Raw genomic sequence first — 144179 nt, 5'->3', positions numbered from 1 at the left:
CACGTCGCACCGATACAACAGGCAGAATTGACGAATGCTTCATCATTGAAGACCTTTGAGGTAATACCAGCAAAAGATATACAGATGCTGCTATCCTAAAAGATAGCGGAATGACATCAATCCCGAGTACTATGCATAATTTCGTCAGTGGTCACCAGCGTTATGTATCTACGGGAGCCAGTCATCTTGCGATAGAACTTCAAGTCATCCATGAAGCAATCCAGGATGCCACCTCTGAGCTGCCTACATTTAGGCAAATTGACCCATTCACTGACTTCTTTGGAGCTAATAAGAAACTGAATAAAGTTCACAATGTGATGGAAATGAGCGAGGTGATTCACAGGATGAATTACAATAAAGTTACTTGCATCAAAGAGCATTGGATTCAACGCTATACTGCAAACTCACGCAACATTACTGCTGACCAGCAGGTGCTCTGCCCTCCAGATATAGACCTTCCAGCTATTTCCCTTCCACTTCAGCCCCTTATCTCTCTCCATACCCGCAAAAATGTTCTGTGGCAGGATACATGTGCTCTTATTGCAGCGTGTGTCTGCTCTCTCCCCCTCACATTACTAAGATGGGGGAAGTTGTGCTTAGGAGGCTTCGGGCAAGAATGGCCCTCACACTGTCCATTATTTCATCATGGAACTGGTCGCATTTAACAGTTGGTGATACGTGTCCGTATATTGTACTACTCCAGTGATGCAAGCCCATGCATACCACCTTATATGGACATGTCAATGGTTACAGCCAGAACGCTCCCGCACCAAAGACGATAGTCCTTCTTGGGGACCTTCGACGCAAAAATTTTGGTCTGTCTGTCTGTCTGTCTGTCTGTCTGTCTGTCTGTCTGTCTGTCTGTCTGTCTGTCCACTCTTAACGGCAACGGGTAATTGAAACGGCTGACAACATCCGCAGCGACCACCAATGCTGCTCAAGGTTGAGCATTCATGCTTGTGCAATATCAATAAAAAAGCAATTATTACGCATATATGGGGCACCATAACAACACGCATACATTCTGCATATGCTTATCTCACTAGAAAACGCATACATATGTATTTTAAGGACCGTAGCCCTTATCACGCGGCGCTTACTATGCAACGCTTGCATGGATCGGGGAGTGTTTCCAACGCTTTTCTAAGACGAGATGGTGGTGGCACCTGCCCGTCGCCTCGCGTTCTACACTTTTTCACTTCTGAAATGGGCGCGCGAACCCGTGTCAGAGCCACGCGCTTTGTTTTCTAAGAAAACTGCCACATGGCGCTCATAACTCACCATTCAGTTCGGACTGGCACGGTGGATGGACGTGTTTTTTTGAGCGCTCCCGATCGACTGCGCAGATAAGTGGTTTCACATGTTTTGAGCTTATCTTTACAAATATAAGGCAGCAGTTAAAATTTTTGTAGCACTTATTACATTGTATGGCTTTTCCGGAGGTCAGTCACCAAGTATTTACTAGTTTGTTCGTGTGTGTGTTTGTTTCTTTGTGTTTTTTTTCTTGCAACACCGTGTGGGAGGTGCACGTACATTGAACACGCCAATTTTTGCAGTAGATCCTAGACATTCTCTTTTTCGTTGGGCAGGGATCGTGTTTTGTAATTATCGAATGAGACAAGTCATAAGGACAATTGGTGTCATAAAGACATAAAGTAAAAGGCTGTAAAGTCTTCAGGATGCAGAGTGAGTTTGAAAACGGACTCAAGTGCTGAAGAAAACGGAGAGGAGGCTAACCCGAAGTGTAGGCAATGTGAGGTCGAGAAAAAAATAGAGAAAACGATGGTTGCCCAGAGTGAACTGTTGTTGAGAATCAGCGAGCTAGAGACAGCGTTGGTGACAGAGAAAGAAAAAACGAGGGCAATGGCAGAAAGGCTAAAGTCCGCCGAGGAAGCACTAGCCGAGGTGAACAAAGGAGAGGCAGACGGCCGACAGAGAAAACAGTAGGGCACCGGCAACCAGAACGGCGGAGAAGAAAGAGCTTGCAAGTTTAGAAAAAACAGATTCAGCCGGTTTAATTGTCGCAAGGCCCAGCTTCAGCGAAGTAGTGGTGGAGCTGGGAGGGGACAAAGCAGCCGGCGTCACAGGTGCAAGTAACCCCCAGGTGCAAGACGCTCAAGCTGAAAAGTCACAGCATGTGATAATCGCTGGGGACTCGAATTTAAACTGATGCACAGGAGCAATCAAAGACAGGGTAAGAGGTGACAACAGGGTTGCAGTAGGGACGTTCCCAGAACGCAACCTCGGAGCAGTCATGAGGCAAGCGAACGCTACACTCAAATATACAGCTGATAGACGAAACCTCGTGTAAACTTCGAGTGGTTTAAACGATGTCTTAAATGAAGATACGGTAGGACTAGCGACCACACTGGCGAAAGGGGTCGATGACATGCGCGCCACTTCTCCTGAGGTCCTGAGGTACCTGCAAAGATCGGTTGTCATCGTAAACCAAGGGATATGGCAGGTGAGTTGAGATAAAGGCTTCGAGGTGGTGGAAATAAACAGAGAGGTGCATAGGGGGGTTGGTTTTCAACGAGAAAGAATTCACTTCGATGAGCGGCTAGTTCATGAGGTGGATTGGCGACTTGCAGGACGCGCAGTAACTTTTCTGGGGGGCAAGCGAGCCCTTCGGGGTGCAGGATAGCTAGTAACGAGGAAAACAACCAGGGAGAGTCTTTGACAGGTGGTATAGACAAATACGATTCCAAAGTGGTACCAGTATCTAAGATAGGTTGAGTCCGGGGCAGAAATAGACGTAGCCACGAGCGCCGAACCTATTCAGACATAGGGTGTATTAACATGCAGGTTGGCAGGAACCGGCTGAAGTGGAAAGAGATAGAAGAAAAGCTGAGAGAGGAGAGGCCGATGGTATAGGGTTTTGTAGAAACACATCTTAGGGACATGGAAGAACCTCCTAACAATCTGGACTACGCGTGGGAATATTGTAATAGAACCGAAGGCAGCAGAAAGGGGCGTGGTATTGGGCGTGGTATTCATTAAAGTACAGACTGGCAAAGGGTCAAGCAGGAGCGCAAGGAACATTTATGGCAAAAGGAAAAGTGGCAGGGAAAATGACACTCTTGGTTTGGTGTACTTGTGGACGGGAGCAAATGCCAGAAAGAAAAACCAGTCAATGAATCAAAGGACAATGAGGAGTTAAGAGAAGAGTGCGAGATATTTATACTAGGAGATATGATTGTGCACATAGAAGATATAGATGGGCATACCAACCCAACAGGCAAAATGATCATGGATATGTGTGAAAGACATGATTTGATCATTTGCAACAGTACTGAGAAGTGTGAAGGGCAAATAACATGGGAGGTAGGAAGGCTGCAGTCAAAGATAGATTACGCACTGATGTCACATAGGATGTATCCTAAGCTCAGGGGAATGCACATAGACGAAGGTGGCTCCAGAAGTCTGGGTAGTGATAACAAACCTGTCAAGCTATGTTTTGGAAGAGCAGTGAAAGTGGGAAGGAGACAAGATGAGCAACTACAGGAAAATTTTTATTCTGAAAGGCAAATAGAAAAAGCTACTAAACAAGCTGAGAAATTAATCACTGAGGATAATAAAACAGTGTGGACATACGCGAATATAAGCAGACTGCTTGAGCTAGAGCATGCTAAGGCACGTGACAAGTCACCCCAGAAAAGAAGACACAAACCCAAGAGTTGGTGGAATGTCCTCGGGAATTTTAGAGAGCCATAGCTAAACGTCAGGAAGCCTCTAGGGAACACAGACATGCTGAGCAGCGGGGTGAACCGACAGATGATGTTGAAAGAAAATGGCAAATCTTCCTAAGCTGTAGAAGGGATGCATCCCTTCTGATCAATGAAAAGATTAGAAGAAAGGGAGCTCAGTGGCTGGCAGCAGTACATAAAAAAGATAGAAAGGCAGCTGTGAAATTTTGGAACCAACTAAACTCCTTAAGAAATGAGACGAGCCTAGAGCAGAGGTTTATAACCACAGCTCAAGGTGCTAGGCTGAAAGGGGACGAAACTATTGAGTATATAAAAACAAGGGTGACAGAAAAAGTTCAACAAAGAAGTGCTTTATGCACCACAATAAGCAAGAATGAATCCAGTGGCGCAATGGCTCCATTTTCACAACGAGAGTGGGAAAGGGCTAAGAAGAGGGTTCCCAGTAGAACATCAAAAGGCCCAGATGGCATTCCAATTATGCAGATAAAGACATTAGGTCCGAAGTCTAAGCATGCTTTGAAAGAAGCAGTGAAAATATTAATAACGGATGATGAAGTCCCCGATGAATGGAAACTTAGCAGGATGAGCATGATCTATGAAGGAAAGGGGGACAAAGCTTACATACACAACTACCGTCCTAAACAGAGACATCAGTGGTCTATAGGCTGGCGACGCAGATTCTAAAAGACAGGCTGCGGGCATAGAGAGATGATGACAGGGTGCAGGGGGAACTGCAGCATGGGTTTCGGAAACACAGGAGGTAGGAATACAATCTGTTCTCACTGATGCAGTGCATCGAAATAGCAGAAAAGTAACAAAGGCCCCTGTTAGATTAGATTTGTGGGGTTTAACGTCCCAAAACCACCATATGATTATGAGAGACGCCGTAGTGGAGGGCTCCAGAAATTTTGACCACCTGGGGTTCTTTAACGTGCACCCAAATCTGAGTACACGAGGCTACAACATTTCCACCTCCATCGGAAATGCAGCTGCCCCAGCCGGGATTTGAACCCGCGACCTGCGGGTCAGCAGCCGAGTACCTTAGCCACTAGACCACCGCGGCGGGGCCAGGCCCCTGTGGCTAGCATTTTCGGATATTAAGGGCGCATACGATAGCATGGTTCAAGAGGGCTTGCGGAGAATACTAGACACACCAGGTGTGAAAGATGCAGTCACTAATCTTTTAATTAATATCTATTAAGGTAACAAGGCAGTTATAAAGTGGGAAAAACAGGTATTTAAGCCTACAGAAGTAAAACGGGGGCTTAGACAGGGGTGTCCTCTGTCACCCTCTTTATTCATGATGTACCTACAAGGCTTAGAGGCCTAATTAGAGGGAAGTGGGCTGGGCTTCAACCTTTCTTTCGTAAAACAAGGATAACTCATTGAGCAGGCACTACCAGCATTGATGTACACAGATGATATAGTGCTAATGGCCAACAACAAGGTATATTTGCAGAGATTGGTGGACATCTTCGGTAATGAAGGAGATAGGTTAGATTTCAGATTCAGTAAGAAAAAATCAGCAGTCATGATTTTCAGTGATAATTAAGGAAGTGGGCTCAGAATACAGGAGGTCACGCTAGAGATAACAGATATATACAAATGTCTGGGCGTATGGATAAGCAATGGGGCCGAGTACCTAAGGGAACACGAAATATACGTGACGACTAAAGGTAACTGGAATGCAGCGGTAATGAAAAACGGGGACCTGTGGAATTACAATAGGTATGATGTTGTGAGAAGAATATGGAAAGGGGTCATGGTTTCTGGTCTGACGTTCGGCAATGCGGTCTTGTGCATCAGAAGTTCAAGCAAGATTAGAAATAGGTAGGCTTGCTTTAGGAGTTCACGGGAATACACAAAATCAGGGAGTACAAGGTGATATGGGATGGACATCATTTGAGGGCAGGGAAGCTAGCAGCAAGATAAAATTTGAGAAGCGATTGAGAGAAATGGGGGAGGAGCGTTGGGCTAGGAAGGTATTCAGCTACTTGTACATGACAAATGTCGATACAAAATGGAGGAAGCGAACCAGCAAATTGACTGGTAAATACTTGAAAAACAGCAGGGGGCCAAACCAAAAAAAATTATCGGTTAAGAAGAAGGTGAAGGAAGCGTAGAACGATATGTGAAGAATTGGCATGGTTAAGAAGCCCGCACTAGAGACCTATTGCCAAGGAAATTGCCAAGGAAAGGATCTGTGATAATACTCGGGGTAGTTTGCTACTGTTTGAAGCCAGGACGGGAGTATTGCGAACCAAGACATATCGGAACAAATACGAAGGAGTAGACACGGTAGGCAGTGCGTGTGGAGAGGAAGAGGAAACTGCCGAACCCTTGACAATGTTTTGTAAAGGGCTTCACTCAATAGTTCAGGATGATGGTGAAGAGCTTTTCAAAGTACTGGAGTTTAGGGACAGGGAGGGCAACATAGACATTAAGCGGGTAGAATTAACTAGAAGGAGGTTATCTGATTGGTGGCTTAAATAAAGGCACGATTGAGAATTAAATCCTTCACTGCAAAGTACGAGTCCTCAACCTCACTAATTAAAGGAAAAAATAAATCTAGTTTTTGCTACACCAAGTATTACAACTTGGTGGCGTCAGCCACCACCCGATCTAAGGGGCACAGCCATATCAACCCATCCATCCAAGACGTGACTTGATGCGCTCGTTCACTTCCGCTGCACGCTTGAGGCACTCTAACGCAGTGCCTCCAGAATACCACTCAATACCACTCGGCGATTTTCTTGCGCACAACATCAAATAAATGTGTTGTTCACTCCACACACAAGACTATCGTCTTTCAACGACATTTGCAGAAACATGCAGATACGGGGCCAAGTTTTTCAAGCTGGTCTTCGCTACAGCTACAAAACCACTGAACATATGGCAACACATTTCACAAGTCTCCACTTCATCACAACACCGGCCTGACGGTGCACATTTAATACACATACACGGAAAAAATATTATGCCTTGAAGGCAAGCCTATGTCGCAATAAAAATGCTTGTTTATATCAATTAATTGCACTCTTAAAACCTTAACAATGTTACTTTCATCATAATTTCATTAAAAGAAGAAAATTACGGTGAAAGTTTCATTGTTTAATTTCATATTGAAAGCTCGACGTGAAGCGTGATGGCTTTCTAAGGGTATTTGTTGTATTCTGGTTACATTTTCTCGACAAAATTTTCTGAAATATTGCATGTAACTTCTATGGTCTGATGAGAAGATAATGTACTTCCATTGAGCCATTCGGAACTATGTGAGACCTAGTAGACGCTGTGAAACGTGTGGCGTTACAACGTTTTCTGCTGGAGTTTACATGGGCCGTCACAAGCCGAATTTTCTTTTTGCACGTTTTCTGGCGCAACAATTCTGGTATTTTGAAAGACTAGCTTGCTAATAAGAGATAAGTATATGTCCTCTTGAGCGTGCTTTTGAATGGGTGGCATAAATGAACCCCCGCGAATGTGGTTCGCCTTTATTTTGTATCCCTGTTACAGCGCGGGTGTACGTAACGTGTAAGCGAAGAACAATTATTCGTATAAGTCACTCTTTTTTGTAAGGACGTAGTGATGAATACTATGGCTACGAACTGGATTTATGTATGAGCTAAGGCTAAGAGATAACTTGTTTAGAAGTCGATAGTGTGTAAGTGCACGAAACGCTGGTGCAAAGTAAATACCGCTGGTTCGGTGAGCGAAACGACCATTGTTTGGTCGGTTGCCTCAACTTGGAACCGGTAAAAAACAAGAGATACAATGATAGGGAGCAAACCTTCTCATATCTGCTGAGTTTGCGCAGGCGCCTGTGTGTGTGAATTCGCCCTTTTGGTCAGTACGACGCGAGAGACGCATGACTCTTCCGCCACCCTTTCACGCTCCTTCACCGGTGGGAGCCAGTCAGCGCGGCTTATAGTGCTTGAGCCGCCCCCATCTGCTGCCTTCTCAAGGTTTCACTCATACGTAGAACATACAATGCGTAGGGTGGTGTCGTTGATTTAACTTTTTGTGGATATCAAGACTACGGCAGTAATGCAGCTCGAAATATGATATAATAACAATCGCAATAAAAACACGCAAGCTCGGAAACACAACAGGCACATCGATCAGTCGATGGCTGTGATCAGAGGCTGAGCTTCCCTGACTGTTTGGTCAGTGTGCTAAGAGAGTATTTTTTCGGTTTATCGCACGTGGTTTGTATATTACGATATTTCTAAAGAACAATTGAATAGTAAAGCTGCGACTTGTGTCTAGAGAACAAGGTAAACAGATTGATATCTGGTGTTTAACGTCCCTAAACCACCCTATGATTATGAGAGACGCCGTAGTGGAGGGCTCCGGAAATTTTTACCACTTAGGGTTCTTTAACGTGCTCCCAAATCTGAGCACACGGGCCTACAACATTTTCGCCTCCATCGGAACTGCAGCCGCCACCGCTGTGATTCGATCCCGCGGCGTGCGGGTCAGCAGCCAAGTAACTTAGCCACTAGACCACTGCGGCGGGGCTGTGTCTAGAGAACAAGTACTGCTGGCTGGGTGAATAGGAGCATGATAAAATGATATTACTTTAGCGCAGCTCAGTGTGAGTGTGAAGAAAAGATACTATGCAGTCAAGAACCAAAAAAAAACAGACGACAGTGTGAGTGCTAACTTCCAAAACTTGTTTATTGCCCACCCTTACAACACATTATATAGCTCATTCCACGTGAAGCCACACACATGACACAACCGTACACGTGTGGCACAGCACACTGTCAAGAAAACCTAGTTGTGATCTTCTTACAAATTAACAATTCTATACCAACGCTTCACTGCACGCGCTCCAGAAAATTGAGCTTTTTTTAGATAAGCCCACAGACGGCGTACTTACACACAGCTTCGCCAATTCACCTCAATTATTCCTGCTTCGCCTCAATAATTCCCGTGTAAACTGGTTACAATTGTGGCCCAAGATGACAGACTGATGAAAGAATTAAGTGCATCCACACGCCTTACGATGCATAGCCAGGAAAGCACCAGAAGAAAGCTTGTTTTTTACATTGCAAGAGCGCTCGCGCAACCGGTTATTAACACACCTACCAGTCTTCCCGATGTAAACCGCTCCAACGACAGCAGGAACATGTACACAACAGCTAGGGTGCATTCAACAAACTTAGTTAAATGCTTCTTTCCACATGTGGGTTGCACCTTCTTCTTGAGGTTCGTAAACTTACATAGACGGCTTAGTTTGTCTGAAGAAGAGAAAACCACGCAAACATTTCCTCTCGGGGCTATCTTTTTAAAATGGTGTAATAGCTGATGTACGTACGGAATACCGCTGGTTTACCCAGCATCGTGCTCACCCTTGGTCTGCGGTCGTCTCCGCATACGTGGAGCATTCAACAAGCACTCAGCTACCGACACCTGCACCAACACTGAGTAGCCTGCCAAGGATAATCGCTTGTTTTGTCTTGCAAAACTAGCCACCATTGTGTGACGGCATGATTTCAACAGGGCATTTCTAAAACATAACCTGGCAATCCCTCACTTTATTAGCTTTGAATGCACCGAATTGTACTGCAAGAGAGGCTTTTCTGGCCGTGGTTCATAGCACCAGCAAGTGTGTTCGAACGAACAAGAGAGACGATGGTCTAGAAAGCGGTTTGTGCCTTCTTGTGGAATTTCGTACGTCACTTCAAGTGGTACATGACACTCCTTATTATTGGCGGAATTTCTGCTGGTGTGGCTCAAACTTCATCGAAGAACAATAAAAAAAGAACAACAAATCGTCCACACGTTAAATAACCTTTCGAACCTTCGTCTGAGCGAGCTTATCAGCCAGCAAAACATCAAGACGGGCGAGAAATGGATCGCTCAGTATAGGTGCGATGCACAATCCTATGCATACCCTCGTTTTGTGTAGATAAATAGCGTGTCCCATTTGATGAAAGCTGACACGAAATAAAAATGTAAAAGCTCTAAAATCACTACTAGATATTAAGGCGTCATTCAGGAACCTTATGGCACCATATTCATCAGTGGACTGTTCCACTACTTCGAGAAGGTGTTTATAACGAATTGAGTAAAAACCAACTTTGATGCCCATGAAAAATGCTTGGTAAATTTTGTCAGCGTTAGTTTCTAAAAAATTGATTATTTCAACCGAGTTCCTTATCAGGAAAGGGTCTTTTATAGACAAACACTTAAGCTTGGCTTGTAAAAACAGTGCTACTGGCTTCTGCCAGGAGTCATATTATGACACAATAACCCGTAGGAGAACGTCAACTTTATAGGTTTTTGAGCTGAATTGAACCAACAGGTGGTTCCTTTTGCTTTTTTATTATCACTTCTCTAATTTACCAAGGTTGAAGTTCTTGCATTGCTTAATAGCTGAGGATTTTACCTTGCTCAGTGACACGTCATCGCATTGCTCGAAGAATTTGGCAACGGCACTGCTGGCTTTTTCACAAAACGCTCCTGCAGGAAGCACACAGAACCCACCTTCCATATCAGCTGGTAGCACACATAGAAAATTGCCTATGAGGTCGTTAGGAATTGTCCGTCAGGTAAACCGAGAGTTCCGGACGTGCTACCTTTGAGTGGGCAACCATGTCAACACCCTCAGAAATAAGGCGTACAACTGCTTCCTCTGCCGCATACATTGACATCTGCCTCATGAAAGTCAACAGTTCATCGGGTCTCTGCTTGGTTTCCACAGTGAACTTGGGACCCAACGACAGAGCGTCATGAATGTAGCCCGGAAGGTTAACCTGCTCCGTCACGTGCGCATGGTTGCGGCGTTCGAGAACTTTCTAAGAGAGACGGCTCCTGAACTATCTCAAGCAGACCTGCCACTCAACTTCTGTCTTCTGGGCGATCAGGCGGGAAAACGTGCGCAGGTTCATGTTCATCGACGAGGAATTCGTTTCTATGCGTAGCCACATGAAAAGAAGTTGCCGATATAGTCTTGACTGTCTGTTAAACTCCGATTTTAGGATCTTGCGCACTCTTGTAATATATCAATAATGAATTGTAAAATACTTATGCAGATTATAAATAAATCAGGGAGACAAATAATGACTCAGTTTTTATTACTACACAAAAAAGTCATTAAAGAGCACAAAATATACACATGAGGGTCCCAATGTATCATTAGTCCACAATTGTACCGTCTGGTTACATAACGGCGCAAAGTTAGTCTTTGATTGATATGTGGGGTTTAACGTCCCACAACCATCATATGATTATAAAAGACGCTGTAGTGGAGGGCTCCGGAAATTTCCACCACCTGGGGTTCTTTAACGTGCACCCAAATCTGAGCACACGAGGCTACAATATTTCCGCCTCCATCGGGCAAAGATAGTCTGTGCATTGTAACTTTTTACAAGTATACTTTGAATCGCTATTCATGTATTCTGGTCAACACGAGTCACTCATTGTCACAATACAAGTCCGAGTGCAGAAACAGCGCCTGAAGTTTGAGTGTTGTGCCCGCTACACCTTTTGAAATGGAAAGTCGTGCTGTCACAGTATTTTTGTTAGTTACTCAACTTTTTCTTTTTTACAGACGTGCAAGCAAGGTGTTTGTGGGAATCACAACTGGACGGAGATAAAGAGCATGCATCGTACTTACCGTACATTCAAGATCCTGTGATTTCTCATACTCTGTACGTCGAGTAATTTACAACAGCGCGATGTTACCTATACTTAGGTGAACGAAAGGTTCAGGAATTAAAGAAAGTGAGATTTTTGACCATATAGAAGCAGCAAACCAATATATATTGAACAAAACAAATAAACATTTTTGTATGTGCTGATTTCACCAAGCTCAAATCAGCTTTTTGTTTCTGTATAAAACCTTCAGAGTAACCCAGCCACTCCACGCAAGGCTTATGTGTATCATTCAGGACACTTCCTAAGAGTTAAGGAGAACGCCGGCGTATTAAAAAAAATTGCAATTATTCTGTAAGGCCCACGCAGTGAATGTGACAGCAAGAACTGTAGTTTCACATGAAGAAAGACAAGCGGCTTGATACTTGCCGCGTGCCACTGAAGCACAAAGAAGTAAGCTCGAAAAGAACGCTCAGGTATACACAGGGCATGCGTAGACTAACAGCTATCACAGCTGTTACACCTCTGTGTTTGAGAAACGCACTCAAATCTGCAGGAATGAGAACCCAAGCGTCTTTAATATTGCTTATTCCTTTAAATAGCGGCACGTGAAGTGACCCCGCTGTATCTCCTGTCACGTGGTGGTCTTGGCGTAAGGTGCGCCCGGCGAATTTTTCAGATGCGAAGCAGCTTTTGGCGGAGTTAAATACAGTGTGCAGCGTGACCACTATACTGTGCGTGTGCCAGCTCCCCCCCCCCTCTGCTCACGTGAGTGCAATGAGGTGGGAAGCGGTGGGATGAAGGTGGTGGGAGAGCACTGACTCTGCTTCGTTTCGCCTCAGCCGTTTATCCCTCCACCGCTGCTGTGATCGCATATATAATGTTGCGCGCACTCACGCCGTTGTACTCTCCTAGTATTGATGGGTTTTTACTTTACGGCCCACACATGGTAATACACAATGGTGCGAGGAGAGGGTAACATAAGCGGTACACAACATATACACAACTGCAGACACAAAAGTAACACACATGGAAGCCTAAAAACGGAAACAACAAATGTAAATAAAAATAAACACCAGTGATGCTTGGCATCGCTACATGGCTCTTTTTATTGGTACATGGTGTGAATTTTTTGTCGATTTCCAAATCGAGTGGGTGCAAATAGAGCCAATTCTTGGTGCGCGTCTTAAGGGCAGTCTTCAAGTTGAAAGAAAATGCGGGTGTTGCGGGGAAGTCAACACGTTTTAGCTCCTCCGAGAATTGCTTGCAGCCAGTAGTAAATGGTGCATATATATAGCTTGCTGCTATTAAGCCCTTGGATGCGTGGCAGGTAGTTGAGTGATGCAAGCGGAGCGAGGGGTCGCTGATTCCGATCGCCAGTCGGTCGCTTCAAAATATGTATTGCGATAGCACTTATAAGGACACTCTCGGCTGGATTTCGTCGTCATGGTCATGCAGCGTGTATATATATATATATATAAATATATATATATATATATATATATATATATATATATATATATATATATATATATATATATATATATATATATATATTGTTACGGGAAGGAGACTGACTCAGAGGGGTAGTCAGCGATCACCGATGTATTTACAGACGGTTAGGCGAGCAGCGCCAGCCACACAGATTAGCTCGTGCCAGTCTATCTGCTTCGTCTTCTTCAGCTCCATGCACTGGCACGTAGCATGACCCCCGGCGGCGGAGGCACCGTCCCGGTGCTTTAAAGGTCGTTATCTGACGCATTATTGTAGGGCTTGATCCGCGAGACGTGTACGATATCACTGGGCCGCATAGTAGATGATGATGGGCAGGTGGGGCTGATCTCGTAGGTGACAGGTGTTACTTGACGCAATATACGGTAGGGTCCCGTGTAATGAGACAGAAGTTTTTCCGATAGGCCCAGCCGACGATGAGGGGACCAGAGTAAAACGAGGGTACCGGGAGCGAAATGTACATCTCTATGTTCCGCATCATACCGACGGCATTGGTTGGTTTGCGACGCCATCAGCCGAGCGCGAGCGAGCTGACGGGCATGATCGGCTCGCGCAATCGCGTCGCGGGCATACTCGCTGGTGGACGAGGTGTGAGCTGAGATGACTGTGTCCAGTGGTAAAGTCGGGTCTCTTCCGTACAATAAGTAGAACGGCGAAAAGCCCGCTGTGTCGTGGCGGGATGAATTGTACGCGAAAGTTGCGTAGGGTAAGGCAAGGTCCCAGTCTCGGTGGTCGGGCGACACGTACATAGCGAGCATATTTGTTAAAGTGCGGTTGAATCGTTCCGTGAGGCCGTTTGTTTGAGGGTGGTAAGCGGTTGTCAGTGTGTGCTGCGTGGAGCAAGAACGCAGAATGTCGGCGATGACTTGGGATAGAAATGTACGGCCACGGTCTGTGAGAAGCTGTCTCGGGGCACCGTGAATCAATATAACGTCCCGTAACAAGAAGTCAGCGACGTCGGTTGCACAGCTGGTCGGTAGAGCTCGCGTAATAGCGTAGCGTGTAGCGTAGTCTGTCATAACGGCTATCCATTTGTTTCCCAATGTTGATGTGGGAAAAGGACCAAGCAGGTCTAACCCAACACGGTAAAATGGTTCCGCGGGTATGTCAATTGGTTGAAGATGGCCAGCGGGTAGCAGCGACGGTGTCTTACGACGTTGGCATAGGTCACATGTGGCGACGTATCGGCGTACCGAACGAGCAAGGCCTGGCCAGAAAAAACGGCGCCGGACGCGCTCGTACGTGCGGGATGCACCGAGGTGCCCAGCTGTGGGAGCGTCGTGAAGTTCGGTGAGAACACAGCGGCGCAAATGCTTAGGCACAACAATGAGAAGGTCGGGCCCGTCTGGTCGGAAATTGCGACGGTATAGCACACCCTTTTGAATGACAAAGTAGCGGACGGAAGCATCATTTGTGCAGGATTCTATACGGCTGATGATGTCAAGCAGCTCTGGATCACGCTTCTGTTCTTCCCCAATATTAAGGAAGTCGGACACTGACAAGATAGAGTTCTCCGTGGGCTCGTCAGTGTCCTCGGGATCGTCGACAGGGTACCGGGAGAGGCAATCGGCATCACGGTGTAGGTGGCCAGATTTGTAGACCACCGAATAGGAAAACTCTTGCAGGCGCAAAGCCCAGCGACCAAGGCGGCCTGATGGATCTTTCAGAGAGTTCAGCCAGCAGAGTGCGTGGTGGTCGGTAACTACCGAAAATGGGCGTCCGTATAGATAAGGTCGAAATTTCGCCACCGCCCATACAAGAGCCAAGCACTCACGCTCTGTTATCGAATAGTTACGTTCAGGGGCGGATAGGAGACGGCTGGCATATGCAATAACGCAATCATGGCCATGTTGTTTCTGAGCCAGCACTGCACCAATGCCATGCCCACTTGCATCTGTACGGATTTCCGTAGGGGCAGCAGGGTTGAAGTGTGCCAGAATCGGAGGGCTAGTGAGAAGAGCGACGAGAGTCGAGAACGCAGAAGCCTCTTCGGAGCCCCATGAAAACGGGACTTCTTTCTTGAGGAGCTGCGTAAGCGGCCTCGCTATGTGCGCGAAATTTTTCGCGAAGCGTCGGAAGTAGGAGCATAATCCGATAAAGCTGCGTACATCCTTCGCAGATCGTGGTACAGGAAAGTTTTTGACGGCGCTGATTTTTGCCGGGTCTGGTTGTACACCGTTGGCGTCTACTAAATGGCCAAGCACTGTGATTTGATGGCGTCCAAAGTGACATTTGGACGAGTTGAGCTGCAGGCCAGCGCGACGGAAGATTCCCAGGATGGCTGAGAGGCGCTCTATGTGAGTTTCAAATGTTGGTGAAAAGACAATGACGTCGTCCAAGTAGCACAAACAGGTGGACCATTTGAATCCTCTGAGCAGGGAGTCCATCATTCGTTCGAAGGTGGCTGGAGCGTTACAAAGGCCGAAGGGCATGACCTTGAACTGATATAGGCCATCGGGGGTGATGAATGCCGTTTTTTCACGGTCCATTTCATCTACCTCTATCTGCCAGTAGCCGGAACGAAGGTCTATGGAGGAAAAATAGTGGGACCCATAGAGGCAATCAAGCGCATCATCTATTCGTGGCAGAGGGTACACGTCTTTTTTGGTAATTTTGTTTAGGTGTCGATAATCCACACAGAAACGCCATGCACCGTCTTTCTTGCGGACTAGCACTACAGGAGAAGCCCAAGGACTGCAGGATGGCTCAATGATGTCCTTGACGAGCATTTTGTCGACCTCACTTTGGATGATGTGACGCTCGGCTGCCGACACCCGATATGGACGCCTATGAATAGGATGCTCATTACCAGTGTTTATGCGGTGGCTCATACCGGTAGCTTTCCCCAACGGACGGCCGCTGATGTCAAAAACGTCGATGTAGGACAGCAGAACCCGGTGGAGCTCATCAGTCTGCTGCGGCGTTAAGTTGGGAGCGATCATCGAAGTAATAGCGCTGTCGGAGCAAGTGGCAGACTGATGTTGAGCGTGGGGGTCAGAAGGGGCGGCCATCACAAAAACATCTACCGCATTGTCTTCTAAGGTGCAGAGCAACGCCAAAGAGATCCCTTGTGGCAAAACTTGAGGTGTCAAGCTAAAGTTGACAACTGGGAGACATGTAGAATTTCCTGCGACGGACAGAATGGTGTGCGGTAATGTAATGCCACGGCTTATGAGAACATCGGTGATAGGGGTCAGAACATAGTCACCGTCGGGAACTGGTGGCATTGAGACGAGCTCTATGTAGGTCAGTGTCTGTGGAGGGAGGCGCGCGTGTCCCGTTGTGCAGAGGCGACTTGGCCGTTGTGTAAGAGGTTCTGTTGCGGGAAAGTGTAGACGGAGAGTACTGGTCGAACAGTCTATGAGGGCAGAATGCGCGGACAGGAAGTCGAGGCCTAAGATTACGTCGTGGGGGCATTTGTCAAGGACAGTGAAGAGAACAACTGTGTGTCGATCCGCAATGCTCACACGAGCGGAGCACATTCCAACGATAGATGCTATTCCACCATCCGCAACACGAACGGAGTGGTCGCAGGTGTGAGAACCTTCTTGAGCTTGCGGCGAAAATCACTCGTCATCACGGAAAGTTGGGCGCCGGTGTCGACAAGAGCAGTGACATGTACGCCGTCTACTTGTACGTCTATGAGGTTCCGTTTTGTCGGTATCGTCAAAAGAGGATTTTCGGTCAGTCCAGGCGATGCAGCGCCACCTCCGGGGGCTGCAACGCTTAGTTTTCCGTCGGAGAACCTCGTGGGAAGGCGGGGGAAGATGGTCGGCGGGGCTGTGGAGAACGGGACTGGCGACGTTGGGGGGATGGAGAGCGGGAGTAGCGGTGTTCAGAAGCAGGTTCATGGGCAAAATGGTCGCGGCTGGTCTCATGGCGATAGGCAGGACGGGCATAGAAGGGACGAGAGGACAGTTGTGCAGGAGGACCCCAGCGACTTCTGCAATGACGAGAAATGTGCCCGATTCTGTGACACGAGAAGCATATCGGCTTGTCATCTTGTGTTCGCCATGCGGACGGATTACGGAACGTTGAGGGAGAGCTGGTCTGGAAGGGACGTGCAGGCGTGTATCGGGGCTGGTAGTCGGTGCGGGGAGGCGGTGAGATGGAGTGAATTCCCAAGCTGGCGATTTCCTGCCGGACGACTGCTTGAATGAGAGGCAACGTAATTGGCGGGGAGGGGTCTGGGGACGTTGGTCCCACCTTAGCTGGAGCAGCCGCTTCAAGCTCCCGCCTGACGATTCGCGTCAAGTTGTCACAGGTGTCTGGTGGATGATATGTGTCGATACACGAGGACGTCGCAGTGGTGTTCGGGAGGCGCTGGAACTGATGGGAGATGCGTCTGCTTTTAGCTTGTTGGAACCGGCGGCATTCTTGAATGATCGCATCAACAGAAGACACATTGTTGAATACCAACAAGTTGAACGCATCGTCGGCGATACCCTTTAGGATATGGGCAACTTTTTCAGGTTCAGACATATTTTCGTCAGCTTGGCGGCATAGTGAAAGGACAGCCTGAATATAACCAATATAAGGCTCCGTGGAAGATTGTGCGCGAGTCGACAACTCATTTTTCGCAGCTTCTTGACGACCAGAGATGTTGCCAAAAAGCTCACGGATCTTTGCCTTGAAGCTGTCCCAGCTTGTTATGTCATGCTCGTGGTTATCGAACCAAACACGAGGGGTTCCGTCGAGATAAAAGATGACGTTTGCGAGCATAAGGGTGGGATCCCACCTGTAAGTGGCGCTGACGCGTTCGTAGAGGCGTAGCCACTGGTCGACGTCGGAACCCTCGCTGCCCGAGAACACGCCGGGGTCTTTGAGCGCGGGAAGCGTCACGAAAGTTGTTGCGGGCGCTGGGTTGACAGGTCGGGCAGAAGGGGGAACGACCGGAGAGGATGTAGCCGAGTCTTGAGTGGTCATGTTGTTAGCCGCGAGGGAGCGTCCGCTTCGGAGTTCCGTGGCGAGGACGGGGATCGCACAACTCCACCAAATATGTTACGGGAAGGAGACTGACTCAGAGGGGTAGTCAGCGATCACCGATGTATTTACAGACGGTTAGGCGAGCAGCGCCAGCCACACAGATTAGCTCGTGCCAGTCTATCTGCTTCGTCTTCTTCAGCTCCATGCACTGGCACGTAGCAATATATATATATATATATATATATATATATATATATATATATATATATATATATATATATATATATATATATATATATATATATATATATATATATATATATATATATATATATATATATATATATTTATATATATTAATATATATATGTATATATATATATATATATATATATATATGTGTGTGTGTGTGTGTGTGTGTGTGTGTCACAAAAGAAGGCAGAGATGGTTTGGAGAAGTAGATGAGGAAGAAGTGGGAATGGAGTAAACATGGCGTATGAGCCAGGCACGTCTCCCATTCATCATAGCGTCACACGAGTTGACAGGATGAAGACCTGGCCACCGCTCGTCAGCCTCACATCATTCACGAAACCACCGGCAATACGCCTCAACTGAATATCGACCACAGAAGAGGTGATCTCAGCCGCATGCCATTACCGGCATCACGACAGAACCATCGACTGACCTTCCCATCCCTAAATACACCGGAGCAGTGAACGATGGACCTGTACAGAACTGGTTCGACCTGTTCGAGCTCCACGCTATCGCTGCATCATGGTCGGAACGGGAGATGATAATCAACTTTACCGACTACATCTCCGGTGAGGCTTTTAAATTCTACCTCACCCACATATTTCAAAACGACGAGTCATGGGAAAAGATAAAAAAAGAAATGATCGCTTGGTTTAAAAAATACAATGACGACTACGACGAAGATTCGCTTATAACCGACCATCCACAGACATCCGCGCTCGGTCACCGCAGTGAAAAGCACTGCTCACGCATTGCGACACCAAAAAGAATCGGCCTTTGAAACAGGAGCAATTAAAGCACCCTCTCAATGAAAGGCAGCCAATTCTGTTTGCAGGAAGAGTGTACCCTCAACCGCACCGCGTTTTACAACTGCTTGATTGAAAACCAACCTTTACGTCATCAATGCACTGTAGCACTCACATTAGGGAGCCACCCTGTGCGCAGTACTTTCCGTCTCGCGCACTTCGACCACCTCCTACTTTTCCGTCGCTTGGCCCTTCAGTTGCTCACAGCGCTCACCTCGCATCTCACATGCTTACTACGGTTGATATAGAGGTGAGAAACCCTGAAGATACTCAGCCTGGCTCTGGCCCTTCTGTGCAAATGCATGCATCAGAACAGCTTAACTCGTTAGTTACACAGAAAGAAAAACATTTCCGACTTAAATCTGACCAAACTACGCCTGCAGCGGTGTCACCATCCAGTGCACGGACACCTGGGAGTCTTAACAACACAGGAGACTCGGAAGCATCTAATCGCACACGTTGCCGGGAGCCAGAATCGTTCATTAGGAACAGCGTCACAAGAGCCTCCGAAGAGTCTCCAGTAAATTCGAGCGCACATCCTTCATTACCCGAAATGCAGCATAACAGTCCACTGACTACCATCTGCCTACTGGACACCACATCAAGTTGCCCAGAAAACCAGTGCCATGGTCATAAACGGCTGTCACCTCAGCTCCTTCCACATGAACACCATCAACGCCAGCAGAAGCAAGCCCAACAAATCTCCATGGGCTACACCAGCAAGGACGAATACGAACGGAAATATCTTTGGAAGAACACTCGAGGATTTAACAAAGGCGTCTACAAGTAGGTCAAGTGAAGCGATGACAAATTAAATATGTCTTGCTTAAAACAAATAAGTCTTCTGATTCAAGACATTTTCACAAAAAGGAACCTCGCACAAGTTTTCTCCAGAAAATATCAAGATTCAGTCTACAATCAAAGCTGTTCAAACAACAGGACACAAAGCGACGAAGAAGGCGCAAACCCATACCCTGTAATACGGAAAGACGCAGAAATCACATCAGTCTTGGTCAACAAACACACCGACGGGTGGCACTGCATGTGTACCAATCAAGGCAAAGAGCACGACGCCTACACAAATCATGCTGCTGTTTCGCCAAAGCCTTCACACCACGTTCATTCTTTGCAAGTATACAATCAGTTTCATTATCTGCAGTTTCCGCGTTCAAGGTGTACTTTTGTTTTCCAGTACGCAACAGTCAGCCTCGCCCACCGAACTCCAGCACTTACCGGACTGCTGCACTCTCCTGTGAAGCTAAAGTGTGTCTACGGAAACTTCCTGGGACATGGAACGATCTTTCCTTTTTTGACAGTGTTCACTTTTAAGCCGGGAATGTTCATTTTTTAATTTCTGTTCGTCTTACGCGACTTCTTTCGGGGGGAGGGGGAATCCTGTGACGAAAGAAGGCAGAGATGGTTTGGAGAAGTAGATGAGGAAGAAGTGAGAATGGAATAAACATGGCGTATGAGCCAGGCCACGTCTCCCATTTATCATAGCGTCACACACACACACACACACACATATATATATATATATATATATATATATATATATATATATATATATATATATATATATATATATATATATATATATATATATATATATATATATATATATATATATATATTGTCACAGGTAGTAATTATGAGCCAGCAACAGTAGCGTTAAATCGCTTGGAAATGGAGAAAGAAGAGAACATTGCTCCCTGGGCTTGGGCAAGCAAGAAGTCGATTCGCGGCTGTTCGTTATTTCGGTCACGACACTGGTAGAGGTGCTGGGTATATGTGCCTCGGCTCCAGATTTTCAGCCGACACACTGAGCTACTTCGAGACAGCTACAGCTCCCACGGCAAGAAGCAGTTGCCGCCTGTGAGGACTATTTCTAGAATACGGTCCTCTCTCTCAAGACGAGATGGCAACCTCGACTACAACCAGGCGAGTAAAACCAACGACGCCTACTCTTTTCTCCCGCACGTTTTTCATACGCCGCAAACACCACGCTCATTTCATGGAGAGATTTATGTGGATGTTGATGACTGGCTTGACCACTTCGATGGAGTTGCAAACATCAACAAATGGGATGAAGCTCGCAAGCTGCGGAGAGTTTACTTTTCGTTGAAAGACTCTGCCAAAATGTGGTATGAGAATCACGAGGGTTCCTTTGCGACGTGGCAAGAGTTCAGCCGGCAGTTTCGCGATGCGTAGCGCACTGCTGAAAAGAAAGAGAGAGCGGAGCAGGCCATCTCGTCTCGGAACCAACGACCTAACGAGAGAGTTCCGATGTTTGTCAAGGACATGCTTCGACTCTTCAAGCGTGCCGACCCTGAAATGTCCGAGGAAAAGAATGTGCGGCATTTATTGCGTGGGGTAAAAGATCAGCTCTTCGCCGAACTCGTGCGCGATTCACCGACGACTGTGGCTGAGTTCATAAATGAGGCAACCACAATGTAGCGTACTCTCCAGCGTCGGTCATCACAGTACGAACGCCAAGACGTCACCACTGCTGCATGCTCTATCGGGGCTGACAGCGAGAGACATGTCTTCGCAGTGTTCATAAGAAGCGTCGTGCGGGATGAGCGGCGCCAACTCCAAGCAGCAGGACCCCAACCATCCGTAATGCTCTCTCAGACTTAATCCGAAATCAGATCCGACAGGTGGTCACCCCACCGGTGCCAACAAGGCCGGAGGCCCCTGTGCTGACTTATTCGGCGGCTCGGCGATCTCCTGCACCACATGCTCCTGATCTATGCGGACAATGGATCAGGCTAGCCATCGATTCCAGGGCCCCTCTTCGACTCTGCCACCCGTCTCAAGGTTTCCGAGTACACCCTCTTATTATCCGTATGGATCGCATATGGAACGCCACAAAGGCCAGCGTGTGGCGTACGTCAGAAAACCGCCCACTCTGCTACCACTGTAGCGAAGCGGGTCACGTCTACCGCAATTGTCAGTACCGCCAACTTGGTCTCCGTGGCTTTCACCCTGATGCTCGGTGACCGCGTTACGGTGAGCGTCCCAGCGACATCGAAGCTTACCTTACGGGCCAGCAAGCTCCTCGCCATGGTCAACGCCCCAAATCATGATCACCATCACCTTGCCGCTCCAAGTCACCTACCATTTCCACGTCATCTTATGCTCCTTGCAGAGGCCGGTCACCGAGTCCACACAGGGGAAACCAGAAACCGCGGCTCCTGGGGGTGAAGCCGCGTGCCAACGAACTGTCAAAGAGCCTCCCTCGACGCAAATACCCGACGAAGACCGTTCTGATTTTTCACTAGTTTCCGAAAGTCATAGGTCTGGTTCTGCCGACATCATCATACACGTCGATAATCACGTTATCACTGCCCTCGTAGACACCGGCGCCGATTATTCGATTATGAGCAGCGCCCTGGCGTCCCAACTGAGGAAGGTAAATACCCCTTAGCGAGGACCCCCGTTGCACATGGCAGGGGGCCACCTCTTTACGCCGACCGGAATGCGCACAGCGCGTGTTCGAGTCGGTGCTTCGAGGTTCACAGGGTCCTTCCTCGTATTAGCTGTGTGCTCCCGTCCACTCATTTTGAGACTGGACATTCTTCGCGAACAAGGCACAATTATCGACCTACGGCACTTGCAGGTGTCGTTCCACAACCCGTTTTATCCTCAACCTGAAAATGCCCACTTATCGAAGGCTGCCCTACGTGTATCCTTTACCACGAATAAATACATTACTCGCTGGGCCGCATTCGCAACGCTCGTTACTTTTCTTCCATGGATCTACGCAGCAGCTTTTGGCAAATTTCCGTTAATGAGCATGACCGCAAAAAGACCGCCTTCTTTACTCCTGGCGGACTCTACTAGTTCAAGGTCCTTCCCTTTGGCTTATGCTCGGCGCCAGCTACTTTTCAAAGAAATATGGACGCGGTTCTTTTTGGGCTAAAATGGCAATCGTGTCTTGTCTACCTTGACGATGTGGTCGTCTCCTTGGACACGTTTGAGCAGCACATCCAGTGCTTACAGACAGTTCTTCAGATAATTCGAACAGCTGGACTTTCTCTCAAACCTGAGAAATGCCACTTTGCTTTCGAGAAACTGAATTTTCTTGGTCACATTGTCAGCCACACTGGTATACATCCAGACCCTGAGAAAACGAAAGTTGTTGCCGCATTTTCTATCCCAACGAACAAGCGCGATATCCGCCGATTTCTGAGACTGTGCGCTTATAACAGACGCTTCGTCAAAGGCTTTTTCTAAAATCGCTGAACCACTAAATGAACTTACAAAAGACAGCGTACCATTTGTTTGGGGTCAGGATCAGCATCACGTTTTTGACACGCTACGAAACCATCTCCAAGCCCCTCCTGTACTCAGTCACTTTGACAACAACGCTGCCACAGAGCTACACACGTATGCCAGCAACGTCGCACTTCGAGCTGTATTGGTTCAATGGCAAAACGGCGTAGAGTGCGTGATTGCCAATGCAAGTCGAACACTATCATCGCCAGAGAAAAACTACTCTGCAACAAAAAAGAATGCTTAGCTGTTGTTAGGGGTGTAACAAAGTTTCCGCCTTACTTGTAGGGTCGATTATTCTGAGTAGTTAGCGACCACCATTCGTTATGCTGGCTCGCGAACCTGCAAGAATTTGACGTTACAGTCATTCACAAGTCATGACGCTAACACACCGATGCTGACTGTCTCTCACGTGCGCCAATCGGAAATACTAACGCAGACGTTGAAGAGGACAATACATTCCTTACCTCTGTATCAGCAACCGACTTGGCTCAACAAAGACGCGATGACTTCGAGCTAAGCCAGTTGATTGACTACTTCGAAGGTCGAAAAAGCAGTCTTCAACGAAACTTCGCACGTTCTCTTGCCTCGTTCTGCATCAGGGATGGAGTCCTCTATAAGAAACATTTCGACCATACCCAGGCTAATTACCGACTAGTTGCGCCGACCTCGCTTCGAGACGATAATTTACATGCTTGGCATGACGAACCATCATCCGGACACATTGGCTACACGCGCACCTTGGAAAGAATTTGCCGCTTATACTACTGACCACGCCTCGCGAAGACAGTGAAGCAGTACGTCCGCACATGCCGCGACTGCGAACGCCGTAAGACTCCACTTGTCCAACCAGCAGGACTACTACAGCCTATCGCCACGCCGGAAACACCATTCCATCAAATTGGCATTGACTTGTTCGGATTGTTTCCCACGTCTTCATCTTGAAACCGGTGGATTGTGGGTGCCACGGATTATTTAACGCGTTACAGCAAAACAAAGGCCCTGCCCAAAGCTACCGCAGCCAAAATCGCCCAGTTTTTCGTCACCAGCATCGTACTTGCATGGTCACGGAGCGCCAGCTGTGATAATCGTGGGACAGCTTTCACCGCAGACATGCTTCAAGAAGTGCTTAGAGGAAGTGGTACAGAACATAGGAAAACCACGGGTTATCACCCCCAAACAAACGGACTCACTGAACAGTTGAACAAGACTATAGCAGATATGCTGTCAATGTATGTGGCCGTTGATCACAAGAACTGAGATGATATACTCCCTTACGTTACTTTTGCTTACAATACAGCAGTCCAAGAGAGTACAGGTTTCACCCCATTTCGCTTAGTTCATGGTCGAGAGGTCACCACAATGCTCGACGCAATGCTGCTTCCCAGCAACTTGGGCATGTTCAACGTGGACGTTGCCTTATTCGCTCAACATGCTGAGGAGGCCCGTCAACTCGTCCGACGCCGTATTCAAGCACGCCAAACTGCCGACGCACGTCACTAAAACCTTACACACCGAGAGGTCACCTTCCAACCAAGCGATGAATTTTGGGTGTGGACCCCCATCTCACAGCGAGGTCACTCTTAAAAGTTGATGTGGCGCTACTTCGGCCCGTACAAAGTTCTACGCCGACTCAGTGACGTTACCTACGAAGTTCTCCCTGAGGGCAACACAAGACGTTCCCATCGGTTTCAACAAAGTGATGTGCTGCATGTGTCAAGGCTCAAGCCGTATTTCTAGCGTCATCAATCGAACATGGAATGATGTACCATGCAATGACTATTTTTGTCCCTTTTGTTTCTTTTATTGTCTTGTGTCCTAACTCCTTTCTTTATTGAGTACTTCTATGACACCAGAACATTTTTTTTGCCTTACAACGCAGTTGTTAGATTTCATGGTAGCATCTTTTCTTTCTCAGTTTTTTTTTCAACGTTCATTACCAGCATCGAGACGATGCTTTTCCAGGAGAGGGAATAATATCACAGGTAAAGGGTATGCGCCATCAACTGTAGCATGAAATCGCATTGAAATGGAGAAAGAAGAGAACATTGCTTCCTGGTCTGGGCCGACCAAGACGTCGATTCGCGGCTGTTCGTTATTTCGTTCATAGCAATATATATATATATATATATATATATATATATATATATATATATATATATATATTTTCATCCACTTTTCTTTCTTCTTATTTACATTCCATTGGTTTTAATAACTTCCCCTGTACATTTCTTGGCATTACTGTCTGTTATATCTCATTATATTGTGTTAGAAACACGGAAAAACGAGCCCTTAGGTATACACTTCTTTCCCTTATTTCATTGAACGAGGGTCTCGTACAGGCAGACTTGGTGTGTTTGGGTTGTATAAAAGGGACAATTAATCAGCTGCCCGCTCATAATAAGTTCACGTGCTACGTGGCGCCAAAACATGCGCATAAGAGTGTTTTCACACTCGTTGTTTGGCTTATAGATGGCGCTGACTGTCACTCCTACTTCTAAATTCACAGATAAACCCAAAAAAGTGGATGGAGGGAGGGCCGCTGTGATAGCTCAGTTTTTAGAGCATCGAACGCGTAATTCGAAGGTCGTAGGTTCGATTCCTGCTCACAGTTGGTAATTTTTTCATCCACTTTTCTTTCTTCTTATTTACATTCCATTGGTTTTAATAACTTCCCCTGTACATTTCTTGGCATTACTGTCTGTTACATCTCATTATATTGTGTTAGAAACACGGAAAAACGAGCCCTTAGGTATACACTTCTTTCCCTTATTTCATTGAATGAGGGTCTCGTACAGGCAGACTTGGTGTGTTTAGGTTGTATAAGAGGGACAATTAATCAGCTGCCCGCTCATAATAAGTTCACGTGCTACGTGGCGCCAAAACATGCGCATAAGAGTGTTTTCACACTCGTTGTTTGGCTTATAGATGGCGCTGACTGTCACTCCTACTTCTAAATTCACAGATAAACCCGAAAAAAGTGGATGGAGGTAGGGCCGCTGTGATAGCTCAGTGGTTAGAGCATCGAACGCGTAATTCGAAGGTCGTAGGTTCGATTCCTGCTCACAGTTGGTAATTTTTTCATCCACTTTTCTTTCTTCTTATTTATATTCCATTGGTTTTAATAACTTCCCCTGTACATTTCTTCGCATTACTGTCTGTTATATCTCATTATATTGTGTTAGAAACACGGAAAAACGAGCCCTTAGGTATACACTTCTTTCCCTTATTTCATTGAACGAGGGTCTCGTACAGGCAGACTTGGTGTGTTTAGGTTGTATAAGAGGGACAATTAATCAGCTGCCCGCTCATAATAAGTTCACGTGCTACGTGGCGCCAAAACATGCGCATAAGAGTGTTTTCAAACTCGTTGTTTGGCTTATAGATGGCGCTGACTGTCAGTCCTACTTCTAAATTCACAGATAAACCCAAAAAAGTGGATGGAGGGAGGGCCGCTGTGATAGCTCAGTGGTTAGAGCATCGAACGCGTAATTCGAAGGTCGTAGGTTCGATTCCTGCTCACAGTTGGTAATTTTTTCATCCACTTTTCTTTCTTCTTATTTACATTCCATTGGTTTTAATAACTTCCCCTGTACATTTCTTGGCATTACTGACTGTTATATCTCATTATATTGTGTTAGAAACACGAAAAAACGAGCCCTTAGGTATACACTTCTTTCCCTTATTTCATTGAACGAGGGTCTCGTACAGGCAGACTTGGTGTGTTTAGGTTGTATAAGAGGGACAATTAATCAGCTGCCCGCTCATAATAAGTTCACGTGCTACGTGGCGCCAAAACATGCGCATAAGAGTGTTTTCACACTCGTTGTTTGGCTTATAGATGGCGCTGACTGTCACTCCTACTTCTAAATTCACAGATAAACCCAAAAAAGTGGATGGAGGGAGGGCCGCTGTGATAGCTCAGTGGTTAGAGCATCGAACGCGTAATTCGAAGGTCGTAGGTTCGATTCCTGCTCACAGTTGGTAATTTTTTCATCCACCTTTCTTTCTTCTTATTTACATTCCATTGGTTTTAATAACTTCCCCTGTACATTTCTTGGCATTACTGTCTGTTATATCTCATTATATTGTGTTAGAAACACGGAAAAACGAGCCCTTAGGTATACACTTCTTTCCCTTATTTCAATGAACGAGGGTCTCGTACAGGCAGACTTGGTGTGTTTAGGTTGTATAAGAGGGACAATTAATCAGCTGCCCGCTCATAATAAGTTCACGTGCTACGTGGCGCCAAAACATGCGCATAAGAGTGTTTTCACACTCGTTGTTTGGCTTATAGATGGCGCTGACTGTCACTCCTACTTCTAAATTCACAGTGGATGGAGGGAGGGCCGCTGTGATAGCTCAGTGGTTAGAGCATCGAACGCGTAATTCGAAGGTCGTAGGTTCGATTCCTGCTCACAGTTGGTAATTTTTTCATCCACTTTTCTTTCTTCTTATTTACATTCCATTGGTTTTAATAAGTTCCCCTGTACATTTCTTGGCATTACTGTCTGTTATATCTCATTATATTGTGTTAGAAACACGGAAAAACGAGCCCTTAGGTATACACTTCTTTCCCTTATATATATATATATATATATATATATATATATATATATATATATATATATATATATATATATATATATATATATATATATATATATATATATATATATATTTACTTATATATATATACTTATATATATTTACTTATATATATATATATATATATATATATATATATATAAGTAAATCCTCCGTCAGCGATCACAACGTGGTTTATTTCGACGTTTCGGCCTAGAGTCTCGCCTTCAACAGGATTGAGGGTACAGTTTGTTGCTGCCCAGCTTTATACAATCTTGAATCAGAGGGAGAGAGAAAAAGAGATAAAAACGAAAAAATAAGAAAAAAGAAAAAAAGGAGAAAAGAAAGAAATACTATAAGGTGGACTCCCACGGGCGCCCCCTATCACACTTCCTTCCCCTTCCCCCTCCATCTCTCTCCCTTTTCTCCTTTTCACCTTTATGATGTCTGCGGTCTGTGTATACTTCCTTTTACTAACGCAATGTTCCCGACCAGATGGCGCCTCCTGGCTCTGGCGGTTCAGTATGGGGGGAAAAGAGCTTTTCAAAGAAGTTTAAGCTTTTAACTATTTAGCGCCCCGCCGACATCTCGTCGTAGAAAGAGGGGCGCCACGTATGGCCGCAGAGGCCGGCAAGCGGATGCAATGACAATTCTTGCCCGCTTCTGGATTACGAGTGCAGTAGGGGCGTCTCGACTGTGCACAGGATTGCTGTTGGACACGTCATGTTTGGCACAATTGACTGGATTGTGAGGTAAAAACAGAAACTAACGACAGCTGTACTTAGGAGAATTAGTAACACTTGGAAATATTTTCAATTGTCCAGTGCCCTTTGCAGCTGCAATGTCGTGCACTCAGTTATTTTTTCATCATTGCCGTTATTGTTTTTTAATACCAGATACTCTAACGAAAATATCCCTCATGAAAAGTGGAAAGACAAAACAACTTCCTTTAAATACCCTTGTATTGGTCCTTCCACACTTGATGATGATACGAGAAATCACGGCAACACTCTAGACAACCTTAGTTGTATAACAGTTTTCAAAAAAGGGTCATGTACATCACGCATAAAAAGAAATTGATTGACAAGTTGTCTTATAAACAAATAAACTAATCCGAGCCCACCATCTGGGAATTTTCTGAAGAGGTTTGTGTGGCTTGATCTTTCCCAGACAGAGCAGCAAATGAAAACTGAAAATATTATGTGTCTTTACTGTACATTTATTCTACTGCAGTGCAAAACCTGAATTATGTACTGAATCTTGCCCTCTAGAAACAAGTTGCACGTAGTAGCCCGTGCAAATATCGAAATACCCTAACCTTTCCATTTTTCTAGATCATTCCGCAATGCCTGCGCTTCTTTTTTTCCAATATGGTTCACTATCGTGGTAGAACTCCAGCGGCACTCCTAAGTATTTCACTGGTGTTTTTTGCCATTTAATGTTTAGAAATATTCTTGGTGTGACGTCCCATTCCCCATGCCAAAAGCCAAGGCACTTACCCCAGTTTACGGCACTTCCACTCATCTGGCAAAAAGTTTTCACTGCACTTACAGCACAAATTATGCCCTCATAATTGGTACAGAAACTGCAATGTCGTCTTCGTTTGCAAGGAGGCTAACCTCCGCTTCTTGCAATTTAAAGCCCCTTATTGCACTGTTATTATTTACGCTTAAACAGAAAGGTTCAATAAAAATAGCAAAAAGCAGGGGCGATAGCGGGCAACCCAGTCTCATTGACCGCAGCTCAGGTATACGCTCACCCGCAGTTCTTTTATTACAAATCTCATCATGCATCTTGCGTAAGTCATGCGATTTTGTCGCTGATAAAACTTCCAATGTTCATGTGCTCAAGTAATAAAAGGAGCAAGTCGTGCGGCACGCGATCAAATGCCTTTTCGAAGTCAATTTGAGGCATGGCAACATTGAGATGCATAGCGCCACAACTTTCTAGGATTGATCGTACTATGTTTATTTTGGCCATTATTTTTTTTTCTTTTATGGCACAAGTTACTTTTCTACTCTCTTCCGTTTACTTCCAATTTTTTGGCGGCAAGCGTTAACCTTGTGTGGACGCCCAGTCTTGGCTATGCTATATTAGATTATAGCAGCGCTGTACAGCTGGCGTCGACAGGATTTGCCCAGCATCTCCTGCCACGTTCCCTGGTTGGGCTTGGTGGTGGGCGGCTGGCACTACTGCCGAACTTTATAGTTTAATAATGACAAATGCGTCCCCCCCTTCCTGCTCGCTCTTTCAAAATCTGGTGCACCAAAGACACGTTCATGCTTAATAGACGAAAAGCAGCTCTTTCAAAGTACCATGTTATTCATAGCCAGAATAAAAAGAAGACAGTACGTGCAATTTCACGTTTTCTAGTGTCGACAACTGACAAAGTGACAAAGCACTGACAAAGTGACAAAGATGGGAAGTGGTGATCTCCTTCTGGAGGTTCGTGACAAAACTCAATACGACAAACTATTCAAAATTGTAACACTTGGGGACACTCCTGTTTCAGTGGGCCCACACAGGCCTATGAACACAGTCCTTGAGGTTATTTCTGATTATGATCTTATCAATCTGAGTGAAAGCGAACTGTTAGAAGGATGGCAAGACCGAAACGTTGTGAAGGTGCAGAGATTAATAGTCAAGCGTGACAACAAACAGACCCCTAGGAAACACGCAATGATTACCTTTGGAATTAGTGATCTATTAGCATCAATTGAAAGCGACTATTGTAAGCTCCGTGTAAGACCATACATTCCCAATGCTCATCGATGTTTCAAGTGTCAACGTTTTGGCCATGGATTGCAGAGTTGCAGAGGGCACGCCACTTGCGCAAAATTGTGCATTCATGCAACACATATCCGACACCAGCACCTCAGAAACAGCTCATTGTTCGAACTGTGAAGGAGATCACGCTGCCTACTCGCGATCATGCCCCACGTGGAAAAAAAAAACAAAAAGTAGAACTTAAGGTCAAATTTAATCTGTCATTTCAAGACGATAGTTATTGCGCGAGAACGAAACGACGACACAGAGACAAGAAGGACACGAAAGACTTCTGTCATTTCAAGAAGCAGGTCAATGGTTTACACTACACAGCCAGTCTTTTCCCTCCTTCGCCGATGTGACGTGGTGGGGTGCCGCCCCACACGTTTCTGCACCCGCGAATGTCGCACAGAGTGTAGCCGCGGCATTGCCACAAGCGCCCCTGGCTGGAGCAGCCTTTACTGAACCGCCATCTGAAAAACAGGGTCGGTAGACCCCCGTGACTGCTAGACCTCGGACCACTGCAAGTGCAGTTAGGTCCAAAAGTTCTGTGAACGCACCTAGGATAGGCACAGCTCCTTGCAGCGCGCCAAAAAAACGAATCACGGGGTCCCCGAAAGGCCCTGTACACACAGCACCACAAAACATTAAAATGACACCAATACTACAGTGGAACATAAGAGGACGGCTGAGAAACCTCGACTATATCCAGAGACTTTTACACAAACAAACACTTAATGTGTTGTACGTACAAGAGACCCACCTGAAACTTAAACACACGAACGTTTTACTTCAATACGTTCTTTTTCTGAAAGACCACAATGATGCCGTTGCGCCATCCGGTGATGTCGCCATAGGAGTCAATCAACGAATTGCATGCACACAACTACCACTACAAATATTCCTTGAGGTGGTGGCTGTTCGAGCAGTTCTTTTGAATAAGCTCGTCACAATTTGCTCTCTCTACATACCTCCACAACACCCTCTTGAAAACTATGAATTCCAGTCGCTCATAGCCGAACTTCCAGAATGCTACCTTGCCCTAGGGGACTCGAATCCACATGGTAGTCTTAGGGGTGACCCTCGCTGCGATGCGCGAGGTCGCCTGATTGCACAGTTCTTTTTCCTTCCGGTGCGTGCCTCCTGAATTGAAAAGAGCCAACATACTACAACATCGCTAACAATACGTACTCAATAATAGACCTCAGCATAACATCCCCATTACTCCTGCCTCTACTTAAATGGGAAGTCAATAAAAATTCATGTGGTAGTGAGCATTTTCCCGTTGTTATCATCACATCAATAACAACAAATTCATGTCCTGCACAGGTTCCCAAATGGCTCACCCACAAAGCCGATTGGGAAAAGTTTCAAAAATGACGCTATTCACTTGGACTGGCATGGTGGCGTGGAGCATAGAGGATGCTGTGTGCTACTTTACAGCTTTCTTCGTTGATGCAACAACGAAATGTATTCCCCAAACATGTGGAGCATCAGGCAAACGACGAGCCCCATGATTGACTAATGAAAGCCGTGATGCGCGAAAACAACAAAATAAGGCGTGGAAGTTGCTTAGAGACTCGCCCACAGCCAAGAATTTTGTAAACTTTAGGAACATCAAGTCGCAAGGAAGGAGGACGCGCTGACAGGCGAGAAGAAAAAGTTGGCACAATTTTTTATTAGGCATTAACTTATACCCAGATTAGTCGAGAGTCTGGAACATGAATGGTAAAGTGGCAGGACGAAAAGCGCATTCACTTCCTCTAGTGAACACACAAGGGTAGAGTATGGAGGACAAGGCTAACACTCTCGGAGCACACTTCGAACAGGTCTCCAGTTCATCACACTATAGTGAAGCGTTCCGGCGATGTAAAACCAAAATAGGAAAACATAGATTAGAGCGCCAACCCACAACACATGAGGCATACAATGAACCTTTCTCTTTGGCTAAACTACAAGCCTCACTTACGTGCTGCAATAAATCTACCCTAGGCCCGGACCGTGTGGCATATGAAATGTTAAAACACCTGCCAACTGAAACACAGAAAGCTCTCCTCTCCCTATATAATTGTGATATGGTCCTCCGGCAAGCTACCCTCAGCCTGGAAGGAAGCTATCGTAATCCCAATTCGAAACAAGGCATAACCCGGCCTCAATTTTCAGTTACAGGGCAACAGCGTTAACCAGTTGTCTTTGCAAAGTCTTTGAGAAAATGATTAACAGGCGCCTGATGCACTTCCTTGAAATTAATGGCCTACTTGACCCATACCAATGTGGGTTCAGAGAGGCTTGGTCTACCACTGACCACCTTGTCTGTATCGAGGCACAAATTTGCGACACCTTTGTTCATAAGCATTTCTTTTCTTTTTGTGTTCCTCGATATGAAAAAGGCATATGACACAACATGGTGCTTTGGCATATTGCGAGACTTGTCACATTTAGGTCTGTGTGGTAGAATGCTGACAATCAACGAAAGCTACCTGTCCAACCGTACATTCCGTGTCCGAGTTGGCACTGTCTCATCTCAAACGTTTGCCCAAGAAACAAAAGTGCCACAAGGAGGTGTATTTAGCTGCACACTTTTTTTATTTAAAATGAATTCCTTGCACATGTTTCTCCCCAGTAATATTTTTTACTGCATGTATGTTATAATGTACAGATCGGTGTCAAATCGTGCCACATGTTAATGTGCCAACGTCAAGTTCAACTAGGGTTGAACAAGGTATCTCAATGGGCAGATGAAAATTGTTTTAAACTATACGCGCAAAAGAGCACATGCGTCTTGTTCTTCAGAAAGAGGGGCCTTCATCCTGACCTCAACATTGACCTGCATGGTCAACCGCTGTCAATGAAGACCGAGCACAGGTTTCTTGGACTAATATTAGTCACAAAATAAACCTTCATCCCACACATTGACTATTTAAAAGACATGCTTAAAAACAATGAATATTTTTAAAGTGTTCTCGCGCACTATATACGTGTGGCAGTGACAAGAAATGGGTGATGAATTTACATAAAAGCCTCGTACGCACACGCCTAGATTACGGTGCTATAATCTATCAGTCGGCGACACCATCAGCCTTGAAGATTATCGACCATGTCCACCATATAGGCATTCGCCTTTCTACTGGTACTTTTCTATCTAGCAGCAAATGTGTTCTAGAATTGACTTACAAAGCAGAATGAAGGCAGGTCTTGTGAAGAAAATTTGTGGTGTCAAGCATGTCAATTCTTTCACCGATTGTCGATCTAATGTCATTTATTGTATTCCACTGTCTTGCGGCAGGTTATACATTGGGCAGACTGGGCGCTGCTTGAATGTTCGCCTACGAAAACACTACAATGCGCTGAAATCCGCCCCGGGTTTACATTTGTCCGCCCATTGCAAAACGTGTAGCTGCGTACCTGAATTTGCGCTCACATTTGTCTTATACAGCCATCATGACACGAAAACTAGAGAGATTGCGGAAGCCTTTTTTATTAAAAATAATATTGATAGTTGCGTTAGTTCACCGTCTATATCACTGTTAGATTGGAAAATCTCGTTTCTGGACGACACGTAATCATGGTGGAACCTTCTCCCCACTTTTCCTTTCTCATCTTTCTGGTATATAAGTTCTCTGAATAAACTGAGTTTCAGTCTGCGCTTGTTTGTCTCTTCTCTTGTGTCCCATTGGTTGGCGCTTCCAATTATTTTATTATGAATTTGTACCAACTAGCCCGCCTGTCTTCTGCTTTTCTATCTAGCCCTGTGGAGAGCCTGTACGTCGATTCGAATGAATGGTCGCTCCACCTACAAAGACGTTACCGGTCTTTTTGTACTTTCTGAAGGTGAAGGTAGACAAGAACCACCCCTCTCATTTCACAATAAAGGGGCCTGACCAAAAAAAAAACAGGTGTGCCTCTTTTTGAACACAGCTTGATGGCTCCAGCTGCATAGCCCCGCTGCGGTGGTCTAGTTGCTAAGGTACTCGGCTGCTCACCCGCAGGTCGCGGGATCAAATCCCGGCTGCAGTGGCTGCATTTCCGATGGAGGCGGAAATGTTGTAGGCCCGTGTGCTCAGATTTGGTTGCACGTTAGAGAACCCCAGGTGGTCAAAATTTACGGAGCCCTCCACTACGGCGTCTCTCATAATCATATTGCAGCATGGTTTGCTTGGGTGAGATTGAATAGTGAAAGAGGACAAAGACGATATATGAGCCGCTGCTTGGCTGGTCGACTCAACGAGCTCATTGTATCAAGTTTGTCGTGAGTAACGTGACAAGACTGGTAGAAGTGCTGGGTACAACGTCTCACGATCCACCCAATGCCCAAGACGCCGCCCAGCAGCCGGAACATAAGCCCTGCACCCGTGGACACTCCTGTTCATAGAGTAAGTCGCCGCCAACGTGGCCTACCGCCAGAGACACCAACCACTGATGTAGCGACTATGACTTCGACACAAGATCCCGTGCAAGCTCCGCACCTTCCACGCCGATCTACTGCATCGTCTAGAACCAGCTCTTGCCTAGCCCCTTTCACGGAGAGCAGCATGAAGATGTTGACGACTGGCTCAGTGAGTTCGAACGTGTCGCAGCGATCAATTACTGGGATGATGCCGCGAAGCTCCGGAACGTGTACACTTGCCTAAAAGACGGTGCCAAGACGCGGTTTTTGAACAGAGATGATGTTCTGACATCTTGGCGTGAGTTCCAGCGTCGCCTCTGGGAGACCTACAGGAGTTCTGACCACCACGAACGGGCGGAGCGTGCACTACAATCACGCATCTAGATGCCTAACGAGACCGTCTCGATGTACATCGAGGACATGACACGGATTTTCAAGCGAGCGGATCCTGCTATGGCAGAAGAAAAAATGTTGCGCCACCTCATGCATGGTGTGAAGCAACAGCATTTTGATGGTTTTGTGCATAGTCCCCCTAAAAGTGTTGCTGAGTTCCTTACTGAAGCGGCAACAATGAAGCGAGTACTCCACCAACGGTCTGCCCTGTTTGACTGTCAAGTGAATGCTGCCTCAACTCCCGAAATTTTCGCCACCCCTGGGAGCCCCGAATTGATTCGAGAAATCATCCGATCTGTCATCCAGGAAGAAATGGAAAAAATGTACGGGACAAGGCAAATCGATGTTGGTTCTTGTAAATGCAAGCTCAAAAGCGGTAGCAGCGTCGGTGCAGAAGCAGCAAGAGCGAGCCTGGTGTACGGGCAGCGTCGCAGCAGCAACCAGGCAGTCTTAGCTCGTGCCTCGTGCCAACGTGTCGATGTCGCTTTAGTAGTGGGCATTCCTCTTCACTACATCACCAGTGTCATCCGTGACGAGGTCCAGCAGGTGCTGCACGCCCATCGTTTTTCGCCCATGTCGGTTGATCCGGAAACGGCTCCTGTGTCTACTGACAGTCGCCGTCGTACGTACGCGGAAGCCTTGCGGTGTGCCACGCCTCTTTCTGGTCAAGAAGTCCCGGCCCAGACATTGCCGCACGTACCGACCCAGACAGTGCCGCACGTCCCGATCCAGACAATGCCATACGTCCCGCTCCAGACAATGATGCCGTCAGTCGCGATTCAGTCAGCGCACGCTGATTTGGACATCGATAGTCGCCGTGCTTCGACGCGCAAGTCTGATCTCTGGCGTACGCCAGACAGACGACCCCTCTGCTATCATTGCGGTGAGGCTGGTCACATTTACCGTGAATGCCCATACCGGCAACTTGGACTGCGCGGATTTTCCGTCAATTCCCCTCGTCCCGGAATTGTTCAAAGGCCAAGGGATATCGAAGAGTATCTCGTGCAACAGCGTGCACCCTTTACACGACGGCAATCACGGTCACCATCTTTTAAAAGACCCGCAGCCACTGGGCCACGTTTCGGGGTGATGACACGGGAATGCTCCCCGAGCCCTCGTCGGGAAAACTGAAGGCAGCGGCCTTCGGGGGTAAGGTCGCTGGGACTCAAAGTGCGGAAGACCTCCCATCGACGCTTGCACGCAACGCCGAAGGCGTTTCGTCGGAGAATAATCGCAGTACCGAAGAAGAGCCGACATCCACATCTGAACCTAGTGACCGCGTGTCACTCGACATACCTGTGCTGATTGACGGTCTTCAGGTCAGTGCATTGGTAGACACTGGGGCAGACTATTCGATTATCAGCGGGAGGCTAGCGACAGATCTCAGGAAAGTGATCACGTCGTGGAATGGAACGCGAATTCGAACAGCTGGAGGACACGTTGTAACACCGCTGGGTCGCTGTACCGCAAGAGTACAGCGACCCAACGTTTGTGCTCAGCTGCCTCGCTCTTCGCGACTGTTCGAGTCAGCTGATTATCGGCATGGACTTCCTTCGGGAATACGGTGCCATCATAAATCTCCGTGTGCGCATCGTGACTTTCTCGAATCAAGGCGCAACATATCTAGACGCTGATAACTGCCGTAAACCTGCGCTGCGTGTTGCTGATGACAGTATGACGCTGCCACCTCGAGCAACTGTTCCCATCGAAGTCACTTGTGAAGACTTCTAAGACGGCGACATGGTGGCTGAAAGCAACCTATCACTTCTGCTGCTTCAAGGTGTATGCGCCGCCCGAAGTGTTGTGCGCGTCCGTGACGGGCAGTCAACGATACTAGTTACGAACTTCAATTACGAGCACCGGCATCTTTTCCGCGGAACCACCCTAGCTTATGGAGGCCCTGTTGCCGACGTCACGGAGTGCTTCGCGTCCGAGGAAACGCATGAGGATGAGGAATTTCTAGACCGCATCGACATTAATTCGACGCTGTCAGACGAGAGAAAGGTTGCACTTCATGATCTTTTAAGGGAGTTTCAATCTTGCTTCGCCTCTTCTTCTGAAGTCTGTCAAACACACTTCACGAAGCATCGAATTATTACCGACGATGACGTCCGCCCCATCCGGCAGCAGCCTTATCGCGTTTCTGCCAAAGAACACGAAGCTATTCAGACACAAGTAAAAGAGATGCTCGATGACGGGATTATTCAACCATCCAGCAGCGCTTGGTCTTCGCCAGTCCTTCTAGTGAAGAAAAAAGACGGAACGCTGCGATTCTGTATTGACTACAGGAAGCTTAATAGCGTCACAAAAAAGACGTCTACCCGCTTCCAAGGGTCGACGACTCGCTCGACAGGTTACGTCGCGCGAAGTATTTTTCGTCCATCGATATAAAGAGTGGCTATTGGCGAATTGAAGTGGATGAACGAGACCGAGAAAAAACCGTGTTTGTGACTCCAGACGGACTTTACGAAGTCCGAGTTCTTCCCTTCGGCCTCTGCGCTGCACCAGCCACTTTTCGGAGGATGATGGACACACTTCTCGCTAACTTGAAGTGGCAAAGCTGCCTTGTCTACCTCGATGATGAGGTCATCTTTTCCGAGAGCTTCGAAGAACATCTGAAGCGTCTGAGAAAGGTTCTGGAGGCCATTCGCAAACCTGAACTCACTCTGAAACCTCCAAAATGCCATTTTCTGCTATGAAGAGCTGAAGTTTCTGGGACATATCATTAGTGCGGATGGAGTGCGACCTGATCCGGACAAAACTGCTGCTGTCGCCGCCTTCCCTGTTTCGTTAGATAAAAGAGCAGTACGCCGTTTCCTCGGCTTGTGTGCGTATTATCGCCGATTTATCACCAACTTCTCGAAGATAGCTGAACCTCTTACGCGACTCACCCGAGAAGACGTGCCCTTTACTTGGGGCGCAGAACAAGATACAGCGTTCACAGAGTTACGACAGAGAATGCAAACAGCCCCTGTTCTTGCCCATTTTGATGAGGACGCTGCTACAGAAATTCATACAGATGCCAGCTACGTCAGACTTGGCGCTGTCCTTGTACAACGACACGGCAGCGTTGAGCATGTGATAGCTTCCGCCAGTCGTACTTTTTCTCGAGCCGAGATCAACTATTCAACGTCATAAAAAGAATGCCTCGCAGTCGTGTGTGCGACGACCAAATTTCGGCCTTGCCTCTACGGTCGTCCCTTGAAAGTGGTGACTTACCACCACTCGCTCTGCTGGCTGGCAAATCTCAGAGATACATCCGGCCGTCTCGCACGGTGAAGTTTGCGTTTGCAGGAATTCAATATTACGATTGTGTACAGGTCAGGGCGCAAACATGAAGACGCCGATGCGCTTTCTCGAGCACCTGTGGGGAACACTGTCAGGGGCTCCGAAGATGAAGATGCCTTTCTCGGAGCAGTTAGCGACTCCAAATTTACATCAAAGCAGCGGGCAGACGACCAATTACGCCCAGCCATTGATTCCTTGGAAGGCCGCAACTCACAGGTCCCTCAACACATTGCTCGTGAACTATCCTGTTTTTGTCTAAGAAGAGGCATTCTTTACAAGAAAGACGCCCCCGGTAGCGACAAAGCCTTCCTAATCGCTGTTCCTACCGACATGCATGATGAGATCCTCCTTGCGTGCCACGACGAGCCCACATCAGGACATTTGGGCTATTCGCAAACTCTCGCCAGAGTACGCCAACAGTATTACTGGCCGCGACTATCAGCTAGTGTACATCGATATGTGAAAAGCTGCCGTGAGTGCCAGCGCCGCAAGATTCCGCCTGTGAGACCCGCGGGCCTGCTTCAGCCGATCGCACCACCACGGACACCGTTTGACCTCGTGGGAATGAACCTTCTTGGGCCCTTCCCTTTGTCGTCCTCTGGGAACAAATAGATTATAGTTGCGACGGATTATCTTACTCGTTATGCTGAAACAAAAGCGTTACCCCGTGGCACGGCCTCTGAAGTCACGCAGTTCTTCGTGCACCAAATTGTCCTACGGCATCGTGCCCCGTCATGCGTGATTACGGACAGAGGGACGTCGTTTACAACACGAATGATGGAGGACATTTTTAAACTGAGCTGCACAAATAATCGAAAAACAAAGGCTTATCACCCGCAATCCAATGGACTGACAGAGAGGCTTAACAAGACCATAGCGGACATGCTGTCAATGTACGTGGACGTGCAACACAAAACCTGGGACGAGATTCTTCCATACATCACGTTTGCTTACAATACGGCAACGCAAGAAACAACGCGATTTCCGCATTTCCGACTTGTTTACGGACGCAACGTGCGAACCATGCTTGATGCTATGCTTCCGTGCGACCAAAGCAATGAACTTGCTCACGACGCTGACCAATAAACTCAATACGCCGAAGAAGCTCGTCAGCTAGCTCACATAAGCACCGGTCACCAACAAGATGCAGACGCACGACGTTACAACCTCCGCCATCGAAATGTCACCTACCACCCTGGGGGCCGAGTGTGGGTGTGGATCACTGTCCAGCGACCAGGCTTATCAGAAAAACTCCTTAGCCGTTATTTTGGACCGTACAAGGTTTTTAGACGAGTCACATATATTACCTACGAGGTATTTCCGGACGGCGCAGCGTCTTCTCGTCGACAGCTTTGGCCCGAAACCGTGAATGTCGTTCGGCTGAAGCCCTACTTCACACAGTATCCCTTGTGGTTTCACGTGCTACGACATGCTGTGACTTTGTGTTGCTGCTGCTGTTTGTGTTCTCCTGTGTTTTCATGCCTTTTCTTTTTGCGCTTGGCGCAAGCGTTGACGAAACTTCTTCATTCGCGCTGCGAGTACTGGCACTCTCCCTCTTTTGGTTCTCTATATCTGCGTGGATATGCCTTCATTTTTTTATTTATGAGTCGATGCTTTCAAAGGGGGGGGGGGACTATTGCCACATGGTTTGCTTGGGTGAGATCGAAGAGTGAAAGAGGACAAAGACGATCTCTCTGAGCCACTGCTTGGCTAATCGACTCAACGAGCCCATTGTATCAAGTTTGTCGTGAGTAACGTGACAATATGGTGGTTTTGGGACGTTATACCCCACAAATCAATCAATCTCCTGCTGCATATCTGTCACCGTGGCTGTGGCAGCTTACAGACTGTGATGTCTCTTTGGTCGAAGTCACAAAGCAAGCACCACTTGCATACATACATACATACATACATACATACATACATACATACATACATACATACATACATACATACATACATGCATGCATGCATGCATGCATGCATGCATACATACATACATACATACATACATACATACATACATACATACATACATACATACATACATACATACATACATACATACATGCATGCATGCATGCATGCATGCATGCGTGCATGCGTGCGTGCGTGCGTACGTACGTACGTACGTACGTACATACGTGCATACATACATACATACATACATACATACATACATACATACATACATACATACATACATACATACATACAGCGGCATCCACCATATTTCGTGATTTTTCTAGCTCAGCAAGCAAACAATAAAGAGTAAATCATTGCTACTACAACTCTCAGTACCTGTCTGACTTCAGATTAACCGTAGTAGAAATTGCTACCGACAAAATATAAAACACCAGTGAACCGCCAAAGTGAGGCCGACTGAACGATGGCATGGGCTGCTGCGTGGACATCCCTCAAACGGCAGTTGCGATGGATGCCGCATGGTGACGCCACCATCTGTAAAAATTGCGATGAAGCAGTAAAGCTAATTTTGCTGCCAATTGGCAGAAAGCCAACGTACATTTAGCGTCACCAATCTAGATGTCGCCATGGTGATGGGGAAAAGCCGAGTGAACGACGCTTACATTATCAATACCTAACCACTCTCCGGCCGACTCTCAAGGCATCGTCCCATAGCCGCCGCGTGAAAGCGACGACGAACGCAGGCGGCCAGCACTCCGAGACTTTTAGATGCGGAAGCATCTTATACTCGCGCCTTGTAGTGCGCCGTCCGCGCCGTCCGCACCGCTTCTCGAACATTCGACAGCTGACGCGCGCGCATGCGCCGTCGCGCCGTCGCCCACCATCTGTTCGTCGCAATAAATAAAACACCGCCCTTTCGCATACGTGCCGTACGTGTTCACTCATTTAACACCCCATTTCACAACCACATTAACCAATTTAGCCATCGACCCAAGTAAGTCGCACTTTAACACCCGTTAACCAATTACATGCTTCCGCATCCTCCTCAGTGTTCCCCCCGAGGGAAGCTGCGGGCAATTTTTTGGGGACCAGCCGCTCGCCACTGCCCTTGATCTTCCTGGATCGGACGTTGCTGGGGCGCCGCATCTCCCTCATTCAGGCGTCGTTTCACTGGTGTAGTTCCAACTGTATCCATGTTCAAAGTTGCGTCCGGGGTGATGCCAGGTTCAGGCTTATGTTGGGTTTCCTTCCGAGTTGAACGCCGTCGCATGGGAGTGCAAATAACCGTATTTTCATCTGTGCCTTGCTTAGATGTCTCCATCTCTCTTTCACTGGTCGCCACTGCATGAGACGCGTCCACCGCTGCCTCCGACGCTGCAGCCTTCCCTGACTCCTCTTCATTCATCAGCAATTCAGTGTGCTCGTCATTTGTTGCTCGACTTGCTGCACTGGCGTAGGAACAAGTCAGCCGACATGCTCATGCCCAAAAGTGCGACAGCCAGCGCACCTGAGCACCCTGCAGTCGAGACAAATGTGCGCAGTGTTCTGGCAACGCAGGCACAGCAGCGCTCTTTCTGGCGCGACCACCAGTAACGTGCCACTCCCTAGACACATCTGGTGGGGTATACGATCCGTAAAAACACCTTCCTTCAGTAATAGTTGAACGAATATTGAGCTTGACTCAACTGCTTCGAAACTTCGTCTCTCCAATTGTCGTTGATGACTTTTTTAACTTCACCGTACTCACGGAAAGCACGCCGTACAGTCTCTGCGTTGACGTCAAAAGCTACCCAATGAGATGAGTCTTTTGCCTCTCTGGGTCGACAACGAGGCAGGGCCAGTCTTTCATGGAGAGCACGCCAGCATGCCGAAGTTCCTTGAGCGGCTTTCGAAAGTCACTATTCCCGTGCGGATGCCCTGCAATGTCGCAGAGCAGAACCAACGCACGTCTGAGTTCTTCTCCTGATGGCAATGGTGGCACAAAGAAACGGTAGTCCTTCGGAAGTGATGTGCACGAGAAACCGCGGCCAGCGTTGGCCACTTTCACGGCTCTTGAAGAGCCCGCTATCCTGTGTCCGCACGCGTCGGTGACCAGAAGCAGAAGGAGAGCTACCAAGGGGTACCGCCTTCGACGTTTAAACGGCAAGCTATTTATATCTACCATTTACCGCTGTCGGCGGGCATCTCGGAGGAGGAGGGGGTGCTATCGTATTTTCAGCATTATTAGCAAAATGGCGCAATAAGCGCGCGGCGGATTTCATCTCTCACCTGTACTTCGGCCCGTGAAAAGGAGGGGAGTGGACGATCTCTTGCGTGCCCTTAAATCCCGGTGGGGAGGATTACACGTCTGACCCGGCGTTGGGTGTGCCTGAAACGATTGTTGTAGTTACGGGGCGCACAAGGCCACTGCACTCGTTGCACAGCCTCCGTTTGTGAAAGGGCGCGCTTTTCAGACACCGCGAAGTAACAACTGAGACGCTTATTCGCGTTCATCTGTACCGGTCAGTACGTTTCGTGCGTCATTTGTGCGTGAAAAACACGGGGCACGTTTGGATCGGCTTGCCATTCAGTGTGTGACCTTCCAAATCATTGCTATAGCATTCACTGCTTTACCTTTGCGGAAAAGCTGTCACGGTTTTCTTCTGACATAATTTGTGTGTGCCTCTTTTCTATTTCTACTGACATATATTTATTCAATACATGATGACGATGGCAAATATTCATTGAGATAGTTCCCATAATTGTTATCGCCATAAAATGTCATGTGAACCGCGAAGATTCTCCACGGCACACTGGTTTTTCGACTAAAGTCATTGTTTGCAGTTGCGATAACACACGACGTGCATGGAACGACGCACGTTATCAGCATGCTGATACAGCGAGAAACGTCCAGCACAACTACTGCGCTAAAGCCCCTTTGTTTTGGGCAAACTACCACACCTATCTCTACTGCACCGTTCCGTATGTCGTTCCAATATTTTCATGTTAGCTTATGGAAGCAGTATGTTTTATTACTTACCTTGCGGAAACACATGGAATTATTGGAATGATATATGAAACGTTCCATATGTACTCACCAACTTTCTCCTCATCCCTTTAGCGTTCTCGCAGTTCTCAGCCGCTTTTTTTGCATGATAATTCGTCTGCTTTGCGGTCGCTCCAAAAAACGTGCGGATCTTACGCTTCGCAATTTATTTTTCCTTTCCTCGCACCATTTCTAAAAATATATTTCTTTGACCCTAAAAAAGTACATTCTGTTCTAATTGTTGCTTGGTCTCAATTCACTTTTTATTAGTTTCTTTTCTCGTCGTGCTTGTTTTTTTTTTCTTTGCTTCCGCAGATCTTCATTTGTGTGACCACGTATAATTGTGCTTTATGTCCACTCGTTTCCTCTCTCGTGCTGTAACAATCTTGCAGGATCCGTTGACTGTTTCGTTGAACGCTGATATGGCGCCTCGTAAAAGTGTGATCCCTCCAGCTTACTTCACTGCGGGTTTCATACACTTAATTACAAAGAATGTAGGGAATAGAAAAACACATGCACGTCGTCGTATTTCCTTTCACTGGAACAGAGCTGGCGCCGATGTCACCGGTTCCCCACCTCCATCCAGGCTCCAGGACGAGGTCAAGAACTACCACGCACTTCGACCAAATGTAACAAGCGTGTTGTTCTGAAGAATATCGGCACTACACCTCGCAAGACACACATAACGGCGAGCTAACTTCAGCACAAAGAAGCCGAGGGCGGAGCTGACCCCCCCCCCCCCCCGGGGAAATCGGCAGTGACCTTTTCCTGTCCCTCTCTCCCTCCTGATTGGTCTTCGTCTTTTCTCTCTTTCAATCTTTCCTGTCATCTCCTCATTTCTGTTTACTTTCATCTTCCAGGCGGCAATGGTTAACCTTGCGTATGTGCCCTCTCTTGGTCACATATCATTGGGTTATAGCGACTTTGTACAGCTGGCGCTGGCTTGCCTTTATAGTTGTGCTGCCGCATCCCCATGTTGGGCTCGATAATAGGCGGCTGGCATGGCTGCCAAATTCATATATACGATATGGCCTCTTTCTCATTTCCTAACTGTCTGATCGCCCTCCTCCTAAGAGGGGGCGCACCGAAGCAACACTGAATGTATTTTTAAAGCCGAAAGAAATTTTCCCGCGCTTCCATGTGATCCACTGTGGAACACAAGAAAATAACGCAAGAACCATCTCTCCGTTTGTAGTTTACAAATGCCTCACCAGTGCCCTTGGTCCAGAGTATCTGGCTACAGGTGTGGCTAGTGGGGACCTTATTCTTGAAGACCAAACTAAGACCTAGTATGAAAACTTGACAAAACTGATCTCTTTTAGAACAAAACCGGTACCTATCACACCACACCACTCCCTGAACAGTTCCCGATTGTAGTGTCTGATCAAGACCTAATTAACCTGACAGACAGTGAGCTCTTTGAGGGCTGGAACGAACAGCATGTAACGCATGTACAGAGAATTAGTATTGGGTGTGACAACAAGGAACCCCGACAAAGCACCTCATTCTTGCATTTTGCACAAGCACACATCCAGAAATATTGAAACAGGCTACCTGATGTTAAAGGTTCAAACTTACATCCCCAACTCCCGACGTTGTTTTAAGTGCCAGCGATTCCGCCATGAATCTCAGAGCTGCCGCGGCCGTCAAACCCTTGCAAAGTGTACTTCACACGAACACGCTACAGACAAATGTGAAGAAGCCACAACCCACTGCGTGAACTACGATCGTGGACACCCCGCTTACTCTCACACATGCCCTACATGGAAACACGGAAATGAAGTACTCACATTGAAAGTAAATGAAAACATCTCGTTTAAGGAGGTGCGCAAACGTCTTCTAATGCAGGATCCTTCGTTCGCGGAGGTGGCATGAGAGGGAGCTGTGGCACCAAAATCCGTGAGTACTTTGAACCGGGACGGGAGTACTGCGAACCAAGACATATCGGGCCAAATACGAAGGGGTAGGCACAGTATGCAATGCGTGGGGAGAGGAAGAAGAAACTGCCGAACACTTGATAATGTTCTGTAAAAGGCTTCACCCTATAATTCAGGATGATGGAGCAGAGTTTTTCAAAGCACTGGGGTTTAGGGACAGAGAGGGCAAAATATACTTTAAGCGGGTATCCTTAACTGAAAGGAGGTTGGTTATCTGATTGGTGGCTAAAGTCAAGGCACGAGTGAAAATTAAACTCTTCACTGCAAAGTAGGAATCCTCAAACTCGCTTTTTAAAGAAAAAAAACTCTAGTTTTTGGTTAATTAAGTATTACGGCTTGGTGGCGCTAGCCACCGCCCGATCTAAAGGGTACAGCCATATCCATCCATCCATTCATCCATCCGTGGCACCCACACGTGCCACACAAAGTGGATGGGCGGCAGCACCATTCACCCCCTCAGCGGAAGTAGTACAGGCTCTTCCGCCCCCAAAAGGCTTGCAGGCCTCCGTACCTGAAGCCCCAGGGCCTTCTGTGTCCACAGATAGCCCTAATACTTCCGTGCCTGCACACGTGAGAAGCGAGCGGGCATCCAGCCCCTCGTCCGAGGTGATAAACACAACAGCAAGTCCAACGGTGTCTTCGGCACCGAAGGACAGGCGCGGCCCTTAGGAGCACGCCAGAAAATCAAAAACCATCATTACGGGTCCTGAAAAGGGTTCTTCACTTGACGCAATACTTTTTAGTACACACAGCACTCGTTTACAATCATAATGGATACACAAATGATACAATGGAACGTCAGAAGACTGCTTAGAAACCTCGACGATATCCAGGAACTCTTACACAAACATTCCCGAAAAGTGCTGTGTGTACAAGAGGTACGCTTAAATTCCAGAAACACCAATTTTTACGTCACTATGTAATATTCAGTAAGAACAGCAATGACGCTGTAGCGTCATCTGGTACTGTGGCCATTATAGTTGATCAGAGCGTAGCATGTACACAACTACTGCTACAAACATTCCTTGAGGCAGTGGCTGTTCGAGCAGTTCTTTTAAACAAACTTGTCACCATCGGCTCTCTTTACATACCTCCACAGTACCGTCTTGAAAAACAAATTCCAGTCACTGATACATGAACTACCAGAACCTTATATGATCCTTGGGGACTTGAATACACATAATGGTCTATGGGGCGACTCTCGCTGCGACGCACGAGGTTGCCTAATCGAACAGTTCCTGTTTTCTTCGAGTGCGTGTCGGTTGAATAGGAAAGAGCCAACATACCTTAGCTTCACCAACAAAACCTACTCATGCATAGATCTCAGCATTGTGTCCCCATCGATTGTACTCCTGCTTCAATGGAAAGTGATCAACAATTCTTTCGGAAGTGACCACTTTCCGATCATACTAAGTACACCACTAGAAAAAGGTCCTCCACATGTTCCCAGATGGCAGACAGAAAAAGCGGCCTAATAACAATTTCACAACACTACTCGTTTAGGTTGGGCTGACCTATGTAGCTTAAACATAGATGAAGCTGTGCAGTACTTCACAGCTTTTCTTATTGACGCAGCAGCCAGGTGCATACCGCGAACATCGGATATACCTGGCAAGTGATGCGTCACATGGTGGAACACTGAGTGTCGGAATGCGCGAATGGAGCAGAACAGGGCATGGAGATTGCTTCGGAATTCACCGACATCAGAAAATCTTGACAGCTTTAAGAAAATAAAGTCTCAAGGCAGGAGAACGCGTCGGCAGGCCAGAAGAGAAAGCTGGCACAAGTTTTTATCGGGAATAATTTCATATACACAAGTGGCTAAAATCTGGAACATGGTTGGTAGTGTTGCAGGAAGACAACCCACAAGTAAACACACAGGGTGACAGCCTGGAAGATCAGGCGAACTTGCTCGGGGCACACTACGAGCAGGTGTCTAGCTTGTCACACTATACTGAAGCTTTCCAAAGATATAAAGCAAGGATAGAAAAGCAGAAACTAGAGTACAAGTGCACAAAATACGAGGCGTACAACCAACTTTTCATATCAGCTGAGCTACAAAAATCTAAACTCCTGCAGTAATTCTGCTCCAGGCTACGACCGTGTCCCGTATGGAATGTTTAAAAACCTGCCGCTCTAAACGCGAAAAAACTTTACTATCCCTTTACAATGCTATCTGGATTTCTGGCACCATCCCTACTTCTTGAAAAGAGGCTATTGTTATCCCTATTTTGAAACAGGTCAAGGACCTTTCCTTAGTTTCGAGTTATAGGCCCATTGCGCTTACAAGCTACCTTTGTAATCTTTTTGAAGAGATGATAAACCGCCGACTTTTACATTTCCTTGAAACAGACAATCTGCTCGACCATTTCCAGTGTGGGTTTAGAGAGGGTAGATCCACCACCAACTCTCTGGTGTGCATTTAGGCAAGGACACAAGACGCTTTCGTCTACAAACAATACTTCCTCTCTGTGTTTCTCGATATCTAGAAGGCATACGGCACAACATGAAGTTTTGGCATTTTAAGAGACTTCTCTCACCTGGGTGTGTGCGGTAAAATGCTTTCCATAATCGAGAGTTACTTGTCCAATCGGACATTCCTTGTCCGTATGGGCAGTGTTCTCTCCCAATCATTTGTCCAAGAAACGGGAGTACCGCAAGGTGGCGTACTTAGTTGTACACTTTTTATCATCAAAATGAATTCCTTCCACCTGTTCATTCCCTGCAATATGTTCTATTGTACATATATCGATGACGTCCAGCTTGGATTTAAGTCATGCAACCTGGCAATGTGTGAGCGGCAGGTTCAGCTAGGTTTAAAAAAGGTCTCCAGATGGGCAGAGCAAAACGGATTCCGACTGAACCCACAAAAAAGCACGTGTGTCTTGTTCTCCCGAAAGAGAGGCATGCACTCGGAACCTGACCTTCAACTTAATGGTCAAAGTCTGTCTGTTAATGCCGAGCATAAATCCTTAGGCCTTATTCTGGGCCATAAGCTTACCTTCATACCGCACATGAAGTATTTAAAAACAAAATGTGTAAAAGCAATGAATGTTTTAAAAGTGTTGTCACGTACTACGTGGGGTAGTGACAGGCAATGTCCCTTGAATCTGTATAGAAGCCTCATTCGCACTCGCTTAGATTAGGGGGCCGTTGTTTATCAGTCTGCGACTCAAAGTGCTTTGAATATGCTGGATCCCATGCACCATTTGGGCATCCGCCTTTCTACGGGTGCTTTTCGCACCAGCCTCGTAGAAAGCCTTTACGCTGAGTCAAATGAGTGGTCGCTTTATCCGCTCAGAACTTACATGTTCTTTGTATATTTCCTTAAGGTGAAAGCAGACAAGAGGCACCCCTCGTACTCCACTATTAATGATTTGTTGATCTTCCTACTGTTTCAAAACAGGCTTTCGATGAGGCTGCCCTACTCAGTTCGCCTCACGGGTATAGCTGAGGAAACTGGTGTGTCACTGGAACACAGTTTATTGGCTCCTGTAGCATACCCGCCACCGTGGCAGTGGCAGACTATTGAATGCGATGTGCTTTTTCTAGAAATTACAAAACACGCGCCCATAGCCCCTATCCGAACATACTTTCTGGAACTTCAGCACAAATACAAGCTTCCTGAGTTCTTTACAAATGCCTCTAAGTCTAACTCCTCTGTGTCCTACGCTGCTGTCGGCCCATCCCTTTTCGGATGCTGGCCCTCTACATCCAGACACAAGGATCTTCACAGCGGAAGCTTATGCGATATTTGTGGCTGATAAACACATGAAACAACTACAACAACAGAAAGGAGTAATTAATATGGACTTCCTCAGTGTGGTAACGGCACTGCACACTCTTAAAAAACAAAAAAAAATATGTCATCGTCTCACTTTACTCCATTTTATGCACACTATACACACTCAAACAACATGTGGTAGTGTGCTGGGTGCCAGGGCACCGTGACATCCAAGGCAACATGATGGCGGATCAGCTTGTTGCATCCGTCCACTAAAGCACTGCCACTACACCCATATCAATCCCGGCTCTTGATCTTAAGCCATCTCTCAAACGAATGTCCAGGGACTACTGCCAGGGCAAGTGAGATAGACACACACAAAACAAACTACACGTTATTAAGCCACACCTTGGCGATTGACCACCGGTATCAAAATCACGTCGTACAGAGGTAACACTAACGAGGCTCAGGATAGGACACACATACACGACACACTCATATCTTATGTCCGGTGGAGATCCACCATTGTGTGACAGATGTGGCGAAGCACTAACAGTTCTTAACATTTTAATCCAGTGCAAACAATTAGACACTCTAAGAAAACAACACTTTCCATTACTCTATCGACAACATATACCTTTACACCCTGCAAGGTTCGTCGGAAGGGAACCACTGTTCACTAATGAATTGGTGCTAGTTTTTTAAAGGGATGTCTGCTTTTACCATGTCATATACCCAGGCATTGCGTAGCGCGACCTCTCAAGAGAGGTTGCTGCTGCAGTGGCTCCATTGAAAAGCATATGCCTCGCGGCCCTTGGGCACAAGGGCGCTGATGAGGCACTTGTGCTAGTGCCAAATATTTTTACACATGCTTTTATTATCAAAACCTTTTGTCACCCATGTTTACTATACATATCATGCCACTGTCATGATTTTAATACTTATGTTTTTACCCGCATTATCGCGAGGAATTTTAAGGCCACTATACAGCCATGCAACATATCATTGTCCATATCTCTAGTCATTTAAATGGTGCTCTTTGGCCATCGATTGGCCCTTGCGCCTTAAAGCGCCACACATCAATCAACCAATCAAGAAGCCGAGTGCACAGCACACAAACGTCGTCGCATTTCCTCTCGCTGACATAGAGCTGGCTCCAATGTACGATCTCTCTTGGCACAAAAACGAGCCATACTAGCGAACTAGGGACCTACACAGGGCGGTCGTAGCAGGGCTTAATAGTGTGACCTGAACTGGTTCGTGGCCTCGGCAGCGATGATCGGGTGATGAATCAACCAGCTCGACAACGTAGTTTACTGTATACTCAGTCATACTGCAGCAGATTCTATCAAACACTTGAATGCACCAGACTCTGTCATAGATGCATTCACCTGCTTACAGATGTCGATGGCATGCGCAATATAGCTTGCAAATGCCTTATCAGTTCTTCAGGCTCTGCCACGCTGGTGTTTTTTTGCGTGAAACTTTCGCCATCTTGGCTGAGCGAAGAACAAAGCAATGCTTTGATTGACTGCTGGCTAGGTAGGGAAGTTGGCTTCAGTTTTGTAGTACCATAGCTTGGCCACAGCATTCAGGCTGGTGTGCCTAAACTCAGCACAATCATACCGTCAGTTGGGACCACAAACGTGCAAATACTCCCAGCCAGTCTTCGACTTCAAGCTTATCGGTGTCGCTGAACACGAGAGGGACATGTTGACGAAGCATCTCAGCGCACGCGACTGACGTGGGTGTAGTAGGGGCTTGGGAAGGAGCGGCGTACTTGGTCTTTTCGGTAGCAGATGGTAAACGGTGGTTGCGTAGCTCCAGGATTGGTTGATTAACAACGCCAAGCGTCGACCAAATGCAACAGGTGCGTTTTTCTGAAGAGTATCTACACAACACTTGGCAAGATATCATGGTGCACGACGCCAAGACAGCTTCAGCACAGAAACAGGCCGAGTGCGTGGTGGAGTTTTTTTTTTTTTAATCAACTAAAGGGAAATACGGTGCTGCGATTTTTCAGCGACCATGCGAATAATGGGTAGTACACGGATTTGCTGAGTATTTGTGCTTGCTGGCTTAGAACGCACGTGTGGCTTTGTTTATCGCTGTGTTTTGCTTTTATTTCAAATGAGAGAACAAACCACTGAAAACTTTGTGACCAATTTGAATTGATGAGCCTAAGAAATTGGTGTGGTGAAGCTTAAGTAAGCCTTTTGTTCCAAGCTACGTGGAGCAAAAAAAAACGGGGCTTAGACAAATTGGGTGTTCTTCGTAGGTGCGGTATTCGGCTTACATAAATAGCCATAGTCTCTAAGGTTCGACAGGCCCTTTCCTAGAAGGTTGTGCTGTACACTGCAGCCACTGGATACGGGCACTAGTACTGCAATCTGCTTTCGATTGCCCCAGAAAGTTACATTTGCACGGATTGTTTTATATCAGGTTTTTTGTCTTGAAGCGGCCGAGAAGAGGTAGGGCATCGATATGGTAACGGTATTAGGTCAATAATTATCAATAAAAACTTTTAATTCAATGAAACTGATTGATTAACCACACATAAGAATGGCTTCTAAACTCTTAACACGGGGTTTCAGAGAGCGATTGCTCACACACATACAAACACACAAACACACAAACTTAGGCTCTGGCAGTTCACTTGATTTCGTGATTGACGGGGTGCCTATTGCGTGGCAAAAGGCGAATACTGACTCCCTTCTGCCATTGTGGTGGTAGCGATGGTATACTGGCGACCTGCATTGGCAGATTGATGCCGATGGCATCTAGTGTGGTGTGAGCTGTTTTAGTTTGTTCGAGCCGAAGAAGATGGTTCGTGTGATGAGTTTCTAAAAGCTGTGACGCTTTACTATAGATGGTCATCGTGAGCGATCGGTGTTTTATTACCCATGGTGACAGATTAAAAGCTTTATGATATGCGTAGTAGGCTGTTTAATGAGCATGAAGGGCAAAATTGACTGAAAATGGGATTTTACAATTTTTGTTGCATGGTATTCTAGCATTACTGACAAGTGCTTTCACAAAGTAGCGCGATTGTACGCACTGTGAAAACCACTTTAAAATGGCCCCACATGCGCCTAATCCCATAACTGCACTGCGGCAACTCGAACATTAAATGGCGCTTTTTCAAACACAACTTTTCGTAAGAAAAGGAACATTTTCTTTGTAAAAACAGCAGCTATCAGGTGTAAACATTTATGGCTTTTCTTATAGATAACATGCAGCCTCACTTAAGCGAAGAAATAGTGCTGGCACGAGAATTTCATTTTTAAAAAACTCTTTTTTATTGAAGCAGCCCTAAAATTCTAGTCAGCACACATATGAATTTTTAACTGAAGAGAGTTCATGCCTATCATTATTATGTTGATTCATAATGATGCCCTGGGCTCAAGTATTGACCAAAAGAAATTTTAGTATATTTCACAAAATCGTTTATACAAATGTTCCTTCGAAAGACCCAATAGTAAAATAACTAATGTTTCAGTATTTTCAGAGCGGGTTTGTAATTTCTCGTTATATTTACAGAACATCTAGTAAACCTCAATTCGTGTCATTTGCTAAATTTTTGGAGCTTGCTTTAAAAATAACAGAGTGATGAGCAGTAGAGATTGCGCGCCTGTCTGTGCTATCCTTTACCTCTTCATTTGAGTTGACCTTTTCAATGATGTGCATGTACGGGAAGCTATAAGTGAAACCACTTATCACAAAGGCTTTTGCAAGACACTGCGCCCGCTTCCTTCGTGTTATGGGGTTGATAGGAAGTACTAAATATCATACGGCAGCAATTGGTACAGGTAGATTGAAGCATTTGAATCGCAGGCTTGTTGTTGCCCTGAATATAACTGTGAACCCCACCGACTCCGATGGTTTCCATTTTTTTTAGCAGGGATTGCGCATGCTGTATGTTCTGAAGAATGTTGCCTCACTCCCTATGAGAGCTGTGCGTACCAATCTCATTGTGTGAACTACTTGGGTAAAAACAACCTGCTAGCGCTCTTTTTCCCGCTGGATTCAATGGATAGTGGAACATCATAATTCTGAAATGGGTGACGAACGTGTAGTGGGCTAAGAAGGCAAGAAAACTAAGCACACTGCAGGCCCACCCAACCGAGGAAAGGAATAATGTATTTAAAGCATTCACTTATTAGGTGCCCACAATTTCATAGCACATCTAAATCGGCCATAATTCACTCGGCTAGAGCGATGCCCGTGCACAGTTAGTTGTTTGCCGTTTATGGATTTGTGGCGCAGGCCCTCGTCGTGGAAGTATACCGCCGACTTCACCCGTTCAACAAGCTTTTTCCGGAAGTCTAATGCATTACATCCTCAAGGCCTCGTATCTCCAGCACTAGTCTCGTGGAGTGTCGCGAATGGGAATGTTTGAACAAAAGTGGTCGCAATCATCTGAATTCGCAGTAATGTTACCTTGCTTTTTACCCGTTGTTTAATTCACTCTGAAGTTTCAACCTTCGCGATTGGTTATAACCTAGCTCGAGGGCTAATGGACCAAGCGGAAGAAGACTGGGTACCGGAAACGGAGAGAAATCAGAAGGTCAGCTTCAAAAAAATCAACAACACCTACAAGTTAAGGAGCGCCCGGTGCCGCCTGGCACACTGCTCCCTAACAAACAACAAACGACGTCCTCGCGCTTTCTATGGACAAATACTTATCCGAATTCGGTAGCATACCACAATTTACAATCTCGTAGCCCGGGTATGCTATAGAGCCCGCTAGAGCATACCCAGGTTATGTGCGCAAAGAAAGAACCAGAGATGCTGAGCTCAAAACCATATCACGAACTCCAATCACATCGGGAAGCCAAGAAATGCTGCTGAGGCTGGGACTACTGGCTGTGTCCTAGGAAAGAGAACTGACCATAGGTATTTCGCTGACACTGTGAAATATACCTTATCCTCCTCTCAACAAAATCACTACAGATAGTGTTCCTCTCACGCCAGTGCATGCTGAACGTGATTTAATAAATAAGGAAACAAAAAGGGCTATACGACAAGGGACAAGCAAGGGTACAACAATAGCACCTGCAGATTTTTTTCATATAAACTGAAGAGAGTCTATTTCCATGAGTCACCCATCTTTGGCTATACTTACTAGTGAAACGCTAATATTTGAGAAGGATTAAATGGCATTACAGGAGGGGGTTGTCAGACGATGTATGCTTGTCGTCCTTTCTCTGTAGCATCATTATCTAAGCGTATGTATGTAATGGTGCCACCTTATAGAGGGCTTGGCTGTACATTTCAACGTGGTAATACTAATGAATACGTTTCACAGAAATTCAGGTGTCGGCGTCGATGTCATCAGTTGTCAGTGAAAAATTGTTTCAGTTATGTCTAAAAAATTGACAATGATGCAAATAATTCACTAATGATTGAAATATTTTGGTGTGAGTAAGAATCAAACTCAGGCCATTCGCGTGGAAAGCAGGTGTTCTACCACGGAGCCACGCTATTGCTTTAAACTTCCTCGGAAGGAAGACAACGTGACTGTCATGTAGTAGAAAAAGTTTCCTTAACGCATGTAATATTGCGTGGCAAAAGCATACAAAAACCCTTCCTCTTTTTTTTTGAAAAAAGTTCATTTACACAATGCAGAAAAATTAAAAAGTATAACGTCTATGTGCCACGACAAACATCACAATGTTGTCGTCAACACATCATTACTATAATATACATGACAGACGTGGCATGCATGTACAAAAGACCACATTAGTATATAATGATACAGTGATTACGAATGTAAAATAATACAGTAGATCTAAATGAAGAGAAATTGGTTACAAAAGAAATTATGAAAGAATACTTGATGGGCACTGTTTAGCGCCACTTCGGTCGAAAGATGAGTTGAACGCGTTCGTGGTGAGCACTAACAAAAGGGCATGACCAATACCGCAAGACTTGTTTTTTCTACGACTGTTTTCTTGTTTACTAAACTACTTTGCTCGTGACATAAATGACAAGAGACCCATACTTTTCGACACTCCTGAAAATGCAACAAGGAACGATACTTTCAGCTGACCACTTCCATGTCTGAATTATAATAACAACTGTGGAAGTTCCTATGGGCCAAGGCCTTCACATTTATATCATAAAAGCCTCGCCATAGAGGAGATGAGTGGTAATTTCGACAACATTGAGCAAATAACGAGCGTGGACGAAATCCAGGATGACTGGAGAAAAGCGAGATAACAGCGCTGCCACGTAGAGCGTTCTCATGCAACAAAATTCGATCACCTGGGCTACTTTAATGTTTGCCTAAACGTAGGCACACGTGCTTCAAGAATTTCACCTCATTCGAATGGCGGCCACCGTTACCGCAATTTCGTGACCTGCGGGTCAGCTGTGAAGCGTCGTAATCACCAGGCAACTGCAATAGGCCAAGTTTGAATACATAATGCCAAAAACCTGCAAAGTAATTGCACTTATGGTATAGTCATTTTGAAAGTGTGGATCAATAGCTAGATAAATAACTTACATTTATTATTTTAGCCTTTGGTCGACACTTTCAACAACTGGAAGAATTCGACGGGTGTTCTCGTAAGCAGCTCATGTGCCTTCTGCAAGTGTCGCCGGCTGGAATCAAGAGCATGCTTTCAGCAACTGGAATGCATGACAGAAGAAAGGGTGACATTTCGTCAATTGAAAGCTATGCCGGGTCAACAGATGCACGAATAAATCAGAAATGAAGAAGAGAAATAAGGTTCTGCTGAGGTAAATGTTGCCATTTGGAAAAACAATGACCACAGGTGGGAAAATTTTTAATGAAGAGCCTTAGTGCTCATAGTAGTAGCTGAAATGCCTGTTCTCACATGTAAGAAAGATGGGCAGAACAAATTTGCAACGTAACTTGCTGAATATTTAACAGTTTGTTCGATCTGAAGTCGGAACGGAGTGGGCAATGGGGTCTTCCAAACAAGCAACAGTAATAGTCACGGCCCTTCTGTTTTTTCTTCTGGGGACCACAGCTCATTCAGGTAAGATGTAATTTTTGTTCAACGCAAATAACCCGCTATCCCCGCAGAAGAATGTATAAGCTCGTGTACTCCTATAGTTAGACACACAAATATTGCTTAATAATTAGATTAAAAGGCCCAGTCCCCGATGCGCCTGTCTGAATATATGAGGTAACGTGGTACGGGATTCTTAAAGTGTGCTCTAAACGTTCAATTCATGCAACAACTCGAATACAGTGCATAATCAGTGGTCGTTGATGGTGAACGTTCTAAAATTGAATACACAAGACGGAGAGAGGTGCATTTTAAGAGCAGTTCTCTGTCGTCGAATGCGCGCTGTCATGGGACCTGCGTGCTCTATTCTAATACATATTATACGCTGAATTCAACCCATGCGTGTGCATTGCTAGTTAAGGCAATCGCAAGAAAGAGACACAGGCATGCGGTGGCAGAAGGCGCACAGCCTTTCTCCCTCTCCTTCAACAATAGGACATATTTGGAAGATATAATTCAAGATTTCTTAATGTAATTCCCTAAGAAGCATTCCTTACTGCTAATGCCAAGAGATACCACAAGATTATCCGTCACACAATCTCTATTCTTTAATGAAATCTTTAGGAAAGACCCAATGTGTGGACGCGTGCAATATTCAGCCTCCACGCACTTCGAGTAGTCTATCAATCCACCCTCGCACTGTCCATGGAAGAGGGGGACAGACAGTACTTTCATTAAAACAAATGAATTTCCTCGACTGTAGTAGGAGATGTCAGTTAATCAGTCAGGAGCCCATGCTCTTTGGCGGCTGCCTGTGTAAGAGCCGTGACCCAGACCAGTCTGTTAGGGTCAGGGCTGAGCAGTGTGCTGCCCCACTGCTTCGCTGTAGCTTCCTAGTAAACTTAAATTGGGAAGGGACCACGCAGAATAGGAACGGTCCCGATGGGGTCGAATCAGGATTCAATCTCAAGACATGACGAACACTTCAGCACCTAAGGAGCTCTAAAAAATCCGCGTGTATTTTTTTTCGTGGCTTCAAGCTAGAGTGGTGTTCGTCACTTTTTATTCATTGGACCTTTCAACATCTCACTGGAGCGCGCAGAACTGTTTTGTAATATCATAAAAACGCATTTATGACCACCGTTCACTAGCAAGAGGGGGCTGGGTTTTCTCAAAATGGCCCTCTCAAAACGGCGCACCTCGAGATTCTCACGGTGCCGACAATGTGGACAGTACACCGCTGCTTGCTGCGCGATCGCGCCGATGGACACGAGTGTGCGCGTGGCTTTCAAGACTCTCACCGGGTTAGCGAAGCCGATTGCGTTCGCAAATGGTGACGTTGACACTTACGAGGCGCAAGCCAGGGAAGCCGAACGCAAGCGTCAGTAGTGGAAGACCAGCGACACCGACGAGGTGCGAGTCACGAACACCGATCGCGTTCGAGAATACAGACGGCGCACCGGTAACGCCGACGAGATGCGAGCCAAAGAATCCGGGTGCAAGCGTCTTCAACGCGTCCTGCCTCCCGTGTCTTTGCGTTTCAAACAAACGTTTACTCGAGTAAACGCTACACCGAATTTCACTTCAAACCGTTCTTCCAGCACCCGTGTCGACGCCCGTTTCAACCGGGTGAATCCCATTCGCACCGCTGCGGCTTCGCATGCCATCAGGGTTCCCTTCGGGGAGATAGTTAATTTTGTTTTTTTCAAGGAAAAGTATTGTTTCACTGCTTTCATTGGAATAGGAAACCACGTGACAGATTTGTGGCATTCAAGGGAATTTGAAAGACCTAAAAATCACTTGTAACGTTTAAAGACACTTTGATCCTCGCTGCTTTCGTAACGTGAAGTAGGAGTTCTGAAACTTGTGTGAATATAGCCTCGCCACTCATTTACAGTCACTCTTACGCTTTGAATATTTATATGTTTTAGCAGCCTTTGTGCATGGAACTCTTCATACAGTGTTCACCGTAATCACTGTTCACTTCTTTTGTCCCAATAACTGACACTCTTTGGCCATCAAATGTCCCTTGCACTATAAAACACCATACATAGACGTCATGTCATGAACGCATATTACACTATTCTGAAAAAGAAACAAGGCCCGTGTGCTCAGATTTGGGTGCACGTTAAAGAACCCCAGATGGTCAAAATTTCCGGAGTCCTCCACTACGGCGTCTCTCATAATCATATGGTGGTTTTGAGATGTTAAACACCACAAATCGATCATCATCAATCAATGAAAAAGAAACAAAGGCGGCGGCCACAGGGCCCTTTGAGAGGCTGAACGAATGCCGTGACGTTATTCTCGGTATATGAAGTTTCTTGCAACTTTAGCACTGCTGATGCATGGCCTCATTTATTAGCTCAAGCAACGGCACGTGACGAGTTATTCGCGGAAGCAACAGTTGAATATACGAAAAACGCTTGTTGACGCAGCACTCAGATGTTTGCCATTAATTCAGATTTTTTTTTTACTCCAGCTGCACAAGTCTCACCTGTGCTATCATCTAACAGCGGCGGCGGGGGCGTTCAGCTAGCGGAGGAAGCGTTTCGTGGGAGTGAAGCACGGCTTCGCCAAGGAACCTGATGGTGGCACAAGCTTCTAAGCTCTCTGTTTCAGAGTGCCTCGCGTGGGTAGAGCAATACAAACGTTTCATTCACCTACTTTACAGCTCTTAGTGCAACTACTTCGTAAGAAATTAGGACATCGCCAACAAAAATGTCGGGCCTTGCTGGAAGCGAAGTTTTATGCAATTCTAAAACTTGTTCTGCTTCCGTGTGCGCTACAAGGACATGTTCTTGAGGGCCACTGCGTTATCGTTTCCTCAAAAAGGTATGGTTATTTCTCAAGAAAAGAAAAAAAATAATGAAGCTGAAATTTTAAGGCTTGTGTTTTTGTCTGAAACAAAATAACAACTGACAAGAACCGATGTCATGAAACGTATCCAGGATGTTATTAGTAGCCAGTGTAAAGTAAATAGATAGATTATAATTGAAATAACACGTCACTGTTTCTCACTCAACAACGAAAACTCATTAGCCTTGCCTAACCCTTTCAGGAACCCTCGTGTACCCGAGACTCCTCGAAAGCAGGGCCGATGACGCCAACATCTTGCTGCACGTCAATGAAGCACTGACGCTGAACCTTCGCAAAAGCTCAATACTCGCGAAGGACTTTGTCATTACATCCACCACGAAGAATCATTCACAAAAAGTGGTCGTAAGTTTTCAAGTGCCTATAGTCTATCTAGAAGCTGACTGGCAGACTTATAGAGGGAGCATAAATTCGCCGGCCCTCGGTGACGTTGCCATTCACGGGCAGGCGCGCACTGGTGTTTGAGACGTGCAAGGTGTTTCTTGTTCAATAGGTAAAGGGACTCCGAAGGGGCGTCTGCGCAAGCAGGCGTTTAGTGTGTAGCAACACCACGAACCCGAAAAAATGGGGGGGAGGTTCGACCTCCTCCCACGCTTCGCCGTGTGTGGCTTAGCCATTTCCGGGTAAAAGGGAATCCTGGGTGTTGAGCCGATTCTGTGTGATTGGACCTTTGGGGCCCCCGAGCAGACGCAAAACACCCATTTGGCCCTGGCTTCATGTAGATGGCACGCCTGGGTGGACCCACGCACGGGAAATCGGAAGTCGCCTTTTCCTGTCTTCCTCTCCTCTCATATTTTCGCCTTTTTCTCACTTTCATACCTTCCTATCCTCTCCTCATTTCTGTTTACTTCCATCTTCCAGGTGGCAAGCGTTAGCCTTGTGTATGTGCCCTTTCTTGGTGACAAAATGTTGGGTTATAGTGGGTTTGTACAGCGTCTACCTTTGCAGCGTCCTTCGTTCGCGGAGGTGGCACAAGGGGGGGCAGTGCCCCCAATTCCGCTGCGCGCGCTCGTACCACACAAAGTGGACGGGCAGCAGCGCTATTCACCCCCTCAGCGGACATAGCACAAAGTCTTCCGCCACCAAAAGGCTTGCAGGCCTCTGACCGTGAAGCCTTAGGGCATTCCGTTTCGGCACATAGCCCTAAGACTTCCGTGCCCGCATGCGCGAACCGCGCGCGGGCATCCAGCACCTCGTCCGAGGTGATGGACACAACAGCAAGCCCAACGGTGTCTTCAGCGCCGAAGGACAGGCGCGGCTCTTTGGAGCACGCCTGAAAATAAATAACCATCATTACGGGGCCTGACAAGGGTCCTTAACTTGACGCAATGCTACTTTAGTAGACACAACACTCATTTACAATCAAAATAGATGCACAAATAATACAATGGAACGTCAAAGGACTACTTAGAAGCCTTGACAATATCCAGGAACTTTTACACAAAAATTCACCAAAATTGCTGTGTACAAGAGACACACTTAAATTCTAAAAACAGCATTTTTCTACATCGTTATGTAATATACAGAAGGGATCACAATGACGCTATGGCATCATCTGGGGGCGTGGCCTTTATAGCTGATCAGGGCGTAGCATGTACACAAATACCACTACAAATATTGCTTGAGGCAGGGGCTGTTCAAGCAGTTTTTTAACCAACTTGTCACCATCTGCTCTCTTTACATACCTCCTCAGTACCATCTCGAAAAACAAATTCCAATCCCTTATAGATGACCTACGAGGTCGCCTAATCGAACAGTTCCTCTTTTCTTCGGGTGCGTGTCTGTTTATTAGGAAAGAGCCAACATACTTTAGCCTCACCAATAAAACCTGCTCATGCATCTATCTCAGCATTGTGTCCCCACCGCTTGTACCCCTACTTCAATAGAAAGTGATCAACAATCATTTTTGAAAATTACGACTTTGTAATCATTCTAAGCACATCGATATACAAAGGTCCTCCACAGGTTCCCAGATGACAGACAGACAAATCGGACTGAGAAAAGTTCAGAGAAGCTACTCGCTTGAGTTGGTCTTACATATGTGTATTAAGTATGAATGCAGCTGTAGACATTTTTACAGCACTTCTTATCGATGCTACAACAAAGTGTATTCAACAATCTGGACCGTTCATTAAACGACGTGATCCTTGGTGGAACAGTGATTGTCGAAATGCTCGAAAAAAGCTAAATAAGGCATGGAGGCTGCCCTGGAACTCACCGACAGCCGAGAAGCTTGACAATATTTAAGAACATAAAGTCTCAAGGCAGAAGAACGCGTAGGCAGGCGATTAGGGAAAGTTGGCACAACGTTTTATCCGGAATCAATTCATATACACTGGAGGTGAAGGTTTGGAACCTTGTAGTCAAGGTAGTGGTACGATAATCTCACCTACTTCCTCTTATGAAAACACAAGGCGAGAGCTTTGAGGACCAAGCGAACCCTCTTGGGGTGCACTTCAAACAGGTCTCCAGCTCGTCGCACTATGCCACATCGTTCCAGCGATACAAAACAATAATAAAAAACAGAAACTCGAGCGCAGATCCACAAACCAAGAAGCATATCATGAACCTTTAGATTTAGCTGAACTACAGGCATCACTAACCTGCGGCAATAACTCTGCCCCAGGCTCCGACCGTGTAGTATATGAAATGTTAAACGCTTGTACTGTGAAACACAAAAAGACCTTCTCCACTTGTATAATGCAGTTTGCGTTTCCGGTGAAATCCCCTCTGTCTGGAAAGAAGCCATTGTAAGACTAATTTTAAAGCAAGCAAAATGGCCGTCTTATATTGCAAGTTACAGGTCAATTGCATTGGCAAGTTGTTTATATAAACTTTCGAAAGGACGATTAACTGCCGGCTCCTATACTTTCTAGAAACAAACAATCTACTGGATGCATACCAGTGCAGATTTTGTGAGGGTAGTCTCAGTACTGATCATTTGTTACGAATTGAAGAACAGATCCTTGATGCTTTTGTTCATAATCAATTCTTCCTTTCACTGTTTGTCGATATGGAAAAATATAACGATACCACTTGTCGCTTCGACATACTGTGAGACCTCTAACTATTAGGTGTCCGAGGTAACATGCTGACCATAATCGAAACCTATGTGTCCAACCGCACTTTTTGTTTACAAGTGGGGAATGTCTTGTCACGAACTTTTGTCCAGAATACTGGAGTGCCACAAGGTGGTGTCTTAAACTGCACACTTGTTATTATAAAAATTAATAACCTCCATTCCTGCATTCCACGCAATATGTCTTATTGCGCATACGTTGACGATAGGCAGATATTTTACAAATCATGCAACCTTGCAATGTGCGAGCAGAAGCTTCAACTTGATTTGAATAAGGTTACAAAATAGGCAGATGAGAATGGGGTCATCTTTAACCCGCGAAAGAGCACGTGTGTTTTATTTACAAGAGGTCTTAAACCCGATCCGATTATTGACCTCCACCGACAGCAATTGGCAGTGAAAAGTGAACTTAAATTTTCAGGCTTAGCTTTAGACAAGAAATTCACATTTTTCCATCACCAGAAAGTTCTAAAGAACAATTTCCTGAAAGCTCTAAATATACTCAAGACTTTGTCGCGGGCATCATGGGGCAGTGATATAAAATTGCCTGATGAATCTTTATAAAGGCCTCATACGCACCCGCTTAGACTACGGAGCATTGTCTATCACTCTGCCGCACCAAGCTATCTGAAAATGGTTGACCTGGTCCATCATTTAGGCATTCGTCTTTCTACGGGTGCTTTTCACACTAGTCTTGTAGAAAGCCTGTACGTGGAGTCAAACGAGTGGTCGTTGCAGCTGCAGAGGACTTACATGTCTTTTGTGTATTACCTCAAAGCAAATGCAGACAAAAAGCACCCCTCACACTCCGTAAAATTTGACTACTCCAGTTTCACACTGTATGATAACCATCCTTTGTTTCGACAGCCCTACTCGCTTCGAGTGAGAGGCCTCGCTGAGGAAATGGCAGTGCCACTTTTTGATAAGTGTCTGATGGCTCCTGCCGTGCATCTGCCACCGTGTCAATGGCAGCTCATAGAATAGAACATATCCTTCAAAGAAGTTACGAAACACGAACCTGTGTCACATATTTGCATGTAGTTCCTAGAGCTTCAACACAAATACAATTGTCCTGACTTCTTCACAGATGCCTTAAAGTCTCACACTTCTGTGTCATACGCAGCAGTCGGCCCATGTTTTTCGGTGGCTGGCTTGCTGCATCCTGGTACAACCTTCTTCACTGCAGAAGCCTATGTGATACTTGCGGCCAATCAAAACAATCAAAAGTACAAAAGGCAGTAACTTACACAAATTCCCTAATCGTCGTAAAACCTTTGAAAATTCTTAACGAACACAAAAACCCTGTCTTTGTCTCGCTTTATTCATGACTATGCACAATGAACAAGTCTAAACAGCATGTTAGAGTATGCTGGTTAAAAGAACACCCCGAAATCCAAGGTAACGTGATGGCGGATCACTTAGCCGCATCTGTCTACGGCAGTGCTGCAATACACCCAAAGCTATCCCTGCTCCTGACCTAAAACCAAATCTTAAACGAAAGCTCAGAGCTTATTGGCAGATCACATGGGATAGTTACACAGGAAATAAATTACACGTCATCAAGCCGTTCATTGGTCATTGGCCACTGATATCAAAATCACGCAACAGAGAAGTTAAACTTGCAGGGCTACGAACAGGACATTCACACAGCACACTCATACCTTTTGTGTGGTGGCGATCTACCTTTGTGTGATAAATTTAGTGAATCACTCACCGTCAACCACATCCTCATTCAATGTAGTGAATTCGACTGTATTAGAAAAAAAACAGTTTTCGTTTGCATACCGTGAACACATTCCACTTCATCCTGAGATGCTCATTAACAAAGAACGACTTTTTGAATATCAATCATTATTTGCATTTTAAATGAAATTCAAAGCTTCAGCATCATATACAAGAAAAATCTGTAGCATAACCTCTCCGCAGAGATTGTTGCAGCGGTAGCTACTTTGAGAAGCACCTGCTTCTCACGCTTTGGTTTCGAAGGGGTTGAGAAGGAATTCATGCTATTTTGCAATCGCTCACTTCTAGATACCATGGTCACTTGCAATTCATCGTACACCCATGCATCCAATCGCGTATCACTGTCATAATTTTATACTTTATACACACATTTTACGTTTTTATACAGCACGTGATTTTAGGTCTTTATACAGCCATATTACACCATCCCATCGCAATCATTGGTCATTGTTTACATCATATCAAAGACATGGCGCTCTTTGGCCACTCATGGCCCTTGCGCCACAAAACTCTACTATTCATCATCATCAATCCGAAAAAAAAGAACCTCCTTTCTCATTCTTCCTTCTATCTTTCATCCCACCTATACTGTACTGTGCATATCTATTCTATGGTTTATCCTTCAACTGCGTTGCTATGGGCGAAAGATGAGGAACGAGGTACAAATAAAGAACGAAAAACACAAAGAGAAGAAACACAAAGAAAGGTAGAAAAAGAAGAAAAAGAAATAGAGTGAGAGCAAGAGATTGAAAGAAACAGTAAGAAAGAGAAAGAAAGCATAGCGCAGCAAGTGCAGTGTACCGCCGCAAGGAGTCGTGAGTGGGAAGTGAGGACGAGGAGGAATATTTTAATGGGGAAGAGGAGCAAAAGGGAAGGAGAAAGATAGACATGAAGTAACCATGCATAGTATGGCATAGTGCGGGGTGGGAAAGAGAAGTGGCAGTGAGGAGAAAAGAAACGATGATGACCGAAAAGAAGGCGTGACATAGCCTTGTATGGTATTGCAAGGTGTTAGAAAGGAAAGTAAGGGGAGGAGCAGCAAAAGCCGGAGGGCAACGCACCAGCTCCCGCTTTTCCACAGTGTTCGCACCACTATTACGTTACTGCCTCAAGTTTTCTTTTTATTATATTGCGCATGGTAATATATAATGTAAAAACAAAAATGAACCGCGCCTTATGGTGAAGGGACTACCACGTGTGGACGTTATTTTCGGGTTTCAATCCCGGACTACACCAAAGTATTTATTCGGTAGCTTGGTGCTACAGCATCGGCAGAAATTTTCTTTTTCGCAACCCTTCTTTAACATCCTTACGAGCTTTAGCAGAAATAATTTATTGTGGGCCAAAGTTTTACTGTTCTTATATTTTATTTTAATGTTGTATCCAGGTAAATGGATTGGAACTCGAGCGGGACTTGTACCACGACACAGAGCACCGCTCTTCGCTTCTTGTCACGAGAGATGGAAACGGCGTGGAGGTGGTAAGAGGAGGCTAACCAGCATGTGGCGAAAATTTGTTACGAGATTCAATACCTCAATACATTCATAAGTTCACGGCAACTCATATTGTATGTCCCTCTGTTTAATCGTTTCATTCCCATTTGTACACATAGGGTTTGCGATTTGGAGGTGTGGTTCATCTCCGTTCCTTTCTTGTATTTTCTCGCTGCCTTATGTTTGTTTGATTCGTTGATCCCATAAGTATAATTTACATTCTAGTACAAAATTCGAGCATCCTTTTTTAGTGATTATCTCTTGAAGAACTGAAAGTGTTCGTAACTAAGTAGACAACTACCTTATGGAATGTCCCGTGCCATGTGGTGACATGCATAAGTTTGCTTTTTATACTAGTGATCGTCGGTACTTTATAGCAACAGCCGTGTAAGTGGCTTTTGGAATAACTATATGAGGACCTTCATACATATTGAGAATTCCCAATGTGTCTCTTTTGCAAATACGCAAAACACTTTCAATGCATATAATGGAAGACACCTACAATAAAGCTATTTTATACTTTAGGTTAGGGCAATTCATTTGACGGGCGATGTCCGAACACTAGAAATATAAGTGACAAATGGAGCGAGGGGATGCAGAGAGGTGCAGTCTTTCAGCTAAATTTTCTTTCGTGAAGTGCAGATAAAAGTAAAGGTACACAAGCTTATCAGCTGTACTACGCAAGAAAAGCCGTTGCGATGCAAAAGAGAGCCATTATATCGAACATATGTGATGAACTTGTATAGAAGACAGGATGGCATCCTTACATAGGCATAACCTGAACGAGCCATCTTGGCCACCTCAGCAATATTTCCCCTTAGCTAATTACTGCTTCTGTAAACACTTCCATACCAGTTCTATACAGAGATGCACCAGTCTGTAATTTGAGCTAAAATGCCAGACATTTCCTATGTGCAGATCGCAAAGGTGCTCGTGAAAGTGCACATTTATGCACTTTGACTAGTTTAGCTGGTTTTGAAAAACATTTCGTTATGACATTGGCATCAGCGTGGCTGCTTCTAAGCGCAATACAGTCATCTTCTTCGTGACCGAACAACCAAGAAAGATGGAAGTAAAATAAGTAATAAAAAGCTTCAGTTCAAGCCCAAATCCAAACCAAGCTTTCGGTGTTAGACCTAGGAGTTCTGCTTCGGATCCATGCTACTTTTTTTCGTTATCTCCTGCTTTCGTCAAGATAAGTTTTACGAACATTTCACATTATGCTAAATTCTACCTTCTGAAAAGAGGACTGCTTGCAAATACTTCGAAACATTATGAACCGTTGCCCCGAAAGAAGCCATGATGAGATGCGAAGCAGCAGCGCTGCGCACGACTCTGATCCGGCTGAAACGGGCATCGACGCGAGGCTGGAGGAACGGTTTCAAGCGAAACTTGGTGTGGCCTTTACTCGAGGGAACGTTGCTTTGAAACGCAGAGGCATGGTATGGGGGTTGGTTTCATGCAAGTTCAATCGCAGATAAACAAGCCGAAAGAGTGTTTCCACTCGACGTGCGGTCGAGCGTTGTGGGTGGTGGAGAGGGTCAAGCGAGTGAGAAGCGTGTTGCGAGTGGGTGGAGGAGCAACATCACCTAGGTGTGTTGGGAGGAGCCAGCAGCTGCTGCAGGAGAGAGAGTGACATCAACGCGCACCTTCGACTTGACCAACTTGGCATCGTTCCAACAACTGCGGCAGGGGAACGTGATGTGGCGTGTTGGCACGGAGACACGGATGGACAGCCTGACACAGGATGGTCAATGAGCTGCTTCGTATCTAAAAAATCACAACGAAAGCCGTGCATTATAAGGAGTCTCCCAATCGCATGTAATATAACTGTGTAGGTTCGCGAACGAAAGCCATGTATTGTAAGGAGTCTCCCTAATGCATGTAATATAACTGTGTAGGTTCGCGTATTGCGTTGTGAACACTTAGTTGGCCCTCGGCTTACTTGGAAAAAGAAAAAATAGGGCATAGGATAGGCCCTTAACTGTGGTTACAGTAGGCATTCTAGAAAAGTTCGAAGCAGCCGTGTTATGACCACAGTCGTGCGTTTCCTTACAATACGGCTAAGGCATGGACTGAGAAGCGAAGATGTAATGCAGGTATGGCTGGAGAAGGTATTGCGCACGGGGCCCAATAACACTGTCACGTTCTACACCTGGAAGCAAAGCTCGAGCGTCTTCCAAGTGTTTTTTTTTTAGCAGCGAAGGTTCGTAGGCGCATAACCCGCGTCTTTTTCACAGTCAAATCTCTCTGCGCCGGGCAAGTGCGCCGAGCAAAACAACAGATGCGACCCCGATGCGCGGCGCAGGTGTGGCGGTAGGTGGCTCACGCAGCACGCACCACGCACTCACTCACTCAGTCGTTTCCTCCCACCGAGCGCAGCAGACGCTCTCTTCACCCGCTCCACACCCTATCGCCTTCATGAAAGCCAGCAGCGACATCAGGCGCACAGTCTTTTGCCTCCGATTTCAGAAGAATTTTGCTCAACTATTGCATTTGCACACGGATCAGTAGCTCTGTGTGCTAAGGAGCAACCCCATCACGAAAGAAGTATTTCGCTTCGCCTCTTAACTTTGTGATGCCCGTTTCCACTTCACGAGAAACTACGGTTGGTGTGAGTCTGAGCCCTGAAATAGTATGAGCTTCGTTGTCTCCCTATGTTTCGTTATTCATATGTGCGTTTTCCGAAATGAATTTCAAGGTGTAAGTCATCGCCTCGTCGTGTGCCCACGCTTCGTTCTTGACTTGTATTTCGTCATGTCATTATTAACTCGTGCAGTATGGTATAAACTAGATAAATAAATGCAAATGAGTTCTCCGGAAGCTCGCTACAAGGTATAAGGGTTAAGAAAGAGAATATAGAGAACCACCCGCTTGTGGCACGAAGTGACAAGGAAATCTAGGAGTATGACTCTTTTGCCTTTCTTAGCCCTTCTTCTACTTGCGTGTCTTCCGTAAAATCATTCGCATTACTTGTCTACATGCACTTTGAGTTGTCGAGGAATGGGCCCTCGTGCGAACAATTTCTAGCTTCCTGCATAAATAGCTCAGTTGGTACAGAAACAGCCTTATTCAGGCTGATGATGATGATACGTTAGTTCACGTTACTTAGATATGTTTTCACAGAAGTTAAAAAACAGCGCTAAAAGACGGGACAAGAAAAGAAAGGACAACAGGAGTCCCGTCTTTTAGCGCTGTTTTTTAACTTCTGTGAACATGAACCAACCAGCCCAAATGCGTACGCTTTTGCAGTTTATATGTTTTCAATTCTATTTTTTAAGTTTCGCATTTTTCTGCGTTTCTTTTGTGTATTACTTCGCTTAAAGGATAATAATAATGCATCGATATTTCAAAAGCTTGCAACAGTCGCTTTCACTCATTGTATATGTAAACAATGAGCTCATGCTTATATATTGAACGTCTAGTCAAGCACTCCTTATATACAATAAGGCATGCAAGGAGGACAGGCGAGCATCATATCAATTCGGAGTACATTCACCATACCTTATCACTGTACTAAGAGACAGCCGACGTCATAGTTACATTTACTAATATTTGTTTTGAACTTCTATACGATACTGATAGCGTCTGACGATGTGAATTACTTTATTATCGTTGCATTTCAGAGAGGAATTTTGAGTGACAGGCTCAGAATTGCACCAGCTGTCTTTACTGAACGTTCTGATGGAGGTCTCATTCCCCATGAGGTGTTTTCAGTGGAAGAAAGATCAAACGATTGTGGGCATTCAAGTGAGCCACCATTTTCACTAAGCAATAAACACTTGTCATAAAAAGAGAATAGAGACAGTGCGTCAAAACGCTTTGACGCCTTTCACTGCTGATTCTCAGAATTCTAGTACTCAATTACAAAGCTATTTTTTCTCTGCAAGCTGTAATTTAGGAATATAATACTTCAAGTAACCACAGTTGATATGTTAGGTTGAATTGTTTACCACGTACTGGCGTCCGTATCTTTACCCCACGCTGTTCAGAACATGGGTGCATGCATGTTTCAAGTATTCTGTCGTAGCGATTAAAATACCATGTGCAGAAATCTGCGTCGGCATATAGCCTTGGTTGTTAGTGAACACTCGTAGTCTGTTATGAGGGAAACATTGCAGTTAAGACAAAAAATCAACAACAGGGGCTCAAAGCAATATCCAAGCCAGAAATTCTGCGTAGTAGTAGGTGTCCGACCACAAAGTTTCAATATAGATTGAAACTGATTCATAAGAAAAAACAAAGGTCTTAGGATTACTGGCAGCACTTATCATTACAAAAGTTCCCAATCGAATAAAATACTTGTCAAATTGAATCGTGGTGTTTGAACGCTATCAAAGATATCAGCGCCCAGTCTGCAGACTTTTATATGACACAGATGTCACGGCTGGTGCACAGGGCTTAACATCTTGCTCCGAGATCCTTGTGTAGAAGGTACCACGTTAAAGCATTTTAGTACCATCACAGTGACATATTACATGGCGTCCTCGTATGCTTATTAAAACAGGAGTGTTCTCTATATATAAATAAGGGTTGGCATTTTCTAGAAGATGTAATCCAAATGATATGTATACATGTATACCACACGAACAGTACGTGAGCTCGTACGAGAGGTTCTTTCCGGCCCCGCCGTGGTGATCTAGTGGCTAAGGTACTCGGCTGCTGACCTGAAGGTCCGGGGATCAAATCCCAGCTGCGGTGGCTGCATTTCCGATGGAGGTGGAAATGTTGTAGGACCGTCTGCTCAGATTTCGGTGCACGTTAAAGAACCCCGGGTGGTCGGAATTTCTGGAGCCTTCCACTATGGCGTCTCTCATATTCATATGGTGGTTTTGGGACGTTAAACCCCACATCTCAATCACTCAGAGGTCAATCACTCAACCAATCACACACACAAAAAATATGTTTGTCCCTTAACCTTTGGCTTAAAGGACCGTAATTAGCCATTCATTCCTGGCAAACGGGAAGGCATTTTCATGGTATGATCCCTACGAATTTACCTTGAAACCACAAATTTAGCCACTTGCCACATTCATAGCCTGTTTCTTATTTGTGTGAATGTTTCGCACTCCTACGCGGGTGTTGTTCAGGCCTCTAAAAAGTCTACTTTCTTTATTCACTGATGTGTCATAATGGTAATAGTTGTATATATTTTACGCATGTTTAGTGCTAAGATTCTTGGCCCATTTACAGCTACGTCCACATAGCATTACCATTCATCCCATCATAACATACATATTGTACCTTTTCAAGGTGGTTTGCGGCCGTAACAGGCCATATTGCCAATAAACTTATATATATGTTCGTTGTCATGCCAAATGCTTTAAGGCAATAACACAAATTATGGAATACTCTTTTGGTGTCATTTATTTTGTGGTGCAGATGGAGAGCCGGAAAATATGATTGCAAGAGATAACGCAAGTCTTGGCAAGTACATACTGTTGTCTCATCTGAATCGATCTTTATTCACACAATATTTACTTTGAATAGTTCTTGTTGTAAATAGCTTTCAGTTTTACAATGTAATCATGTGTCCATAGCCCTGCAACTAGATCACCCTAAAAGACATAAAGGCTAATAAGACTAACAGTGGCATCGGCTTTCTCAGGTCGTTGGGAAGTAGCACAAACTGGTAGACTAGCTAAAAGGTGCAGTTAGCTCGGCTTTCTTTTGCGAGTCTGGACCTTAGGACACTCGATTCATCTCTCAAAGCCAACAAACTCCGTTTGCCCGCACTTTACGAAGACGGAGCCCTTGGGCTAGGCCACCCAAGGAAATCCGCAGCTGCTTTTTACTGTCCTTGACTTCCCGCAGTTTTTTTTAACTTTTGTTCTTTCTGTAGCTTCCTTGTTCTACTTACTTGCGTGTATTTTTGGTGGCCAAGGATATTCCCACACATTTTGGTGACCTGGTGTTCCCCCCCCCCTTGCTGATGAAATGCTGCTGCCCTACTTTCTAGCTGTCGCATGCCTCGTATCAAACCACTGCCACCAAATTTAGCACCAAAAACACTCAAACAGAAAATTGATACACTTCACTAACAGAACTAGTTGCCGTCTTCAAGCTTCATATTGGTTTACTTCTGCCTATGTCCTGGGCCCACGCCTCACTGTCATTCCTAATTCCCTAGTCACAATATTAGCTGTATTGACAATGTACGGCTGGCGCCTGCATTCTGCCGTTCAAGTGCCACAGCAGACGAAAAATGTATGTGGACAGCTTTTTCCCCTAATATTGATGGTCACCGCCCGTCCAAGGTGGCGCACCAGTGAAGTGACTTGTTTAAACCAAGAGTTTGCACTTATTAACAATATACTAAACAGAGCGCAAGTGGTCACACTCAGACAAAACAGACAAAGCGTTATTGCTCATCAGCAGAGGCAGAACAATCGTACGAAATAAAAGATATCGATGCTCTTTGCGAAGCATGCAAGAAATAAGTGTGCACGCTTTAACATACGCTCTGGGAGTGTGGGTCGCTTGGCACTGGCATTTCGCGGGATAGGTTTACAGGAATGTTAAAGTTTCGCGACCATATCCCCCAAGTCCTGGCTGTCCAGTACGCCCATGACAGGTGTAACAGGCGTCACTCACCGGTCCCGACGTGGGATTAGCCTGGCAATTGGCAACACCCTGCACAGGACGTATAAATAAAGCTTTTTCTATTTGTCCAACTGACCTTGAGAACGTGAGATCACTATCAGGAACCATACATTTCAGAAGAATTCTAACTTCGGCAGAACTGAATTAATAGCGTGCGTTTACATGATCGCATGGTGTTTTTATGGGCTCATCTTTGGGCTATCTAAAGGCTGACCAAAGCTGTAAATAACATGAAAGACGCCGTGACGATTCTGCCCGATTACGGGGGCTGCGCTACTCAGTTTAAAACTGAACGCTTGCATTAGCTGAGAGCATTCAGCGATGTTAAAGAAAGCAAGCAAGGAAAAATGGCAGCATATCCAAGGAGTGAATGATGGAGAGCGGTCGAAGCATCCGTCCGTCCATTCGTTCTTGCTTCCGTCCGTCTATGCGTGCTTCTGTGTGGCCCCTCGTGCGTCCATCCGCCCGTCCGTGCGTGCATCTGTTCGTGCGCCCGCACGTCCATTTGAGCGTCCGTTCCTGTGTTAGTCCATGCATCCGCTCCTGCGTCCGTCCATGCGTCTATCTGTCCATGCAGCCATCCGGGCGTCCGTCCATGCATCTCTCTGTGTGTACGTTCGTCCACCTATTCAACACTCTAGTCGACAGCCATCTGATACATATAAGGGAATCCAGGAGAGGGCTGACCAAGCGATGGAAACAACAGCGACACAATAGAAAATTGCGCCACGGAATTGCTGAGATATCTGAGCGGGCAAACGCTTACGCGCAGCAGTTGGAGACGGCGAGCTGGGCGAATGTTTGCGACTCACTCCGAGGAACCTTACACACCTCCAATACATGGGCAATACTGCGCAGCATAATGGAACCTGGCAAAACCAAAACGGCAGCAAATCGAACTCTTAAGAAGCTCGCTGGGTAATTCCCAGGAACAGATGACGCCCACCTCGCTAAGCTCCGAGACAAGTACATAGGAGCGTTCACAGCTCTCCCGTGCACTTTAGCACACCAAGGCCAGCAAAACACAGTGCTCGACGCACCGATCACCAAGGCAGAACTATTCGCGGCTGCGCAAGCAGCAAAGCGCAATACTGCCCCCGGACCTGACCAGCTAACAAGCGCGATTATTCGGAATCTGAGCGGTGAACACCTGGAACAACTTACTCGATATTTTAATGAACAGGTATGGCAGAAGGGCGTGGTTCCTCAACATTGGAAGGAAGTCAAAATTATTCTTATTCCGAAGCCAGGAAAAACACCCGACCTAGAAAATCTAAGACCAATACCATTAACATCCTGTCTTAGCAAATTATTCAAAAAAGTGATTCACACACGCCCCACGACTTACATTGAAGATCAGAACCTTTTTCCAACAAGCATGTTTAGATTTCGCCAACATTTGTCAACGCAGGACGTCTTCCTTCTACTTCTGGAAGAGGTACTCTGCAATAACACGGTTGGTGCAGAATATCTCGTCATAGCTCTTGATTTGAAAAGCGCATTTGACACAGATAAGATGAGCTCATCTTGTCTGAGCTGAATGACATGGGCTGTGGACAAAAGATATATGACTACGTTCGCTCTTTTCTAACATCTCGCACTGCTACAATAGGCCTAGGCAATACACGCTCAGATCCGTTTCCTATGCTCAATAGAGGCACACCACAAGGGGCGATACTATCTCCTCTTCTCTTCAACATCGCCATGAGACGCTTAGCAAGAAGACTAGACAGCGTTTCAGGGCTAGGGTAGCGTTCTATGTGGATGATATTACCCTATGGGCCAACAGTGGCTCTTTAGAACAAAAAGAGCAAATCCTACAAGACGCCGGGACCTCTGTTGACGACTTCGCTTATCAGAGTGGAATGAGCTGTGCTCCCGATAAATGTGAATTTATTAGAATCTGAGGCAGAGCCCCGAATTCACGAGCCGGTCAACCTCTTTTTAGGAGACCACGAGATAAAAGAGGTACAGAAAATGCGAGTCCTCGGACTGTGACTACAAAGCAACAAGCGAGTGGACCACACAATAAAAACCCTCAGAACAACGATGAACCAGATCTCCCGTATGATTTATACAGTCACCTATCACCGAAAAGGTCTCAAGGAAGCTGAGACGCTCCGGCTGGTTCAGGCTTTTGTCCTCAGTCGGCTAACATATAGTCTTCCTTTCCAGGAGATTAACAAAACCGGTTTAAAGGCCCTAGTTGATACGAACATCGTACAAGGCGGCTCTCGGCCTACCACTCGGAACGTCCACAGAACGTCTCGAAGTCCTTAGTATACACAATCATTATGAGGAGTTACGCACAGCGGTGTTTGTTTCTCAACGGGAGAGGCTTAACTTAACAACTTCTGGGAGAAAATTGCTACGCCGGGTAGGTTACCCAGCTCGTCCTCAGTATGCGGGAGAGGAACTGGAGTCCATGGCTAAACAGCAACGTGAAAATATTCTAGTATCCCCTATCCCAAAAAAAAACATAACCCCCGATATCACAAAGGTCGTAGGAATGCACGAGCTCGCAAGTTACACCGGCAATTCAGGAACAATCCGGACACGGTGTACACAGATGTCACCCTATGCGGCACGAACATGTACGCGCTCGAAGTCGTAGGAGCGGCCCCGGGTTAAGGTCTTTTGACTTGTGCCACGGCACGAGCCGCGTCCGCGAGTAACGCTGAGGCTTTAGCTATCGCACTTGGTATTAAAGCTAAGGATGTTCTGGGACGATCGTCCCTTGTTCTCACCGATTCCATGATCGCATGTAGACACTGTCTCACGGGCAGACTACCACACAACAACATTCGCCTATTAGGACCTGACCTGACGCAGGACCATGCTATCATCTGGTGGACAAGACTCGATGGCAATGAGAGAACGGATGGCGCAGCTCATGCTTTCACCAACCGAGCGGCTTACCACTCCAACGATAGCCCCTTATTACCGCGAGATATCCTTGAGAGCCAACGGCTTGAGCAACGAAAGTACAATGTACCACACACAGCTTTACCCGGCCGGAATTCTTGTGACTGGCGCCGTATACAAACAAACACATATCTAAATCTTTCGTTGAAGCACGCCATTCACCCTGCGATATACAGTGATAGTTGTCCGTTGTGCGGAGGCAGGCTCACTCTCGCCCACATAACGTGGCATTGTCAGAAAAGGCCAATCGAAATTAACTCGCCGCAAATAGCCGGCAAAATTTCCGCAAGGGAGCAGTGGGAGACTTTGCTCGCGAGCGAGGATCTGGGGGTGCAACTAGCGCTCCTCGACCAGGCGCAACGGGCCGCTAAAGCCAGTGGAGCCCTGGAATAGGGGCCCCAACCACATGCTCTCCATATCTTTTTTTCGTGGTTTTTTTAAATAAACGTTTTGATATATATATATATATATATATAATCGAACGCGTTATTCGAAGGTTCGGTTCCTGCTCACGGCAAGTTATCTTTTAACCCACTTTTCTTTCTTATCATTAACATTACAATCGGCTTAATAACTTCCCCTATACCTTCCATGGCATTATTGTCTGTTAGATCTCATTAATATTGTGTAAAACACAAAAAACGAGCCCTCAAGTATACACTTGTTTCCCTTATTCATTAACGAGGTTCTCGTACTGGCAGACTTGGTGCCTTTAGATTGTATACGGGGGACTATTGGTCAGCTGCCAGTTAGCAATAAGTTCACGTGCTACGTGTCGCCAAACAGGCTCCTAAAGAGTGCGCCACACTCGCTGCCATGGCTACTAGTGGCACTGACTGGCACTCCCACGTTTAAATTGACATAGATGCTGAATAAAGTGGCTGGGGGGATAACTGTCGTGGTAGCTCACTGGTAGAGCATCGAACGCGTTATTCGAAGGTCGCAGGCACGGATCCTGCCCACGGCAAGTTATCTTTTCACCCACTTTTCTTTTTTCTCAGATTATAATTGGCCTAATAACTTCCCCTATACCGTCCTTGGCATTATTGTCTGTTAGATCTCAATAATATTGTGTAAAACACGAAAAACGAGCCCACAAGTATACACTTCTTTCCCTGATATATATATGTATGTAACGCATTCACAAGGTGATTCTAGGAGAAGCCGACGAAGAGGAAGTGCGCGTGCATTAGAATAAACGCATTCACAAGGTGATTCTAGGAGAAGCCGACGAAGAGGAAGTGCGCGTGCTTTAGAATAAACGCATGGCATCTGGACCACGACGTGTCTCCATTTTGTAGCGTCACACAAGTCGACAGGATCGACCTCATCAACGTGCCATGGCTAAGCCAAAGCCCCCGCTCAACATACAGAAGTTCAAGGGAACACCAGAAGACGTCCCCATCGACAAGTGGCTTCTTCTTTTCGACATGAAGGCAGCCGAGGCATCATGGACTCACCGCGATCGGGTCAGTCACTTCAACGAATACATTGAAGGGGAAGCGTTCAAGTGGTACCTGACAGAGATTTTCGGCAACGGCGAGACAACTTGGGGCGATATCAAGCGTGACATGCAAGCCCGCTTTGCTTCGACTGACGGAGATGCCTTCCGTCTCTTCATTCACTACCGACTGAAAGGAGGGCAGACCATCAAGGACTACTATGACGAGAAAAAGCGACTGGGTTCCTTAGCTGACCTGAAAGAGTGCCACATCAATTCTGGGCTGACTGATGGTGTTCCTCCTGATGTGGAACTGGCGCTCGCTGGACTGTCTTTCAACTCGTCATTAGAGTGGCTCACCGCTGCTCAACGGGTCGAGACATCTTTAAAACGGGTGAGAGGAGTTTCCTTTACTCGTAACGCTAGTATCGCATCAAGAGCTCCACGTCTCTTCAGCAGATCGCAGCAACCCACAATAACACTTCAACCGCGTGCCCCGCAAAACGAATGTAGATACTGCTCAGCTGCTGGTTTCCCACGACAGTTTCACTGGCACAACGAATGTCCGCGTCGCGGCAATGTGTCCGCCATTAATACTGAACAGGGAAACGAGGAAGGTGACGCAGAGTTCCATTAATACACTTCAGTGCTCTCATCAACGGAAAGCCAGTAAATGCAATTCTCGATACAGGAGCAACAATTACTTGTATCAGCGAGGATGTGTATAAACAGCTAAAGCTTCAGTTGATGAGAGACTCCAGCATCATGGTCCAGCAAGTTGCATCAAGCATTCGAACTTTGGGTCGCGTAAACATTCAGTTACAAATTGGGAACGTCATCAAGAAAGTTTATCTGCGAGGCATGAGAACGCAATTAATTCTTGGCCTAGACAGCGCTTCATACTTCAATCTTTCTGTAAATCTGGAAAGCAAGTCAGTGACACAAGCACGTGAGAATATGAACCTTCCGCATCACAATGAAAAGAAAACCATTCAAGCCCCGGTGATGCGAACCCTGACTTCAGAAAACTTATCAGAGCATGAGTCTGTGGCGCTCGACTCTCTTTTAAGCAAGTATGACGAGATATTTTCGAAATCTCAGACAGATATTGGGTGCATCACTACTGAGAAACATAGGATCGCACTTACCAATGCTGTCCCTATTCGTCGAGCACCATACCGATGTTCACAGGCAGACAAAGTGGAGATCAACAAACAGGTTAACGCTCTCCTCAAGCAAGGTGTTGTGAGGCCTTCATTATCGCCCTACGCCGCACCTGTCATTTTAGCAGACAAGAAAGGTGAAGGACGCACTCGTCTATGTATTGACTACCGGAAACTCAATGCCATAACGGTACCCGACTTTCAACCAATTCCACGTATAGATGATATTCTTGACCACTTAGGAAAGGCGGAGTTTTTCACTACGTTGGACGTAACGTCGGGATACTGGCATGTGCAAATGCATCCTGACGATGCTCAGAAAACTGCATTTGTCACGCCTGATGGTCATTTTGAGTGGTTGGTAATGCCGTTTGGGTTGAAGAACGCTCCAGCTACATTTGAAAGAGCCATGAAATCAATAATAGCGAAACATCAGCTCACCAATGTTATTAATTACTTTGACGATGTGGTCGTATACTCAGAGACATTTAATGATCATATACGACACCTTGAGGCGCTATTGAAAGCTCTCAAAACCGAGAACGTAAAACTCAAACGAAAAAAGTGCCAATTTGCACGCTGCAGCATTGTATACTTGGGCCACAAAATTTCACAAGGAACAGTGACACCTAAGCAAAGTAATGTGGCTGCCATACTCCAATTTCCTACACCAAAACGAGAAAAAGATCTTCAGCGTTTTCTGGGCACTGTAAACACCTACCGTCAGTACATCACCCACTTCAGTGATATCGCTATTCCACTCACAAAACTACTCCACAAAGACAGCAAGTGGGTGTGGACAGAAGCATGCGAGCAAGCCTTTCGTGAACTGAAGGAGCGGATAACTGAAGAACCGGTGCTTCGCATATACGACCCTTCGAGACCATGTACTGTGTACTGTGACGCATCTGGCGAAGGCATCGGTGCAGTGCTGAAACAACCTGATGACAAAGGCAAAGAACATCCTGTTGCTTACTATTCCCGCAAACTACTTAAGCATGAGGTGAACTTTGCTATTACAGAAAGAGAATGTCTTGCCATTGTAGATGCCATTGATAAATGGCATCGCTACCTTCATGGAAAGTCATTCACTGTTGTAACAGATCACTCTGCACTCCAGTGGCTGAAGAATGTTAAAAATCCTCAAGGTCGTCTCTTCCGGTGGTCTTTGAAACTGTCAATGTATGATGTGAACATCAAACATCAAAAGGGCACAAGTAATGTCGAAGCAGATGCGCTCTCCAGAGCCCCAATTGTTAATCTTCTATCACACGACGACCTTCAGCGATGCAACAATGAGCGTCCAAAAGGAACGCACTCATTGGAAAGTAACATCATCATCGTTAAAAGAAAAGGACTATGGAAAATATACGTGCCCCATGAACTACGCCCAACCATTCTGAAGAATGCACATCAACATTTTGGGCATGTCGGTGTGAAGAAGACGCTATCACTCCTGTCTCCGCAATATTATTGGCCGCATATGGTAACCGATGTTTCCACTTACATTCGGCATTGTGATACATGCCAGAGATGCAAGAAGACGAAAACAAAAAAGTTTGGGACGCTTGAATCACTGCCTCCAGCTGAAGAGCCCTTCGACCTCTTTGCAATAGACACCATAGGAGGATTTTCTGGATATGGCTCGTCAAAAAGGTTTATACACTTGGTTATTGATCATGCGACTCGCTACGTATGGGCGTTTGCTCATAAAAGTGAGAACAGCGACGCCTACATTTCATGCTTAAAAACAATTTTTTCTTCTGGAAAACCACGGAAGCTCCTTTCAGACCGTGGAACAGGATTTACTGCAGGAAAATTCAAGCAGTTTTTAAAACATAATCGTATACACCAACTATTCACCTCATCTCATCATCCACAATGCAACGGCATGAACGAGCGGACAAACCAGACTATCGTAACGAGACTTAAATGTAAGATCAATGACGAACCACAGAAGTCTTGGACTAAGCTGCTTCCGGAGGTAATTGACGAATACAACAGAACACCCCACGAAGTGACCGGCTACGCACCTTCCTTCCTGATGTATGGAATTCCATCTTATCCTACTGTACTGGAACAACGAGAAGAAACCGTCTAAGAAGCGCGAAAAACTGCAGTTACCAATTCTATCGCCTACCATAATAAGAACAAAGTCATTTATGATAGAAAATTTCTTCCGATTGAGTTCCAAGTCGGTGACTTTGTCCTTTACGAGACACCATGGCATCCCAACAACGGCAAACTGAGTTCTGTCATGGAAGGACCCTACAAGATTCTACGCAAGGTCTCAACAGTGAACTATGAAATCAACCGCTCCGTGCTACCCTTACGTAGAAACTCTGACATTGTGCATGTCACTGCGGCGTTATTTTGAACCTTCTGAACTGAGACTTTCTCGAGGGGAGGGGGAAGTGTAACGCATTCACAAGGTGATTCTAGGAGAAGCCGACGAAGAGGAAGTGCGCGTGCTTTAGAATAAACGCATGGCATCTGGACAACGACGTGTCTCCATTTTGTAGCGTCACACACACACACACACACACACACATATATATATATATATATATATATATATATATATATATATATATTGCTGTGGCGTTTATTAGCAGGAACACGGTGAGTATCCACAATGGCGACAGTAATGCCCAAGCACAGACTCACAGCGCGAGCGGCGCCCTTTTTGGGAAGACCCACTAGAGAACACTTGACAGTTTGACCCACTTCAGTGTTCGGCGGCTTCTCTACAATTACCCCGGGGTCGAAGAAAGAGCCGCCTGGCGACCTAACGGCTTGTCGCTACGACCGGGTCATAGTAAGCCTTCAGGCGCTCCACGTTCACTATGTCGCGCCCGCGACGGCGCATGTCCGAAGATCGTTCAATTGGCTCGACAAGATAGTTGACTGGAGATGTGCGCTCGATCACACGGTAGGGGCCTTCATATTTCGGGAGTAGTTTGGAAGAAAGGCCAGCTACAGAGGTCGGGATTGAGAGCCATACAAGGGAACCAGAAAGGAACGTGGGTTCAGAAGTGGCGGAGCCATCACGAATACTCTTCTGCCGCTCTTGCTCATGCGTCGTAAATGTCTTGGCCAGCTCGCGACACTCTTCAGCAAACCTGGCTGTCTCGGAATTAGGTGCACACTCAGAAGGATCCGGCGTGTACGGGAGTATCGTGTCGATGGTGTGGTACGGGTGCCTTCCGTACAGTAAGAATAAAGATGAAAAACCGGCCGTGTTCTGAGGGGCGGTGTTGTAGGCATAGGTGACGAAGGGCTGTATAGTATCCCGATTCGTGTGGTTGGCGGCGACGTACATCGAAAGCATGTCGCCGAGGGTGTGGTTAAAGCGTTTGGTCAGACCATTCGTCTGCGGGTGGTAAGCAGTTGTTTTGCGGTGGACAGAATGGCACTCAGTGAGAATGGCGTCGACGACTTCTGACAAGAAGACACGGCCTTGATCGCTGAGAAGCTCCTGGGGTGGACCGTGGCGCAGTATGAATCGATGCAGAAGAAGGACGCAACATCACGCGCAGTAGCCGCAGGGAGAGCGGCGGTTTTGATTGATTGATATGTGGGGTTTAACGTCCCAAAACCACTACATGATTATGAGAGACGCCGTAGTGGAGGGCTCCGGAAATTTAGGGCGGTTTTGGCGTATCGCGTTAAATGATCTACGGCGACGATGGCCCAGCGGTTGCCAGCGGACGTCAGAGGGAGTGGTCCATAAAAATCGATACCTATGCGCCCAAACGGACGGTCAGGGCAAGGTAATGGTTGCAGACCGGCTGGTGACATGTGTGCGGAAAGTTTGCGGCGTTGGCAAGCGAGGCACGAGTGAATGAACTGCTGGACGTAGCGGTACATCCCGCGCCAAAAGTAGCGTTGTCGAATGCGATGCTAGGTTTTGAATACCCCAGAGTGGGCGCATTGCGGATCAGAATGGAAGGATTCACATATCTCCGACCGCAGACTGCGGGGTATCACGAGTAGCCACTGCCGGCCATCGGCGTCGTAATTGCGTCGGTGTAGGAGGCCGTCACGAATGGCGAAATGGTGAGCTCGACGACGCCGGGCACACGTGGATGGCGTTGCGGATGGAACAGAGAGCAGGTCGGTCAGTGGGGCAATCCAATTATCCTTTCGCTGTTCGGTAGCGATGATGTCAACATCAATGGCAGAAGCAGCAACCGAGGATACTGAACAGAGCACGTCAGCTTCAGGCAGAGGGGAGCGCGAGAGGGCGTCGGCGTCAGCATGCTGGCGTCCGTTGCGGTAGAGCACGCGGATGTCGTAGTCTTGTAAGCGAAGAGCCCAACGGGCGAGACGGCCTGAGGGATCCTTCAATGATGACAGCCAGCATAGTGCATGATGGTCGGTGACGACATCGAATGGGCGACCATACAAATAAGGTCGAAACTTTTTAAGGGCCAAGACGATCGCCAGGCACTCTTTTTCGGTGACGGTGTAGTTTCTTTGGGCTCTCGTGAGCGTACGGCTTGCATATGCCACGACATAATCAGGGAATCCGGGTTGGCGCTGCGCCATGACAGCGCCGAGGCCTACACCGCTGGCGTCCGTGTGCACCTCCGTTGGGGCTGTAGGGTCATAGTGGCATAGAATGGGAGGAGACATCAGCAAATGGTGGAGCTTTGCGAACGCGTCGTCGCACTCGGATGACCACGAATTAAGGGGTCCGTTACCTCCAAGTAGCTTCGTCAACGGTGATATGATCGTGGAAAAGTTTCGTATGAAGCGTCGGCAGTATGGGCACAGGCCCACGAAACTACGCAGTTCTTTGACGGACGCAGGTTTGGGGAATTCGGTCTAGGCCCGAAGCTTCGCTGGATCAGGCAGAATGCCATCCTTGGACACTACGTACACTAGGAAGGTGAGTTGGCGTGCTGCAAAGCGGCACTTCTTCAGATTTAGTTGCAAGCCGGCATTGCTCACACGTGCGAAAACGTGTTTTAAACGTTGGAGATGCGTTGAGAAATCTGGAGCGAAGACAACAACATCATCGAGGTAACACAAGCACGTGTGCCATTTCAAGTTGCGCAGAACGGGGTCCATCATGCGCCCCAATGTCGCAGATGCATTACACAGACCAAACGGCATGACGTTGAATTCGTACAAGCCGTCGGGTGTGATGAAGGCAGTCTTCGGTCGAGCGTCATCAGCCATGGGTACTTGCCAGTACCCCGAGCGCAGATCGAGAGAATAAAACAATTGGGCTCCGTGAAGGCTATCAATTGCGTCATCGATGCGCGGCAGGGGGTAGACATCCTTGCGAGTGATCTTATTGAGTTGTCTGTAGTCCACACAGAACCGCACAGAACCATCTTTCTTCGCAATAACAACAACAGGAGACGCCAATGGACTGTCTGAGGGCCGAATGAGGTCGCGTCAGAGCATATCGTCAACCTGCTCGTTAATTTCCCGGTGATCAGCAGGCGACACGCGGTATGGACGTTGCCGTAATGGTGGATGGGCACCACTGTCGATACGATGCGTAACAGTGGACGCGCGACCGAGACAACTTCGCCCGACATCGAAAGAAGAACGGTATTCATGCAGCAGGTCCAGAAGCTGGGAACGCTGTATTGACGTAAGGTTTTCATTGATGTATGGGCCAAATACATCAGGAGATGATGGATCAGAAGTAGAAACAGCACTGATGGTACGCGAATCGGGACAACGCGAGTCTTCGGGTACGTTCAGGACTTGTGCGTCGTCGACTGGTTCCACTCTGCCGAGACATTTCCCTCGAACCAAGGTAACAGCGTACGGGGATGGGTTGGTCACAAAAATAGCGGCTTTGCCCTGGGTGATTTGCACGGTCGCGAAAGGCACTAGCAACCCTTTCCTTCTGGAAGCACGGTCGGATGGCGAAACGAGTGCAATTGTGTCGGAGAGACCAGCGCAGTAGACAGAAACAGCCGTCGTCGAGTTTGGAGGCACTGTTGTATCGTCTTTCGTTAGAATCTTGCTCAGTGTCGAGCGACCGTCTTCTGGCGTCAAATGCGAGAAGGGCGAGAGTTCAATTTTGGCGGCGGCACAATGAATGACGGCGTCGTTGCGGGAGAGAAAATCCCATCCCAGGATGACGTAATGAGAGCATGCAGGAATGATGATGAATTGGGCGACATACAGAACGTCCTGAACGACAACGCGAGCTGTGCAGCCTGCTGTAGGATGAATATGATGTGAACTAGCGGTACGAAGGGACAACCCAGAAATTGGCGTCGTCACTTTTCGAAGCAAGCGGCAAAAGTTTTCGTTCATAACTGATACGGCAGCTCCAGTGTCAATAAGAGCAGATGCATGAACACCGTCCACAAGCACGTCAATGACATTAGGTGGCCGGCTCTGATGGCTTTCACACTGCGATAACGTCGCAGTCCTTGCCTCAGGGACTGCGACGACTAGTTTTCCCGCTCATGAGCAGCCGGACTTGGCCGCATGGGGTACAGGGACCGACGTCGTGGTGACGGCGACCTTCGAGGAGACCGACCTGGGCGAGACACTGCCACAGACGGCTGTTCGTCGTTATACGGATGGCGAAGGTGGCCAGCAACAGGAGAAGAAATGGGGCCGGCTGTACTCGAGAGCAATAATGGGCTACGTGACCGGCGTAACCGCAAGCAAACAAATGGGCCGGTTATCGGGTGTGCGCCATCGGTTTGCCGGGGTGAGTCTAGCCTGGAACGGCGGCTCGAAAGGCTGCATGGTGGGCTGAAATGAGGCTGAGGGATTGCGCCAACATACGCAGCCGGCATACCAGCTGCAAAGGACGGAGGTCGTGCGGCAGCTTCGGCGTAAGTCAGTGGTGCAGGCGCTTGAACGACTGGAGGCGGCCTGGTGACCACTTGGGCGTAACTTGGGGGCGCAGGGGCCGTAAGTTGTTGTGGTTGGTACGCAGGCATGACCTCCGCTATTTCCTGCTCAATCGCTCGGCGGATAGGTGGAAGAATTGTAGTTGCCGATTGTTGAACATCCGGTGGGTGGGCAAAGGGAAGGAGAGAGAACTGGCGCATGATTTCCTCACGTATGAAGGACTTGAGGTCTACCAGCAGTGCCACCTGATCACATCTCGCCTCCAAGCCAGCAAGCCCTGCATCTCGTGGTGTGAAGCGACAGGTCATCGAACGCTGCCGGCGGAGCTCCTCGTAGCTCTGGCACAGCGTGATGACCTCAGCTACTGTGCCTGGGTTTTCGGCAAGGAGCATCGTGAAGGCATCATCGTCAATGCCCTTCATGACGTTCCGGATCTTGTCTGATTCGGACATGCTGTCGTTGGATTTCTCGCACAGGTCCAGGACATCTTCTATGTAACTGGTGAATGATTCACCGGCCTGCTGAGAGCGTTCGCGTAAGCGCTGCTCGGCTTGCAGCTTACGAACGGCAGGGCGGCCAAAAACGTTGGTGATAGCGGTCTTGAAATCGGGCCAGGTTGCAAAATCGGACGCTTGCAACGCCCGCAAGGTAGAACACCAAGTTTGTCAACTTTCCGTCCTCGTCCCATTTGTTGGGGAGGCTCACGCGCTCGTAAATGGCGAGCCAGTCCTCCACGTCAGTGCCATCGGCGCCCGTGAAGATGGGTGGATCGCGGATTCTGGGGATACCGGGACAAGAGGGCAACACGGGAGGAGGCGTTTGCTGAGAGGCGTCGTGGGACATGGTAGATTGAAGGGTACGTGAGCGCAGTTCCAAGGGCATCGAAGGGGATCGTAGCACTCTCCACCAATTTGTTATAGCGTTTATTAGCAGGCACACAGCAAGTATCCACAATGGCGACAGTAACGGCCAAGCAGGGACTCTCAGTACGAGCGGCATCCTTTTTGGGTAGACCCACTCGAGAACACTTGAGAGTTTGACCCACTTCAGTGTTCGGCGGCTTCTCTACATTATATATATATATATATATATATATATATATATATATATATATATATATATATATATATATATTTATATATATATATATATATATATGTGTGTGTGTGTGTGTGTGTGTGTGTGTGTGTGTGTGTGTGTGTGTGTGTGTGTGTGTGTGTGTGTGTGAAATCTAACAGAGACAGTAAGGCCAAGTAATGTACAAGGGAAGTTATTAGAACCAATGGAATGTAAATAAGAAAGTTGGCATTACTGTCTGTTAGATCTCATTATTATTGTGTTAAAACACGGAAAAACGAACCCTTAGGTATACACTACTTTCGCTTATATATATATATATATATATATATATATATATATATATATATATATATATATATATATTATGACGACTCGGTTGTAGCGAGGTTTATTGGCCGTGAACTCGGGAACGAACAAGCGCAACGGACCCGACAAGGAAGCGCTCGTGCCAAGCAGATGATGATTGTCAGCCAGAACATATGATGATGATTGACTGCTGTTCAGATGAGGATGAAGCGCATAATAGATGCCTACACTGATTCCCCCCCCCCGTGGAAGCGGCCAGCCTGGCCGCTGCGGGCGGGTAGTCAAGGTGATGAGGAACGTCGTGTGAAAAGCTTCATGCGGGAAACGTGTACAATTTCGGTGCTGCGGTAACGGCGGTCAGTTGGCACGACAAGAGGCGTCACACGATAGTTGACACGTGAAGTCTGCTCTAAGACAACATATGGGCCGATGAATCGAGGCTGGAACTTGTCGCAAAGACCAGGTGTGCGAATTGGTGTCAATAGCAGCACCTCGTCACCCGGTCGGAATGATACCACACGATGCGAGGTGTCGTAGACGGCCTTCCTTGCTTGTTGCGTAGCTTCCGTGTTCATACGAGCGCGTTGGCGGCACTGGGCAAGGCGAGAAATATATTCTTCGCAAGAAGATGTGGATGTAGGGTCATTGCTGGTGAAGAAGGAAACATCGATAAAGAAAGTAGGTGAACGTCCGTAAACGAGATAAAACGGTGAGTAGCCTGTTGTGCGCTGAACAGCGGTGTTGTAGGCGAAAGTGAGGAACGGTAGAAGTTTATCCCAGTTTCTGTGATCCGGTTGAATGTATACGGCGATCATGTCGGCAAGAGTTCGATGAAATCTCTCGGTCAGACCATTTGTTTGAGGATGGTAGCTAGACGCCATCTTGTGTGTGGTACCAGAAACGCGAAGGACTTCACCTAAAAGCTGTGATAAGAACACCTTTCCACGGTCACTCAGAAGTACACGAGGTCCACCACGACGTAGTATTATGGCCTGAAGGACGAAGTCAGCAACTTCCGATGCTGAACCAGTAGCTACTGAAGTTGTCTCGGCGTAGCGTGTCATATGGTCTACGGCGGTGACTATCCATCTATTTCCAGCACCAGTAACAGGAAGGGGTCCATAAAGATCGACACCGACGACCTCGAAAGGTGTTGTAGGGCACGTCATTGGCTGTAACTGACTAGCTGGGGGAGATGTCGGAAGTTTGCGAAGTTGGCATGGAGAGCAGGAACCCACGTACTTTGCTACGCTGGTAGAAATCCCAGGCCAATAAAAGCGGCTTCGAATGCGGTCGTAGGTTTTGTGAAAGCCTAGGTGGCCAGCAGTCAAATCGTCGTGAAAGGCGTTAAGTACATGATGTTGAAGAGCGCGTGGCAGAACAGGTACCCAGCGTGTGCCGTCAGGATGATATATGTGACGATACAGCACACCGTCCTGAAACTTGAAGTGCTCGAGTTGTCGACGAAGGCGTGCATTGGGTGGACGCGTAGCTCCTGAAAGGTAGTCTATAATGCGCCGACAATACGGGTCAGCCTGCTGGTGAGAACTGAAGGGTTGTTCATCGTCGATTGGCGGTTGGTACAGCGAGGCGAGCAAGGCAACAGAAGTGGGAGTCACGTCCGCACTGGTGTCGTTGGAGGTGGCAGCTGGAGTGTCGAACGAAGCTGTAGGTAGTGGGCAACGAGAAAGAGCGTCGGCGTATTGATGTTTTTTGCCCGATTTATAAATAATCTCAAACTGATACTCCTGTAGGCGTAAAATCCAACGACCCAAGCGTCCGGACAAGTTCTTCATTGTAGAAAGCCAGCATAAGGCGTGGTGGTCCGTTACGATGGTGAATTGACGGCCGTACAGATAAGGACGGAACTTTTGTATGGACCAAACCACAGCGAGGCACTCCTGCTCAGTGATGGTATAATTTTTTTCGGTAGAAGTTAGCACTCGGCTAGCATATGCGATGACCCTTTCCCGTCCAGAGTTATCGCGTTGGAGGAGAACAGCACCTATACCGCAGCCGCTGGCGTCGGTATGCAGGAGTGTTGGGGCGGTGTCATCAAAATGGCAGAGTACAGGCTCTGACGTCAAAGCTTTCTTCAATAGGTGAAACGCCGACTGACATTCCTCGGACCACACAAAGGGTGCATTAGATGCTAGTAGTTTGTGAAGTGGCGCAGCTATTGAAGCGAAATTTTGTATGAAGCGACGAAAATATGAGGCGAGGCCAAGAAAACTTCGCAAATCCTTAAGTCTTGTGGGGCATGGAAATCGAAGGATGGCAGCGATCTTTTCGGGGTCAGGGCGAATACCGTCCTTGCTGACGACATGACCGAGAACCTTGATGGATTTGGTGGCGAAACGGCACTTCTTAGTGTTGAGCTGCAGACCCGCACCGGCGAGGCATGTTAGGACGTCATCCAAGCGGCTCAGGTGCTGAGAAAACGTTGATGAAAAGATGATAATGTCATCAAGGTAGCAGAGACACTCCTTCCATTTGAGACCACGCAGGACGGTGTCGATCATGCGTTCAAACGTCGCGGGCGCATTGCAGAGCCCGAAAGGCATCACGTTAAATTCGTATAGGCCATCTGGGGTTGCAAATGCCGTTTTTTCTTTGTCGTCATCGTGCATGGGAATTTGCCAATATCCCGAACGCAAATCAAGACTTGAAAAGTATTCGGCGCCTTGCAGTGAATCAAGGGCGTCGTCGATGCGTGGCATAGGGTATACGTCCTTGCGTGTGATGTTGTTAAGTGCCCGGTAATCAACGCAAAAGCGCACGGAGCCATCTTTTTTCCGTACCAAAACAACAGGGGATGACCAAGGGCTAGTTGATGGACGAATTATTTCTCGTTTGAGCATGTCAGCGACGTTTTCCTCGATGATTTTTCGCTCAGCGAAAGACACGCGGTACGGGCGGCGATGTACAATAGATGTTCCCTCCGTCTGAATGCGATGCGCTGCAGTGGTAGTTCGGCCTAACGTTGAGGAGCAGGTGTCGAAAGAATCGGCGTGTTTCGTTAATAACGCAAGCAACTGCTGCGCCTGCATAGCTGTTAAGTCATCACTGATAAGAGCTGTGAAGGGAGAGGATGAGGCAGGCTTACTCATAGAACGGTCGTTGGTAGAGGCAGGGTTAAGTGGCGTGACGCTGACAGGCTCAGCATCCACAACACAGGCTACTGCAGTGCCCTCTGGCAGGAGAACTTTCTCTGGCGTTTCTTTCGTAGCAATGACGAGCGCGGAGCCATGGTGAAAGCGTACGACACCTGATGCAAGGGCTATGCCTTTTGCGGCGCAAGCCGACAAAGGGGACACCAAGACGTCACCGTGGTCGATGTCCTTAGAGATCAGGGTCACAATTCGTTCTTGATGTGGCGGTAGTTCGAGATCTTCGCGAGCGAACAGGCGCAGAGGCTTGTAGACGCCTTCGTCGAACATGGAGTCCGTATTAGTTAGGTGCAGAATCCGTTCACCACAACATATAGCGGCTGAAGAAGAAGATAGGAAGTCCCACCCTAGAATTAGCTGGTGAGAGCACCGGGTAAGCACAGTGAACTCGATGTAATGCAAAATGTCATCAATAAACACACGAGCAGTACAAAGAGCAAAAGGGCGGATAGCGTTCCCCTGGGCTTCGACTAGATTGGGTCCATTATAAGGCGTCATTACTTTCTTCAGGCGTTTGCACAAATCATACCTAATCACAGAAACTGTAGCACCGGTGTCCACCAAAGCGTCCACGAGAACTCCTTCCTTCGTAACAGAAACCATGTTGAACGGGCGTGCTGGAGGAATATGAGTCCTACTGTTACATGCAGTTTCTCCTCCGAAAACTGCATCATTTAGTTTTCCGACCGGTTATCAGTAGTAAACGAGGCTGGCCGAAGAGGAGAGGAGGAGCGACGGAAGGGCGAAGGTGATCGGCGTCGGCTTGAACGGTAAGTGTTCCGCGTCTCAGTCGACGCGGGCGGAGATGGAGACCGCTGCTGTCCAGATGGATAACGCCGAGCGTAAGAATCCCCTCTGGAAAAGTCCCGTTCGCGAATGTCGTACCCGCGACGCTCGTCCTGCTGGCGCTTGCGGCAGAAGCGCGATATATGGCCACGATATCCACAGTAAAAGCATGTTGGGCGAGACGGGCGCCAAGGCGGGTAGTAGAGGGCGTTCGGCACGCCGGGAGATAGCGCACTCAAGTGGACTGACGGAGGGTCGGGTGGGATTGGCCGGAAGTGGACCGGTGGTGCAGCAGCAACCGGGGTGAATGATGGCAGCGGTGGAGTAGAGCTTACGTTGCGAGGAGGCGCGGCCGCAACTTGCGCGTACGTTGGAGGGCTTGACGGAGGTGGCTGGACGTAGGCTGGACCGGTGAATGATGTTAGTTCCTCCCTTACGATGTCACGGAGGGCCATGCTTGAAGGCTGTGTGACAGATGGAGAAGGTTGTGAGATGCCCATTGATTGAAGTTCTTCTCGTATGATCTCCCGTATCATGTCACGCAGGTCCCGGTCTGCGGTATGGTGTTCACTATTGCCCGACTGAAGGCGAACAGAATCAAGTTCGTCGAGACGCTGACACGTAGAGACGACGTCCGTGACAGTAGAAGGATTCTGGGCAACAAGGGCATTGTAGGCGATGCTTCCGATGCCCTTCAGGATGTGGCGCAGTTTGTCCGATTCGGACATCGAAGAATTGACGCGCCGGCAAAGCGCAAGGACATCCTCGATATAAGATGTGTATGACTCGCCGGGATGTTGTTGGCGAGTATCTAGGGCCCTCCTCGCTAGAGCGGATCGAACGGCTGGCGTGCCGAATACTTGGCGAAGCTGCTGCTTGAAGGCAGGCCAGTCGGTGAGGTCGATCTCATGGTTCAAGAACCATGTCTTGGCAACGCCCGTGAGATAAAGCGATACTCGGCGGAGCTTGTTAGAGTCGTCCCAGTGATTAGTTGCGCTTACCCGCTCGTAGTTATCGAGCCAGTCCTCCACATCTTCGCGGAGACCAGCGAAGATCGGAGGGTCACGCTGGTGGTTTACGATGTAAAGAGGAGGGGCTTGCGGCGCAGTGACGGCTTGCGGCGCAGAGACGGGAGCCGAAAGGGCATCCACCCACTCACTCTGAGACATGCTGGCGGACTGAGGGTCCAAGCGGCGGCCTGAACGGAGCTCCAGCGAGTAGGCGTTGTAAGTAGAGGTACTGGGAACGTCAATCCACCTCCACCACGTATGACGACTCGGTTGTAGCGAGGTTTATTGGCCGTGAACTCGGGAACGAACAAGCGCAACGGACCCGACAAGGAAGCGCTCGTGCCAAGCAGATGATGATTGTCAGCCAGAACATATGATGATGATTGACTGCTGTTCAGATGAGGATGAAGCGCATAATAGATGCCTACAATATATATATTCAGCACTCCAAGTACCAACATCTCGTACCTTTTAATCATATATTCCTCATATGGAAGCACCGCCATCCAAGGACTGAATGAGAGGAGGCACACGCACACTTTCTTACGGCTTGCGGTTCGTGTCTACTTCCCACCTTTAACCTGATCGAGTTCATAGTATATACTAGTTCACTGTATTCATGGCACTGCGGCCCAACGCTCGCTAAACCTTTCTAAAACCAAGGAGGTTACGCCCAGCGAGTATAACGTAGCAACCCTTTCTTGTCAGATAGTGCTCAATGTACATGCCAATCGCTGCTAAGGGGAAATGGGATACAGGAGAATTCGGCTTGGAGTTAACGCGCACGCAGCGAACTTTTTATTGTTCAACAACGCACAAAAGAAATCTCCCAGCGCCACCACCTTGGAGGTCAAAATGTAAGATTGGTTACACACTACTACTACGACTATGAGGGACGAACGGGTGCCGTTATAAGAAGCTTTGCCCCTAAAAGAAATAAAGAAAAGTGAGAGGGAAGTCACGTGCACGCCGAACTTTTCTTGTCTCCTTTCCCCAATAGCGGAAGGGTTTATAAACTTTCCGCCTTATTTTGCAGAAGCAACAAATAAAAGCAAGTTACCAGATAATTTCACCGTCGAGCTCTGTGTGGTGGTAGGGCCCATATACCAACGTGCGTTCAATGGAACTAAGGACCTCGTCTTATATTTAGGGACGTTGTTAAATGCGGTAAGTAGGTTTAAATGCATTACAAAGTCTTCTGCAGCATGATACCATCCTTTCTGCCTTGCGGGCTAGCGTAGTTATATAAGGCGTTGTGTTGCTAAGCTCCAGGACGTGGCTCTGAATCCAGACCATGGGGTCTGCGGGACGGAGGCAGGAGGGATGCCGAAACACCAGTATAGTGACATTTCTTTACGTGTAAAGGAATCCAAATAAGGCTTGCTTTACCATTATGTCCTCATATTAAATTGATGACGTGATTTTGTGCTAACATTTGTACACGCTGATCCTGTTTTCTTAACGACTTTAACAAGGTAGCATCTGGGACAGGCGCACTAGTGATAGCCACTGCAAAATCTCTTCACCTTTCGCAGTGTGTCTACTAAATTCCAACGCTGGCAGCAGTGCGAGATATCAGCTGGCGCCACTAACTCATTATTGTGCATAGCTTTTTGTACCGAGTGTGCGGGCCATGTCATGCAGTTCTGTTTAATTCGCGAACTTCACGAGTTAAACAGGTTTCCGTGAGCTACGTTTCATTTAGCGCTCTGTGGTCAGTGAACTAAAGCAGAGAGTGGCGCGCGGAGTGCAAGTCACGTGACGCTACACTGGCGTTGACGAGGTTGCGTCAGTTAAATTTATGCGTATATCGTTCGTGTGGCAACGTTGTTTTCGTGAGGGCTGGGAGGTTGTCACAGGTGAATTTTCACCGGGCCCGTCCATACATGCTGTGAAGGAACATCACATAGGTGAAACGAAGACAAATTGAGGAGTAATCGGACAGCACTAGCACTCTCGCCTCTTTATAACACTTTTTGTCTTCTCTTCCATTACACGCTGTTTCTTTATAAGATGTACGGTCACCAATGCGTCCAAATGGGCATCCTTGTACTGACACAGCCGGTCACCATTCGAACTGAGGAAAATGGTGCCAAGACACTGGACTGTTTAGCTAAAAATCACGGTAATTTCTTCAAGATGATTTGAGTCAAACATTTGTAATAATACTGTTCAGAAGATTCCGAGAAAAAATATCTACGAAACAGGACCATGTCTTCCAGATTTGTGTCTCGCAGTGCTACAGCAAAACAAGAAAGAAATGGATGTCCTCATGTCAAGAGGGAGTTCAAGTGGCCGGAAAAGACATAGAAAGATGACGCCAGACCTGTAGTCAGAAAATTTGATTTTTAGATTTTGCTGCCATTTCTCAGGACATTCATCGCAGTCGGGTATTCAGGGTTTCAAATACAGTTAGTGCGTTTTCTTCGACACGTAGACTGAAAAAGTAGGGAATCTCACGTGATACTTTTCTTCGGATATTTGCAGAAGGTCTTTAGCCTATGGTTCGAAACTCCGCCTTTTTCTGTGTGTTTGCAATCGCAAAGGAATCCGATAAAGAACTTTAATATGTAAATCAAAGTGGGCGATTGGGGCAGTTGGTGATACATGATGTGCGCTTGACCTTGTCTTTTTCCCGTCTGTGTGTTGTACCACGTAGTATACTTACATAATTTAAAATTCAAAGCATAGCAATGATGACATCTGAAAAAACGACAGCCCAGACAATTTTTAAAAACTAAAATTTAAAATTCGTAGGGCTTTATTGCAATTTCTTTCAAAATAAAATTTTGGGAGGTTTGTGTCCCTCTTGTTCTGAAAATATGAAGCCGACGCAAAATATTCATAGATCCGCTGACTGCTGGTGTTTACATAACTGGAACTGAAATGGATAGCCTCGGTAGATTTGTATTCTTAGCCTGATCAATATTTCTTCATAAGTGGCATCTTTAAAACATCGAACATCTACAAACTTAAAAATAAAAAAATCCAGCTTTTATGTACGAACATTATCTTAGTTCCACTTATTTAGTGTTTAGCACTCTACCTTTCTACACAATCGCAATGCTCTACCACAAGTTGGATTCAGGAAAAAAGATACATATGCTAAAAACTCAAAAACAAAAAGCATGAAATACTAAATAACATTAAAACTTAATATTGAGCTCTTGTGCAAGCTGCGTATATTTCTAACATTCCATGCAAATGTCATAGACGTATTTTTTCTCAACTCGTGTAGCACCAACTTTGAGAAGTTATTTTCAAAGCCTCAGTCCCTTACGTAAATTGTAACTGGTGGTGAGTAACTATTCCACGCATGCAATCCGGCTACAAAGACAGCGTTAGCAGCTTCGATGACTAGCATTTCCACTCAATTTCTCACATACTATGTATTGCAATGAAATATCTCCACACTGTCGGGAAAGAGTACTTCCGTAAAGGAATGCAGGAGTTGTAAAGCGGCGTATAAAGAGCCCATAAAATGTCTTCCTAGCTACAAGAAGCATAATGTATTTAAGAATAGCACCTAATCAAGGTAATCTTCTCCTTTATTGTCTAGTGATTATGTCATTCTTGAAATTTAGTCGATGCAATTGCATAGTGCTTATACTTGTGGCACCACTTCGGCTGTACTACAACCTAGGAATTGAGACTTCCCCACCAATGCGGATATTACTCCAGTACCTAGAATTGTATAGGGACAGCATGAGAGAATCATTCACTTGAAAGAATTTACACATTCAGAAGTCTTACACGTACATTAACCAATGGTGAAAAAAAGCTACAAACTCACCAAGCTGGTAGAGTGTATTTTATTATGCTGCACCGCAGGGGCAATCTTTAGTCAAACTTAAAGGACCGATCAGTGCTGCAGTGCCAACAAGGAATAGGTCTATGCCACGAGATGTAAGTAATGAGTTCAATAGCAGTCTGTGCGTATGTCGTGTCGCAAAAAGAAACATGTGAACTGCTTGCACAAGACGTAAATATTTGGTGAGCTTCTGGTTCTTTTTTTTCATAGGAGATTTAAATCAAGTAGTTTTGGGGGGCCCTGTGCACTGTCTTCTCATATTCCCGAAAAAGTATAATTTCATGGGAGAAGTGGGGTCTGCTTCACGCAGGTCGAGGCCTGAAATTCAGGACACCATCCCAGAGTGGGCTAAGGAAGTGGAAGAGGCCTATTTCAGGTTGTTCTTCCCCGTGCGGTCAGAGACAGGTGTAAACAGCGCACCAAGATGTATGCGTTTTTTTTCCTCCGCCCCCCCCCCCATACGTATATGTCTGAAAGTATTTTCTTCTAGGGGCAGCAAAATAAAAGCACGCAAGCAGCTGAGTTGATATTTTGCGTAACACACTAATATAATAGTCAGGAAACTGCCTCACGTAGCTAAATTTTGGTGGCTCCCAAGATTCTGACTCTCACCTTTGCCACCAGTGTATTCAAGTGTCTGTAGCATCATCTGTAGTGATATGAAAGTTGTCCATTCATATAAGTGATACTGACTTACCGTTCCTAACCTTCAAGAATGACGCGGGGTTTGGCGAGGGACTGTTTACTGGCCAGTGAGTGAGTCAAAACTTTATTGACATTGTCCGGTGGTATTTAGTGGGGTGGGTCTACAAGCATTCCAGGCTAGCTGACGGCCTCGAGTCCTTGGACACGGGCGGTTTCCTGGGCGTGCCGGACTGCCCACAGTTGATCGGTGAGGTCGCGGCCGAACAGAGCCACCTCCCATCGTGCCTCGCGATTCGAGACTGCCATGTCTGCCCGGTTCATGAGGGACTGCTGCACGCTTCCGGTGCACTCTCACAGCGTGTACTGCAGTGTCGCTATTGCTCCACACGCATTACAGTCTTCGGATGCATAAATGTCTGGGTAACATAGGCGCACGATCACTGGGTTTGGGTACGTGTGAGTCTGTAATAGTCTCCAGGCAACCTCCTGTTTCTTGTTTAGTTTTTCGTGTGGTAGTGGGTATTCTCATCTGTTCAGTCTGTAGCGTTAAGTTATATCTCTGAATATTTTTTTTCACTCAGGTTACCCTTGTCTTCACAGACATGACTGATCCAGTGATAAACTTCCAGCTTAATGGCATACTGACACCTCGGGTGAGCTATTTCAAAGTGGCGCAGGACGCTTCATATACTTCTTTGCCCTTGTGCACTCTTCTTTCACTGAGAGCGTACTTTTCTAATTAATAAACAATACAACGGTGCCTCTTTCACTGCGGTAGTAACATACTCGTGCTTTTAGCAAAAGTTATAGGCAAATTGATTGTGTACTTAGACTACAGTTCACGGTCTTGAGAAAGTGTTAAAGGGCTGTGGTGGTTTAAATTATCTCCCTCTCCCAGCCGTGTAAGCTTGCGTAGCTGCCTATATCCTTAATGTTTCACGAAAATGATATAGACGTATCTGTTCTCACAAATTTTGTACAACAAACTTTTAGAAGATATTTTCAAAGCTTCACCCTCTTGCGAGATGATACAGATTACCTCTGTATTATCTCACTGGGGTGAGTATCTTTATGCCTTCCCTATAAAACTCGATGCACTCTTTGGCATTCATATTTCTAATACTTATATTTTCTTCATTTGCTGGAATACTTGTTCGGTCGTACAGCCGTTTCGACCACATGCATTTAGGGTCAGTGCAACGGCTCTTTAGATTTCATTTAATTCCACCGATTCTACCTTTTAAGGGCCTAGTTCATTGTATACAGAGAAACGAAGATTGTTGATGCCTTGCGATATTTATGTACAGGTTAAAAAATGAGGTTATGAAAATCACTTTTCAAAATCGCCTTATTTATTATTATTCTTCTCCGCTTTATTGCATCTATTTTATTTTTGCATAGTGTTTCTTATTCTGAATTTTCTTGCTTCAATTATACTTCTTTCATCTTGAATAAACAAAATATAAAATTGATTTGAAGAATTGTCTTTTAAAAACTTTCTGGTACTTGGCCAAGTTTCCAGCATTGGTATGTACCCCAGTTGCTGGGCCTATACTACTCTAACGCTGTTCCAAGTATTTAAGTGTCTTGTCCCGTGTGTTGACTCGTATTGAAGATGGCCTGAGGTTGCCCCTGTACTAGACGCATAAGTGGACCAGTGCCAGGAACATGTGTTGCGACGAGAGTGCCCTGTTGCGGTAGAGCTCATCGTAAAAGCATTGACCAAAGCCAGCACTTCCAAATCTAGCTTTAGTATGAGCAGGCGAGACTACTTCGCACGTGCTTTCAAAACACCACGGCCTACCATACAGAAAGCAACAGTGTGGTCGAGCATCTCCACCGACAGCTAATGGCGTCGCAGGCCGCCAGACTGGCCCAACAGCAAGTGGTGAAAAAGGTGGTAATAATACTACTGTGGTTCTCAACAGCGATTAACAATGAATTTGAAGAGAAAGTAGCTCATATCCTCTATCATTCAGCGATCGAAATCCACGATTGATTCTTGGCGTGGCCACGTTCGACCCACACTACCACTTGTCGCCCGAAGACAGCATGTGTTCAGTTTTCTGACAAGGGACACAGCTACATTCTCCTTTTTTCCACGCCACTTTAAAATCATACTGTGTCTTTTATCTACGCAAAGCACTTTCGCCTGCCGCGGTGGTCTAGTGGCTGAGGTACTCGGCTGCTGACCCACAGGTCGCGGGATCGAATCCCGGCTGCGGCGGCTGCATTTCTGATGGAGGCAGAAATGTTGTAGGCCCGTGTGTTCAGATTTGGGTGCACGTTAAAGAACTCCAGGTGGTCGAAATTTCCGGAGCCCTCCACTACGGCGTCTCTCATAATCATATGGTGGTTTTGGGACGTTAAACCGCACAAATCAATCCATGAACGAAAAGCACTTTCGTGTGACTTCGCGTTCAGGGAAAGCCTTCAAGTTTAACCTTCACGTACACAAGAGGCTCGGTTTCGCAACGGCACGAAACAAGCCTATCTTGAACACCAACTGCTGCTTTCGTTCCTCCACTCAGTCATAATTGCACTGAGTGCAAACACATGGTCTCGGAAAAGATAATCAATCATCTTCCTTCTCTTGTTCGTTGTCTTGTGTTTGGCGCCCACTGCAACTAGGGATGATTTCGTCCAGGTAGCCAACTAGCGAGCTGACAATCCTGTGTTACACAACTCGCTATGTTGTCTCAAAGCACCATATACCGCCAGAATTTCAGACCGGATACTTGAAGCCTATGTAATTAGCGCTTTCCACTACACTCTAGGAGCTGTCGGTCCATTGTTGTTACCTTGCAAGACAGATGTACTCTTCAGACTACACCGGCGGGTTGCCCCCGTTTTTCCCTAAAGCCGCATCTTGCCCTGCAATCATGGCTTCTTGCTCAGTTTTTGAACTACCGTAATAATGGCTTGTTCTTTTCTCCGATTGTTTCATATGTTTGTTTTCGCTCTTATTCTGACGATTATGGACCAACGAGCACCACAAGGCACACTTTTAAAGCTTTTGCTTCGCAGCAAGACAGTCATCTGCAGCCCTGGGATGGGCCAACCCCAAACAACAGAAACCGTTTTACTTTTGAATGAACGTGATCTGATCGCTGCTTTTGCGTGGTCTGAATCTGTGTGTAAGTCAAGCCTCCGCTATACGAAGCTGCCGGCGCTGTACTTAGTGCTTTCACAATTTTACCAGCTGGCTGTCAGTCAGATTGATATGTGGGGTTTAATGGCCCAAAACCACCACATCAATATGAGAGATGCCGTAGTGAATGACTGCAGAAATTTTGACCGCCCGGGGTTCTTGCACCGAAATCTGAGCACACGGGCCTGCAGCAGTGAGATGATTTAAGCTCCAACCAAAAGTTTTTAAGAAATTCGACGTTTCGAAACTGACTTGGTTCCTTCCTCAGGGGTTACTGTGGGGCTACGATGCAGTGGCGTCTTCAAAGCACTCGTGGGGTGAATAATTGGAGAATTCATCATCATCATCATCAACATCATCATCAGCCTGACTACTTCCACTGCCGGACAAATGCCTCTCCCATTTTCCGCCAGTTCACCCGGTCCTGTGCTTGCTTCTGCCAATATATACCCGCAAACTTCTTAATCTCTGCCCACCTAACCTTCTGTCTCCCCTAACCCGCTTGCCTTCTCTGGGAATCCAGTCAGTTACCCTTAATGACCAGCGGTTATCCTGTCTACGCTCTACATGCCCGGCCCAAGTCCATTTCCTCTTCTTAATTTCAGCTATGATATCCTTAACCCCCGTTTGTTCCCTAATCCACTCTGCTCTCTTCTTGTCTCCTAATGTCACACCTACCATTTTTCCTTCCATTGCTCGCTGCGTCGTCCTCAACTTAAGCTGGACCCCCTTTGTAAGTCTCCAGGTTTCTGCTCCATAGCTAAGTACCGGCAACATACAGCTGTTATATACGTTCCTCTTGAGGGATAGTGGCAATCTACCTGTCATAATTTGAGAGTGCTTGCCGAATGTGCTCCACCCCATTCTTATTCTTCTAGTTACTTCAATCTCGTGGTTCGGCTCTGCGGTTATTACCTGCCCTAAGTAGACATAGCCTTTTACAACTTGAAGTGCACTATTACCAATCTCGAAGCGCTGCTTTTTTCCGAGGTTGTTGTACATTACTTTCGTTTTCTGCAGATTAATTTTAGGACCCACCTTTCTGCTCTCCTTGTCTAACTCCTTAATCATGAGTTGCAATTCGTCCCCTGAGTTACTCAGCAATGCAATGTCATCGGCGAAGCACAGGTTACTAAAATACTCTTCCTTAACTCTTATCTCTCACTGTTCCCATTTTAGGCTTCTGAAAACCTCCTGTAAGCACGCGGTAAATAGCATTGGGGAGATTGTGTCCCCCTGCCTTACACCCTTCTTGATTGGTATTCTGTTGCTTTCTTTATGAAGCACTAGGGTAGCACTTGATCCTTTGTAGATTTCTTCCAGAATGTTTATATATACTCCATCTACGCCATGATTTCGCTCTGTCTGCATGACGGCTGATATTTCTACTGAATCAAACGCCTTCTCCTAATCTATGAAGGCTATGTATAGTGGTTGGTTATATTCTGAGCATTTTTCTATTACCTGATTGATAGTATGAATGTGGTCAATTGTTGAGTAGACTGTTCGAAATCCTGCTTGTTCTTTTGGTTGATTGAATTCTAATGTTTTCTTTACTCTGTTAGCAATTACTTTGTAAATAGCTTGTATACTACAGAGAGCAAGCTGATTGGCCTGTTATTCTTCAAGTCCTTGTCATCTTCTTTCTTATGTGTTAAGATGATGTTAGCGTTCTTCCAACACTCTGGTACTCTTCCCGTCAGGAGATACCTCGTAAACAGGGTGGCTAGTTTTTCTAACACAATCTGTCCTCCATCTTTCAGCAGATCTGATGTTACCTGATCCTCACCAGCAGATTTGCCTCTTCGCATGCTCTGCAAAGCTTTTCTGACTTCTATTGTTGCTGGTGGGGTGTCATCTGGATTACTGCTAGTTCTTATAGTATTAAGGTCGTGGTTGTCTTGGCTACTGTACTGTAGATCTCTGTAAAACTCCTCCACTGTTTTAACTATTCTATTCATATCGGTATTTATTTTGCCTTCTTTGTCCCTTAGTGCATATATCCGACTTTTGCTATCCCAAGTTTCCTCTTCCCTGCTTTGACGCTTCTCTGTTTTTCAGAGCGTGTTCGATTTTCTCCATGTTATACCTTCTTACATCGCACACCTTACGCCTATTAATCAACTTCGAAAGCTCTGCCAGTTCTATTTTGTCTGTTGTACTTGAGACTTTCATGATTTGACGCTTCTCAATTAGATTCTTCGTTTCCTGGGAACGCTTGCCAGTGTTGTCTAACTACCCTGCCTCCAACTTCCACTGCACACTCCGTAATGATACTCGTCAGATTATCATTCATTGTATCTACGCTAAGGTTGGTTTCCTCACTAAGAGCCGAGTACCTGTTCTGAAGCGACACTCTGAATTCGTGTACTTTCAATCTCAGTGCTAGTTCATTGATTGGCTTCTTGCGTATCAGTTTCTGTCGTTCCTTCTTCAAGTCTAGGTGAATTCGAGACCACCCCATTCTATGGTCACTGCATCGTACCTTGCCAATCGGATAATTGGTTGGAGTCTAAATCATCTCCCAGTTTCATACCCAACCAGACAGACTTCTGTCGAATGTTTACATTCGGGCCTACAGCATTTTCCCCTCCATCGAAAATGCAGCCACCGCAGCCGCGATTTGTTCCCGCGACCTGCAGGTCAGCATTCCGAGTACCTTATCCACTAGACCACTGCGGCTGGGCAACAGATTATAGAAGCGCTATTGGGACTCGAGCACATCTTCCGCTCAACAGCTAGCCTGATCCACTTATGCATGCTTGTCTCTACCGTGGCGTTATAAAATCAACGACTGTGCGTGTAAAATTGGCCGTTTCAACGTTTCTTTGAATGGCTATTGCAAGCACATTTAAGCGGGCATTATGCCATATTTATTGCTTTAGTGAGTCAGTGAACAACCCACTACACGTCCGTAGGGCAACGCGAGAATCTACGCAACTGTAACCCTTGTTGATGCGTCTCTTGCTGGTAACTATTAAATACTTTGGAGCGCTTATTTGTGCTGGGTTGGTATCAAAACACTCACTCCTTGCTCAATTCACTTCTTTTTGAAGCCTGACATATGCTGCGATAAGGACATTCCTTTCACAACATGATATTCACGTATCGTTTTTTTATTGTGGCTATATGGTACAACTTATTGCCGCGCAGATGGCTAGGGTTTGATCTTTACTGGAATTCAATTATTTATTTGATTCGCATGACACAATTTTTCATTGACGAACGAGGTCATTCTTCACTCACAACCAATGACGCCCAGGCCGGCATTCTGTGAAATGAGCTCTTCAATGCTCTCACGCTAACATAACGTACCTCTAGCGCTTACCGCTATAAAGGAAGTTTTTAGATGCGGAGCATCTAATACTCGAGGCTTGTAGTGCGGCGCCGTCCGCAAGCTTCCTCCTCCTTCTTCCACCATCTGTGCATCCCTTCCTCCTCTACACACCGCGCGCGCTTCACTCCCCCACCATCTGTGCACCCTTCCTCCTCTACACACCGCGTGCGCTTCTCCTCTGTACATGGCCGCCAAGGTTATGCGCTTCAACGTGGCCGAAAAGACCATGACGTTCCCAACGAACGCGACCACCGACTCGTTCACCCGCCAACAACTCGAGAGCGGCGGACGCGAGTTTCTCGACGCAAGCTCAACCGGGATCTCGGCTTCATGCGCGGAATACCAAACACGATTCAGTACTGGCAAGAGCGGCGCAAAGAACTCTTTGCAATGATTCGCCAACTAGGCAGGCCCCACGTCTTCCTCACGCTGTCCGCTTCCGAACTGCACTGGGATCGATTGCTCGAAACGCTCGAGCGTCTGCGTGTGGGTCCCGAAGGGCGTTCGCGCGTCGTAAGCGAACTCACTGCGATAGAGCGGGTGGATAGTCGAATACATGGCGTCGCGACACTCGCTGAAACGCGCAACGCACGACGACTGCAAACACCACCAGCCGACCACCATTCGCGGAACCTGCATCGACCACGTCTTTGCAAATTTCGACCTACGACCGCTGCAACCCGATCCACTCACTCTTCACTTTACCGACCAAAAAGCCATCGTGCTCAAAGTTCGTCGCAATAAATAAACACCGCCCTTTCGCATACGTGTCGTACGTGTTCACTCATTTAACACCCCTCCTACAACCACGTTAACCAATTTAGCCAGCGACCCAAGTAAGTCGCAATTTAACACCCCATTTCACAACCACGTTAACCAATTTAGCCATCGACCCAAGTAAGTCGCACTTTAACACCCCGTTAACCAATTATATGCTCCGCATCCTCCTCAGTGTTCCCCCGAGGGAAGCTGCGGGCAATTTTTTTTTGTTCACATATTTAGTTTCTCATGCTTTGTTCTTTCAGGATCGAGATATCGCTGGCAGAACAATTTGTGGGCTGACAGTCGACATACTCAGCTCTGAGTGTATCTGCGCAACCGACATATTAAGTGCCCGAGACGCTACCGTTAACCTGATGAACTCATGCCAGTTTACACATTGTGACCTTACTTTGCAGCTACTCAGGTACGTGCATTGTTCTGCACAGGATTATAAGTGCCTGCTGAGCGCTTTTTAAAATATTTCAGCATTTCTTGCTGCTTAGAAAATGCTGAAACGTTGAAGGTAGAACTGAGCTGATTTGTTCATAGGTGGGTATGGTCGTACGAAGTGATGCCAAGTTATACGACGCGATGCAAAATTATGATACTTTGTATAAAGTATCGCCAAGTGATGTCAAGTTCTATTCAAGTACAGCATAGTCGTGTCTAGCTGTTACCGCTGTAATACGTCACTTGCTACATTTACCGAGTAGAGCACAGCAGTCTCGCTTGGCAGCGCACCGCAATTCTGGTGAGCGGCCTCTCTCTTCAGCCGTGTGAACCTTTTTGTGGTCTAATAATTATAAATACTTATTGAGTTTAGCGTCCCAAAACCACCATAATAATATCACAGACGGTGTAGTAGAGGGTTCCGGGAAATCCGACCATTATTATTATTATTATTATTATTATATTACTATTATTATTATTATTATTATTATTATTATTATTATCAATATTATTATTATTATTATTATTATTATTATTATTATTATTATTATTATTATTATTATTATTATTATTATTATTATTATTATTATTATTATTATTATTATTATTATTATTATTATTATTATTATTATTATTATTATTATTATTATTATTATAAAACATGGTGGTTTAGTTCGTGGCAGCTCCTTCTTTTGTGCGAAGAGTTTAAACAAAAACGGAAGGAAGAAGGACGCGTAGACGGCACTGACGGCGTTCGCAGTCCCACCTCGGCCGGGCCAACCCTCCCCCCTCCCTCCTTCGAAACACACTTTGCCCTAGCTCTGAGCGAGCGACGTTATGCGTTTGCTTCGCTTGCTCGTCGCTCCATCACGACTTTTAAAGACGATAGTCTTTCTTGGGCACCTTCCACGCAAAAATGTTGGTCTGTTTGTCTGTCTGTACAATTGTCTGTTTGTCCGCCCTCACGCTACTTCAAATGGCACCAAACGGCCAACCCTATCCGCAGCGCCCACCAATATTGCTCAAGGTTTAGCGGTCATAGTTGTGCGATTGTCAATTAAAAAGCAATTATTGCGCATATCTGAAGAGCCACAACACCGCTTCGATGTTTTCTAGGTCTGCCTTTATACAAGAATAAGTACACAGAAGTAACTCCAAGGGATGCAGTGTTTAATCGTGCTGCGCTCAGAGTGCAACGGGATGCTCAAAAAGGCGTTTCCAACACTTTGCTCCGACGTCACGGTGGTGGCACCCACCCGTCGCTTTGCGTTCTACACCTTATCACCTCCGAGACTGGCACGCATCTTTCTCCGCGGACTGCACGCTTCGTTTTCGAAGATAACTGCCCGATGGCACTTGTGTCTAACGTGCCTCGATGCGCTCGTTCGCCTCCGCCACACGCTCGAGGCATTGTAACGCAGCGCCTCTATAATACCATTCACCGATTTGCTTGCGCAGAACATCAAATAAACGTTTTGTTCATTCTCTCCAGACGCAAGACTACCGTCTTTCGACGACATTTACAGTGTAACATGTAGATTCTGTCCAATTTTTTAGCTAGTATTTCTGTACTTCACAGCGTAAAGTTCCAGATACTAGCCAAACACAGGTTTGCATCACTTAAAGTACTCGACAATATAGGTAATTTGAGAGAATGTTTTTTTTGCTTGTGTTTAGTTGACGATATTGCACTGTTGTGTGAGGCTAAAAATTTGCTTTGTTTTTCTAGTGGCAACCTGGCAATGGCAGTCAATGACACACACATTAATACGCTCGTCAATGGTAAGTGGTCGTCCCTGAAATAGATAGGATAATCACTATACCAACCCATTGACACCGTGTTTAAAGCAATGTTATTATGAAAACAAGATGGCGAGTTCTATCGTGAATCTCGGTGGTCCCGCACTTATAAGTCATGCCCTATAAAAACCATAGTGCCTCTCAAGCTGACGCCACAGCCTTAAGGAGGTCATTTAAACTATAAGCATTTGTGAAGTCTCAAGTCAGACCTTTGCGTAGCTCGGTCGTCCTACAAACGTTCATGAAGCACTTTCACTTGAAGCCCTAAAAGTGGAGAGACTGGAACTGCTCCACGCGATAACTGAGTGACGCCAGCCGAACAAGGTACACGTAGCTATAATTGTATAGCGAAGCAATACTGAAGTGCTTAGGTTTAACATGTCGGCTAGTTGATTCAACTGTGCAACGTGCGATTGTATGTGCGCCTGTACTGTCTTGGTCTTCGTACTGTTTTCCATGTCAGCGTCACCATGCCTCCAGGCGTTAGGTTTCACTCTGGTCGGACACCACGCGCGTAGTAGTTTACGAACTACACCAGTGGAAAGGCTTGATATACAATCGCCGAATACAATGCGCACCCTCGGTACTCAAAAGCAGATCCACTTTCTCTTGGGACGTGGTCCCATATATCTTAATAGAGGTGCACCAGTGAAACATGCCCCAGCTTTGTGAACCTGCACGCCAGTGCAAGTGCCTTTTCCACATGAGGATTTGCTCCCGTTTCGTACAGTTCTAGATCTCTAAACTGGTACAGCAAGACTACTCCTCGCCACTCACATTGCAGTGTTACGACTTGGTGAGATCTGCGTATCCCATATTGACACATACGACTTCTATTCGAAATACTACCTGCCGTGGTCACTTCTCAGATCTTGGACGCATTCAGTGCTGTGCTATTCAACTCCATTTGGTTTTACTCGTGATGAGTATGTTGTGGCCCAGAGGCAACTCTCGCCCAGTTCTGCTGGGGTCGCCCTGCTACATTGAGCACCCCTGAAGACACACTCGCACACTAATGGCATCAGTGGTAATGCGACAGCTGCTTTGAATTGACTGAGACCTTGAGAGAGATACGCATACAAATATTTGTCTTCTGCTTACAAGAATTTTTCAACTGACGAGGCACTCAATCCACCCGGCAGTGAAAATATGCTTTACATAAAATCTGAATCCGGCACCATGTGACCCTGTTTTGAATTGCAACAAGATCTCCGTGGTAGACACCACTCCGCAGCCATCATGTCGAATCATTTTATCGCCATCGGTCACCATACAATTTTAATCCACTGTTTGGGATCTCTCATCGGTCGGTTCACAAAGCGACAGTGATAGCGATGTTCAAACCGAACCTTTCTTATACTCGTGGCCCTCCACTGAACAGTCCACCACGGCACATGCTGTTGTATCCTGCTCAGGAGAGACTTTCAATACGTTTGCTTTAAACTAGAGGTGTGCTCAGATTTGTGTGCACGTTAAAGAACCCCAGGTGGTCGAAATTTCTCGAGCCCTCCACTACGGCGTCTTTCATAATCATATGGTGGTTTGGGGACTTTAACCCCACATGTCAGTCAAATGCTTTGAACTAGAGCTCGGCTGAAGCGATTCCCGTGCACAAGTAGGTACACTTCTCTGACAGTGCGCTATTTCTCAACTTACCACCCTTGCCACGATATAACCAATGCAAGCTTGTTCTGCATGCCCCAGGAGTTATTTGTCAAATTTAGTTTGCCTGATGTGGACGCATATTAAGCCTATGGTCAACGCTGTAAATTTTTCAGCAAGCGCTTAAGCAAAGACTTCTAACAGTTCTACACAGCAAGGTCGTTTAAAATCTTCTGGAGGAACACTGCTGATTCGACTATTTTCATGCTGGGGACTGTATCAATCACGCCGATCGTGCGACTTGTTTGACAAGTGCTGCGCACCAGTTATGCGTGTGTCATACTCGCGGACACTAAAAGCGGCAGCCGAGGCACGGCCAGTAGAGGTGGCAACAGACTGCTGTGCGCGCAGTAAGGGTGCGCTCCAGTGGGGTGAAGGTTAGGGGCAGTGTGTGTACCCGCACTGCTGTATCGTGTAACCTTTGCGTAATTCTGTTAGTGTTATTAATAAATGTTTATTTTTGGAGTTCAACTGACCCGCATCATTTATTTGGCAGCAAGAAGGCATGAACCCTTCATCTGGCGGCCAATGAGCGTGTTGCGTGTCTCCTACCAGTGATATGGAAGCAAGAATGCAAGGGTTTCGGGAGGCTTTTTAACGGATGGACGAAATGACTACGGTGTATACATCGAAGCGAAAGAAATTATGGTCCCGACCGTGGCTGGGGGACGATGGGTGACACTTCTGCCTGAGCAAACGGGCATGCCGGCACAGGACCAAGAGCAGAAAGTGCTCGGCGAAGGCAAGCTGGAACAGGCCGACCAAGCGAGAAGCGGAACCAGGGTGAAGTCGACCCTAGTGGGCACAGCGATGAAGCTGGCGGTGATAACGAAGACGACGAAGTAAACGTCATAGAAATTTTGACGACTTCTGGGGCCGAAGACGAAAATTGCGGGGCTGAGACAATCTTGCTTGTGTACGCTATTGTTAAACCAGGACTTGAATGAGTACATCAGCGATGAGGACCAAGCCGCTGCTGCGAAAGCCAGTACTACTCGCACGCCTACACCTAGTGCGGATGCCGTTGCAAAGACGCATACCGTGGGTAAAGTTGCAGCAGCAGTTGTGGCGGAGGCCACAAAAGGCGCCCCTGCAAGCGGCAGAGATCAGTCCAATAAGACCACTACTCCTAATTCAAAGCTTAATGGCAAGGTCACGGTGATGATGACAACTGAAACCGCGGACAGTGAGCTTACCCACATGCCCCTGCGGAACGGCCTGTCCAACAACTCGTGAATGGCCGACAGCGAGGCGCTGTTGTGCAGACATAAGCTCTGTGGCGTCCTGCGCAAATTACAGGACGGAGCTTCATTTGCCATGATAAAAGCTAAGGAAACCACTGCTGCTTCGAAGAACAAAGGTTACATCAAGATATCGAGCCCGGTGACAGTGAGAATATCACGGGCATGTTGGGCATCGCTTGTAAGGCCGACGTCAGATGCAAAGACTGCATCGGTGGCACCCGAAGTGAAGAACGTCATCATGGGAGGTGATGACGGTAACCATGTGAGTGAAGCCCCTTCTTTCAAGAGGAGAGTGTGTGGGAACCACGACTGCCGTGCGCCTTGCGTGACACGTGCTGCGAACCAGTGATGCGCGTGTCCTACTCACGAACTTCAAAAACGCAGCCGACGTGCGGCCGGGACCGTCAGACGGACCACTGTGCGTGCAGGAAGGGTTTAACTTACCTAGACAAAGTGAAGGCGCTGTGCGTGTGCCATCACTGTTGTATCGTGTAGCTTTTGCTTAGCTCTGTTTGTGGTATTAGGTGTTATTTTGGGAGTTCAACCAGCTGGCATTTTCCTTGGCAGCAAGACAGTGTGAACGTTTCAGGGCATAGTCTTAGTTCGAGAGGCCCAGCGTGTACCACATGCTATCAAATTTCTTGTTGTGGTTCCTCGGGCCTCACAGTGTCAAGATCAGAGACGTTTCGCTTTAGCATGTCACAGAACGAGCGCTAAAAAAGAGCGCGCCGCCAAATCCTTGCGACAACGGGCGGCAGAAACGCCGCGAGGTAAAAAGAAAAAAAAAGAGAAAGCAAACATCCAAGGCTCCCGGGCGCACGCTCTCCCCGCAGAAGCACGGCTTCGCAGACGATCCTCCTCACCCCACATCGGCGGCCCAGCAAGGCCGCGATTTTTCTAGAACGAAGGAGGTGGGGTCAGACCGAGTGAATCATCCTCCGGGGAGGGCAGTCGAACCGTCTCGTGCCTCTCCCCAGCCTTCGCTGCGCGTCGCGCCGACGAAATTAGGAGAACGTTCTGGAAGGTGGCGCGGAACGTATTTAATCGAGCAGCCGAGACGAGAAAGCAGGAGGAGACGGAAGTTAACGCCAGAGCGCGTAGGGATTCCGCCGTGTAGTCGGCGAAGGTTCTGCCCGTAGTGACAGAACAGGAGGAGACGGAAGTGAGCGCCAGAGTGCGTAGAGATTCCGCCGTGTAGTCGGCGAAGTTTTGGTCCGTAGGGACGGCTCGAGCTACAGGCAAGAGCGTGGGTTTACCGCTATCGTGCGAAGACGCGGGCAACAGCTGCGTGTGTGAAGCCGACGGTCTTCCGGCGAAGAAGTTGAAGTCTGAAGAGTGGCCAATTGAAGACGGGAGTTTTCCTGGAAGAGAAACTCCGGGGAGATTTCCTGGAAGAGAAACTTCGAGGGCTGCGGAACGACAACAACGCTGGACTTTGAGTGAGTGATTCTCGGAAGAGTATCATTCAGACTTTTGTTCCAAGGACTTTGGACTGAATAGGTTTTCTATCTCTTTAGTCTTTAAGTGTCTTGGATGTTAAATGCATGCGACTGCATTGTAGTGCGTATTGTTGTCCGTGTCCGTTGTTTTAAGTGTGGCTGATTGTATTGTGCAGCACGTAGATTGATTGGTTTGATTGGTGACATATTGTATGCAACTAGTGTGGAGTGTGCATTTTTGTGTATTATTTTCGATCTGCCATTATTGAAAATATAATTTGTTTGTTTATCAACTCTCGGCTCTGACTTGTTCTTTGGGCCACAGCCGGCGTCCGCTGGCGCACCAATAAGGACCACTTCTAAATTGTCCACGCTTTCGTGGTGCGGTTCGGGGGGCCGATACTTCGGCTCTTGGAATTAGCCCGGCGATCGCCTCCCTAATAACGGGACAGGTGTGACATAGCACTACCATTAAATGGAGCTGCATGTGCAAACAGAGCTTCTTTTAGGGAAGAAGCTCCTTACGCCATGGGTCGAGTGTCCCGTGTCGTAGTCGTACCTTTTGTTTATTCCTTGAATATCCGCTGGATAGCTATACTTGTACATGACAAATAAATGATGAAATGATGTGGGATGGCGGTACTTGGAGCATTATTCACTTGATGGACGGAAAGCTGGATGCAGGGACACACAGACAGATGGACAGACAGACGCATGGACCGACAGACAGATGAATGGGCGCATGGACGCGCAGACGGACAGACTTACAGAAGCACAATTAGACGGATGAACGCATGGAAGGATGAACGCCCGTATGGATGCACGGACAGACAGACGGACGAACAGAAGGATGGATGGATGAACGGATGCTTCGTTCGCCCCAGTAATCATCATTTACTCTGTGGACTTGTTGTAAGTTTTTTTGTTCACATCAGATGAACAAAACTTTACCTAACAACTGTTTCCTGTCCAAGACATCTTTACCATCTACTTTAATCGATGGAGATAGAGGGGTACAATGTGCAGCAATTGTATAAAAATAGAATGAATGCCTATGAAAAAAAAGTAGAAAGAAGAAAAAGTTGCAAGGATGACTGCGTTCGGGCATCAAGCACGGGGTGCACCTTATAAAGAGCGCTAGGTATTGCGAAACACATAGCTGCAAAAAAAAAAGATTGCTACATTGGTACTGATGTTTGCATTGAATAGAAACATGGCGTTTTATTTTAGTGGGAACTTGCTGTCAATTCAGATCACGAAAACAATGTGACCGAGCCGCATTTTATACTTGCATAATCTCAAAGCATCATTCTTACTCGCTACAAAAAACTCATCATGCAGTGAGTGGACATTTGAAGTTGGTTTTATAAGGTAACATACTACACTACTGTGTGTAAACAAAATTGAACACAGGCCTTCTGCGTGACAAACAGGTGTCTCACCGAACATCCAAATCATTGCTCGAAACTATTTTCGCAGAAAACAATATACAGACGTCACCTAGTGTGAAGAAGCGTGTTAAACTGCGTCGCAAGTGGGCGATTGAAAGCTATCAAATGATCCCAATGAGCTCAGTCAGAATGCATAATGATCAACAGCCACATGATCAACTGGGTTTGCACCTACATAGGTGCACGTGTTACCTAACTGAGGCGCAGTGGTTACCTTACTCATTTACAAAAATGAATGGTGGTGGAGTGGGCACTATTAAACTGTAGTTGCAATAGGATCATGCGGAACTTAATGGTGAATTTTGTCCACGAGGAGGTCCCTTTTCTTTCATAATGGTTGAGAATTCCGTCTACAAGTGAAACCATGGTTGCGAATAAAAATGTGATATGAAGGGGAAAAATGGCTTACAAGCATACGGCCACAATTTTTTAAAGATTTACTAAGATGCTTAGGTAATGCAGTGCATGCCACAATTAGTGGAAATGCTTCACTATATATGGCTGCCACACCGCTTCGCCTTATACCGCTCTCACGCTATCACAAAGTAATATTTACTAAGTTATAAATGCAAAGCATTTCTTAGCTAACTTCGGTGAGTTTGAGCGCAGATATCTAGCCGCCTAAGACTTTTAGCTTTCCTGGCTGTTTGGATAATGCGATATATATCAAAATGGGTATGGCACAACATCACCGAACGACGGGCATAAGTGACTAGTCATCACATGAAAATCATGACACGTGTGTTATGAATGTCATTATTTACATGTCGTGGTCTTGCTTCTCCTGCTATGGTTTCGTTCACATGACATATCGCGAAACTGGTATGGTATGACATTATTGCATGGCGAACATAAGTGGTAAGCCCTCCCGTGAAAATTATGACATGCGTGTCATGTAGGAACATGACTACATGTCATGCTCATGATGTGCTTGTGGTCGTTTCGGGGGATTCACATGCTCCAAATTTGGTATTACGTGACATGAATAAATGATAAAGGTATTTGACTGATGCAAACATGATAATCCTGGCTTGGGTGTCATGTGAGAGCATGACTACATGCCACGCTCATGGTGCACTCGCACTCGTCTCACTAGCGTCACATATACCAAATTTGGTATTACATAAAGGGAATGAATGATTGCGGTATGTGACTGGCACAAACATGACAATCGTGAAATGCGTGTCGTGTACGAACATGACTACATGCCACGCTCGTGATACGCTAATGGTCGTTTTGCTAGCTTGATATATAGAAAACTTGGTATTACGTGGCATGAATGGATGGCGAAGGAATATGACACGTCCTAACAAAAATCATGGCATCCCTTACGGAAACGCCATACATGGCCCATATATAAGTTATATCTGACCATACATAAGCATATATGACAGCATATGTGGCCACATATAAGCATATATGGCAGCATATGTGGCCATATATAAGCATATATGGCAGCATATGTGGCCACATGTAAGCATATATGGATGTATATCTGGCGGAGTCGGTTCATGTATGGGGTTATATACGGCCATATATGACGCGGTTGGCCCATATAAGGAGTCAAATCTGGCCAAATAAGGCACGGCCACACCATATATAACATATCAAGTGGATCCTTATATGTGGAAGTGCTCTCTTATTTGGGATGAACCACGTATATATTTAGCACCGTGATCACACTTTTATGCGAATTGTAATATATAACAATTTGTACACAAAGCTGACCTGCTTATTTTTTATAACAATAGGAGTAATTATTATATATGTTGTTTCTGCCATGCAAAAAAACCGAAATTTCAGGTCAGCTTTGTGTACGTGATAGTTGCAACTCAGTTGAATGCATATATGCATGCATTCGTGTAATTTAGTTCGTACATTTTTCATGGCATTTAGGTTTGAAACAATAAGTTGCAATTAATACGACGTAAATAATGTATACAAAAGCAGACATGTTTTACGAGGAAGGAATCGTGTCAAGTCACAAAACGTATTGAAGCTTCCGAACCTCGCTATTATTATAGAGCAATCCTATGTAGTATTATGTAAAGACAAAATGCATGCAACTTATATTGTTCACATTAATGCATTGTTTAAAGTGACAGCAAGAAATAGTAATTTCAATGCACTTTTAGCTTCCACATCGGTGGACAAAATTTCTGATTATTTGAAAGTTTTGATGGCTATATGCTCCCTTCATATAACAAGATTTCTATTAATCCTGTTGACCCCTCATCTGCGATTGCTTTCAGCAGCCATTTAATATAATTGCATGCGCAGTGCAATGTTTAAGGGAGTATTTTCAAAACAAAAAGGACTTACGTGAATGCAACTTGCAGGCACTATTATGATTACATTCAAGATGGAAGTTGTACTAATTTATTGCAAAAATACATCTTGCGTTTCCTTTGGCTACGTATAATGTTCCTGGCTGTGCACATAGTAAATTTATCGAAAATTTTATGATTGCACAAGTGAACAATTAATTTAGTGTAATGTTTGCAAGCGTCAAATAAATCTCACGTCATAGACATGTACGTTAAGAAAGGTGCAACTGACTCACGCGTGATACATATTTAATGGACCATGTAATGAAATGCTGAAGCTTTATAGCAACATTTAACGTAGGCTGCCGAATTCACAAAACTTCTATTTTGTGTCGGTGTGTCATTACTTGGTCGATGTCACTAAAGCGCACGTGCCATCATCAGGATTAGCCTAAACATTGCCTTGTGAATACAATTAGTATGACACTTTTTTTGCGGGCTGGCGTGATACCTAAGCCAAACTCTACATTATGTAAACAGCCCCTTGCTGTGCAGGCGCGTAACGATTCAAACTGCTTGCGAACATATCCTTTCAACACCAACACGGTAGTGCACTTACTTATAAGATATGTATGCCGGTACATACCCACCAAACTGCGCAAGTGCACACTCGCGTATAGAGATTCATGGGCACCCGGACACTGGCATTTCATTCAATGTGGCTAGATATTTTCGGCCATGTCAGAATGATATGAGTGTGTTATTATTCTTATTATTATTATTATTATTATTATTATTATTATTATTATTATTATTATTATTATTATTATTATTATTATTATTATTATTATTATTAATGTTGTTGTTGTTGTATTTCGCAAAACGTCCAACAGCAAATCCATAAGCTGTCATACTGTGTCGTTATGTAAGTTTTACGAGATCAGTTGTCTTGGTGTTCTTTTTGATAGCATGCTGAATTTTTTCTACTTGCATTAAACGTGCTACCATGCGAGGCCTTCATTCTCTTCCTGTTGGCTCAACATCTCGCGAAAATCCGGTTCTCCTACAGCCTTCTACAAATGGTACACCGTGATATGTCATGCTCAACTTCAGTACATATGCATATCTGATTTGGAATGGCCTTGCTAAATCCAGCAGTAGCGCCATTGAGTGAGTCCAGAAAAGTTTCATAAGCATTTACCCCCATTGTTTCACTAGAATCCTTTCAACACTGCTGGAATAATATATTTGTCATCAGTTAATGGCCGGCAAAATCGCGCTGAGCTGTTAATTATTTACAAGCTAGTTAAGGGTGAGATATTCTGCCCTTCTCGGTTGTAATAATTTTCAAACTTTGCGTAAGTTATTGAGAGAAAATCGACCGTTGCATGTACCTAGCAGCTTCTTTCAACACTCTATCCTTTACAGAATACCGAGTCTCTCTAACGTCAACTTTCTTGATTCGTTACGTTTTTCATAGTCTACAGTCACTTTTTTTTTGTCAGTGAGGGCTGCCCTGTCCTAACGTAGATTTGCATATGCACAGATTCTTCCCTTTTCCGTCTTTCAGGGAGCCTTCGGCACGGTTGTGTATATTCCACATTATTTTTCAGTCCCATTCCATGAATATCTACTCTTTTGTTTGTTGTTCCCATTGTGCATTGATTTTTTTCGACAGCTCGTTTTTGCTCTTTTCATTGATTTGCTTTTCTGTGGACAGTCTGTAATGTACTGTTTATTTTTGTTTTATTTTCGCGCGCGCCAGCAAGAAAAACCCTGTGCTTGGTCTTGGATACGTTAAAATGATTGATTGATTATTGGTTGATTGAATATTATTATAATCATTATAAATCCTTGCGAAATAAGATGAAAATTTGGCTGAAACGCGTCTTCGTTTCAGCCAGCGTACACGAAGCAGTGATTTCAGCTCCACGGAATGCCTGTCTAAAAGGTCTTCCACGCGCAGCTTTCTCGGCTCGCGGGAGTAAGTTGAAATCCATTGTCCGAAAAAAACTCGCCTGACTGCATTGGTTGCAAGGGGTGCGCACAGTAAAAAAATACAAAAAGGGCGCCCATCGGATGGGTGGACAATTCGGAGAACGTTGTTCGAAGAAGTGCACGTAGGCGCCCTGCAGCCCTGCCGTGGCTTACACCAGTCTGTCGACAGAGCAGGAAAGAGAGTGCCGCGGCCCATTTCAAGTAACGACGAAGAAAATAGTTTGCACAAACATTCAGTCGTATGGTAATAACATTGCGTCAATAATTGTTAAAAAATGAAATGTCGTTCGCCAATAAGCCTAGGAAAATTTAGTTCTAGTGAAAAGTGCGTAAACCATTGATCTCAAGGAGTAATGTAATGTTCATTGTGATGTTCATTGTTAAGCCTGCATGCACTGTATCCATCCACGCCATTGTTGCTTTTTTGCTCGCCGGAGTCATGGGTGCCGTGCTGATCGAGTTTGTTAATTTTCATTCCTTTTGCTCCTATTTCGTATTCAACTACTGCTCCAATTTACACAAGATAATCGCGCAGCTCTCAGGAATCTGCTTCGCTGTACGTGGCAAAATTGTGGACGGACGTGGAAGTGTTTTAGTGTGCGTGTGCGTCTGTACGCTGCTGGATTGGCGATCGTCAACTTTTCGTGCGAGAAAAAAATGGATACCCATGCTTGCGGGCAAGCGTTCCTTCAAAACTTCTTCCTAAAGCAGTACGAATGGATGGGGGGCTTTAAGGTGTGAATAGGTTATCAGGATTAACAGGCTCCTTGAAAGACAAGTCTCGGTTAAATGTTAAGGTAAGTTCATCATTTTCATTACTTTAGCACGTTGATCATAAATATTATGATAACTCGAAAACATACCACATTGCATGCTTGCTGAGTAAATAACTTTATGCTAATCGTGGTTACGTCATTAGGCTGTTTTGTTTAAGCGATACGACAACACTTTCTCTTTTTTCACTTGATCTAGACAGTTCTCTATTTATGCAAAAAATCTACGCCAGGAAATTGTTGGTTTCGTGCCATTGTACTTTTCATAAATATATTGATGTAAATATACTTGTGTTGTATTTTTCTCATTTTAACGCTTGAGGAAAAACCAAGGATAAATTACAACTTGCGCAATTACAAATAAAAAGGGTTGCATATCTCCAACTCCAAGGGTGTCATGAGATTTATGAGCCCACGTTTGAATTTGTCTTGCGTTTGAATTTATCTTTGTTCGTCTACGTTCCACTTGTTTTTATATTTACGTGTGTTTTGATAAGGACACGCAGTTAGAATTTTGTTGCTAGTTTGATTATTCAAAGCAGGGTGCAATGTCACGGATCCAAACGGAAAAAAAAACTTAAGAATAGTCCGTGATTTCGTTTCCACCATCTACAATCAGGGTGATATAAGTGTAAATTTGACTGGAATGCGTACATCACAGGCGACATTATCGTTACTGATGTCGCAACATCGCGTGGTTATCTTGAGGAACTGCGCATACTCGCATACATAGTTACACAAAATCATGTGATGTCACGTTTTAATCCGTGAGCACTGTAGATAGTTTTACGCAAGCCGACAAATAAACTGGTATGATGCATTAGGGCTTGCTACTGTGTGAAAAAGCTGGGGGACCGTTAAGCTCCGTTTTTCACAGTTGAACGTGATAGCAGTATCGATCCTGTTTCTTGTGCGTAATTCAATCACTTAGTGTGTACTCTTTATTGCATGATGCTACTTGAACAAATTTAATTGTGGAATAGTACTGTGTAATTGAGAAGGTTGAAAGTGTCTCAATGAAGGTTTGGCACATGGCTGCATTTTGTGTAAAAAAGGGGTAACATACCATACTTTAAACAACAAGAAATATTATGTAATTACTGAGTTTCGCGAAAAAATTGAAATACAAAAAGAAGACACCTAGACGCAGCACACACTGACAACTGAAACATTGTTGGAGAAAACAGGCATACGTATATATGCGGTTACGAGAACACGTGCGGTGAAAGAAAAGGATTAGATGAGCAGACAGATTGTATAATTGATGCGCTTCCAGGAAAGCTACCTCAGTAGCAAGCAACATAAGTGAGAGTTACGTGACACATGAATCCCCAGCTTTGTTTATGAAATACGCCTCTTCGATTTCCCGCGCTATACCGTGACGCTGAATCTAGCTTTAACTACCGTATTCCAAACAAGGGCGCGCAGCCACACTCTCTACAATATGATGATTGGTTAGAGAATGGTTGTTAATTCCTTTAGAGAAACTTTGTGATCTACAATTATATAAATAAATTCTAAATAATACTTCCCACACGACAGCGCAGTGCCGTCCACCACACGATGTCCACACTGTGAAAGGAAATGATCAGATGTCTGCTCATCTAATCATTTTTTCCACCTCACGTGTTGTCGTAACCGCATACATATGTCTGTTTTCTCCAATGAAGTTTCAGTGGTTAGTGTGCGCTGTGTCCAGGTGTCTTCCTTTCGCACTTCAAATTTTTTCGCGCAACTAAGTTAAGATGAAGTACCAACTCGCCCAGCAGAACGTGCTTCTCAATATAATGTGTGTAAAATGTTTTAGAACTTTATGCGCCCACTACGCAGTCGTGAGGGAATACGTGCAGTAACCAGTGTGCCTTTTGTAATGGTTGGCTGTCTTTAGACCGTGAAGTCACGTTAGTAATAACGTGTTGTGATGCTTGATGACAATGCACGCTTTTATCATGCAATATAGCTGCGATATTAAATGTTGTGTTGTGAAACCTGTATGCAGGATACATCTATTTGTTAAACATGACAGTTATTTTCCTTGCATTTACAACAAGAGGAAGTTATTCATGCTTTATTTCCAAGCAGATGCATAGCTGTGCGGTAGAGCACTTGCATGCCATGCAAATTGCCTGCATGATTTCGATCATCACTCAGACCCGAAAATTTATAATATTTGTTTTATTTGCATTCTCTCAATTTTCGATCATTGACAAGACGATTTTTCACGGAGAGCCACCGATGCCTACGCCTGAATTTCTGAAGAATGAGCTCTTTACCACTGTTACGTTAATGATGCATTATTGGCAAAATGCAAAGCGGATTACGTTTACAAAGTACATTTTTAGTGTCCCGTTGGCAAGAAATATTGTTAAATGCCTCCGTTGCCACGCGCACAGAGACCTATAGACACCAGTTTTAGCAGTCGTTCTATAGGTCATCAGTCACAATACTTGTACATAACAAGCTTGCATACCAATCACTTTCGACCGAACTCCTTAAAAGTTGATTATCAACTCATTTAAGTTATTCAATGCACGCGCAGTTCATACGGTCAATAGCAAGTCAATATTTCGTTTTGACTGACTATGGACGCTCCATTGACACACGAGAAAAGTTTTAAACATAACACACTGTGAAAAATATCTTTACTAAACTCAAATTGGGTTCTTTTATGGTATTTATTTTTGTCAAGTCGGAATCGATAAAGCGGAATATTTACTTGCACCGTACTATGTCTCAGACCGTGTTGACCATAGGTTCAAGATAAGAATAATCGCATGCAAGACTGACGTGTTTCAAAATGATTTTGTACCAAAAAAAAATTACAAGATGGAACCAGCTGCCTTCTAGCATTGCCTCTACACTCCCAAATATTTGTTTTATTTCATGTTAGAATTGTTCCGATTTATATGTTAGAACATGTTCCGATTTGTATATGAATTTCTCTTGCAGATTGTGATTCAGGTGAATTTGATTATTTGTTTGGCTGACTATGTATTTTTTGTATTCTACTTTTCGTAAATGCTCCCCCATTGTAATGCCAATTGGTGCTGTGGGTAATGAAATAAATAGATAAATAAAGAAGTGTCGATAAGTAAGCAATAAATTTAAGCACAAAGAATGTATCTCTTCAGGAAAAGTGGACTAACAGTGACATGTGCCCACCACAAACTTTAAATATGATGCCAAGTTACATTCTAGCAAATAGTTGTTGAGAATAACTTGAGATATAATGAGGATAACTTAATTGAACAAGAATGTTCAGGGGGTATCTACTGCCTTTGTTTTGGAGATCATAGTGACTGCATGCAGACCTTTCAACAAACAGGTATATTTCTAGCTGAAGAATGATTTGAGCAGCTATATTTTTTGCCGGTGACACAGGCTGAACTAATATAGATGAATCATTCGAATGGCTTTATATAAAGGTATCCATACAACGCCATATATGAAAGCATCCATATAAGACCTTATATGGATGCTTCTATATATAGCCATATATGGCCATATACAGCAACACCCATATATGGGGATATAAGGCCCATATATGGCTATATCAGGATTTGGACATATCAGGTTATACACGGCCCATATATGGGGATTCCATATATGGGCCAGATATGCCCAATTCCTGATGTAGCCATATATGGGGATTTTTATATAAGTCCATATATAGGATTTTTGTAAGGGATGCCTGTTTTGTAACAACATGACTACATGCAATGCTCATGATGCGGCCGTTTCCCTAGCTTCACATATACCAAGTTTGGTATTTCGTGACGCGAACGGACGGCGAGGGTAATGACATGTCCATACATGATAATCACGACATGCGTGTCATGCAAAACTTGACTACATGCTACGGTCATTGTGTGTTTGCGGCCGTTTCGCTAGCTTTACATATACTAAATTTAGTATTGCGTGACGCAAATGGACGACAAAGATAAATGACACATCCAAGCATGGTATTCATGACAAGCAAGTCATGTAAAGTATGACTCCATGCCATGCTCATGATGCACTCACGGTCGTTTCGCTAGCTTTACATGCAACGGATTCAGTAGGACGTAACGCGAACGGATGAGGAACACAAATGCCAGGCGCAAAAAACATAATAATCATGGCATGGTAGCCATTTACGGCATAGTTCACGTCCATCTCATATAGGACCGATAATTTTACTGTGATAGTTTAACCTTCCTCATTCTTGCTTCGCATATCACCGATTCCCACAGTATACGTGGGATCTACCTTTTTTTCCTGAATGACGTATTTTCGGCCAGATATTTCAATAAAACTTGATCCCACGATTTTGATATGAAAGGCTTCATAACATAAGTCAGATATTTCGGGTTAATAATAAAAACATGCACGGATTTGCAGGGCTTATCTGCTTTCAATGCCGTTTAAATAGGGAAGTAAGCTTAATATTGTGCTGGTAGTAAAATATGTTGGTATTTTACAAGTTTGCCACCAACCTTAGGAACTGCGTGTACTGCATGTCGATTCAAACGTCTATAAAAGCAACGGGGTGCCTAGACGCTAATAGAAATATATTCGTGAAGTTGAACTCGTCTGAGAAGCCACGTGGTCAGGTCGTGTGCAAAATAATTTCTATTTGAGAGACCACACCAATTGCTTCAATTACGGTTACTGTACAGGCCTTGTAGCCGGGAATACGCACTTCGCAGTCGAAAGAGCACTCGCGAGTGGGTTAAGCGCTAATGACATTGAGCCATATGAGACGCATTTTATTATGTGTGGCTTCACAAAAATGCCATAAAGTGTAAGGTATTAGCAAGTCAATGCCACTTCCCACGCCTATATTACACGGAAATTAATCGGTTTTGCAACATGACTCTGAACTTAACTAACACAAAAAACGTAATCAATTGTTGCGCTATCATGTGCCAGAACACTGCTTGTCTTGTTTTTACAGAATGTAACTGTGTTATCTTTACAGGTGTGGCTAGTGTCGCAGAAGTTTGCTCAAACGACAGTGCCATAGTGGCAGGAGATAACCCACCGACGTACAGCGGAGTACTTACGGTCGCTCATGAGATCGCACATGCGTATGTTTTATTGTCAGCATGCACACATGCACTCATTGTCTACCATTTACAACCATGAAATTCAAAGACACATTTTGTGGCACTGGTGTTGAATTTTTGTTTCTCTTATTACTAAGACACCAGCTTGATCACACTAGGCTTGTTCATTTTACACAAATGTCTTTGTTTCGTTCCGCAAAGAAGGCACCACGTGTAGCACATGTAATCAAAGTTCTCATGTACGCAGAACCTTCTTATGCCCATGAAATATCCACTCATGATCTCATTATCTTAATCTGTGGTGTCTCACGAGCAGTTTGTGTAAACTATAAAGTCCTGCACGATCACACAATGTCACCCGAAGCTCGTAGTCACAAGCGGTTGATACAGCGCTACACATTTCTCGACGGAAGAGAACTGCATAAAACTCTTAATCAGATCATTTTGTGCAAAAGAACACAAAAATCTTTCTTTGAGATGACGATGATGTGTAATCAAACGAATGCCCATGTTGATCTGGCCAACATACCTCTGGCCTTCTACTTCCTATCGGAGTATAGGCAACATGAGATATGTGAATAAAAATATACATGCAAGTGATTGGCACACTACAATGCCTTGTACAGCTGTCGCGTTATTCCACGACACAATGTGCGATACCCACTATATACAGAAGCCTGTACATGTCGCATTTGTTTGTGTTCTAGTGGTTCTAACGCCGGTCATGACACACCTAATGAGGCCCTGTAAACGTTAAGGGACATTATTAAATGAGTTGACTGTAAAATGACTAATTGACTGCGGCAAATTTTTTTGAAATCCCGAAAGTCCGAGTATAATTACAGATTTTGCCACGTGCTTAAAGCACTTTCCTTCCCCTTTTGTCTAGTGAACGCACTTTAAGCTACATGATATTGGGTAGGGGGTGCGCGTAACGATGTAATTTTTTATTGTTTGTTATTGTAGCACGACAGAAGGCAGTACGAAAATGTCGTGGCATGCACCGGCGAAAATACCGGTTCACGGTGTAGAGAAGGGTCATGGACTTTCTGTTTATGAAGGGGTCAATTTAAATTATGGCATCACTTCTACAAAAAAAATAGAAGCGAGGGATTTGAAAGTTCTTTCGAAAATTGATTGTATATTCCAGGCATCATGCTGCGCTGCGATATTCCGCTGATATGTTCTAAGGAGCCGCCACTACCGTTCGGCGGCATCTTTTGAGAATCCTCAGGAAGAGGGCCTATGTAGGTTCTAAGCTTCACGCACTTTTTAGCTCAACGTGGACTTTAACGAGCGTCGTGCGTGGTGAACACGTCCATGGTTCAAAAGAATTATTCGTTCATGAAGTGGCTGTAGTCCAGAGAATTGATCGCATGTTTAGCTGTGGCTCTCGCTCATTCGTTCACTAAAGAAGCAAGCATACACTTGCGGGTGGTTGCATGTGCTTTCAGTACGGCATAGTAGCCACCATGCTTGCTTGAATGCTGACTCAAGTCACGCAAGTGGCAGTCAATGAAGATGAGCTGCCATTGGCACATGTGCTGTGTGATGTCAGTGCTCATTTGTAAGAAAAAGTCAGTTTACTGTAATGGTTAAGCGCCGCTTATTAAGCCGTGTCTCATCGCTTGAGTCGCTTTTTCCCGTTGAGCCTCTTAAAAAAACCTTAAGATGACAGGCTCCAGGAACATAAGCAGGAAGAAATAACACACCACATGGTTGATTATCAGACGACCACCATCACTGGTTTCACTATGCTTGTCTTGTATGGCGAATATGCTTCTACAAAAGCGCTCCGAAAGGAGCGGAAACATCGAGTGAATGTCACTCCAGCTAGCGTATCAACCCGATTGAACGTGAACACGGAGGGATGCTGACAGAATTCAAGTGCTTTGGTAGGAATAACCCAGAGTCGTTACTGAAGAGTGTTCAACGTTACGGCAGCGAGTTGGTTGACTTGGTACATTTGTTTCCAGGCTAGGGGCCACTCACGACGGTGAAAAGTCAGAGCTTGTCATGGATGGGTATCCAAATGATCTGAACTGCGCGTGGGAAGATGGATACTTGATGAGCCCAGCGAGCGGAGGGAAAAACAGTGGAAGGCTTTCATACTGCACGAAGGAGCAAATCAAGTTTGTAGTCAGGTAGGTTAGTCCAGTTTTTATCACGGGCCGGCACACTTCGCAAGCAGCACTTTAGTATGTCAAGCGAGTTGCTGCGCTCCTTAGCTCGGGTACGCAGGTACTACTCGACACCTCACAGGAATGTAGGAATACCAGTACGCCCACACTTCGGTGCACATGAAAGGGGCTCAGATGGTCCAAGTTAATCGGGAGTACTCCTGTACCACATTCAGCCCCCCCCCCCCCCACTTCACCAACCACTTTCGTCTTGTGGTTAGGCTGGTCACCTACTGGCTCGCTGGACATCTAATCGAATTTCGGCTGCTGCAGCTGCATACCGTAGGACGGTAAATGCTCGAGGTCCACATGTTTAGATTTAGGTGCACGTTAAACAATCGCAGGTGGTAAAATTTTCAGTAGCCTTCATTACGGAGTTTACATAACCTAGGCGCTACCTCCAAGTTGCTTCTCATCTACTGACCTGTTTGCTCATAGTAATACTGAATTTGCGCATAACAGTAACGTTATCTTGCCGAAGGTATGCGCTAATTATGGCGAACTCAGTGTTTAATTTTCATCAATATCATCATGGATCAGAATACCAACTTCTCTAAAAATGCAAGACATTTACATCAATTTAGGACCGAACTAAAATACACTTAAACATGCTTAGCAACAGTGTTCTTCCTTTTCATAGCGTCATTTGGTTTCAAAGCCTAAACTTTACCTAATGTAGCTTTTTCGATTTTTTCCGGCACTACTGCTTAGCTTTATTCATTGCTTCAATTTGTTTCATTGTGCATATGTCATTGTGTTCATTTCATTATGTGTAAATCACCCTTCATCCATGGTTAGTATTACTGTTTTTTCTTTCCATAGCTTTATTTTGTTTCAATTGCCAGATTTTATGTATTAGAGTTTTTTGTATCTTTTTTCTAGTTCTACTGCTTAGCTTTATTATTCGCTTTGTTTTGTTTCATTATGGATGTTTTGTTTTCATTTCGTATATTTTTTCACTGCTATGTTTTTTACGTGTTTAGTTCATACTTATGATTATTGCTAATATTACCTCAAACAATATGTTTTACCACAATCTGCTCTTAACACGGGGTCTCGATGCAGCCTTCGACTTTGGGACGCCCTTATGTATACTAACACATGAAACATTCTTGTATTGGTATCAATAAAAAATTCTGAAAAATATCTGAAATTCTCATAATCATAACGAGCTTAGCAAGTGTAGCTTGTTGACCTTGTTGGTCTAACATGTGGATAAAGTTGAGCGCGGCACTCAATTCACGAGGATAGGGCCTGCAGAACACAGAAGCGCTAATTTTCAACAATGATTCAACAGATGTTGGATCACTGAATATATACATAGAAAAGCCCTACACTCTGGAATGCGCAAATGTTGTGGCATGAGTGAAATTAAAAATTTATTAGATGATCACAACGATGTTGAGTTGCCACAATTTTCGCCTAGCTAATGTGTCATAGCTGATGTTTCTATGAACCACATTGTTTCATCTTTGTGCATGCGTATAACTAAGCCCTTATCAAAAAACAAACGAACACCCACGCCTACCAGAATGCGTGAATAAGAGAGCACAAAAACAATGTTAAGAAGGGAGAAGATGGTCTGTTATCCGTGCATTCCTGCTCGTTTGGGTGTTTGCCTTTGTGCAGCAAAAGCTATATACGCAGGAAGCGGAATGCCTTGGCTAGTTCAGGGCTTAAGCTATGTGCACACCCTTTCCTATCATGAAGCTCTGTGTGCTACTTACTGCATGCAAGAGCAGAGTGCTAGGTTACCCAAATATTTAGAGTGCACACCCTGCCATTTCCTTCCTCGAGTGACAACACTTCCCATGAGCGCCTTCCCGTGGGTATCATGTGCTTACCTACGCCATGTTAGCGTGCTATTCACCGTATGCTGCGTCCGCATGGGTGTGGGTTATTTACTCCAGCTACCCCAAATGTGAAGTCATGATCATTGGTGTTAGTTTTCGGAACCGAGACGCGTCGCCAGGGTTCAATGAGATGTGTTCACATCAAATCATGGAATAGCCTCTAAACAGCTACCAATATTCTGGAAGCTGTCATATATGAATATAAAATAAACAATCAACTACTTCTGGGAAGCGACATTCCACTATCGTGTTTACCGATTCCTACGATGCTGTGCTCAGATTTGGGTGCACCTTAAAGAACCCCAGGTGGTCGAAATTTCTGGAGCCCTCCACTACGGCATCTATCATAATCATATGGTGATTTTGTGATGGTAAACCCCACATATCAATCAATTATCAATTCCTACGAGGGAGTGATCAGCCATAATTTCTGCGGAGGGGGGAAGGTGGTCACAAAGGGGTTGCTTGCTACCTCTTGACCTGACATTATGAAGGTAGTTACTCAAGATAATTGAGCGATATGTGTTTGACTGAGTTAAAATACACGGTAATGGTCGTTTTGCGCGTCGCCTCTCCACACCGTTGCTCTGGGCTCCGAAGCGCCTCTTCCGAGACGCTAAGTCCCCTGCATGTTCCGCTTTGCCTCTCAACGGTGTTGCCTTGGGCTGACACATTCCCAATACCGATCATTTCTGATATAGGCAATGCACGCTTACGTGTACAAATTACCACTCACACGCCACGGCATTTGAAGTAGCTGCAATAGAAGGCAAAAAGCAATGAGACGCAAATATGAGCTGAAATTGCACGCTGGAAAAGGATGTAAAAAACAGTTGTCTGCCATTATTCTTGAATACATGCCCCTACTCCTTGGCTCAATAATTGCAAAATGAAAGCATGCGTTCAACTCGCTCGTATTGCACATTGGGGACTATTGCAGTTGTAGGTCAGTTTATCAAAACTGTCTCATCTCCTAAAGCTGTCGTTGTGAATTTCACTTTGAAAAAAATTATTTATCTCAACTCATGCGATAGATATATCTCACCCCGCAAACTTTCATGCTGCCGTTCGATTTGTGAAAGTAAAAAAAAATCACTCAGCAAAACAGTGTCGAAAGTCTGGGGTGTAAGGCAGCCGTGTGTTGTTTGACACATGCTTTCAAATTTTTTTTACATGAACAGGAGGTTTAATACCTTACATGCCTATATTGGAAGCTAATTTTGTCTGTCGCTAATTTGATCTGTCGTGCTTCGTTCGTAACGACGTTCTTCTTCAATTCTCCCTCATGCAGTACTTTGCCACAATATTGCATCAATATTAGTACGAAAGCGAACTACTCCAACAACTTTTATCCTGGACAAAACATGACACCAAAAATATTTTGTGAAACAATGCATCCACAACAAGAGGACGTGAACGCCTCCGAGGTATGTAGTCATGTCAGTTCTCTATTATGGCAATCCACTTTACAGGTTTGGAAGATGTTCCCGTTTATGACGGTTTTTTGCAGTTTTCACTGCTTGGAGATTTTCTTTGTTTGCTTTAAATTACGTGAAAACTCACTGACATGTCCAAGCCTCCAACATTGTCATGATTGTTATCGTCAGTAAAAATAATGGCCCTGTATCTGCATGTTTAATTGCAAATGTCGTCGAAAGATGACAGTCTTGCGTGTGGAGAGAGTGAACAAAACATTTATTTGATATTCTGTGCGAGAACATTGGTGAATGTAATTCTGGAAGCGCTGCGTTCGATCCGTGCGGCAAAGGCAAACCAGCGCATTCAGGCACGTCAGATACGAGCGTGATCTGGCAGTTATCTTCGAAAACGAAGGAAGGCGTGCGCGCCCATGGAAAAGGATGCGCGCCTGTCTCGGAGGCGATAAGGTGTAGAACGCAAAGCGATTGGCAGGTGCCACCACCGTGTCGTCTTAGCAAAGCGTCGGAAACACGTGCCTTTTTGAGAATCGCGTTGCATTCTCAGCGAAGCGTGATAAACGCTACAGACCTTAGAATTACTTTTGTCGGCCTTTTCTATTATAAAGACACGCACACGAAATATTGACTAGTAATTATAATGCCTCAGATGTGTGCAATAATTGATTTTTAATTGACAATCGCACAAGTATGAACGCTGAAACTTGAGCAATACTGGTGGGCCCTGAGGATTCGGTTGGCTGTTTGGGGTATTTCTTGGTGCCGTTTGGAGTATCGTTACGGCAGACAAACAGACAAATGTGCAGACAGACAGACAGACAGACAGACAGACAGACAGACAGACAGAGAGACAGACAGACAGACACACAGAAATTTTCGGGTTGAAGGTCCCAAAGAAAGACTATCGTATTTATTATAATATAGCTTGGTGTCGACAAGTTTCACAAGAGCGCTTAAAATGTAACGTGTAAATCGGGGATGCTTTGAAGTATTTTTATTTAAAACCTAATGCATCACAATGCATTACGCTCTTATTTTTAATACCTACACCACACTTCTAAAACTGCTACATCGCCACATAGCTACATGGCTAGGCCAGAGTGAAAGGATGAATGAATAAATGAATGAGTGAATAAAGGATGTTCTCAAGAAATGTTAACCTAACGTTATTCAGTGCTATAACTATCTGTCACACACTCCTACGAGAAAATACAATTTCAATTTGATTCAATATTCTGTATTTGGTAGAATTTTCCTACGAAGCACCTGTCTAAAATAATGTTTTTGTTTTGTTTTTGCGTGAACTATACAATTTTCTAAATATACGCTAGAGGAAACTCTGGTGCTAACGTCTATAAGAGCGGCAACGCACAGCGCTTCAGCGAGCACGGGAATGGTGGATGGAACACGGATTTGGCTAATTTTCATACTTCTGGCTCTATGTGTGTTCGTGTGGCTTGGGGCTGTTTTCTTTCGAAAAAAAAATCAGCAAATGTCCATTGGTTCTGCTTCCCCACCTTACTTTTTAAGCTTACCATTTCAAATCGGGTCATGAAGTTCCGATGGGTAAGTTCTTTCCTTCAAAACAAAACCTAAACGCCGCAATAAACGAAGCCACAAGTGTGATCCGCCACCCACAAGTACGAAGACCAGGGAAATCGGTGTACTACCTTTTATTCCCATGGTCGCGGAACGATTGCAGCGCCAGAGCCCCCTCTAGTTAATTTCAGGAAACTCTGTGGCGTGAACATCGAGTCATGAACTTAAAATTCTCATTCGATGCATGTCAACTAAAATCTTGAATAGTTATACTGCAACCCCGAAAGACTTAACGTAATGAAACGTGTGTTTAAGAACACCATTCTTCAGGTTAACAGAGTATTTTGACACGTTTTGCTATAGATGTCATCATGTACTGACTTTCTTCCTTTTTACTTGTGCTAGCGAATTAAAACTGCTTACAAACGACATCTAAACTTGTAGCTGCCTACGAGTGATTCCAAGCATAATACAGCAAGAAAAAGAAACATCCCTTACAGGTTATTGGTCACGAGAATGATTACACTGCTTTTCTGGAGTGATATACACACTAAAATCAAATAGTGACACCATGGGTAGAAAAAAGAAGTGCAGCTCATGCAGACTCAATCAATGTTATACATTTTGTTCTTCGAGATAACTCGGACTAACCAATATTTTACCAATTTCGACTCACTATTCCTCAAACTCACCAAAATATGGCTCACCCGCGCTCACTCAGCCTCAGACTCGAGTCTTGATCTGAGTCTGAGGATGAGTCAGTTTGCAGACCTGTTGATCACAGTAGCGTAACTTGCGTCGGCTAGTTATTAGTTCACCATACGTGCTACAGATCAGATGTGATTGATCATCGGTATGTTTTCTGTGGTTGTGCGGCGCTTATGGTGCTCGTCTCCTGACATCTAGGTGACGGGTCCGATTTCCACCACGGCAGTCACATTTAGGTGAAGGCAAATCGCGAGAAGACCTTGCGCTGTGTGAATCAGAGTACATTGAGTAACACCAGATAGCAGAAGTTTCCGAACTCCTCCACTACGGCATGTTTCATAATCATAAGTCGGTTTTTCATGTAAAACCCCAGATATTATACTTAAAACGTCTCTATATGTGAACCGAAACGAGTTATCTCGCTAGTTGGTGCATGGTGCAATACAAAAGCTGGAGGCACAAAGAACGAGCACTAGAAAGCCAGTTTTGTCACCAGTCCTGCCTTTCCTTGTCCTAATTCCTTTGCTCTCCAATCTTTATTAGTCCATTTTATTATCATAGTGTTTTAGCTGTGGCGGCGTCATGTGCTAATCACGGGCAGGCGGCTCAGATTAGCGACCCTTTCGAGCTGAGTTTGATGGTTCGAAATACAAAAACGCATTGGCATACGTAATCATGTCAACCTTAAAGACAAACACGTGGTCAAGTACAATCGACAGGATCCGATAATGCTTCCTTCATAACTATGTCATACCCGTAACACGTAAAGCCGTGAATTTTTTTTACTTTTTCATTTCTGTTCTCCTCAAATACGCCATGTGTAGCTGAGTAGTTCTTTGTCTGGCACGTCGTGTCACCTTTGCTTCTTTTTCTGTTACTTCATGCAGCCCAATGGCAGTGGCGATCAACAATGCACAATAGAGTGTTGCTGGAAATATGAACTTGAAAATGTGCAAGAGCGAGAGGTCATCAGCATTGACGATTCGGAGATTTCCCACGACAGCAGTGAGTACTATTATGGAGAGCCCAGGGATTGTGAAAAGCACAGCATGCCAGAAGCAATGTCTTGTGGCGAAAATAAGGTACCTATAAAAGCTGTATTCCCATTTGTTTGCGCAGAGCCAGTATAATTGCTTTTTTCTCGTTCTAAGGTATTGCACTCCATATCGTTGCGGGGTGAAGACTCGTTTCACAATACATTTGCAACGTATGTAGAATAGGGATGGAAATACCTATACACAGTGTGACGTCTACACTCTCTGCTGCTTCTCATTTGTTATCAATCTGTTGTAGCTTGAATGGTGAAAAAAATGTAGCTGATCCCTTTTGCTAGGAATTGGTATAACATGAAATCCTAGCATGTCTTCTCACAGGTAGTTAGCGTTTATTGTGCATTGTCTCGCCACAAGGGCAAAACAATGAGTGCTGCAGCAACTCCAAAGTCACGCGGAGAAGGACAACCAGCTCAAACCTTGCAGCGTGCACCTCAAGCAGAAAGCACGAAAAAAATGAGCATGCTCTGATGACCGCCAAACGGTATATGATGCGTATAAATGGCTTGTCATCAGTAGTTTTGGCAACGCACGCTCCGTGGCCTAGTGGTTAGTGCTCCGCGCTGAGGATGGAGAGGTCGCTAGTTCGACGCCCCACAACAGAAATTTTCCTCATCGCATTTTGAATTAAATTTGTTAGTGTATATTGTGCAAGGTCACATCCGTGACAGGAGTACGTCAGCATAGCCGTGGTGGACCCCGGCATATAACACGTTCGTGTTGAAAAAGACACTAGGGCCATGCATCATACAAGAAAGAAACATTCTAGCATCTACTTAGTGCCACCTACGTTAAGTGTGTGATGGAAACAGCGCATCGCACCGTTAGCGTGTGTTTATAGCGGAGCAGTCGGTGACAAGCACAGAACAGCCAAGGCCCCCAAATCTTGTTCTTGTTCATCGTTTCTTGTGACTCATACCCACTGACGGGGATTTGGCTGAGTACTGAGTGGTCTTTTAAAATCTTACGGAGTTTTAGAGAAATGAAGGTCTTAGAATAAAGATATCACAAACTTTGCATTGAAATGAGATGCTCACGCAAATGTACCCAATACGAAGCTTTTTATCAGTAATAGTTAATAAAATAAATTAACATTCTCATTTCTCAAGAAAAAATATAAGTAGGATAAATGTTATGCCTGTGTGGACACAGAGAAATTATCGGGGAGCGTCGTATTCTTTCGCATTATTTTCTTCTTGAATGCTGGTAGCTCATCGTAGAAATGCAGACTCTGGCTCCTATATCTATCTGCAAAACTATAGTGACCATAAAGCTAATATTTTTAATGCTTTATCAAGTGCTTTAAGAGACTGTCGGCGTCGGGAGCGTCAGCACGAGTGGTGCGAAAAATGACGGTGCGGTGGCGCCGCCATTACACGTACCCTTATGCTCCGTGTTGCCTAAGTTGGTGGTGCTCTCCCGACTTCAATTGGACGTAACATGGTGGCATCATCATCAGACATTGTCGCTCGCTCAGACGTGGGCCGTTCACGGAGGCGTAAAAAAACCACATATGAGGAGAAGAATGCTTATAATTTCTGTGATCCGCGAAACAGTGCAAACCACGTCAAGAACGGGGAGCATTTGAAATAAATTAATACAGGAGACTCTTAAAAAAAAGAATGCGGCTTTCACCTTCCAGTCGCCTAAACAGGCGCGTAAATGACCATGTGAAATCTGCTATTCCACTTGCGGCAACTTGGCCGAGGTGCAGCAAGCACATTTATAGCGCTGCAAAACACGCAGATCGTAACATGTTCATGCAAAACGTAACCTCACATTTATGTGTAAATTCAGTGTGCCAACGAGACGTTAAACTGTTAGTGACCAAACGTAACATAATTTGAACTGCTTCTTTGACGCAACTTTAGTATATTGCAACTGATAATGAAGCCAAGCAAGGTATGGGGGGCATTGTTTGCACTGTTTTACCTGTATGGTAGTGCGATGTACACATGCACAGAGAAAAATGAACAAAAATACAGTTTTCACTAGGCAGTGACTGAACCTGCAACATTTAAATAATTCACCTGGTGCTGTTTTACTCAGATGCAGGGGGGGAGGGGTTAGTCCTTTCATCTACTTTGCTGACTGTTTAAGTGCATGCGAACCTCGAAGTGTTTTGGAGCGCCGCTCGTAGCCATGGCGGAAGGTGTGAAATACTCTTCTGCAGCAATCTGGCGTCACATAACTGCTATTCAGATAACTTTTAGATGCTTCCTTCAATACTATCTTCCTTTTCCACAAATCTCATAGGAAGTCACCATTATGATGTGAGACCAGGTTGTTTGCTTTAACCTCTAATATACAAGGAATTCAAGGGCAGTTCTTGTAAGCCAGCCAAAAATATGGGAATCGTAAAAAGTGAAATTGTAGTTCAGAGAAAAAAGCCATAAAACATTGTAACATACCAACTACAATTTTTCAGTAGGTGTTCACACTGTCAAAAGAATTGTACTTACTACTTACTTTACCTCATTTACAGACGTGCAGACAAGGTGTCTGTGGCGAACACAACTGGACCGAGATATACAAGTTGTATCATACATACCGCACATTTCAGACCCTATGATTTGTTTTCCACTGGGCGTCGGGCACCTCACAGCAGCAGAATGTCACTTTTGCTTTGGCGAAGAGAATATTTAGGAACCAAGCAATGCAATCCTTCGAATGCCATAAAAGCATAAAACCTACATCCGTTGAACAAATACAATTCAAGTTTTCCTTATTCACTAAATGTTTTTGATAAATTCAATTCTGCTTTGTCCTTTAGCGGAAAACCCGAGAGGAACCCCGCCATTCCTCAAAAGTGTCACGCGTATATTGTATGGCATTATCTGAGCGAAAAGGTGCACACTGGCGTATGTTATAAGAACACTCACCTGGTCCTTTATTCATTTGCCAAAACCGACTTGAACGTGAAAGCGGTCCTCTTTCTTCGTGTCAGTTTATGTGTAGATCCTCCCGCATACCTTTCGGAAAGCTTTCTGAAGCTTTAGCACTGCCTCCAGGTTCACATGTATTGCAAGTTTTCGGCATGTCACCTAGTTTTGTATTATATCGGCGATCTACACACCTTTGGCCATGCTAACATGTCATGGGAAGACGGCCAGATGGGGCTAATTACCAATTTATAAAGCGCGTCCGCAAGAATGCGCGTCGGAGAAGACTTCGATAGGTGGTGAGCGAGGGAGATGACGTCTTCGAGACCATGCGAAAGAGTGCATATACAATGGACATGAAACAGGTGATTTCTTCCATTTGAGGACCATACCTAAAGCTTTCTTATGCGACAACAAGTGAGGTTTTGTCGTCATGACTTCGGCAACACACGCAGGAAAGGCAAGGGAAGCAATAACAAGCAACTTTCGTCATGTTTAAGACACAGGGCCTGAAAAAGTAAAGAAGTTAGCATTGAAGCAGTGCGAAGACTTGAAGTTGGGCAAGTTTGCTGCGTCTCTCAAGGAACGCAAGCACTCTTGCTTCTCAGTATTTTTTCCACCAAGATTCACAAGCCTAAACATCCATTTGGCGTTGCAGTTTCAGAGCGAGGCACTTGGGGGAATGGCGTGGGGCTGTTATTGCAGCAGTCGCTAGCCCTGCTGTTTTTTGATGACCCTTCTCTTGTTACGCAAGCGCATAATTTCTCAGTCTCCCTCGAAATTGAGCAATCAAAAGTCGTGAGTGTTTTCCAATACACCTGAAAGATCTTTACTACTCAGCGCCACATCCGTCAGTTTTGAAGCAGTTGACGAGGCCATTGACAATACGAGTATAGCTGCCATATCGTTTTATAATCTGCTGAATGTACGATTTTGTGGCCGAGCTGTTAACAACACGCGCATAATTCAAGATACTACGTACGACGCAACGATAAAGTTTCCGTAGGCATAACCTAACGAAACCCCAATGCTTATGGGACAGAACATTTATTACATGAAGTTCCTTATTCAAGGGAATTACGATGAGCGGGGTGAAGCTCTGGGGGATTTCATCGCTAAACCACGAACCATCCGTGATAATCACCCACTACATCATCAAAGGCGTGACAAACACTGTATATACTTGCGTACATGCGTAAGCACTGGCCGGGTGGTGTTGATTTGCGTCCAGGTAGACTACAGTCCAAAAAGGTGGGCTTTGACGGTTCGCCCGGAGTGCTGGCCTTCCGGATTTTGAAATCTAGTGACTCTATCGGCAGAGGGGTCGTAGCGTTTAACTAGCGTTGGAGTTCTCAGGTCTCATGACAAAGCTGACTATTTCTATTAGGCGGTGGGGCTGGTTGTATGGCGCACCGGGCCTCTCCCAAAGCACCTGTCCCAAAGTGGTTCGTTCCTGGCAATCGTTTACAATTCGTAGCCATACGTCGCTTCCTTTCCCCCTTCGTTATAACGGCTTTATTCTCGGTGAAGTGGTGGATCGGTGATTGAGCGTAGTGGGATGTTGGCAAGGACGAAGTAGTGGGCGGTTTGCAAAGGTGGAACTAAAGGCGTTCACGTACAAACGAGAAATGGACAGACCCGCACCTTCAGGAGATTCGCCCTTAAAAGCTCTGTAGGCGTCAGCGCTACAGCATTTTCGCGCCCGACATCACAGATGGTGAGGTCAGTCCCGTGGCTGAATGTACAGCAGCACGTTCGTTGGATTACGCATCTTGAATGCACAGTCCCATACTTCCGAAATCATGTCGACGGTAAATCTATGGTGGTGCTGCTGGTATTCTGTAAGCTATACTTCTATAAGCTACACTTCTGTAAGTGTGCAGCGGTTACAACACGCTCCGAGCTATTGGTGTCTGCATCTTGCTCAGCAATAAATGAAAAGCGCCGACTACGATGCGGACCATGACGAAAACTTTTCCATCTTCGTCCGTCACTTTGTAAGGTGGAGATGAGCTCACCCTTTCTGTCGAATTCTGGCGTCCCTAGTAAGGTGCAAGTAGCTTTGGGAGTTCAGGCGGAACTTCAATCTCGTGGATGGTAGAAGTGTCCTTGTCCTTAGGCGCGGCTACGTTTAGCCTGGTGGCATATATAAAGCGTCAGCTGCACTATTGGCTGAATAGTCTTTCTCCTTAAACCTGACGGCACTTGGACCTTGAGGCAGAGGAGACGGTATTGTACGTGGTTCTCTTGGCAACGAGGGCCTGGCGGCCTTGATGCACCGCCGGTTACATGATTATTGTCGCGTAACGGCTGCACCTAAATCTTGGTATGACGAGTGATCACACACCTTTTTCTTCATCATTGCTATCTCCTTTCAGATAACAGGATAATTAACAGGCACGCGCCCTAAAATGGTCACAGGAGGACAACGACATCGCGTTGTGCAAGTGGGTGCCGGGCTCGTGGAAGTTGCCGGCCTATTTTTCGCCTAATAAGGCACCAGTAACCTGTTAATCAGTAGGTGCGTGCCATGGAATTCACGGGCCACGTCCTTCTGCTGACCTTACACGGGGGACGTGTTGTACCTCGGGGGCGTAGACCCTGCATTTCCCCGGTTGGGTGTTTCATGCACTAGACCAACACGCCACTACATACCAGCAACTGTGACGCCCCTCGGTAGCGAGGTTGGTCCTGCCACTCGATGATGCGAGGTACCCTACCTGCGGACACACCCGAACAAGGGGCGGACGTAATGGTGCCCCTTGAAATTTGAACATTTCAGTATTGTACAATGGCACATGTTTTTTGTGTAGGGCCTAGTGCATTGGGAGCGAATGGCGGCGTTCGTGCACACACTACTCACGTGACCTGTCTTCAAGCACTTCCAGCACCGACGCGGTTTCTGCACAAAAGGTCGAACTGCGTGCCAAAAATGGCCCACTTTCAGATGTAATGGGAGTAAATTGCTCTTGAATGTAATCTTTACGCATCGTGATGTCCTGATATGACACACACTTGCAATAATGGTGTCTACTGACGCAGGCTTAATCAGGAATGGTAGGTCGGTTTCGGTAATGGCGTCATCAATATCATAAATTACCCCTCTGGTAATCTCTTTGTTCAACGGTATTTGAGAGCGGACATCCATATTCCCTCAATTACCATGAGATCGCGCAGTGTGTGACGCGCAGCCACGTGATTTACGTCAATTGCTAGAATGTTTTCCGGGTATTCAGTCTGACCTCCTTGATTTCGTTTTGTACCAGTGGCCATAGCTGTGCAGACACGAGCTGACTGTTCAGAGATCTCAGCTCGTCAGTGGCTAGAACTGGCGCGAATAGGATAGCTAATACCTCGGTATTTCGCGAACACTGGATGGCGGACTCACTTGAATTATATGAAGTGCTCAGCAACTGCCTCTTAGCCTTCCAGTTCTTCACTAACTCGAAGGTGTCGTCAGCAGAATCTTCTGTGCCGTCAAATAGTGCGTGGTGTTTTCGCTGTCAGTGTCACTCCAGGTGTTGTTGCGCCTCCTGAAAGCAACACCCGCTACCGCTCCGGTGTCTACTGGGCGCACGTGTGGTTCCACCTCCATTGTACACCAGTAGTAAACCGCACTTGACGGGTTAAATTAAAATTAATTGCGAAAAGCCACAGCATATTCACGAGGTGTGTGAGGACGGGTGGAGCGAAACGTACGGACGGATGGATGGATGCATGGATAGACGCATTGACGGGCAGACGCACAAAAAGCACGGACGGACTGATGGACGCTTCGCCCCACTCATCATCATTCACTCTATGGATACGCTTTCACACCGTTTTTGATGATATGCAGTGCAATGGAACTGGCCACTACGCCGACTACGACGACTACGACGACACGGGATGTACGCTTCATGGCGTAAGAGGCTTCGCCCCTAAAACGTATGCGTAGAACTGAGACATTTCGCGTTCTGCCATAATGGCACTTCGTCTTCCTCCCATACCTTCCACACATTGTGTACTTATTTTATTTGCTTATGTGTTGTTTACTGGCGTGGCATTTCATAGCTGAACTGGCTCACAGAATGTGTAGACAGCCGTTCGTGTGACTGCTGACTGTCTTCGGTGGCGCATGGCAGGCGTGCCCTCACCTTTGGTGACAGAGAACGCGCCATGTCAAGCCCCAAGGCTCTGTACTCTATGTTTTGCCAAGTGTTATTCCCAAGGCTGCTGTCTCGCTGCAGTGGTTTGCTACGATTGGACAACGTGAGTCTTTGAACTGTTTATGCTATTCTGCTAATGAACAGTTGCGTCACTATTTCATCAGTGAAGCTTCTGGTTATGTTGCAAGTACACCATTTGGCTAATAAAACAACACTGCCTCCTCAATATTTCTTGTTGTCTTTCTTTTCTCACGTACATGAAATTAGTGAGTCATAAGGGGAAATGAAAACGCTTATTTATAATGGCACACGAAAGATCAGCAATTAAGCGAAAATTTGATTTCGCGTCATGCGGGGCAAGTGCACGACGTCGCTACAACTTCTGGTTGTGACGTCGTCTTTTAATCTTTATTCTTTAGCTGTTGGTTTTTTTCTTCATACAGAGGCTGCATACGTAGGCTGCATACGTAGGTTTTCTTCCGCATACATGGGCTTCGATGGAAGTTACGCCAGCAGTTTACATATACCTTGTGTGACGTCTAAAACTCTACCGTATCTTGGCCGTGCATGTTGCTGACTGCACATGTTGACCTTCAATCGGCGAGTGCAAAGTGATAAGCCGGTACGCAGACAGGCTGAGATGAAAGCTTCATGGAGCCTTAGAAATTCACAAAAGGAAAAAAGAATGTCTCCGGTCACTGTTGGCTGACCTTTGGCAAAAATAAATCTGCTTTTTCAAGAGGTAGAGTGCAGGTGTAAAGGCGAAGAACCGGTTAGTGGGGGTTTTCGGGTTGCTCGTGATGTGACATCTTGTATGACTTTTCTCTCCCTTTTCTTTTTTCCATTTCCCTGCCTTGTGGCAATCAATTCAGTGATTAGTAAGCGCAGTGTATGTGTGCTTCTTGTAAAATTTTGTCCCGTCTAGGCGCACTGTCTCACGTTCGCCTCAATGCATTATTCTTTATTTTACACATTTCCATCTTGTAGGCAACTGTAAGTCCCCACAGATCACCTCGACAGACTCAGATTTAGTCCTCACATGTACACTCATCGGCCAAGTGCTAATCTATAGTTACAGCCGTTCCATGCACTAGCCGCACAGCCGCAACGCACGTGCCGGCACACCCACCGCACCCAAGCGAAGGGTGAGAGCATCGCCAACTGGCTCATTTGTCTCCCGCTTGCGTGCAGCAGGTGTGCCGGCACGTGCGTTGCGGCTGTGCGGCTGGCGCGTGGAACGGCCCTTACACCTCAATAGACTGAGATTTACCCCCGTATACACAAACGCTCCTCGACTCGACTTGCACCCTTCACTTGACGGAGTTACGCACTGCTGCTCGGCTGAAAATGACACTGCGCTACTCAGGAGTAGCAGCAATTTATCACTGATATGGAGTGTCTTTCCCTTCATAGAAATGGCGCTCCCGTCGGCTTTCTCAAGTGAAGGTGGAGCGTTGAGTGAAGGACCGTTCTAGAATACGATGGTTAGTCCTCACATGTAGTTCCCACCTTTACACTTCAGACAGGAACCATCAGTCCGTACAGTTGCACTTCACCGGACAAACGATGGTTCCATGCACCACGGGGTGGTCTAGTGGCTAAGGTGCTCGGCTGCGGACATCCAGGTCGCGGGATCAAATTCAGGCGTCGGCGGCTGCATTTTCGATGGAGACGAAAATGCTGTATGCCCGTATGCTCTGATTTGGATGCACGTTAAATAACCCCGGGCAGTTGACATTTCCGGAGTCCTCCACTATGGCGTTTCTCATAATCATATGGTGGTTGTGCAACCTCGTATAGCAATCAATCAATCAGTCAAACAGTGGTTTCACTCGGATGTACTTTTAGAATAAACGTTTTTTTCCCTGGTGCAAATAATTCGTAAATTCATGGCTATCATATTCTAGATGTATGCTCCCTAAAGCTTAGCACTTATGTAGCTTCTTTGTCTCATCAGTGAGCAATAATTGGTGCCAAAAGAAAAGGCGAAAAGGTATTTAGGCATTCGTCTTTCCCTCCTTTCACAGTAAACGCAAAAACGAAAGACAAGAATGAAGCATTGGAATGATTTACTATTCTATATTTATGTAGGAATTTTCTGAATTCATTCAGTTAATTCACCGTGAAATGTTGAAAACAGGTGCAGCCGTGCTGCCACATCTGCCACAGCCCATTTCGTGTAGCTGCTCAAACAGAAGTATTTGATAGCTCGCATTTTGCTCGCCAGCACACACAGTTTCCTGCATGTCTGCTCGTTGTGGGCAAGGGCTGCATCCTGCAGAACTCGAAAACTGGCAGTCACACGTGATGGGGAGATGAAGATGTGCACGGATGGTAAGTATATGTAAGGTGAATTAAATATCACTGCACTCCGCCCAAATTATTAACCAGTGAAAGCTGAAACATGCGACCCCGCGGGGTCGCCAGTTGAACCTACGACTAAACACCGCGGTGTTTAGTCGTAGGTTTAACTCGCAAGATTGCTGTCATGAAGAAGTGTAACGAGCGCTTAAATGCGGTTCGCAATGTGTTAATCGCAGGGATTGCTTTCGAAGAATCAGCGAGGCGGTCACAGACGTCGTAGTTGAAGCCAAAGTGCCGCTGAAGAAACTCGCGCCGACATTGGACATTTGCCCTGGCGAACTGGCTCCCGTAATCACCGCGTTGACGCTGGTGTGCCTGTTCGGCTCGGCGTTCTTTCATTTCATTTCATTTTATTTCCTTAAAGACCCCATTTGGGGGTGTTACATAAGAGGTATATATATATATATATATATATATATATATATATATATATATATATATATAGTGGGAGTAATAATTCAATGGGCCAGTTAGTCTTTGTGAAGGTATGGGATATGGCACAACGGGAGCGTTGTCAACAAAGATAAATATATTTATTTCCCAACAGTTTCGGGAAGGGTCCTCCCTTCATCAGGGGATGAGTTATACTGACATGAATTTCCAAACATCGTTGCTGCCGCGTCCCTCTCGCCTTGAAACATGTTTGCGAGAGTTAGAGAAAACTAGAAAAAAAGGGGGAGGGGGAGAAAAAAAGAAAAAGAAAGAAAAGAACGAAAGTGAAAAAAAAAGAGAGGAAGAACCACTGTCAACACTGAGAACGAAACCAACTGTCCGTGTACGTCCACATACGTTTCTTATAACGTGCTGTTCAGTTCTCGACGTGTGTCGGGCCACCCAAGATTGTCGCCGCGGTGCCGGGAGGGTCCGTGACGGCATGCGTAAAGAAAGGGTTTCCCCGTAATGGGTCGGTCGGCATGCGGCGTGCGTAAAGGAAGGGTCTCCCTTTAATGGGTCGGTCGGCTCTTTTTACCTTTAACCTTCGTCCGTTTCCCTTCAATGGTCATCAAGTGGTAGGCGAACGAAAACACTTTGTATGTGCATGTGGAAAAAGGAAGAAAAGAAAAAATGAATGGAGAAAAAACAAAAACAAGAATGAACAGTGTACACGTACAAGTCAGTCAGAAAAAAGCATGTTCTCCAGCTGTCAATCTTTGTCACCAATTTCCGCCTGGCTTACTTCTCAGAGGCAGTTGAGTTTACCGGGGTCCTCGTTGATGCCGGCTACTAATGTTCGAAATTTGAAAATAAAATGTGCCTCACGCTGTTCGCGCTCGCGTCTGTTTGAGAAACCGGACTGCAAAAGAGTTACGCTGATATTTTCAAAACTGTGGTTTGGCAGGCGCAGATGTCTAGATAAAGGTAGCTTCGGCAGTGAAGTGGCGTGGTACCGGTGATTATTGAACCGCAGCCGAAATGGCATGTCTGTTTGGCCGATATATTCTTGTTCGCAGATGTTGCAATGTAGCATGTATATTACGTTACTGGAGTCACAATTAAGGCTTTCAGTTATGCAGACTTTGAAATCCGAGAAGTTCGCTTTGGATTCACGTGTTGTGACCATTTGTGGGCATACCTTGCACCGAGTTTTTTCGCAGGGATGGCACCCTGATTGAAATTTGGGGGTGGTTGTTTTTGCTCTGACAAGAATGTTCTTCAGATTTTTATCCCGGCGGTACACCACGTGAGGTGGCTTCGCGAAGATAGAAGTTAGTCGTTTGCTTTGCCTGATTATGTTGAAATGGCGGGACAGAATGTTGTTGATTCGTGGCGCTGATGAGGAGTAAGTTAGTACAAGGTTCGTTTGGGAAGTCGTTTTAGATACTCTGTTTGGTCCCTTAATAATATCATTCCTGTTCACGTTGCGAGCACGTAGTAAGGCATCGTCAATAATGTCTTCCGGATAATTTTGTTTCAATAAAGAATGCTTTAGGTGTTCCGCGTGTCTGTCAAATTCCCGCATATCGGTGCATATTCTTCGGTACCGGTAGGCATGAGAATATGGATTACCCGTTTTGCAATGCTTTGGGTGGCTGCTGTTGAAATGTAGGTACATTTGACGGTCTGTGGGCTTTTTGTAAAGGTTCGTTGACAAGCGGTCATTTTCGACCGTGACAGTGACGTCCAAAAAGTTAATGCTAGTTTTGGAAATTTTGTGCGTGAATTTTATTGACGGGTGGCACTTGTTAAAATCCTCTATGAAGCGGAAAAGACTTCCCTCATCAAGGTTCCATATCATAAAAATATCGTCTAAGTATCTTCTGTAGTAGAAAGGTTTCAAGGTGCGTCCCTCATTGAATGGGATTTCAAGTGAAGCCATAAAGGTGCTCGCGAAGTTTGGGGCCATTTTCGTGCCCATTGCAGTGCCACTGACCTCAAGGAAATGCTTGCCATTGAACTCAAAATGGTTATAGTTTAGTACAAGTTCAAGAAGTGTAAACAGTACCTCGCCACTTACACTAGTTGATGAGTCAGATTTTACATATTCAGAAACCATAGCTGCTATTCCGTCATGGTGGGGTATGTTGGTGTACAGTGAGCAGACGTCCATGGTCGCCAGAGAACTGCCGCCTGGGATGTCGAGAGTTGAAGTTTCGCAGATGAAGTGGTTTGTGTCCTTTAAGTAATAGGGAAAATTTGTGGGGATGTTTTTCATTAAGAAATTTATGAATTCTGATATATTTTCTGTTGATGTGCTGTTACTGGATACTATCGGACGTCCCGGATTACCTGCCTTGTGTATTTTGGGGAGCAAATAGAATCGACTGGGAACAAAATGGGCCGGTAACATTGCTTTTAACATTTTGCCGGTAATTTTCTCGTCCCGGCGGAGATTGTTTAGGGTTACTTTTATCTCCCTTTCAAATTAGGGAGTCGGGTCAGTTGGAAGTTCTTTGTAGAATTTTGTGTCTGATAGCTGTCGTTCCCCTTCCTTTAAGTAGTCCGACGTGTTTAGAATTACTATGCAGCGCCCTTTATCAGCCGGTTTGATAGTAACTTCAGTGTTTTTTCGTAGTTCATCGAGTGCCCTTCGTTCTGACTTTGATATGTTGTTTCGAAATGGCCGATTTTTTTCATACGCTCTGATTATATCTTTCTGAACTGCTGATATATACATATCGAGGTGTTTGTCCCTCTGCTCATCCGGGCACCATAATTTGTCACCACCAATCACTCTATTCTCGTCCGTACAGTCCTTGCAATCATGAAAGTATTCACGGAGGCGGAGATTACGCGCAAAGTTATCGAGGTCTTGGTACAGTTCAAATTCATTGAATCTACCGGATGATGGACAAAAGGTTAAGCCTCTCGACAAAAGTTGAAGCTGAGTGGGTGTGAGTGTTGTGTTTGACAGATTGAGGACATTTTTCTGATAAGTTTTCGGCTGCTCTTGGCTATCACGTGGCACGAGAGTGTCAGCGTCATATTCGAGAGTAAGGATGTTTTGATTAGAATTGCACTGTAGTTTCGAGTTATCATTTTTCTTCTCAAAGTTAGGTTGTGGTACGGGTGGTCCCTGGCGTGCTTGTACGGCCTCATTCCTATTTTCCTGTTGCAGAGCAGTGGAGCTACTGCAGTCCCGCTTGAATTTTCTATCTTTTACTACTGAAATTTCGCCTCTCTTTTTTAGTTCATATCTTTCCAGTTCTCTTGCCTCATGCTCTCCGAGATTAGATACCAATTTCTGCATGGCCTCCGTGACACTGTGTTCGGCGGCCTTACGCTCACTATGGTCCGCAATGACCCGAGTCAGTTGCAAGGACGCTTCTAGTAATATTTTTTCCCACTTCCCCCTTTCTGCTTCACTTAGTGTAGGCATTGAGGGGTTGCAGGCTAGGCGGAGGCCCTTAGGTGCAATTTCGTGAGATAGATATTTGGTTAGTTGTTCCGCGTGTTTTTCGTATTGCACCCGCTTTTCAATGATTTTCCTAATCGATAGAAATGAGTGAGACCATGCGTGTTTAAGACTGCCCGTACCTTTTGTTTCCCCGTGTCATTTGGAAGCCGCCGCCTTGGTCTTCGCCGCATTCGTCCGCCTGGTGTTGTAAGGCCTCGCTGGGGGGAGTGGCGACGTCATCACTGCTGGGACCCTGGATGGCTCTGGGTGTCGCTCGGCTCCTTGTTGTTGAGGGGGCTTGGCACTGGAGTTGTCCGTGCAAGCGATTGCCGCCGATCTAGTTTTCTCTAACTCTCGCAAACATGTTTCAAGGCGAGAGGGACGCGGCAGCAACGAAGTTTGGAAATTCATGTCAGTATAACTCATCCCCTGATGAAGGGAGGACCCCTCCCGAAACTGTTGGGAAATAAATATATTGATCCTGGTTGACAACGCTCCCGTTGTGCCATATCCCATATATATATATATATATATATATATATATATATATATATATATATATATATATATATATATATATATATATATATATATATGTATATATATATATATATATATATATATATATATATATATATATATATATATATATATATATATACATTGTGTAAGATGGCGTCCAGTACCCTCAAGACTCTTCTTTATTGACTCGAGTATGTGCCCCACAACCTAAGCTTGACTAGTGATGATGAGTATGTACAGATGAAAAGATGGGACGCATAAACAATGCTCAACTTATTTTCCCCGCGCACTTGAGCGGCCGGCCCGGCCGAAACTTAGGCGGGAAATGTACGGTGAACAAAGGGTTTAAGACGTGAAACGTGGACTATCTCGGAGGCACGGTAACGACGGTCCGACGAACCCTTGACGGGAGTGACAAGGTAATTGACAGCAGATGTCCTTTCAGAAATGACGTAAGGTCCGAGAAAGCGTGACTGAATTTTTTCACACAATCCTGGAGTGTGAACAGGCGTCCAAAGTAGTACTTCATCTCCAGGACGGAAAGTGACGTCTCGACGGAAGCTGTCATAGCGTTGCTTGCGGTGTTGTTGACTGGCCTCCGTGTTGAGTTGAGCACGTTGCCGTGCCTCAGCGAGCCTGGAAACAAAATGATCTGGCGTAGTCGTGGACGTTTTTGTCGTCACATTGAAGAAAGAGGCGTCAATGGTGAATGTCGGCGCACGACCATAGACGAGGAAGAAAGGTGAATACCCGGTGGTTCGTTGAACAACGGTGTTGTGTGAAAATGTTACGAACGGCAAGATTTTGTCCCACTTATCGTGGTTCGGTCCGATGTACATGGATATCATGTCGATTAGAGTCCGGTGGAATCGCTCTGTCAGGCCATTTGTCTGCGGGTGGTAAGCGGATGTGGTCTTATGAACTGTGTCACAAGTTTTTAGGATTTCATCGAGAATTGTGGACAGGAAGGCCTTGCCTCGGTCACTCAACAACGCGCGAGGTGCGCCATGATGCAACACAATGGCTTCTAAAAAGAAGGCGGCAACGTCTGATGCAGAGCTAGTGCGTAGAGGAGCAGTCTCGTGTGAGGTGGTCGACAGCTGTGACGATCCAGCGGTAGCCCGCTGGCGTTACGGGAAGTGGCCCGACGAGGTCTATTCCGACAACGACAAAAGGCGTATCGGGACATGGAATGGGTTGTAATAGGCCA

General features: G+C 45.7%; 1 protein-coding gene and 4 non-coding genes across 7 annotated transcripts; all 5 read left to right on the top strand.

Moving 5' to 3' along the window:
• Window positions 1-26081: 26081 nt before the first annotated feature.
• Window positions 26082-26154, top strand: TRNAT-CGU (transfer RNA threonine (anticodon CGU)). The gene has a single exon. It is a non-coding gene; the product is annotated as a tRNA-Thr (tRNA).
• A 383-nt stretch (window positions 26155-26537) lies between these two features.
• Window positions 26538-26610, top strand: TRNAT-CGU (transfer RNA threonine (anticodon CGU)). The gene has a single exon. It is a non-coding gene; the product is annotated as a tRNA-Thr (tRNA).
• Window positions 26611-26993: 383 nt separating this feature from the next.
• Window positions 26994-27066, top strand: TRNAT-CGU (transfer RNA threonine (anticodon CGU)). Its single transcript has one exon. It is a non-coding gene; the product is annotated as a tRNA-Thr (tRNA).
• Window positions 27067-27434: 368 nt separating this feature from the next.
• Window positions 27435-27507, top strand: TRNAT-CGU (transfer RNA threonine (anticodon CGU)). The gene has a single exon. It is a non-coding gene; the product is annotated as a tRNA-Thr (tRNA).
• A 28447-nt stretch (window positions 27508-55954) lies between these two features.
• LOC119165856 (venom metalloproteinase antarease TserMP_A-like) lies at window positions 55955-131973 on the top strand. Of its 3 annotated transcripts, none has more exons than XM_075872006.1 (13): window positions 55955-56123; window positions 59158-59318; window positions 65183-65275; window positions 68915-69038; window positions 91649-91779; window positions 95650-95721; window positions 102582-102742; window positions 104498-104550; window positions 120363-120471; window positions 122427-122594; window positions 125775-125910; window positions 129054-129171; window positions 131704-131973. In XM_075872006.1, the coding sequence occupies exons 1-13, from the start codon at window positions 56048-56050 to the stop codon at window positions 131862-131864; spliced, it is 1563 nt and encodes a 520-aa protein (XP_075728121.1). In that variant the 5' UTR covers window positions 55955-56047; the 3' UTR covers window positions 131865-131973. The 3 variants fall into 3 exon arrangements, with proteins under 3 accessions (XP_075728121.1, XP_075728120.1, XP_075728122.1); XM_075872005.1 differs by having other exon boundaries at window positions 129054-129248; XM_075872007.1 differs by lacking the exon at window positions 122427-122594 and having other exon boundaries at window positions 129054-129248.
• Window positions 131974-144179: the final 12206 nt, after the last annotated feature.

Source organism: Rhipicephalus microplus, chromosome 8 (assembly GCF_043290135.1).
Source record: "Rhipicephalus microplus isolate Deutch F79 chromosome 8, USDA_Rmic, whole genome shotgun sequence".
Lineage (NCBI taxonomy): Eukaryota > Metazoa > Arthropoda > Arachnida > Ixodida > Ixodidae > Rhipicephalus > Rhipicephalus microplus.
This window is presented reverse-complemented; position numbering and strand designations above follow the sequence as displayed.

Bases quoted from the DNA above. Each gene is read 5' to 3' on its own strand.
- LOC119165856 (XM_075872005.1), top strand. From the start codon at position 56,048: ATGGGGTCTTCCAAACAAGCAACAGTAATAGTCACGGCCCTTCTGTTT. The intron at 56,124-59,157 runs GTAAGATGTAAT...TAACCCTTTCAG, and splicing joins GGGGACCACAGCTCATTCAG to GAACCCTCGTGTACCCGAGA. The intron at 120,472-122,426 runs GTATGTTTTATT...ATTTGTTTCCAG, and splicing joins GCTCATGAGATCGCACATGC to GCTAGGGGCCACTCACGACG.